This window comes from Apium graveolens, chromosome 6, assembly GCF_009905375.1.
Source record: "Apium graveolens cultivar Ventura chromosome 6, ASM990537v1, whole genome shotgun sequence".
Taxonomy (NCBI): Eukaryota; Viridiplantae; Streptophyta; class Magnoliopsida; order Apiales; family Apiaceae; genus Apium; species Apium graveolens.
The window spans coordinates 169701491-169845669 of NC_133652.1; the positions used below are offsets into that span (position 1 = coordinate 169701491).

At 36.6% G+C, this 144179-nt stretch overlaps 3 protein-coding genes and 1 non-coding gene across 4 annotated transcripts; all 4 read left to right on the forward strand.

The window, feature by feature from the left end:
- Nucleotides 1-52832: 52832 nt before the first annotated feature.
- On the forward strand, nucleotides 52833-52939 carry LOC141669571 (small nucleolar RNA R71). Its single transcript, XR_012553844.1, has one exon. It is a non-coding gene; the product is annotated as a small nucleolar RNA R71 (small nucleolar RNA).
- A 19163-nt stretch (nucleotides 52940-72102) lies between these two features.
- On the forward strand, nucleotides 72103-72654 carry LOC141665586 (protein LIGHT-DEPENDENT SHORT HYPOCOTYLS 5-like). The gene has a single exon (XM_074471574.1). It carries the CDS (start codon nucleotides 72103-72105, stop codon nucleotides 72652-72654), a length of 552 nt encoding a protein of 183 aa, XP_074327675.1.
- Nucleotides 72655-77405: 4751 nt separating this feature from the next.
- On the forward strand, nucleotides 77406-97285 carry LOC141665587 (uncharacterized). The gene is made up of 3 exons (XM_074471575.1): nucleotides 77406-77913; nucleotides 79509-79623; nucleotides 96340-97285. The coding sequence occupies exons 1-3, from the start codon at nucleotides 77406-77408 to the stop codon at nucleotides 97283-97285; spliced, it is 1569 nt and encodes a 522-aa protein (XP_074327676.1).
- A 1562-nt stretch (nucleotides 97286-98847) lies between these two features.
- Nucleotides 98848-101239, forward strand: LOC141665588 (uncharacterized). The gene is made up of 5 exons (XM_074471576.1): nucleotides 98848-99117; nucleotides 99447-99675; nucleotides 99750-99973; nucleotides 100317-100547; nucleotides 100727-101239. Exons 1-5 carry the CDS (start codon nucleotides 98848-98850, stop codon nucleotides 101237-101239), a joined length of 1467 nt encoding a protein of 488 aa, XP_074327677.1.
- The last annotated feature ends 42940 nt before the right edge of the window (nucleotides 101240-144179 follow it).

The following is a 144179-nucleotide window of genomic DNA, read 5'->3' on the forward strand; positions in this document are numbered from 1 at the left end:
ATTCAGTTTTAGCACTTCATCTCTAACATACAAAGCCTCATCTCTTTCTTTTTGAGTTTGATGGAACATAACTAACTCTTTTTCTAAATAGTCATTTTTGTTTCTAAGAGCAAGACTTTCAGATGTTAATCTTTCATTTGTTAAAGTCTGATCTCTAAAACTAATGAACATGGTTTTCAGATATAATCTTAGCTCAGAAATATCATCAGTATGAAAAGCAAGAGTTGATTGAGGTACCTTTAATTTAGCAGCATCAGAACTGCTATCAGCATTTGCCATCAAGGCATAGTTCACCTCATCTTCAGAACCTGAAGTGTATGTCCAGTTTTTCTTCTTTGTGATAAGTGCATGTCCTTTATCACTTTTTTCTTTCTTGTAGTCAGGAGATATGTGGCCTTTTTCACCATAATTGTAGCATTTGACATTTGAGTTGTCTCCTCTGTCAGACTTTCCTCCTTTGCCTTCAGACTTTATGAACCCTTTCTTTTCAGAACTTCCACCTTTCCTGGAAATTTTCTTGCCCTTCCTGAATTTCTTGTAGGAAATCTTTGTGATATCCTTCACCATAAGAGCACACAGTTGTATCATCTCTGCATCAACATCCACTTCAGATAAATTTTCAGATTCTAAATCGTCATTATCAGAATATGATGAGAGCCTTTCCTTTGCCCCTCTTTGAGACAACCACTTTAGGATATTCCTCCTCAGCTTTAAGAGCAACTGTCTTTGACTTTATTCCATGCCTTTTTCTCATTTGATCCATCTCAAGTTCATGAGTCTTGAGCATACCATAAATTTCATCAAGAGTAGTTTCAGCAAGGTCATAGTTGTCTCTTATGGTAGTAGACTTCAAATCCCAATTTTCAGGAAGTGCTAAAAGGGATGTTAGATTTGAATCTTCAAGATCATATTCCTTGTCCATCAGTGACAGATCATTCAAGAGTTTGGCAAACCTTTCATATAAATCAGTTAATAACTCATCAACTTTTGAGTCAAAATGCTCATACTCTTGAGTGAGTGTAGTCTTCCTGTTCTTTTTAATTGCATTAGTTCCCTGGAATCTTGTCTCCAAAGCATCCCATATCTCATTTGCAGTCTTGCATCCAATTACCCTGTTTGACATTACATTGTCAATTACACTATAAAGCAGATGCCTTACCCTTGCATCCTTGGCAATAGATGAGATGTCTTCAGTTGTGTACTCACTTTTCTCCTTTGGTATCATCTTTGCTGGTTGATCAGCAACTGCAACAGAAAGCTTGGTAGGCTTATATGATCCATCATTAATTCTATCAAGGTATTATGGATCTGTGGATTCCATAAACATAGCCATCTTTACCTTCCATATAGTATACTCAGATGCTCTCAGTATGGGAACCCTAATACTCTCATATCGACTCTGAGTTTGATTGTTTTGAGTATCTTGAGTTTTGGTGGGCTTACGTGGAGTTTGTGTTTCTTCAAACATGATTGTAAACTGGATCTCACTATTTGTAAATCAACAGAGAGGCTCTGATACCACTTGTTAGGTCACACAACACTATAGAAGGGGGTTAAATATAGTGTTTATACAATTAAATCGATTTATCAACACAATTATGTAACAGTAATCAAGTATATTCAATATAATAAACTATGTTACAATAAAATAGTTGTTCTCTCTCAGTGATGAATAATATCACTAAGAGCTACTAGGTTACAATGTATAATCTTTCTCGCGAATGATAACACTTATAGTGTAAACCCTAAGCTGTGTTTATATAATACAGAGTTACAAGATATCATCTAATTGATATGGAATATAATTTTGTCTCCTAAAATATATTAATCAGATATTATCTTTTACAAGTATTCTAGATGTCCAACTCTTCATGCATATCTTCTATTGTTTTAGTCATGATCCTCTCCTGTAAATCAGCTGCATTCCTTATCTGAAGTACCCGCACTTAAGTCCTGATATAAATCCCGACGGTCTTAAGTTCTCATGATTTTCAAGAATACCATGGAAAGAAAAATTCATATCTCATGATCTACTCATTCAAAAATCACCAAATTTTAACCAAAGCTTCATCATATCATGTAAAAGGTACTTTAAAAATTTAATGGCCATTGGATTAGTATAGCATAGTCAAATCCTTGTTCAAAATTGGTGGTGAATAGTAACTCCGAAAATCTCGTTTTATTTTCTTGATTTTCATGGCATGATTTAGGATCCTTAAGCACAATAAATCCCTCCAAAGGTTCAACCATAAATAAGAGAACCTCCCAAGCTACCAAGAAAGGTATTAACCTTCATCCAAACTTTGTTTAAGTTTTAAGTTTCAAGAAAAGTAAAGATCTTGGATATAAGTATGGTTTTGATGATTGATTTGATATTATGTTGATGTTTAGTTAGTTAGTGATGATTGTTTCCTAAATAACATGATATTCTTGAGAGGAATTAGTTGAGATAATTATTTGATGATTGTTGATGGTGGTATAATGATTTAAGACGTAAACGATACTCGGATCGTAATCGTAACCTCGTTAAAACGAACAAAACTCAACTTAAGTTTCTGCAGAAGTTCCCGAATGTATAAACTGTAGTTTCTTGAAAAGTAAGACTTGATTATTTTATACAATGTTATGAGGATCGTTTAGGTGCTTGAATTGCTTGATTTCAATTTACGGATCAAACTTTATGACCGTTTTAGTAAAAGTGATTTACGCGACAAAAACTTCTACAAATTATGAACTTTGTAAATAGCAATGATCGACTTAAAAATATTTTTAAAAATCATGAAATTTTTACAGAGAGTAATAAATACAGTTTATTAACAGCCATAAAAATTTCAAGTGAAAATGTTGATTTTTCAATTTTATAAAAATGTTAGAGCCGAGGTCGCACGGAGTACGAACATCAAAAACAACCCCCTGTTAGAAACTGCTATTTCGGGATTTTCACCATTGTTACCAGAAAACCATTTTCAAATGATGTGTTCTAATTTTTTTCTAGATCGGGAACGTATAAACGGTGCGTCAATTGAGTTAACAATTTGAGAGATATCAATATTTTAGTGAAAGCGGTTCGAATAGTAAAACTCCGTAGTTGAGCGAACTTTTAAAATGCTTTTCACCTAATTAAATTCATTTTATTAAAATAAAACTTTTATGATAAATATTAAAAGCACTCAAGAAGCTCCTTGAGGTGGTTTCATATTAAAATATTAATTTTACGATTTAATAAAAATGATAGAGTGCAAGTCGCGTAATAGGAACATTCGGTAAAGTCAACTCTAAAAGACTACTTTGACCGTCCGTTTCGACCAAGGATTGATACTTATTTCGAGTCGGTCGAATATTGAAAATTATGAAGTATTGAACCTATTAGAATGTAAGTTGGTGATGAGATTAGGAATGCTGATTAAGATTATGATATTTGTTGATTAAAAAATTCGGAACGAGAGGAAGTCGGGAAACGTATCTTGGACTTCAGGCAAGTTTTCAAACCCTACCTTTTTGAAGCTGTTGTGTTGTGTTTGTTTTCAAATAATGTCGACATATACATGATGCTATATTTATAATATTTTACGAATTATGTTACATAATATCATACGATATGATAATGATTTTGGTATATGAATATTACCGAATTTCAATCGATAACACTAGAGAGTAGCGTTGTATATATGAGGAGTATATTTTAGACCGAGGATCGGTCAGTATAATTTAATGAAAAACCGGAAGTATTCCGGAGGTGTTTTATTTAAGAATATTAACGCTAATAGTAGAGTGTGATGTATAATTTGTAAGACTGAGAGTCGGACAGTTTTTATAAAGTATAAACTCAGGAATCATCCGGGAGATGTTTTGGATGATTAAAAGTCTGTACTTGTTATATTCCAAGGGACTTGACGTTCACTTGCGAAATATTAAAATACCTCGAATTTAGTTGAAATGATTTCCAAAAATCGTATTACCTCAACTATATTTTATTATTCGAATAATGAATATTATTTCAGTTATTCATTTAATATAAGAGGAGTATTCTTCAACGATTATTATTTCAAACTCAGTTAAGTATATTATTAAGGATTACTTTAATTAATTCAACATAAATTAGTTGAGGAATATTATTTCAAATATTCTTTTAAAATATATAATTATTCGAGGTTTAATTATTTAATAATTATTATCTAATTATTAAATATTTATTTAGTAATTTAAAATGATTTAAAAATCATAAGACCTAATTTTAAAATACTTTCTGAATTTCAGAAAGTCATTCGAATACTTTCAAATCGTCGAAAAATATTATATAAACTTATTTTAAATATTCTGAATACGGTTTCAAAAGAAACTCCTCCTTATTTAATTATTTGTTGACAACGGTCAACTCACATCCTTAGTACTTCCCCCGAAAATTCTCGGAAGTACATATATATATACACTGATAAGATAAGTTGTTTCTATCAACAAGCAAAATGCTTAGGGAACTTCGATGTGGTTCAAGTTCTCAAGATATGATAGGATTCTTTTAAGGACTTGGAGGGGTAGACTCTAGTACTATGTGTACTAGTGAGACTACCAAAGGTACCGCAGGAGAAGGTACTCTGTGTACTCGGGAACTTGTGAAGTATGTGTATACCCAAAATGGGACACGTAGCCCGAATGCAGCAAGGGTGATAACCGGGATACTAAGGTGTCATCCTTCTACTAGTAGAAAAGGTTACCATTTCCGTAGTACGACTAATCATTGTATGTGGTGGCTCTAGTGAATGTCCTAAATTCTACAATTGGAATTGTGATTCCATACCGTAACCCAAGCCTAGGTGTTGGGTTTACCATTAAGGTATTCGTAAGATAATAAGTCCACGAAAGAATTGTTTTCGAAAGAAGGTGTGTATCACCGAGGAAAACTATTTTTGAATAAACATATTTATCATATATGGAATTATACTTGAATTTCTCATACAGTCTTTTCATACTGTACATTATTATGGCTGAGCATTATTGCTCACTCTTGCTTTCTTTTAAATGTCACAACACAACAGATAACCAGTATGCTGGTGTATGACTTAGTTGCTTGCAGTCATGGAGAGAATTCTTGGCAGCTTTATCTCAGGTGGGCCAGAGTATCATATAGGTATAAGATATCAGTCATAATAATTGTAACTTCATGTAGAGGTTATGAATAATTGTTTGAGATCCTGTAAAGTACATTTGAGTTTTAATAACAGATGATACTTGTTGTACATCATTTCCAAGGCTATAACTTGTGAGTGTGTGAGATTGGGGGTCTCCGATATGGAATTATTGGATTATTGAGTTAATGCAGGTTACACATGATTGAATGATTGCGTGACGACCCAGATTCCTGACCCCGGATTTAGGGGCGTTGTAATAACCCCAAAATTTTGGACTTTTTGTAACCCTTATGAATAGTGATTTTGCTGATTATGCTGAATAATAAAATTTTTCATGCCACACTTTATAGGGGTTCTTTTATTGATATTCTGAGATCTTATTAGTACTCTATATGGTATATAAGTGTATGTAAAGATCGTCAGAATCCAAATTCGAACACTTTGATTTTTCCGGAAAACCCGCCAGATACAGAAAGAATTGAGTATAAGGTAACATGATTAAAAGGATTTTAATTCAAGGATTATAAGAGAGGATCATAAAAGGAATATAAAATATTGAGAAAGGTTGAGGGGAACCCAAGTAATAAGATCTCGGGTATGATCCCTCAAACGATAAATGAGAACGAAAGTTAAGCGAACCGTATAACAGATCAGCGGTCATTAGCCAAGTTATTAGGGGTTAATCAAAGAGGTTAATGGACGATGATGTCATCACACCAACAAGAGCAAGACGAGTGTAACAAGATGATATAAGCAGATGACATGAGCATGACAAAGTGGGAAGGATTGGTTGGTTGATTGTGAGCCACACAATTTTTACCATAGTAATAATTTAATTAACAAACAAAAGGTAGCAACCAAGTCAAGGCAAAACAAATCACAAAACATAAATTGACTCTTCATTTCTAAGCAAGAAGCTCTCGGCTTCTTTCTTTTTTCAAAGAAAAGAAAATCCAAATTCAAGTTCCAAGCATTGTTAAATGGTGAGGTAATTATCCAAGGTTTCTTGTACATAGATATAGCTATCCTATGAATCTAAGCTTCCATTTCCTTCATAATCTCTTCTAATAGTTCATGGAAGAAGAGGGTGAATAGTGTTTTCAAGATCTTGAAAATTTTGATCTTATGTTTTTGTTTAGATATAGCTTTTGTAAGGATTTTCAAGGGTTGTTTCAAGCTCCTTAGTGCTCCTACTCACCAAGGAAGGTATAATCTTATAACCTAGCCTTACTTTTGAATGTTTAAAGCTTTTTATATTTAGTATAGTTCATGAGAAGTATGATTCTTGTATATTTAGAGTTTGGATGGATTTGTAATGAGTTTGAGTTGTAAATCTTGGATTATTGGTTAATGAACTTAAGTATAGCTTTAGTTCATGTTTAGGGGTAGTATAAATTGAAAAATCTTGAGATGTTGGGACTTTTGTAATGAAGTATGGATGGAGTTTGGTTGTGATGTTGATTGTGGGTTGATTTGTGGATTGATTGGAGTGGCATAAATTTGATAATCGCGTAAACATAGCCGTCGTAATGCCCGATTTACCTTAGACTGTTTTTGTTCTTAACTTCAGGACCCGTGAACTCACTGTTAGGTTTTGACCATTGCAATGATTAGATAGTTCATGTTACGAGCTTCGTTTTGATATGTGGTTCGCTTGAATCCGATGTACGGTTTAGGAGAAACGACCATTTTAAGTAACGGTGTTTCGCGAACGAACCATTACCCCTCGCCTTACTTTGAAACCTTAGTTAAGGCTCTTAAATGACTACTTTGAGTATGAAACAATTATGTAAAGTGGAATAGGAAGTTGGTAGGGTACTCGCGAAAGAATTGCCTTAAAATTCTTAATGGTTAATTTATTAAAAATAGTGGAGCCGAGGGTACTCGAACGACTTATGTGATTCGTTAAGCGTAGAAGTGACCATAAGCGAACATTAAGGTTCAATTGGTTAAAGTCTAGTTTCTTAAGCGATCGGGGTTTAATTCTGACTTATGTTGTTGCTCATAGTTTATCGGACCCACTCTAAGCTTAAGTCTATCCGGGAACACTCAGGCAAGTTTTCTACCCGTTATACTGTTGTTGTGATGTATATATGTATATGCATTATCTTGTGATAAGTGCATGATTGTTATTAGCAAACCTTGCGATATATTGAGCATGCTGATATGGTATATATGCATGCATGTTTCGTAATCTTGATATATATCTGTTGATTCAATTGCTTATAAGTTGCATAATACCTATGATAGAGAAAAGCAGTAGTTGCGTATACTCTTAGTATAGGGGACCCAAAGGTGAACATATTTTATAAACCGGGAGTCGATGTTCCGGAGTGTATATATATATATATATATATATATATATATATATATAGTATTCAAAACTATTAATCGAATAAGGTTTATTCGATAACTTTATTTTATTTAATGAATATTGTTTTTAATATTCATTCGAGGACTTATGACTCCGCTTATTTTATTAATGAATATTATTTTGAATATTCATTCGAGGACTTATGACTCCGCTTATTTTATTTAATGAATATTATTTTGAATATTCATTCGAGGACTTATGATTCCGCTTATTTTATTAAATAATATTCTATATTTTATTAAAGAGTAATGTTTCGATATTTCAAACTTATTTTCGATTATTCAAATAAAGATCGTACTTTCGTATAAGTATATCTTTGGTTATTTATTATTCATTTCAAGTATGAGTTTTTAAAACTTTTACTTCAATTATTTTTATAAAGATTATCTTTATGGGAATATTATTTAAATAATAATATTCAGATAATTTCTAATATATCGGGACTGATTTATTTTATTAAATCAGCATTACTCCAAACATTCTTAAAAATGTTTTCGAGTCTTCAAAATGATTTTAAAAGTTAGAGCGGATCCCAAAACTCGTTTTCAAATTTAAGATCTTCCTTTTTGAAGGGGACTTGAATACTCGCTCAAAAATCTAAGGGATCCGGCTCTGTGGTGTATTTTATATTCGTAATGAGGTGGTTGTTTTGATAAATGAATTGATTACTTACTCAATGTTCGGGAAGTAAGTCCATCTAATTGAGTCGGCATAAGCGACAGGCTGGGGTACGGTCTATCAAAGTGTAAGTGGCTGGGTGGCAGTCCATCAACGCGTAAGAGGCCGGGTGGCGGTCCAGCACAAGGTCCTAATGCGGCCAGGGTGATGACCGGTGGGGGATTCATCCATCTACTTGTAGAAAAGGTTACGTATTGGTATCTTTGCTTGATCAGCAATATATCGGGTTTATGCCAAAATTCTTTTCTTTCCAAATTTATTGTATATTACAACTCTGTTCATACTTTACATGATAGAGGTTTTTAGGAAATGTATGAGATATATATATATATATGGATATATATATCGGGACTTAATGAAGTATCTCGTAACTTCTTTTCATTCAATAATATTTCAAAGAATGAATCTATTCAAGTCTTATCTTGTAGTCTCATCTGTGTGATGAACTTTTGAAACTAATTATAACTTGAACGATGGTAGTTCAAGTAGTATTCGGAAAAGATATAAGTATATTGGAGTTTCTTGTAACTTCATCTTTTAACTTATATCTAGTAGATGATTATCTTATGTATGACAAAGATTTTCAGAAAAATGTTGAGACAAGGTTGATATATGAGATCACCTTGCAATGATATTTTTATACAGTTATAAACTGGAACTCTGTGTATATTATGCATGGAAGAGGACTTCCAAGATTTTGAAAAGTATATATACATATATACTGAATATTTTGCGACTTGGTCGCGTTAAGATATCAAACTTGGTTCATTTTTACTTGACCAAGACTTTCATGAGTACAATAAGAATGCTCATATATTGTTAATTATTATACATATTATTTCGGTGGGCTTATTGCTCACCCTTTCTTTCTTCTTTCATCACACAACAACAGATAAACAAGATGAATAGGACCAAGCTCCCAATTCGTGAGCGGATAGGAAACGTTCGGCAGTTTCCTGTAGGCGTTGATGCCGTTGTAGCTGAGGTAGGAACTACCAATAGGCTAGGCTTTCAACTTTTGATGTACCAGACTTATGTATACTTATGAATTGTAATAATGGCAAAGAATATATAAATTTATTCAAAAACCCTTTTAAGGTGTAATGGTTTATAATTGTGGAATAAAATGACTTGTGTTACTTTTGGGTATTCATCTCTGAGACTATAACTTGTGGGGTGTGTGTGTATATTGTGGGGTCACAGTATGCAGTAGTTGGTTGTTTATTAAGATTAAATGTTATTAAGGGAATTGGAACTCGTGACAACCCGGATCCCCGACCCCGGATTCGGGGGTGTTACAGTAATGGTATCAGAGCTAAGCGTTATAAACCTCAGAGATGATGTGACGTTAAGATAATAAGTTCACTAAGATAATAAGAACTCTTGCCAAGTTCATAGTCGGACTACCTAACGTAGTACTGACAGTTAAAACCCTTATGGGAACCCTTATAAATATCGTGATGGAAGCGTAGTTCGTTATCGTATATGGTAGCGGGACTCCGAACCCTGAGGTTGAGGATCAACAGCGCGATGATGTTTTATTACTTATTGGAGACCAGATTGTGTATCCGATAGAGCGTTCTAATGAGGGACCAGATGATATTCATATTAAGGATGTAGCGGTTAAGGATGTTATCCCAGAAGGGATTGTTCCTGAAGAGGATCCCGTGGGAGATCCTGATAAGAATGAAGAAAGGACCGTTGAGGAATTGATGACCGTAGTCAAGGCGACTGCTAAAGGTAGGATTGGCCGGTTACTACCGGAGGTTCGTTCTAGTTTTCAAAGATCGCATCCCGTCGAATGCGGCTTACTCGTAAGACTGAGAAGTTTGAATGGACAGAAAAATGCGAGAACAGCTTCCAAGAACTGAAGCAAAGATTGGTGACGACCCCTATGTTGGCGTTGTCAGATGGAAAAAGGAGATTTTGTGATTTGAAGTGACGCGTCACACAAAGGATTAGGGTGCTTCTTATACAGCACAACAAGGTAATCGCGTACGCGTCAAGATAATTAAGGGAATATGAAAATCCGATATCCTACCCATGATCTTGGGCTCGTGGCAATAGTTTTGCCCTAAAGATTGGAGGCACTGCTTGTATGGAGAGAAGTGTGAGATTTACACAAGCCATAAGTGCTCTAGTACATTTTAACACAGAAAGAGCTCAACATGCACCAGAGGAGGTGGTTAAGGATTACGATTATGAGATTCTTTATCATCCAGGGAAAGCCAAAATGGTGGCTAATGCCCTTAGTAGAAAGGAGAGACTCAAGATGATAATGTCCTCGGAAGAGTAGATAAAAGATTTCGAGAAAATGGAAATAGAAGTGAAGGTAACCGGAGCCGGTACCGAAAAGCTGTTTGAGATTGTAATATAGCCCGAATTATTGAAAAAGATCATATTGTGCCAAGAAAAATTGATGAATGAAGGCAGAGAGCCAATGACTGGAGAAGAGATTAATACCGAGAAAGATGATAAGGGAATAATGAGGTGTTCCTACAGAATTTGGGTTCCAAATGTTCAATAGCTTAAAGATGAGATCTTAGATGAAAGCTAGTTTGATGAATAAGATTTAGAGCAAACCCTAAACGTGATAGTCAGGGAGGTCGCCATCAAGATAGAAGGAACCCATTACATAATGAAGTGGAAAATGAGGATTTAAAACATGTAGGATGACCCCGATTATGGGGAGGAGGAGGGAACGTTCAGACTAAGGAAACAGAAGTAGAGTAAGGAAAGGAGACCCGAGACGGTACTTCTATATGACAATTCATGGACCTTTCTAGACATAACTTAGACTATTATCCCCAACCACCACCCTGAGGAAACAATGCGGTGAGAAATTCTTTCAGGACCTTTAAGTCACTAAGCTCTCAGAGTTCCAAGGAACAAGCTGACCCAGTCGAGGCAAGAGCCTGATTAAAGGAAATATAGGAATCATTTGAGATTCTAAATGATTGATGAAGCGTAAAAGACTATTTTTGTCACTTACCCTCCTAAGAGAGAGGCCACTCGCTGGTGAAAGGCCAAGAAAGGCACAGAGCCAGAGGTTATAATAAACTGATTAAAGTTCATTCAATTATTTTCGGGAAAGTACTTCCCAAGGTTATGGGGGTAGTGTAAAAGCTTTAGAGCCAGAACAAAGGCGGACGAGTATGATGAATTATGAATCTAAGTTGTAAAAGTTTTCAAGATTCGTCCTGAGGACACGAATCCAAAATGACAGGATGTTTGAAATTAATGTTTATGTCGTGTTGGTTCATGTAATGGTGGTAATAGAAACAAAAATAAAAGACTGAAAGGGGAAGGAGTATAAAGGGATATAAAGGAAATAGAGTGAGAAGTGATAAGGGAGTTAGGCATGGGAAATCCTAAGAAACCCTATCAATAAAGATAAGAGAAGTGGGTAATCATCAGGGTGATGGTGATTGACCATGAGGTAACGTCGAAGTTTGAAGGCATAAGTGATACATATATGTTATCCCCTTTAAGTTGGGAGGATTCCAGGAAACCTTGAGATAGTTTGAAGGATAAATAATAAGACGCGGATAGACTGAGAAGACAAAAAAAAGGGGTAAGAAATTATGAAATTGGATGAAGGAAGTGACCTTCAAGAATGTGAAGTGTTTGTAACACCTATGAAACACCAGGTATAAGAGATATCCCAATATTGAGAAAACTGTTGAGATAAATAATAGTTGTGAATCAGGATTTATTAATAAGAAATTCACGTTGAACACGCTCAATATCTTCCAGAACATCCCTGTTATCATTACTAAATCAGGATAGAAAAGCGGATAACCGTTGTTATCTTTTGAAGGCCTTATGGGTTGACCTCAGTTTGAATAAGGATGTTATTGTGAAATTGGTATAGACTATCTGGGTGGGAATGATTGAATAAGATAATCTATCAAGGATATATGACTTGATTTATCCATGGAAGGATGCAAGTACCTTTTTAAAGGTGGAATTAAGGATAGAACCTTGATAACTTGAGATGAACCATGGGGGGAATGCATAAAGGTTGGCATTTCACCCTTAATGGGGACATTATGAGTTTGGGTGGTACGGAATGAAGGACTAAGGCAACAACAATCTTTAAAGATCAGTGGAGAAAGTTTTCAGAACTATATAGGCAATGGTTCTAGTATTAGTAAATGGTATCTTGATATGCCATGTACCTAGGGAATACAGGATGAAGGATTTAAGGATAATCTTAGAGGTTTTACAAGGAGAAAGGTAATATTCAAAGTTCTCAAGAATATAAATTTTGATAAAGCAAATATGACATAATAATAATAATGCCAAGTGGGGCACATGTTAAACCATGAGAAAGTATAGATTGAACCAATGAAGGTCAAGATTGGTAAAAACAAGAAAGACCTAAGATAAAAGATGTCCTAAGTATGACAGAGAGTCGGTCGTGACAATGTTAACCTCTAAAGACCGAGGCAATAACTTTTGGAAAAAAATGGTGATATTTTTTTCTTTCTCACCAAAGCGTAAAGAAGAGCGTTTTCGCACAAACAGTGATTGGAAATGAGGTAGAAAATTTAGTTGGAGATCGTTCAAAAGACATTGATTATAAGGAACTATTACTATCAGGAAAGGCCAATGAGGTGGCCGACACTCTAAGTGTAAGAGAGAAATTATAGGCGCTCATGTCAGAGGGATACAATGATGATGGTTAAAGCCGTGAAGGTTGTATTATGGTGTGAAAGATTGACATTCCTTCTGATGATTGTGCGATACTCAACCGTAATAGTAGTTTGGTAAAGATTTAATTCATGTAGCGCTGTGAGCGGGCTTCCTATCTTAAAAGGTCCTATCTTGAGATAAGCCAGGTTCATGTTATGAAAGGACTAAATGAACCTTTGAGCTTCATGTCTCCTAATAAAGACATATGGTTAATAATGGTATTAGCCTGCTATCGTTGCTTTCATTGAAACTCTTCTGCAATTTTATCTGCTTCATGTCATGTATGTACGTCAGGATCAGGAGTGTTCTTCATGAATCATGAATGGTGATTATGTTACCTCCTTAGAAGAATTTGATACGACAGGTATGGACTCTGTATGGTTAGCAATTAAGATTTTAAGGAAATAAATGACTACAGTAGGTCAGCAGTGGACCATAGTAATGCAACAATGATTCTCCGAGTAATGAGCCGATTACAGCCGTGAGAGTTGTATTGGAATGGATGTTGAGATTGAGTACCCCTAATGGGGTCGTGTTGATATATAAGTTATCATTGATAGACTACCTAGTGGAGTATTTACATATTATATATTTATTCCCTCTTATGAATAGAGAGTCGTATTACTATACAAGGAAGGTTGCGGTGCAAGCATAGAATTCTAGTGACGATGATGTCTAGAATGAGATCCCAGATTCGATTTTCGATGTCAAGGGAGTTTCAAAGGTGATTGTGTATAAGCTCGAGGAAGAGCATGGGTCCATAGAATGATGGACGGAATATCAAAAATATTTAAGCATGTGAGATGCGATACGATAATACTAGATATTGATATAGATACATATGTTTTGTTCTCCTATGACAAACCTCTATAGTTTAGAGGTAGATTCCAAGCCAGATATTTGTGGCGGTATTATTTCATATACAATTCTCTTCAATTCGTTCTTTTCTCTCCTTTTCATTTTGTATAACCTGAGAAGAACAACCCTTCCAAAAAGGGGAGGTATTGCCGAATGACTATCTATCTGTGTGATAGAAGCCTAGTAGGATACCACATGTTGTTTAATTGCTTGTCAAGTACTAAAGGATGGTCACCTTCTGTACTAACTATGCAATAGAAAAGTGTTCATGATCATAGTGATCTCTCAATAAATTTTTTTACTTCTACACGAAGGACCAAGCTTTCGAAGATGGAGGCAGCTAGAGATGAAGTGGTACCAAGTATGGTGGTATTCGGAATGGAAACGCATTCGTGATACTAAGGTTGACGCGGTTATTAAAAGGTTATAGAATACTAACGAGAAAAAGTATAACCGGTATAATATTAGGAATGGAAGATAGTAACGATTACGAACAAGAAAAGAATGAGTATTGAGAAGCAAAAGCTATGATGAGAGTCTGTGCAATAGACTTGAAAGAATTTGGAATGGTCACTTAGCACGGATTGAGTTTTCTTACGACAATAGATGGTATGTCAGTATCGAGATATCGCCTTATGAGATCCTTGAGGGAACACAATGTCGATCTCCCTTATGTTAAGATGATGTTGCAGAGCGCAAGATGCTCGGACAAGCAGTGGTCCAAAGGACCAAGGATATAATAGATCTAATCAAAGGACGGCTGGTAGTAGCCCAAGATGGACATAAGAAGTATGTTGATTTGACACGAAAGGATAAAGAATAGGAAGTAGGGGACCTAGTGCTGTTATAGGTATTCCCTTGGAAAGGATGGATGAGGTTCGGAAAGAAAGGAAAGCTAAGCCTACGAATTATTGGACCCTTGGATATATTAAGACATATTGGGAAGTTAGCATATGAGCTAGCCCTACCCCCGAACATGTAGCAAGTTCATAACGTGTTCCACGTATCAATGTTAAGGAAGTGTAATCCGGATGCCAGAAAAATAGGGGCATATGAGCGCATAGACATACAACCAGGAAAGGTTATAGATCGAAAAGGAACAAGTGCTTAGGAGAAGGGTTACCAAACTAGTCAAAGTTTGTTGGTAGAACCACAATGTGGGAAAATTTACTGGATAGTTAGAAAGTGCAATTCTAAGAGAGTATCCCTATTCATTTTCTATCTGATTACGGGACGGAATCCTTTTAAGGAGGGGAGACTGTAATAACCCCAAAATTTTGGACTTTTTGTAACCCTTATGAATAGTGATTTTACTGATTATGCTGAATAAGAAAACTTATCATGCCACACTTTGTAGGGGTTCTTTTATTGATATTCTGAGATCTTATTAGTACTCTATATGGTATATAAGTGTATGTAAAGATCGTCAGAATCCAAATTCAAACACTTTGATTTTTCCCAAAAACCCGCCAGATACAGAAAGAATTGAGTATAAGGTAACATGATTAAAAGGATTTTAATTCAAGGATTATAAGAGAGGATCATAAAAGGAATATAAAATATTAAGAAAGGTTTAGGGGAACCCAAGTAATAAGATCCCGGGTATGAATCCTCAAACGATAAATGAGAACGAAAGTTAAGCGAACCGTATAATAGATCAGCAGTCATTAGCGAAGTAATTAGGGGTTAATCAAAGAGGTTAATGGATGATGATGTCATCACACCAACAAGAGGAAGACAAGTGTAACAAGATGACATAAGCAGATGACATGAGCATGACAAAGTGGGAAGGATTGGTTGGTTGATTGTGAGCCACACAATTTTTACCATGGTAACAATTTAATTAACAAACAAAATGTAGCAATCAAGCCAAGGAAAAACAAATCAAAAAACACAAATTGACTTTTCATTTCCAAGCAAGAAGCTCCCGGCTTCTTTCTTTTCTCAAAGAAAAGAAAATCCAAATTCAAGTTCCAAGCATTGTTAAATGGTGAGGTAATTATCTAAGGTTCCTTGTACATAGATATAGCTATCCTATGAATCTAAGCTTCCATTTCCTTTAAAATATCTTCCAATAATTCAAGGAAGAAGAGGGTGAATAGTGTTTTCAAGATCTTGAAAATTTTGATCTTATGTTTTTGTTTAGATTTAGCTTTTGTAAGGATTTTCAAGGGTTGTTTCAAGCTCCTTAGTGCTCCTACTCACCAAGGAAGGTATAATCTTATAACCTAGCCTTACTTTTGAATGTTTAGAGCTTGTTATATTTAGTATAGTTCATGAGAAGTATGATTCTTGTATATTTAGAGTTTGGATGGATTTGTAATGAGTTTGAGTTGTAAATCTTGGATTATTGGTTAATGAACTTAAGTATAGCTTTAGTTCATGTTTAGGGGTAGTATAAATTGGAAAATCTTGAGATTTTGGGACTGTTGTAATGAAGTATGGATGGATTTTGGTTGTGATGTTGATTGTGGGTTGATTTGTGGATTGATTGGAGTTGTATAAATTTGGTAATCGCGTAAACATAGCCGTCGTAATGCCCGATTTACCTTAGACTGTTTTTGTTCTTAACTTCAGGACCCGTGAACTCACTGTTAGGTTTCTACCATTGCCATTATTAGATAGTTCATGTTACTAGCTTCGTTTTGATATGTGGTTCTCTTGAATCCGATGTACGGTTTAGGAGAAACGACCGTTTTAAGTAACGGTGTTTTCTCGAACGAACCATTACCCCTCGCCTTATTTTGAAACCTTGGTTAAGGCCCTTAAATGACTAATTGGAGTATGAAACAATTATTTAAAGTGTATTAGGCAGTTGGTAGGGTACTCTCAAAAGAATCACCTTAAAATTCTTAATGGTTAATTTATTAAAAATGGTGGAGCCGAGGGTACTCGAACGACTTATGTGATTCGTTAAGCGTCGAAGTGACCATAAGCGAACATTAAGGTTCAATTGGTTAAAGTCTAGTTTCTTAAGCGACCGGAATTTAATTCCGACTTATGTTGTTGTTCATAGGTTATCGGACCCACTCTAAGCTTAAGTCTATCCGGGAACACTCAGGCAAGTTTTCTACCCGTTATACTGTTGTTGTGATGTATATATGTATATGCATTATCTTGTGATAAGTGCATGATTGTTATTAGCAAATCTTGCTATATATTGGAGCATGCTGATATGGTATATATGCATGCATGTTTCGTAATCTTGATATCTAATTGTTGATTCAATTGCTTATAAGTTGCATAATACCTATGATAGAGATAAGCAGTAGTTGCGTATACCCTTAGTATAGGGGACCCAAAGGTGAACATTTTTTCTAAACCGGGAGTCGATATTCCCGAGTATATATATATATTTATTTATTTATTTATATATATATATAGATATAGTATTCAAAACTATTAATCGAATAAGGTTTATTCGATAACTTTATTTTATTTAATGAATATTGTTTTGAATATTCATTCGAGAACTTATGACTCCGCTTATTTTATTAATGAATATTATTTTGAATATTCATTCGAGGACTTATGACTCCGCTTATTTTATTTAATGAAAATTATTTTGAATATTCATTCGAGGACTTATGATTCCGCTTATTTTATTAAATAATATTCTTTATTTTATTAAAGAGTAATATTTCGATATTTCAAACTTATTTTCGATTATTCAAATAAAGATCGTACTTTCATATAAGTATATCTTTGGTTATTTATTATTCATTTCAAGTATGAGTTTTTAAAACTTTTACTTCAATTATTTTTATAAAGATTATCTTTATGGGAATATTATTTATTTAATAATATTCAGATAATTTCTAATATATCAGGACTGATTTATTTTATTAAATCAGCATTACTCCAAACATTCTTAAAAATGTTTTCAAGTCTTCAAAATGATTTTAAAAGTTAGAGCGGATCCCAAAACTCGTTTTCAAATTTAAGATCTTCCTTTTTGAAGGGGACTTGAATACTCGCTCAAAAATCTAAGGGATCCGGCTCTGTGGTGTATTTTATATTCGCAATGAGGTTGTTGTTTTGATAAATGAATTGATTACTTACCCAACATTGGGGAAGTAAGTCCATCTAATTGAGTCGGCATAAGCGACATGCCGGGGCACGGTCTATCAAAGTGTAAGTGGCTGGGTGGCAGTCCATCAACGCGTAAGAGGCCGGGTGGCGGTCCAGCACAAGGTCCTAATGCGGCCAGGGTGATGACCGATGGGGGATTCATCCATCTACTAATATAAAAGGTTACGTATTGGTATCTTTGCCTGATCAGCAAGATATCGGGTTTATGCCAAAATTCTTTTCTTTCCAAATTTATTGGATATTACAACTCTGTTCATACTTTACATGACAGAGGTTTTCAGGAAATGTATGAGATATATATATATATATATGGATATATATATCGGGACTTAATGAAGTATCTCGTAACTTCATTTCATTCAATAATATTTCAAAGATTGAATCTATTCAAGTCTTATCTTGTAGTCTCATCTGTATGATGAACTTTTGAAACTAATTATAACTTGAACGGTGGTAGTTCAAGTAGTATTCGGAAAAAATATAAGTATATTGGAGTATCTTGTAACTTCATCTTTTAACTTATATCTAGTAGATGATTATCTTATGTATGACAAAGATTTTCAGAAAAACGTTGAGACAAGGTTGATATATGAGATCACCTTGCAACGATATTTTTATACAATTATAAACTGGAACTCTGTGTATATTATGCATGGAAGAGGACTTCCAAGATTTTGAAAAGTATATATACATATATACTGAATATTTTGCGACTTGGTCGCGTTAAGATATCAAACTTGGTTCATTTTTACTTGACCAGGACTTTCATGAGTACTATGAGAATGCTCATATATTGTTAATTATTATATATATTATTTTGGTGGGCTTGTTGCTCACCCTTTCTTTCTTCTTTCATCACACAATAACAGATAGACAAGATGAACAGGACCAAGCTCTCAATTCGTGAGTGGATAGGAAACGTTCTGCAGTTTGCCGTTGTAGCTGAGGTAGGAACTACCAATAGGCTAGGCTTTCAACTTTTGATGTACCAGACTTATGTATACCTATGAATTGTAATAATGGCAAAGAATATGTAAATTTATTCAGAAACCCTTTTAAGGTGTAATGGTTTATAATTGTGGAATAAAATGACTTGTGTTACTTTTGGGTATTCATCTCTGAGACTATAACTTGTGGTGTGTGTGTATATTTTGGGGTCACAGTACGCAGTAGGTGGTTGTTTATTAAAATTAAGTGTTATTAAGGGAAATGGAACTCGTGACAACCCGGATCCCCGACCCCGGATTTGGGGGTGTTACAGGCGTTATAAAACTGGAAGTGATGAAGGAGATGATTTTGGTCCCTCCATCACAAATGTTCTAAATTGGATTTACTCCAACATCATTCATCTATTAGAGTTGAATAAGGAATTGTTAACTCAGTACCAAAATTCATTGACTGGTCAATTCTTCTCCTCCATAATAATGTAGATGTTGATGCAGTTTTAATAATCAAGCATCAAGCTTCATAAAGTCTAGCTCCTCCGGCATAAATACGACTTTGAAAGCATAATGAACACAATTGAAGACATGAAAACTATATACAACAGAGATTAGATGATATACTGCCACTTCACACAATGCCTATAGTTCTATCCAAGTTGAACAAAGAAGAGACAACTTCCAGAAAGTTGGATGAAATGAACAAGCAATTAATCATCATGGAACCGAAAATGTCCAATATGGACAAGGAAATGGGAATTCAGACAAAACAACTACAACAAATTCTCGGCTCCACCACTCCCACTTCATTTCTTGATGATACCAATTCTACCCAACTATTTTCAAACCCGACTCGTAATTATGTATACTATGATAACACACGCAACAAGTAGGGTTCACAATCTCGAAAATCGGTTCGGTGTTCGTTTTCGAAAAGTACATAAACTCTTAATTTTATGAAATCAGGATTATCGATTTGGCAAAATATTTTATCACATCATGCAATCAAGTTTCGTATAAAACACACACACACATATATATATATAGTCATTCAATATCCTGATAAACATCGAATATGTTCCCGTATTTACGTAGTTTAGTTTCCCGGAAATTGGGCAGTACTTCCTTTATTTATCGGATTAACCCGTCGAACAATTCGACGTCAATTCACTACAACAATTCATAATCACAACAACATCAACGACAATTCCAATCACAACTCGCAAATTTCAATCCTCGATACAATTTAGTTATTAATTATTATTATTCGCATGTTTATATTTTTATTCGTAGGACTCAGAAATAATTCATCACTGTCCACCGTGGGCTCGCCGAGGCTCATCGCCGACGGCGGCAAAAATTTGCGGGTATCCGATGAAATCCCGGGTTTCCAACGCAAAATTCCACCAATTATTTTAAAATTTCCGCTCGCAATTATTCATATCACAAAATTTATTCAAAATAATTTCCTGCAGAAATTTTCAGAAATTAATTAAAAATTAATATAATATTCCAAGTTTCAATTCGCAAAAACAGAACAGAGCAAAACACAGGAACCGCAGGCCGACACCCGCAGCAACTACACAACACAACAGCATAACAACCGCACACACACACTTGCACACACACACAACTTCTGGCCACCTAGCCGGAATTTAAATGGCGGCAACCGAAAATTAAGGGATAATAAACAGCTGCACAGATACATACATATATACAAGTGTATATATATACAAATCAACTGAAGAATTCGAAGCCAATAACCGGAATTAAACAACCGAAACAAGAATGGCGGCCGGAAAGAGTACCAGAAACGGAGCTCGACTGGGAGGGAAGAGCAAGAACAGGGGAATCGCAGGAAACCGAGAGAAAAAAAACAAAGAACAGCGAGGCAGAAACGAGAAGAGGGCAGGAGAGATTTGAGAGAGAGATGAAATAGAGAGAGAGAGGAGAGATCGAGTGATTTTGAGAAATGTTAATATTTCTCTCCAAAAACAAGCTGATTAACCTCCTGTTAGGCTGTGTACAAGCCATGTTTCCGATTAATTGGACACGTGTTGTCTTTTAAATTGGTTGCAAGCCCAATTCGATCCATTTTAATTTAATTGAATGGTACAATATGCCGCTAAATATTAATCAAAATAATATTAAAATAGTCTTAAAATTTCATAAATATTCCAAAACTAATAAAATAAATTTCCTGTAATTTTTAAAGTACTTTTTGAATCATGTTTTATACCCGCTTTTCATGATTAATGAACCGAGCTGCACTTAGAACAATTTCAAAAAATCGTGAAAATAGTCTTAAAATGTTATAAATATCCCGAAGTAAATAAAAACATAAATTTCATAATTTTAAAATAATTTCTGAAACATAATTTATACCAAATTTTAACATTCAAACGAATCGACGCGCGGGTAAAACTAATCCCGAAAATTTCCAGAAAAATTTTAAAACTATCGAAATATTCCAAACATAAATAAATATGAGTTTCATAATTTTTGAAGAATTCTAGAATTAATTATGGATTTTACAAATAAAAGCATTCAGAAAATCATTTAAAGATAAATAATTAATAAAATATTGATTCCTTAATTTTATAAAATCCTAAAAATAAGTATTGTAATTATAAAATCATAAAAACAATTTTAAGAACATTTCCAATAGTTATGCAAATAAATTTGCACTAAATCCGCTTTTGAAAGTGAAAATAATTCAATACGATCCCATAATTAATTGCGCGGATAAACCGGTACACCATAAATCACATATGGATAGTAATCAAACAACACATACCGGTCAACACCAACATACATATTTTATTTATTTAATAATTTCCATAATTACATAAATAAATGATTCAAAAGTACACGAGTCGTTATAGGGGTTTAATAAAGTATTAATACAATCAAATCGATTTAACACAAGTGTGTAACAAAGATCAGGTATATTAAATAAACTCTGTTACAATAAGAACGGTTGTTCTCTCTCAGTGATGAACAAATATCACTAAGAGCTTCTAGGTTACAATGTATAATCTTCTCGATAATGATAACACATATAGTGTAAACCCTAAGTCTGTGTTTATATAGTACACAGTTACAAGATAACTTCTAATTGATATGGAATATAATTCTGTCTCCTAAAATATATTAATCAGATATCTTCTACAAGTCTTCCAGTCCTCTAACTCTTTTCAGGCATATCTTCTTTTATTTAGTCTCGATCTTCTACTGTAAATCAGCTTCCTTCCTTATATGAAAGTCTTCCCGCACTTACGTTCTGATATGACCTTAAGTTCTGATATTAATTTCTGACTTCCAGTAAGTCCTGATTTCAGTAAGTCCTGATGTGTCATGTTTGTTAAGATCTGAAAACTAAACATGAATCATATTAGACATGACATTTTAAATATATCTAACAATCTCCCCCAACTTGTAAATTATGCAAAATATACAAGTTAATAGATTTGATGATGTCAAAAACATTTAAGTACAAATGCAAATAAGAGTTTAACTAGATAACTAACTACAACTTATAGTCCTTGACGCTTTTACCAATCTCACTGAGTCAATCTGAATCCATAATGATTCTTGACAAAGCTTGATATCAGCTTTTCTTCTTTAATCCTTAGGACTTGAGACATTGTAGTCTTGACTTGCTTCATCTCTTCATTCTGACTTCCAATCTGATAGATTGCAGTCCTTAAAGCAGAGATATGGTTTCTTTCTAAACCATCATTCAGTCTTATTACCCTAGGATGAGAAGAATCTTCATTGTAGCATAGACATTTCCCTTTCAGAATCACTTCAAGCTTAGCAGAATTCTTCTTCATTGAAATTTCACTTCCATCATCTTCAACAATATTAGGAATGACTTCTGTAACTCTTGAACCGGAAATTCTTGCTTTATCTCTGCTGGTCTTAATATGAAGTTTAACCATCTCCTGGTAATATCAGACTTTACCTCTAAAAGGTAATGATGGAATTGAATTTATTTCAGTGATTTGTTTAGCACATCTGATTCTGACATCTGATATGTCCTTCCATCTTCAAGAAATAGAATCAGATTTTCCTTGACATTGTGCTTGTCATGAGCATCCAGTACCACTTGAACAGAGATAACCTTATCAAGGTGTTTCTGTGTAACATCTTCAAGAGGTTGATCAGTTAAAAGAAATGGATCTCCAGTCAGCACTTCAACTCCTGTTTTGATCTTAGCTTCATCAGAACCTAGTCCAACTCTGTCTCTTGCTTCTCTGGATTTCAATCCAACAGTCATGAAATCAGATAACAATTGGATTTTCTTTGGATCTGATGGTTTGACATTTTTCCACAAAAGTTTCTTTTTGTCAGCTACTTTCATCTTGTCTAAATCAACTTGAGCACTGTCATAGGTTGATGTCTTGATGATTTTATAAGAACTTGCTATTTCTGTTGTAGCTTGCAGTTCTTCACTCTGAACAACTTGAGCCTTGTCAGAGTTGTCTTTGATTCTTCAGAAATCTTCTTTCTTTTCAGAGTTTGAACATCTTTATCTTCAGCAAGATTATCATCAGTAACTTGAACTATTTTGCACACTGGCTTTATCAGAATTTGAGGAATTTTCATCTCCAGTGGCTTGGTTGGTTCATCAACTTTTCCTTTCCCTTTGTCTTTGGGATCAATCTCAATCTGTGATATAGTCTTGGCTTTAGATGCCTCCGAAATTGACTTCTCTTTGATCACAATGCCTTTCTCCTTAGGCCTTGGAGGTTTCTTTGCAACAGAAGCTTTTGGCTTTAGATTTTTCTTTTCAGCTTTAAATCTAGCTTCTTCCTCCTTGAGATTTTCTAAATCCATTCCTGGATTATGCTTCAAAAACAATCTTCTAGCAATTTCCTCATCAAGTGTCTGAATCTTGGGATCTTTGTAGTAGACAGTTGTCTGCTTCCCCTTTAGCTTCAGAGTTTGCATGAACTTTTGAGAATCTTGACTTCCACCTTGTATCAGAACATCAGGCTTTGTCATCAGACTTTGTTCATCAGAAATTGATATCAGATTTTGAGTTTCGGTACTTGCTATCAGATTTTGAGTTTTAGCAGCTTCAGAACTTGTCTTCTTTTGAATAGAAAATTTGCTTGCATCAGTAATTAGTTTCCTTGAAGAAACCTTGCTGCTTTGCTCTTTACTTTGAACTTGATCTCTACCCTTGCTAGGGTTTCCCTGGTCATCAGCTTCATCATCTTTCTTATTCAGTATTTGATCATTAGAGAATTTTGGACTTAAGTATCTTCTCCCCCTTTTTGGCAGCATCTGATAGTAGGAGTGAGAGAAGAAGTCCAACTGAAGATTGGATCTCATCCAATTGAGCCTGTTGAGAAGCTTGATTAGCGAGGACCTCAGTGATTTGGGCATGTTGCTTCTCTTGAGCTTTCTCAATTGTTTTTACTTTTTCCAGTGTAGGTCAGGATATGTCGATTCAAATTCAACATTTGTTTGTCAAATCATCACAAATTATTAGTAACCACAATTTTAATCAAAACATTCATCAAGAAATATAGTTCAAGTAGATGAAGTAAAGATTAGCAGGCTTCAAAGAATATTAGAGAGAGAGAATAAGAGAGATTAAGAATAGAAAAGTAGGTAAAAGATTATAAAATCTTTTAACTCCCATATATATACTCTCTCCACTCAATAGTCTTTTTTAGAAGTAAAACAGACACTTGTACACCTGTCAGCCAGTAAATAGTTAAAACAGAGTTAGTGGGCACGAGAAATAAGCAATAATTAACGTGGAGATGCAGTTTTTCAAGACAAACACGTTTATCACTAACCCAAATGATTATGAATGTTTTTATCTCACCTAATTATATTTTGATTAAATATGACCGTTATAGTATTTACCACAAATAAGTCAAGTAAAAAAATAATACCACGTAACCACCAGAGTGTCCATCAGGATTTAATATCAGAACTTGACTATTATCAGATTTTAACAGTCATTAAAACATGGCTTCTGTACTCAAAAAGTGAATGTTTGTTACTGTGATTCTTCATACAAATACTGACTTGTTTCTTCAGAGTTTAATCATCGAAACTTCCATCAGAACTTGTCCTCAGAATTTATGCATATGACACTTAACTGTTTATCTGAAATAACTTGATCACCACAATAATTTTCATCATTCATATGGAATGATAGTGTGTGCATTAGAAAAATATCAGATAAAGATTAAAGTCTGATAAACTTCAGTACATCTTAGAAATAAGGCATAACTAAGAAAAGTGCTTAAAATCTGTCATTAATAATGAAGTCTACTATAGAATGAATTTATGTAAAAGTCCACCTCAACTGTTTGTGCTCATTTTATGCATCTTTTGAAATTCCTTTTTACAGTGGCTTCTCAGTGTAAGTGAGTCACAACTGCTTATCAGAATTTATGCTATTATCAGAGTATTTCTCCAGCAATCAGAGAATGTGAAAAATCACCAAGAAAAATTTATTTGCTTTTCTAATGCATATTACTTAATACCAGCAATGCACTTGGGTCTTTCCCTCCATATATTTACTCTAGATCTCAAAGGAGTACCTGACTTTATTTTTCTTTTCTTTTCTTTTCTTCAGATAAGTGAGGCTTATCAACATTTAATTCATCCTTAAGATTTACTGACATCAGAATTTGACAGATAAGAAGCAAGAATCTAGTTTGTGAATTAGTAATAAGATACACAAAGTAAATTTGACTAAGCTCAAAATCAGAATTTGCTTGTGTTAATGAATTTTCACATGAACAACTAATTCAAACATGGGATTTCTAGTATGTTAAAGACTACTATGTCAACATCTAGCACATTAATCCCCATTGGATTGAATAGTGACAGAACATTCAAATCACTATCGGAGTATATAGATCCATATCAGATAACAATCAGCATTTAATGTATTTCAATTTAAGTACAAATTACATGAAAATAAGACAATATGTAAACACTGATCATAAAGTCTGATGCATGAGAAAAAAAACTAAGCAGATTTAGAGAAAGAACCTGAAACCATTTCAAGTTCATTTACCAGTCTTGTAAAAGTAGCTTCATATAGTGGTTCTATGAAGATATCTGCTAGTTGTTGATCTGTTGGAATAAATGCAATTTAACAGTACCTTCCATCACATGTTCCCTTCTGAAATGGTACCTAATGTTGATGTGCTTTTTCAATGAGTGTTGAACTGGATTACCTGTCATAGCAATAGCACTTTGATTATCACAGTATATAGGTATTTTAGAAAATTATAACCCATAATCCGGTAACTGATTCTTCATCCAAAGAATCTGTGCACAACAGCTTCCTGCAGCAATATATTCTGCTTCTGCAGTTGATGTGGAAATTGATTTCTATTTCTTGCTAAACCAAGAAACCAATCTGCCTCCAAGAAATTGGCAGCTTCAACTAGTGCTTTTCCTGTCTATTTTGCATCCTACAAAATCTGCATCCGAGTAACCTATTAGCTTAAAATCTGATTCTCTAGGATACCACAATCCTAGATCAGCTGTACCCTTGAGGTACTTGAATATTCTTTTCACACCTATTAAATGAGGTTCTCTTGGATCAGCCTGAAATCTTGCACAAAGACAGGTAGCATACGTGATATCAGGTCTACTTGCAGTTAAATAAAGTAAATAGCCAATCATACCTCTGTAGTTAGTAATATCTACTGATGAACCAGTATCTTTATCTAACTTGGTTGCAGTGGCCATGGGAGTGGATGCAGTTGAATAGTCTTGCATTCCAAATTTCTTCAGTAAATTTCTGGTGTACTTGGATTGACAGATAAAAGTACCTTCTTCATTTTGCTTGACTTGAAGTCCCAGAAAATAGCTAAGTTCTCCCATCATACTCATTTGATATTTTGACTGCATGAGCTTTGCAAATCTTTCACAGAGCTTGGCATTTGTAGAACCAAATATGATATCATCAACATATATCTGTACCAAAAGTAAGTCATTTCCATGGTTGAGGTAGAACAATGTTTTATTAATTGTACCTCTGTGAAATCCACTTTCCAGAAGGAATTGAGCTAAACTCTCATACCATGCTCTAGGAGCTTGCTTAAGGCCATAAAGTGCTTTGTCTAATCTGTAGACATGATTTGGAATTTTGGATCTTCAAATCCTAGAGGTTGTTTAACATACACCTCTTCTTCCAATTCTCCATTGAAAAAAGCACTTTTCACATCTATTTGAAAGACTTTAAACTTTTTGTGAGCAGCATAAGACAAAAAGATTCTTATGGCTTCCAATCTAGCAACTGGTGCAAATGTTTCATCATAATCAATACCCTCCTGTTGAGAGTAGACTTTAGCAACCACCCTTGCTTTGTTCCTTGTTATTATGCCATCACTGCCAGTTTTGTTTCTGAACACCCACTTCATGCCAACAACTGATCTGTTCTTTGGTCTTGGCACTAGGGTCCAAACTTTATTTCTTTTAAATTCATTTAACTCTTCCTGCATTGCTTGCACCCAATCAGCATCTTGAAGAGCTTCTTCTACTTTCTTTGGTTCAGTTTGAGATAGAAAAGAATGATAGAGACATTCATTTGATGTTGCAGTTCTAGTTCTGACACCTACTTCAGGATCTCCAATTATTAAGTCAGGTGTATGTGATTTGGTCCACTTCCTTGCAGATGGAAGTTAATTTCTTGAACTGGATCCTCCCCAATGATACATGATATCTCCATCAGTATTTTCTGATACTCCCCATATAGTTATGCTCTCTGAGACTTCAGAATTTGAGTTAGATTCTTCAGGATTTGAAGAATCAGAGTTTCCAGAATTATCAGAATTTGGCCAGAACTTGACGAATCAGAACTTGAAGAGACAGTGACAGGTTATGATGCTTCTTGAGAGTCTTGAGTTGTGGTAGGATCTTCAGCTTGCTCCCCCTGGACAGGTGCATTTTCCTTTGGAGTTGTTACCATAGTTTCAATGACATCAGAACTTAACCCGTCAGAACTTACAGGATTAGAGCTTAAGTCATCAGAATTTACAGAATCAGAATTTAAATCTTCATTTTCAAATCTCAGCTGATCATGATCATTGAAATCTTCAAGTCCAGTAATCTTCTTATCATCAAAAGAGACATTGATAGATTCCATGACAACCCTTGTTCTTAAATTGTAGACTCTGAAGGCTTTTGTGGAAAGTGGATATCCAACAAAAATTCCTTCATCAGCTTTTAAATCAAATTTTGACAGCTGTTCAGGATGAGTCTTAAGAACAAAACACTTACATCCAAATACATGAAAGTATTTTAGATTTGGCTTCTTTTTCTTCACCATCTCATATGGTTTTTTTCCATGCTTCTTTATGAGTGTAGCATTCTGTGTAAAACAAGCAATATGCACAGCTTCAGCCCAAAAGTAGATTGGTAGGTTTGCTTCATCAAGCATAGTTCATGCAGCTTCAATGAGAGTCCTGTTCTTTCTTTCTACAACTCCATTTTGCTGTGGAGTTCCAGGTGCAGAAAATTCATGTTTGATTCCATGCTCTTTGCAGAACTCTTCCATGATTGAATTCTTGAACTCAGTACCATTATCACTTCTTATAATTTTAACAGAATCTTTGACCAACTTATCCAGCTATCTGACATGATCAGTTAGAGTAGATGCAGTTTCATTCTTCTTGTGCAAGAAATACACCCAAGTATATCTTATGAACTCATCCACTATAACCATAGCATATTTCTTCTTTGCAATAGCATGACATTGACTGGACCAAATAGATCAACATGCAGTAGGTGATAAGGCTCAAGAATTGAAGATTCAATTTTGCTCTTGATAGAAGATTTTATTTGTTTTGCCTTTTGACATGAATTAAAAAGGCCATTAGAAGCAAATACTGATTTTGGTAGTCCCCTCACAAGATCTTTCTTTACTAGTTCAATTATGTTGTTGAAGTTTAAATGAGAGAGTCTTTTGTGCCAATTCCAGCTTTCTTCAATTGATGCTCTACTCAACAGACAGATTGCAGAACCATTAGAACTTGTTGAAAGTCTGGCTTCATAAATGTTACCATGCCTGTAACCTTTCAGAACCACTTTTCATGTAGAATTGCTTACAACTTCACGGTGTTCTTCAAAGAAATCCACATGATAACCTATGTCACAGATTTGACTCACACTTACCAGATTGTGTTTAAGTCCTGAGACAAGAGCTACTGATTCAATGATGACATTCCCAAGATTGATATTGCCATATCCCAGTATTTTTCCCATGTTACCATCTTCATAAGAAACTCCTGGACCAGCTTTCTCCACAAAGTCTGATAGAAGGGCTTTATTTCTAGTCATATGTCCTGAACATCCACTATCCGAAACTAGGATATTTTTCTTGTTGCCCTGCAATCACAAAGACCACTAATGGTTAGTTTTAAGGACCCAGACTTGCTTGGATCCTTTGGCCTTTTTAAGTTTGTTAGCATTTGCAGCGGATTTAATTTCAGAGTTTACGCTAACATTCTGTTTATCAGATTTTATATCAGACTTTGCATCAGACTTTACACTAGAAGGAATTAAAGTAACTTTCTTCAAAGAAGGTTTTATTTGATAATAATCATAGTACAGACTATGATATTCCTTACAAGTATAAATGGAATTCCATAAACTACCACAATGAAAACAAGGATTTTCTGGCTTAAACCTAACAGACTGACTTTTAACTCCTGATCTAGGAGGTAAAGAGTTTATATCTTCATTTTTCCTACAAAAAGAAGCAAGATGGTTAGAGTTTCCACAGTTATAACATTTCTTTCTAGGAGCATTAGGAACAGAATATAATTATTGCTTTTATTCACACCTTCCTTTCCTTTTCTATTTTTCCTAGCTTCCTTTACCTTGTTGACATTCCTAATCTCTTTCAGCTTATGCTTCAGCTGCTTCTTTTTCATTAAGCCTATGTTTACTTCAGCTGGTTTATCCTGTTTCAATTTGTCAGAAGTTGACTTTTCCTTAACTTCTGTCATAGACTCTTTCATCTTTTCAGAATTAGACTTTACAGTTTTTTCTACAAACTTAACAGGATTTACCTTTTGCTTAGTAGTCTTTTTAACAACAATTGGCTCAATTTGTTCAGTTCCTTTTTCACTTTTATCATCTCTATAACCCAAGCCCTCTTTCCAGTTTCCACTACTTAATAAATTCTGAATGGTTCTGCCAGAGTTACTCCAAGTTCTGATAATCTCTCTTTCCTTTTCTAAGTCAGCTTTTAGAGATTTATTCAATTTTAACACTTCATCTCTAACATATAAAGCATCGTCTTTTTCTTTCTTAGTTTGATGAAGAAAAACTAACTCATTTTTTAAATAATCATTTCTCTTTTTATAAGCAAAATTATTAGATGTTAATCTTTCACATGTTAAAGTCTGATCTCTATAACTAATGAACATGATTTTAAGATATAATCTCAACTCAGTAATATCATCAGTATGAAAGGCATAAGTTGTTTCAGGGGCCTTCAATTTAGCAGTTTCAGGACTGCTGTCAGCATTTGCCATCAGGGCATAGTTCACCTCATGTTCAGAATCTGAAGTGTCTGTCTAGCTTTTCTTTATGACAAGTGCCTTGCCTTTGTCACTTTTTCCTTTCTTACAGTCAGGAGATATGTGGCATCTTTCACCACAGTTATAGTATTTGACATTTGAGTTGTCTGCTCTGTCAGACTTTCCTTCTTTGCCTTCAGACTTTCTGAAACCTTTCTTAAAAGCAACTGTCCTTGACTTTCTTCCATGCCTCTTGCTCCTTTGATCCATCTCAAGTTCATAAGTCTTAAGCATACCATAAATTTCATCAAGAGTAGTTTCAGTAAGGTCATAGTTGTCTCTTATGGTAGTAGACTTCAAATCCTAATTTTCAGGAAGAGCTAAAAGGAATTTAAGATTTGAATCTTCAAGATCATATTCCTTGTCCACTAGTGACAGATCATTCAAGAGTTTGTCAAACCTGTCATATAAGTCAGTTAAAGACTCATCAGCTTTTGAGTCAAAGTGCTCATACTCTTGAGTAAGTATAGTCCTCATGTTCTTCTTGATTGAATCAGTTCCCTGGCATCTTGTCTCCAAAGCATCCCATATCTCCTTTGCAGTTTTGTAATTAATTACCTTGTTTGACATGACATTATCAATGGCACTATGCAATAAATGCCTTACTCTTGCATCCATGGAAATAGATGAGATGTCTTCAGCTGTGTACTCACCTTTCACCTTTGGTATGGTCTTTGCTGGTTGATCAGCAACTACAACAGAGATCTTGGTAGGCTTATATGGTCCTTCATTAATTTTGTCAAGGTATTCTGGATCTGTAGCTTCCAGAAATATAGTCATCTTCACTTTCCATATGGAATACTCAGAAGGTCTCACTATGGAAACCCTAATAGTCTCATATCGACTGTGGGTTTGAGTCTTTTGAGTTTCTTCAGATTTGGTGGGCTTGGTTGGAGTTTGTGCTTCTTCAGACATGATTGTTTGGATCTTTATTGTATGTGTGTTAACAGATAAGCTCTGATACCACTTGTTAGGTCACATAACACTGTAGAAGGGGGTTGAATACAGTGTTAATACAATTAAATCGATTTAACACAAGTATGTAACAAAGATCAAGTATATTGAATAAACCCTGTTACAATAAGAAATGTTGTTCTCTCTCAGTGATGAACAAATATCACTAAGAGCTGCTAGGTTACAATGTATAATCTTCTCGATAATGATAACACATATAGTGTAAACCCTAAGTCTGTGTTTATATAGTACACAATTACAAGATAACTTTTAATTGATATGGAATATAATTCTGTCTCCTAAAATATATCAATCAGATATCTTCTACAAGTCTTCCAGTCCTCCAACTCTTTCCATGCATATCTTCTTTTATTTAGTCTCGATCTTCTACTGTAAATCAGCTTCCTTCCTTATATGAAAGTTTTCTTGCACTTAAGTTCTGATATGACCTTAAGTTGTGATATTAAGTTCTGACTTCCAGTAAGTCCTGATTTCAGTAAGTCCTGGTATGTCTTGTTTGTTAAGATCTGAAAACTAAACATGAATCATATTAGACATGACATCTCAAATATATCTAACATACTTGATACCATGTAATTCTAATTAAATAAAGTGAGCCTTCAACGGCGAAGGAGAACATACTTTTAATGGCTAAGGAGAACAGACTTTTAGTGGTTAATGAATCTGCCCATCAATGGCTAAGAAGATTACACTGTCAATGGCTAAAATAATAAGTAGCAATTGATAGTGACTTGACAGAGCACATATACCAAATCTGACAGAGTACATAGGCTGATGAAAGATCTCAGTATGAAAAATAGAAGCCAAGACAACATGAGCATGTGATCTTGGATAGAGAAGAAGAAGAAGAAGAAATATTCCATTTTCATGCATGAAAAATTGGAGGGATATTCAAAGCAATATATCAAGATAAAATCTAGCCTCATTTGTCAAGCCTCACGGGAAAGAGAATGAAGAAGCAATCTTGTTGGATCTCGAAGACCGTGTTATGTATTGTCTAGCAAGCATTATAACTTGGTGATATATAAATCAAGTAGCATAAGTGTATTCTCTAAGAAATAAGAAACTAGGGTTTACACAGATTATTTCTTTAATATATAACTCGGGTGGCAAGTCAAAAACAAACCACCTGAAATTTTATTTCTTGTGTTCTTATTTCAATTTAGCAGTTGTTCACAAAAAAAAAGTTGAAAATCATAATTTGTATTCAACACTCCCTCTACAAATTACTCATATATTGATTTTTGATAAATGATATTTTTATTAATTCAAAGTATCATCTTATCTAACTATTAAATTTTTTCTACAGTACTAATATTTACCTGAACCTTATTTTCAAGTAAAAATAACAATCCTCACATATCTTACCATTCTCTAAGTTTCAAGTACCAAAATCCTTATCTACATAATACACCAACATTGACATAAAAATAGTGAGACATTTTAATCATGATTTGAAATGATTAATTTTCCCATAAATGTAATATTTTTTAAAAATATTTGTTGATGGATGGAATCGAACCCAGGTCATTCAATTACTTTATACTATATTATACTACCAAGCCACTCAACAACATGTGTTATTAATCATACACATATTAGGTGTGCTTGTGTGTCTTAAAATAGTAAATATTTAATGTTATATATATATACTAACTAAAAAAATTTAATCATTTTTTTTTGCATTTGTACTTTGTATAATATAGTTATATAATCTAAATTACTAATTTATGGTATATAGTAAACTTATATAATTTAAAATCATTCAACTTAGTGATACGGTATTAATAGTAAATATTTCCATATATAGATAATTGTAATATGTTAACTAGATATTTATTATTATTTAATAAATTCAAACGTGATAATTATAAATGTATATAAAAAAATTAAATGGATACATATATACAATAAAAATAATTATTAAAATTATATTGTAATAAAGTAAATGTAAATAAAATGTTAAATTCTAGCCATTTGGTCAAACTGACCGTAAAAGGTGAGAGAGGTCATCAATTATGAGGTAGAAGTGCTATAAACTATATTGACAAGTATAACTATTTTTAGTTTTTATTTGGACTAATATATTTAAACTTATTTTGAGCTTAGCATCGGAATATCAATGAATTTTTAAAAAATACTTGAAATTTGATTGTTTTTCACATATGGTGTCAGAGTCTTATCGAGCTAAACTGCATTTTTTACTCTCGAATTTAGTACGTTTTTTTATTCATTTGATGATGACATTATATCAATGAAATTGGGTGTTTCTAACATTTTACATTCACATGAACTCTTGCGTAAGAGACCTTTATGATTTCAAGCTAATAAATATTATAGATCAAAGTTGTTAGATTGTTTGTGCTTTCTTTTTTAACAGCAGACTTATAATAAATTAAAGGGCAAAGCCCAAATAGGTCCAAGCCATACATAAACCCAACTGTAAAATGGGTTAAACAAATAAACCAACACAACTAGAACGGTCCAAAATAAGTTCATGACCCAAAGAAAGCATAACTAAATAATTATACTAAAACAAAATTGTTTGGAGGCGCAAACAATGCCCTGAAACTCCACATCTTCATCTTCGGCCAGACTACCTCACTGCTCCATTGCCATTTCTTTAACCTGAACTTCCCCAAACCCTTCAGCACCAGCAGCAGCCGCCGGGAGACCAATGACCACTTCCAAATCAACAAAGTTCAACTCCTCTTCTTTGCCAACTGCAGCATCACCAGCCTCAGCACCATTGCCATGCAAGTACAAACCTTGAGCCTCATTGTTCTCCCCACCCTCCTGAATATCATTTTTCTGGGGATCAAAAACCTCATCAGCCATAACATTTGGTTCAACTTTCCCCTTCCTATCAGCTTTGAACCTAGGTTCAATAATACCTAAACCCATATCAAGATACCACAGTTCTTCTATTCTTCCAAAATCTTTCTCAACTATAACCATCTGCTCCCAGTGGTGAGCCATATATTCAGCTAGATAAGAAGCCAGAGCATTAGCTTCCTGATCTACCAGCCTCAACTCACACTTGTAGTTCTTGTCCGCTTATGCTGATCCAACTGCCACCGAACATGTGCGTGCTAAGGAGGACCACCTAGCACGGTAGGGTTGAACAACTCCCAATAAGCATCAACGTGATCCGTCTCCAAAATGATTTTCTTGTAACCCTTGAAGTATGCTTCCTTTAATCCTTCCAGCATAGCATGAAATTCATTCTCTCTTTGATCCTCAAAACCCTAGGATCATGCAGTCATGTGTAGTATTACTCCAACCCCATCCCTAAACACCGTTCCAATCCCAGAATGACAACCATTCAGCAATGTTTCATGTGAAAAGAAGCTAAGAACATTGCACTTAACTACCCCTTTACCAGGCATCAGCCATCTTGCATTAAAATTAACATTCTCCTCCTCCATCTTGAAAGACTTGCAAAAAACCCTAATTTACTAACCATCTCTCTGGCTAATAAAAATGAAGTTTGATAAAATATGAACCAAACCACATGCAATGGACTGATATATATGGCTAGTTAAGAACCCCCTAAAAGTGACATAAAACCCTTATAAACTCTGTACATGTCCCCAAGAAACCGTTTAGACTTCCCAAGCGAATCCGTTAGCTTTTCATTTCCCCAAGTAAACATAATGACTCTATAAAATCAGTAATCATGCCTAAACGACCTATAAACTCTATTAACCAAAATTCACTTAAAAGATTCCCTCCCAAAATATACCCCTTCTTTATTTTTACTACTGATTTAAATTTACTTGCATGACAAAAATAAATTAAGCCTTAACTACTTATCTCCAAGTTACTAAGAAGAGCACCTCTTCTGGCATTTCCATCAGCCACTGCATTCCTTTCTCTCACAATGTACTTCACTTGAACTGACAACACCTTACAACTCCATAACTTGTACTGCATAGCAGTATCATCCACTTGATTAACCAATTGCTTGTTGTCTGAAAGGACCAAAATATAACTATGCTTCCAACTATTATCCTTTAAAATCCTGAACAAAGTTTCCAAAGCAAAGCATTCCACTTCAAAAACATTGGAAGCTGAAGATGGACCAGCAAAATGCAACAAATTCCCACCTGATTTATTATGTACAAAACCTCTAATTCCTGCTAAAATTGCACATTTTGCACTTGTACTCAAACTCGCATCAATAAATGATATAATATAATGATCCCCTTGAGAGATCAGATTCCTCCAAAAATCTTAATCACTAGCAGTGACAACCCCCACTAGATTATTGGCCCATCATTGAATTCTATGCGAGCTTAGGATTTCATTAGCCAAGCCTCATTCCATAGCTCGACTTTGTAACAGGATATTAACTTGACCTATACTAAGAAAATTCTCATGAAAATAACACTGATTCCCGTGCAACCAAATAGTCCATATAGTAGACACCAACACAATAGTACATACTTGCTTAATGCTTGCCTCATGAAAAAGGTTCCTAAATCCCCACATGGACTCCAAGTCTTCTACGCATGGATGAGATACTAATCGCCACCAACTCAAAACAAAGATCTAGACTTTCCTAGAAAAAAGTGCATTTCCAAAACAAATGATCAATTGATTTATCCTCTAAGTCACACAACAGACATGTTTTATTGTCTCCAAAGTTACAGATTCTACCAACCAACCAAACTTTAGTAGGGACTATCTTGGAGTGAACTTTCAATAAAAATAATTTCACAGTTTCAGGAACCTTACATCTCCAAATGACTTCCCAAAATACATTAGAATGAGCAGTTTCTTCACTTAATAGATTGTAAGCTGCTTTGCAGCTAAACTTATCACCCAAAGGAATCCAAAAATAAAGCATCAGTCTTAAAATTAAGCTGTATTAAATCCACTACCTTACCCAACTCTTTCAGCTCATCCAATTCCCAGCTTCTTAAATTCCTAGACCAGAAAACTTCTGCATCCCTATCATAACAATCCCACAATACCTTGAAGATGCTAACTTCCTTGTGCTATAAATTGGATAAATTATAAAATCTATTAAATTTTTCACATAATGCATTATCCTAATACCATAAATCTTCCAAAAATAATGTTGATTCACCATCAGACACCTCCCACTTCAAACTATCCATGCCTAAGGGACATAAATGGGAAGAGTAGTAACTGCTAATAAGTCATCCTTCACAACCACTGAACATGACTTTAAATTAATCCACTTATCCAGTCTTAACCATAAATTACAGCCATACTTTTCTCTTAGCCAAATCTTCCAACTTGACTTCCTTTCAGCCTGTCATCTAACCACCATTTTCACAATAAAACTAAATTCCTCTACTGTAATGAGCTTAAACCTAAACCACCCAATTTATTGGGCTTACAAATCATATTCTAAGATTTAAGATGCATTTTCCTGACCTTAATACCCTCCTCCTCAGAAACATTACCCTAAAAGAAATCTCTTCTGATTCTTTCCAATTGTTTGCATGTTCCAATGGGAACATTATGAAGAGAGAACCAATATATTGGATGACTATCCAGGGTTGATTTCAATAGAGACAACCTTCCAGCCTGATTAAAACTATCTATCTTCCAATTGGCAAGTTTGTTTTTTAACTTATCAATCAGTGGTTTCTAAAATATAAATTTTCTAGGATTAACCCCAATTTGACTTCCCAAATAAGATAGAGGCCACTTGCCCACCTTACATCCAAGTATACCTGCAAATAGATCCAACTCCTTTTCTGGAAGATGACAAGAATACAAATTACTCTTTTGGAAATTAATGTTCAAACCAGAGAGTAACTGAAAGCATTGTAACACTCTATTAACACCTTTGACTGAATGCAGACTACCATTTAAAAACACAGTTGTATCATCAGCAAACTGCAAATGGGTAGTTTTCCTTCCTTCCTTTTTAGTCTGCAAACCCTCTATCAATCCCAAATCCTTTTTCTTATTAAGCATTTGCTTATCACATCCCCTGCCAAATTAAAAAGTATTGGAGATAAATGATCCCCTTGTCTAAGTCCATTTAATATACTAAACTCCTTAGAGGGGGAACCATTAACTAAAACAGAGATCCTAATTGACTTGAATAGATCTTGCATCCACTTGATCCAATTACTGCCCAATCCTAAACATTCCATAGTTTTAAAGAGAAAATTCCAATTGACAGTGTTAAAAGCCTTCTCAAAATCTAACTTTAATATAATACCCTTATTTTTAGATGACTTCAAAGTATGGTAAACCTCATTTACTAACATTATACTCTCTGCAGCTTGTCTTCCTTCACAAAGCCAAATTGATTAACATTTATCAATTTATCATAAACCCTACTGAGCCTTTGAGCCAACATTTTAGTTAATAGTTTAGTTACACTGTTAATTAAACTAATTAGCCTGAAATCATTTAGCAATGTTGGAACCCTGACCTCAGGAACAAGAGCAAGGAATGAGGAATTACAACCTGAGGGAAGTACACCTGATCTAGCAAAAGAAATGAACCCTTCAAAAACTTTTTGTTTCAAAAGCACCCAAAATTCCTTAATGTACCTCATATTAATCCCATCTGGTTCTGTAGCTTTATCATTACTAAAAGATTTCAAGGCAAACTCAACCTCCTCCATGAAAAAAACTTGTTCCAGCTGACCTACTTACTCATCATTCAACCTTCTGCTGAACAAGGAATCCAATTGAAAAACATCCAATTTCTTCTAATTATAAATCTCTCTAAAATACTTGCAGAAGATATTTCTGACTTCCTCAGAATCACTCACCAACCTAACCCCCGCATCAATTTTATCAATTTTATTTTTACATCTTCTTTTCTGAATTACTTTGTGGAAAAACTTAGTATTTTTATCTCCTTGTAAACTCCAGTGAATCCTTGCTTTTTGTCTCAACATGGAGTCCCTTTTTTAAGAAGACAAAGCCAACTTCAAATTACATTTCACCACTTCATCCTCCCATACATGATTTCTATCAAAGTATTCTATTTTGGATTTTAGATCCTCAACCTCTAATTCTAAGCTGTCTTTAGCCCCTTTACTCCACTGTTTCGGCCCTAACTTAAAATTTTTTAAAAGCACTTGAAAGTTGTCACATGAATCTAAAGCCTGAATCTGCCTCCAAAAGTTTACCATATATGCTCTAACTCCTACATCAGTCAACCACCAATTAAAAGCTTTAAAAGGAACAGGGCCTCTTTTAGAATGCTTAACAGATAGCACTATGGGCCTGTAATCAGATGACATTCTATTAAGAGCACTAGCCTCCCAATGACCAACTGAGAACCAGTTATCATTCAATAGAAACCTATCAAATTTACTACATTTCACACAGGGACCAAAGCAAGTAAACTTCTCATTAACCAATCCAACATCACATAAATTATTCCTTTTTGATGAAAGAATCAAAACCTTGAATATCCGTCATCCTGTAAGTACAATTAGCACTTTCACTAATATCGTTGATACTATTGAAATCCCCCACTATACAGATCAAATCATTATTTGTTATGACTAAAGCATCTGATAATTCCTCCCATAAATTCCTTTTTCCATGTAAGCTCAGAGGACCATAAACATTCAACACATGAAAGGTGTCATTGGGAAACTTTCTTTCTAAACTGTACCCACTGCCAGTTTTTAAATGAAGCCATCCTCATGCATTGAAAGCAAAGCTCATCCCATGCCATTAAAAGTCCACCTGATAAACCCTCTGAGTTCTGAATTAACCTTACGAGCTGATCATTAGCCCAAATTGCCTTTCCTATAAACTATTCCAGCAAGTACATTTTGTTTCTTGCAGGCATAAAATATTAGCATCCTCTGACTCAAGCAAGTCCTTAATCATCTTTCTTGTTAAACTATTGTTGGTGCCTCTACAATTCCATGAAACTACCTTAATATTGCTAGCTGGCATTTTAAAATTATCTTGACTACACACAACACAATCAATCATTTTGGCCTCTAAAGTCCCCCCTTCTGCAACTGATCTACTACCTTCTCCAAAATAACTTTCTTACTACATATCATTTTCAGCCCCATTTGTTCTGCACAATTAGTTATCTCCCTGGCTACATCCTCAATATTCTCGTCCTTCTTTTCTTGAATAGTATCCAATTTATTATTAATGCTAAAATAAGGCTCCAACCTTCTGCACTTTCCAATCCTATTACCACACCCCAACCAATGTTTATATTTCAAGTCAAAAGGATTTCTAGTCCTCCTGCAGCTTTTTTGAGGTCTACCCACCCCTTTAACATTAAGTTTAAAAAGATCTTTACAAAGAGACCCGTGAGAGTTATCCACTGAATCAACAGATTCAACACTAGCAGATTTCTCAGCCACCACCTCTTGACAAGAAGATATAGAGCTTTGATCTGACCCCCTCCTACATTTTAGATTCACTAACCCTTTATTTTCTACCACCTCTTTATTATTTTCAAGAAACAACTTCTCAACTACATCTCTATCTTGTTCTGCAAATCCTTTCATAACTCTGTTTTCTGTCCGATACCCTGTACTCTTCCTCATCTCCTTATATAATTTCACTGAGCAGTCCAATTGCTTATTCAAATTCTCAACATCTACTTCCACTTACCTAGAAACCTCCTCAGCTCTAGTATTGTCACTAGAATTTCCCAAGTTAGCTTTTGCACACAATACCTCCTTTTTATTTAATCCTTCAAGAACCTCAGATTCCTAAAGGTTAGAAACTTGTTGAATATTATCCTCTTGAACAAAAGAATTTACCCCATTACTAGATGCACACATAGGCTCAACCTTACTTTTAATTTCTTTAAGTCTGTTATTCAACAAACATAACTGGATAAATATTCCCATAAACTAGAATATTCATCATATCATTGATTTTCTCTCTTCTCGTGGTAGACACACAAATAATTGGATCAAAGAACTCACTATCTTCATCCTTTTGACAAGACCACATTCCCCAATCTCTCATCCACCTTGTATATCCTTTAAGATTCTCTTCCACCCAGGCATTGATAGGAATACCTGAGGTCTGTAACCAAACTGTCCCGGGCATAATCAAATCCTTATTAGTGAAAATTATCATGTAACTGAACCATTTTTGAAAGACCTTCTCCCAAAAATCTTTCCATTTGCTTTCACTCATATTATCCAGTAAGAATTTACGAGAACTCATACAAATTACATTTACCTTTTCTATTCCTTCCTGCTGCAACTTAGATTGCAAAGATCTAGCCGACTCCTCAGCCCTAGAAAAGGCTAACTTTGTTTCAAATAGACCTATTCAATATCTTTATCAACCAATGCCTCAATGTATTCAAATATTTCTCCTCTCAACTCATTTCCTGCAACTGGCTTGCCTTGATACACCTCTACCTTCTTTACCTCAGCAACCTTCTTATTTTGTTCTGAACCCATAATCCCCTGATTGTAACTCACATCCTAATTAAAACTAAACAACTTTTAGCTATTCACTATTCTTGTGTCTCTCACTTTTCCATTAAGGCTCATTCTAATCTTCGAACAAACCCATCCTTGTTCTTTAAAATTCAAAATAATTGTACCAGCCTCTAACTTCGAAGTAGTTTTGACAAAACCTATTCTCTTACCTCGTTTATCCCTTTTCCTAGGTAATATTATATCCAATACTACCCCATCCAACTTAAAACAGTTCCAAACTTCCCAAGATTTAATGTTCCCAGGAATATCATAAAGGAAAATGGTAAAAGAACTCACCTTATACTTATTTTTCCTTCGTTGAACCGCCTTCCATTCCTCACCCTTACCTTTCTTCTCCTGAATGTCATTCACACTAGCAACTGTAGGATCTAATAACTGAGCATACGTCCTATTTCTCAAATACTCATTCAAATGCTCATTCTTACCCAAAGATATTTTCTTCCTTTCCTTCCATTCCAACCCTCCTCTAGCCTTCAAACTTCTCCAGTGAATCTGATTTAAAGCTTCTGTAACTACTTGTTTGTCACCTCTAAAGAAACTTTCACTGACTTTCTTATCCAACAGATCTTTATGAGCCCATACAAAGTCCCTAAGAATTTGTTCTCCATCATCGAACTTCCCTTTCTTAGATCCACCCTCCTGTAATAACTTCCCCTCCGATTTAGCGCATGCCGCTCCAGCTTGCCCCGATTGAAACTTCTTCCCTCGTGAGAAGATGAGAGAACCGTTGAGAGAGCCGTTGAGAACGTCCAATTTTTTTAAAAATCTAAACCGTGAAAGGGAAACTATTATTTGATAAAGTAAGAGTTATTTGCGTTAGATTGTTTATGCTTAGTTGTCAAAGACTTGACCCGATTATTGAAAATTACTCAAGACTTGGTCAAAGTTATCGCATGATCGGGTAAAAGTATGGGCGTAGTACTCGACCAACTTTTTCACAATATTCCATTACATTAAAAAAAAATATGCATTATTATCAAATTTTAAAATATGTGTATGTGATATTTTTAATAATGATAAATTGTAAAATAGTGGAGTTTAAAATTATAATTTATTTCATTCAAAATTAGAAGAAGAAAATTAAATTTTTATAATTATAAAAAATGCGAGCGATTAATTAATTTGAATAGATATTGACATTTAACAATTTAAGATGATAATTTTAAAAAAAAAGAGTAAATTGTAATTATTGTATATAATCGACATTATATTTTATTCAAAATTTTGTGAATGAAATGTTGAACCTCGCACAATTGTTTAATTTGATAAAAAATTGTTTCATGTTATAAGAACTTACGAACGCTAATTGTCATGAAAAATCACCAAATCTATACTATATTATAAAAATCGGAATGGGGTATAATTTGATATGCCTTTTTTTGTTGGTTTAGTTATCCTCATTTATGGCCGTCGGATCATTTTAATCAAGTGATCATGACGGTTAGATTCAAATACTAAAAGAATATACATTACTCAAGCTCCCAAGTTCGAACCCCGCCAACAACAAATATTTATATGATTATTTCTATAATACTAAAACTCACAGGTTCGAACCCCGCCAATAACAAATATTTATATTATTATTTATATACTACCCAAGATTAAGGTTCGAATCCCGCCAAAAACAAATATCTATATTATTTTTTATAAATATACTACTCTGATTCGGCACGCATTTTAAGTCTTCCATAAAACATGGTTCCCAAAATAATTCTAAATACTTTTTTCTTTTAAATAAAAATATAATCTTTGAACTTTTATACATAAAAAGAAAATTTTTTAAAAATATTATAGAACTATATTTTATAGTAGCCTTAAAATGTGTGTCAATTATGAGGCAAAAGAATGTAAAGAATCTAGCTGGACAGAGGGAGTAATAAGATAATGATCCAAAAAAATTATTATAATTTTAAATAATCTAAAAATATTAATGAAGACTCGTGCATTGCACATGTTGTAAAGCTAATTATATTTAAATCAGAGATCTAGAAAGATTAGGTAACATTAATGTTTAAAATTATTTTAATATTTAGAATTATAATAAATGAATAAAATATGTAAATTCACTCAATTATATGACTTGATTTATTCCTTTCTTGAATAATTTTAAAAAAGGATTAAATTATTCACATAGATAATTGTATGAATTCTTTCATAGAAAAATAAAATTATTATAATCTTAAACTACTATTTATGATACTTAAAAGGAATTTAGAAATTTTTATTTAGAAAAATAATACATATTATTATTATTATTAAGTTAGTATATAAAAAAAGTTGAAATCATTCACGAACAACACTAAACAGCGATTTAAATAACACTATATTAGTCCTTAAAATAGAACACAACATATACATACATAATCCAGAAACGATAAATATACATATATTTTCGTCGTGTACTTAACAACATAGTATTGACATTTTAACACGAGAACGTCTAAGTTTGAATGAAATTTTATCGATTCATACGTGATAATTTTCAATCACTTTACACCTGTATATATCGAAACTACACAGATTACGATTAATGTAAACAATCTTTAAATTGATCACAAATAACCAAAATATTTGTCATCATCGGAATCATCAAAACCAAGAAAAAGGAAACTGTAGATATTACATTACATATTATCACTCAACAGGCTAGACACAATGATTGAGAATAAGCTGCTTTCAGTGATATAGTTGGTATACTTTAAATTATTAGGGACTATATAATTTATCTTTCAACAACATTACAGGAAAAAGGTCAATAGTTAATGACTCGGAACTAATGTTTAAAATTTTCAAAGCCGATGTCTTCGTCGGTGTAGTAAAAATTTCTTATTTTCACATGTGAAAGACAATTATAATACATCGCTTCTAAATAAATAACTGATGTATTAGACATACCAAGACTTCATTTAGAAACTAATATGAAAAATAAGAACGATGTCAAATGGCCATACAACAACGATTCTTTAAATTGAAAAGATGTGTTATGCACACACCAAGATATCAGTTATTATTTGATGTAAAAAACTCATATTACCAATACGGAAGGCGATGTATTATTATAAATATATATAGGTGTGTTTATGTTATGAGAGAAAGAAAAAAGATGATATAAAGGATTTGAGAGTGAAAGATAGATGGGGGAGAATTGAGAAAATATCGGGAGGAGAATAAAAGAAATTTGTAAGGGGAAATGTTGATTTTATCAAATTAGGGGGAACTGTCTCGTCTTTTTTTATTTTAAAAAAATAGTTTAGACATATGTTTTGTTTATAACTGATGTATAAACCTCTTTTAACATTATTTCCTAATTTACGGATGTGAAAAATATTTTTAACATCTGTTATTTTTTATATCGATATATATTAGATGATGTCCACTAACTATTTTCTTGTAGTGCAAAAACTGCACAAACTGAAGGTTAAAAAAATCTACGTAAATTATATGCAAATTATATACCATGTATTCCGAAATTATAGGTAGATAATGACCTGTGACTCGCAAGCGTTATTATGCTAGTATAGTTTTGTTAGATATATTTGTGATGTCATGTCTAATGATGATTTGTGTTTAGTTTTCAGATCTTAACTAACAGGACAGATCAGGACTTAACTGGAAATCAGTACTTATACTGAAGTCAGAACTGAAGATATCAGAACTTAAGTTATCGGAACATAAGATATCAGAAGATATTTGTCAGGAGATAATATCAGGACTTAAGAAGACTTTCAGATAAGGAAGGCGACTGATTGGAAGAAAAGAAGATCAAGACTAAAACAAGAAGAGATATGCATGAAGAAGAATTCCATGAAGAATAGAAGACTTGGAGGAAAAGATAACTAATTGATATATTTTAGGATGCAGACTTATATTCGATATCAATTCGAAGATTATCTTGTAACTGTGTGTCTATATAAACACAGCATAGGGTTTACACTATAAGTGTTATCTTAATCGAGAATATTATTCATTGTAACCCTAGCAGCTTGTTAGGGCGGAAAACACGCGCTAATAATACACGCAAGTATACGCGTTCGCAAGTAATATAGAATACTTTCTAGTTCGTTCCCACAGAGACTCGGACTAATTATGCTCAATTAACACTCACTCACCAATGTATGATTACTTCTCAATGTCAAGATAATAACACTTAGATTTGATTAACTAATTATTACTACAATTAACTACGAGAATTAAACACTTGAATTAACAATATTAAACACACATGAGATCACAACTTCATTACTACTTCCTTCAATAGTTATTGTTATTACCCTTGGCATGTAACGGTGATGATATTAATCGAACAACACGGAACTGATAAAAGCCAACTTTCATTGTACCAATACCATTCTACCAAGCATCCATAATTAAGATAGAAGTTGACTAGGCATAAATTATGTTGAGACCCTATATGTCTACAAAATTTGACAACATAATGATTTAAGCACAAGTTATTCCTTATGATTACACAGGGCAAGTAACACGATTAGAGTTACCCACTAATCATGCATACACATACATGAACCTATGCTATCACGGCAAGTTCTAAACCTCAAGATCCATAGTCGCTTCACAAGAGATTAACACCCTATCTTATATGTTCGCGACGCACATAAGACGAATAAGCACAACCAATACTAGATATCATACAATCATCACACCCTAAGGTATTAAACAACTAACTAAAGAATTCCATAGTAAATCCGTTACGACCCCATGATCACGATTAGCCCATGATTAAACTCATCGTCACCATGGGTTCATATGAAAACATGATAAAAACACACGAGAATAACTAAATAAACTACTTATATTAAGCTAGAGTACGTCACAAGAGTAAATAGGTTCGAAGTAAAGAAAACTAGCATCCACTGTTACAACGAAATAAAGAATCACAAGAAACTATGCTTCCTCTCTGTTGCGGTGTGCTAAAACGGTCTTCTTCCTTATCTCCTCGCTCCTCGATTGATACTACGATTCAACACCCGTGAAACGTCTCTGAAAACTACTTATATAGGAGTCCCACAAAACCCAGCTATCTCAGAAGTCGGAAGCTCAACAGAATTAGGAGTCTAAAAATAATTATTTTAATTTACGTCCCTGAGCGGCCGCTCAGAAATCCTGAGCGGGCGCTCAGAAATCCTGAGCGGGCGCTCAGACCCCTTCTGGAAAATACTCTGTTTTTTTTCCCGTTCTTTGCTGCATTCTGCTCCTATCTTCCCACTTACAATGCCAAACACATGCCGAGGCTTATTCTTGATGAAATCTCTCCACAAATGCAAGTAATACCCTGAAATACACAAACACTAGAAAAACGCATCAAATACCAAAATATTTGATTTCAAGACATCAATTCAAGCCATTATAAGATGTTCTGAGTGGTATACAATGCCACTTATCACACCCCCAAACTTAAATCGATGCTTGTCCTCAAGCGTCACAGACTCAAAAACAAAACAGAAATATGCATGAAAGCAATCTATATGAAATGCAGTGATCCCCCTCACTAAGACCAAACCAACCAACTTATGACATCTCAATAAATGCAATTAGGTGAATAAAGATCAATCGAATCATGCATACTAACATGCAACCAGAAATGTGGTGTGTGCGGATGCTTAACAGATATGCTTCGAAACTAAGTCAATTATCGTAACTCAACTATCCTCAAGGCAATCACATGATTATACGAAGGATAAATTTTAGGCACAAAATGGCTTATAACACTTCAAGATTACTGGAGCTTATTACGGAATTATGCTTATTATTTAACACAACAATAATGCTTATTTGACCGTGCAATGAGTGAGGTCCACAAAAGACTTATGCAATGGCATCCATTTAGCGAGCGTTAGGTTAGCGGATCCCAGACTATAAAAGCCTTAGGTCACTAGGCACAAAGTCCCCTAAGAACTTAATAACTCGAATACCAAAGAGCCCACTCGTGATCAATTATGCATTAACTCTCTATTTTTTTTTCTTTATTTTCTTTTTTCTTTTCTTTTTTTCCTTTTTTTTCTTTTTCTTTTTTTCAAAATTTCTGAGCAAGTGCGTTTTGCTCCAACTTGCTCAACCCTAGACTACTCGTATAAAAATATGAGCCGGCTACTAGCCATTTGACGCCTAGCCACACTTAGCAATGAATTCCAATTTTTTTTTACTCCAATTTTTTCTTTTCATGCCTTATATCACTAAGAACCTATTATAAATTCTAAGCATAATCAATAGATCAACCTTTAAAACCATCAAACCATGACAACAATCTAGTCCTTAAGCATTCTCTAAGACTTAGTGAATTACAAGTGTTTCTAGCATGCATGTCAGCCTACAAGACTCAACATCACTCTAACGCTAACACTACACTCGCATCAACATCACAAATTAATTGGTAAATCAACGCAAAAGGGATTATGGTATATGCATGAGCTACAAGACATGATAAATAAAGCTATAAAAATAAAAAAAACTATATGGATAAAATATGCAATTATATGAACTAAACTATCATGAATATGCAACTATATGACACACACACAAAATATTTCTTAACTACCACCCCCAAACTTAAAATCTTCACTATCCCCAGTGAAGGTAGTAGAAAGGAACACAGGGTATACCTACTCGGAGAAATCATCATCATCACCCTCAGAGAGTGGAGTATTAGGAGGCGGATACGCAGAGTCCTCACCAAAAACGGGCCACTGGATGTCAGCTCCAAGGCCTCTAAAAGCAGTCCCAAGTGCAAGGGTGAGCTCCTGAGCAAACCTGCTCTGCGTCTCGTACATAGCATCCATCCTTCTCGACAGCCTCCTATACTGGGCATCAGCCATCCCAACACCCTCCTGAGCTCTAGAAGAGCCTGCCTCATCATGCCCCGGTCTCGCCATGGTAGCACCAGCTGCTGGACGTCCTCCAGGAAGACGATAACCCAGCCCATGCTCCTCGGGCTCTCCACCAGTCCACTCTTGCATCGCATTCAGAGTCCCGGAATCAATAGGAGCGGTCGGTAGCTGCAACTGCTCGTGAGAAGGCCACTGAACTCCCACTGCTCGGCAAAGCTTTATAACAGTAGATGCATAAGGGATGTTCATGTGCTTCGCTCCCCTCAAAAACTTCAGAATTTCTTGGTAGATGAACTCACCAAGGTCCACATAGTACTCCTCATTCAAAATACCCCATAACAACTGTACTCGCTCAACTGTAATCTCATGTGCATGTGAAGTAGGCAGAATATTAGCACAAATAAAGGCATTCCATGCACGGGCATACCTATTCATCGCAATCGCCAGAAAATGACGATACTCGTTAGTCCTAGTCTTGAATGTCCAGCAGTAGCCCCCATAGTAAAACGGCACTAACCACTTTCCGGTTTGTCGTGTCCCCATAGTAATGCTTCAAACGCTGACCATTAACCTTGAATGCTTGGCCCGGATCATTCTCAAAAATCTCCACCGCTTCATGTGGAAACACAGTTTTTACAATAAAAGGTCCAGACCACCTTGATTTCAACTTTCCAGGAAAAAGTCGAAGACGAGAGTTGAATAAGAGAACTTGCTGCCCCGGCACGAATGACTTAGGATATAGCTTCCTGTCGTGCCACCTTTTCACTTTTTCCTTGTACATTTTGTTGTTCTCGTACGCTTGGAGTCGAAATTCATCAAGTTTATTTAACTGAAGCATTCACTTCTTTCCAGCTGCATCTAGATCAAAGTTCAACTTCTTCAACGCCCAATAGCCTTATGCTCAAGCTCCACAGGTAAATGACATCCCTTACCATAAACAAGTTGAAATGGGGACATCCCAAGTGGAGTCTTGTATGTTGTTATGTAAGCCCATACAGCTTCATCGAGCTTTAAGGACCAATCCTTCCTCGACGGACAAACAACTTTCTCTAGAATGCGCTTGATCTCTCTATTAGACACTTCCGCTTGACTATTCATCTACGGATAATAGGTAGTAGCAACACGATGATTCACATTGTAGCGCTGCATCATAGAAGTGAACTTACGGTTGCAGAAATGCGACCCCTCATCACTTATGATTACTCGTGGCGTTCCAAACCTTGTGAAAATATGCTTATGAAGAAAATTCAACACTACCTTTGCATCATTCGTCGGTAGAGCCTTGACTTCTACCCATTTTGAGACATAATCGACTGCCAGCAAGATGTACTGATTATTGCAGGACGAGACAAATGGCCCCATGAAATCGATTCCCCAAACATCAAAGACCTCGACTTCAAGCATCACATTTAACGGCATCTCATCCTTCCTCATAAGATTCCCCACTCTTTGGTAACGATCATACCTTAAAATAAACTGATGAGCATCCTTAAACAAAGTAGGCCAGAAAAAACCTACTTGCAGAATACGATCTGTCGTCTTCTCACCACCATAATGTCCACCATAAACTGTGGAGTGGCAGTCTCGTAATATCCCCTCCGTATCACAGAATTGGATACATCTCCTGATGATCTGGTCAGCTCCCTGTCTAAACAAATGCGGTTCATCCCATATATACCACTTCACCTCATGCAGAAACTTCTTCTTTTGAGCTGTATTCATATTAGGATGTATTATATTACTGACAAGATAGTTCACAATATCTGCGAACCATGGCTCTTCCTCCTGAACTACGAACAACTGCTCATCTAGAAAAGATTCGTTGATCAATGTCTTATCATGTGAAGTAGAATCGGGATTCTCCAATCTAGAGAGATGGTCAGCTACTTGATTCTCAGTACCTTTTCGATCCTTGATCTCTAACTCAAATTCCTGTAGCAAGAGCACCCAACGAATGAGTCTAGGCTTCGAATCCTTCTTGGAAACCAAATAGCGAATGGCCGCATGATCAGTGAACACTGTCACCTTTGTCCCAAGCAAATAAGATCGAAATTTTTCAAAACCAAAGACTATATCCAAGAGCTCCTTCTCAGTAGTGGTGTAGTTCCTTTGAGCTCCATTTAAAGTCTTACTAGCATAGTAGACCACATGAAAGAAATTATTCTTACGCTGCCCAAGAACTGCTCCCACCGCATAATCACTCGCATCACACATCATCTCAAAAGGCTCTGTCCAATCAGGTGCCGTAATAACTGGTGCAATTATCAAACTCTTCTTGAGAGTCTCGAATGTCATCAAGCATTCATCATCGAATTTGAAAGGCACATCCTTCTCGAGCAAGTTACACAACAGCTTTGATATCTTCGAGAAGTCCTTAATAAAACGCCGATAAAAACCCGCATGACCAAGAAAACTACGGATTCCTTTCACAGAAATAGGTGGCGAAAGATTCTCAATGATGCCCAGCTTGGCATTATCCACCTCAAGACCCTTGCTAGAGACCTTATGCCCAAGAATAATGCCTTCACGCACCATAAAGTGACATTTTTCCCAATTTAGCACCAAATTAGTTTCCACACACCTTTTGAGCACCGCACGAAGATTATTCAAACATTTATCATACGAATGTCCAAAGACGGAGAAGTCGTCCATGAACACCTCGATATTATATCCAATCATAACAGAGAATATAGCCATCATACATCTCTGAAAAGTGGCCGGTGCGCCACATAAGCCAAACGAAACTCTGTGAAAAGCAAACGTGCCAAATGGACAAGTGAAGGTAGTTTTTTCTTGATCCTCTGGTGCAATGCAAATCTGATTATACCCCGAATAGCCATCCAGGAGACAATAATACTCATGACCGGCCAACCTGTCAAGCATCTGATCAATAAATGGAAGAGGGAAGTGATCCTTCCTCGTGGCCTTGTTCAACTTTCTGTAGTCCATGCATACCCTTCATCCTATGACTGTTCGAGTGGGGATGAGCTCGTTCTTCTCATTTGCTAACACAGTAATACCTCCTTTCTTAGGTACACATTTGCCGGGGCTCACCCAAGAACTGTCAGAAATAGGATATATGATTCCTGCATCCAGCCACTTCAGAATTTCTTTCTTCACCACTTCTTTCATGATAGGATTAAGTCTGCGTTGTTGCTCAACAGTCGGCTTACTACCTTCTTCTAGTAGAATTTTATGCATGCAATACGAGGGGCTGATCCCTTTTATGTCTGCTTTAGTCCATCTGATAGCCGATTTGAATTAACTCAAGATCCTCAAGAGCTTGTCCTCCTCACTACCTGAAAGGTCAGATGCAATAATAACAGGTAAAGTAGATGCATCACCTACAAAAGCATACCTAAAGTGTTCAGGAAATGGTTTAAGCTCCAAGGTAGGTGCTTCCTCAATAGATGGTTTGAGCTTTCCTTCAGCATTCTTGAGGTCAGAAGTACCAAGAGATTTAAATGGCATGTCTAGCTTTCGCCTCCAAGGAGAAGCATTTAGATATTGTAGTTGCTCATTGCCATCCTCATCATCACTGTCAAACTCCCCCACTAAGGCTTTCTCTAAGGTATCAGACCTTAGCATATGATCAAGTTTTGAAGTAACCGCAGAATCAATCAAATCCACCTTTAAGCACTCCTCGTCTTCTGTAGGGAATTTCATCGCTTTGAATACATTAAATATCACATCCTGATCCTGCACCCTTATAGTAAGTTCTCCTTTCTGCACATCTATCAAGGTACGGCCTGTAGCCAAGAAAGGTCTCCCCAAAATTATGGGAATCTTTTTATCTTCCTCGAAATCCAGAATAACAAAGTCTGCAGAAAAGAAGAGCTTATCCACCTTTACTAGCACATCCTCCACTATGCCTCGTGGGTATGTAATAGAACGATCAGCCAATTGTAGAGACATGTAGGTGGGCTTTGGATCAGGAAAATTCAACTTTTTGAAGATAGACAACGGCATCAGATTGATGCTTGCTCCCAAATTGCCCAGGCACTTGTCAAAAGACAACTTACCAATGGTGCAAGGAATGGTGAAGCTACCTGGATCTTTAACCTTTCGAGGTAATTTTTATTGCAACACATCACTGCACTCTTCCGTTAGAGCAACTGTCTCAAGGTCATCCAGTTTCACCTTCCTTGAAAGAATACTCTTCATAAATTTCACATAACTAGGCATTTGCTCCAGAGCCTCAGCGAAATGTATGTTGATGTGAAGTTTCTTGAACATCTCCGGAAACTTACCGAACTGCTTATCCAGCTTTTGTTGTTGCAATCTCTTAGGGAAAGGTGGTGCAGGATAGAGCTCTGTCTCCCCTGTATTACCCTCATGCAGAGTGTGTTCAACAGTAGTCTTCCTTGGTTCCGCCGCTTTCTCCTTTTTCTTAGCTTCTTCATCACCAACTTCAGCTTCTCCAACTTTTGCTTTTTCAGCATCAGCAACTTTTCCAGACCTTAAGGTAATAGCCTTGACTTGCTCTTTAGCTTCCTTTCTGCCTGGCATTTCAGTATCACTGGGAAGTGTGCCAGGTTGATGATTGAGCACTGCATTGGCTATTTGACCGATTTGATTTTCCAAGGTCTTGATAGAAATAGCCTGACTTTTGCACAACAGCTTAAGTTCCTCAAAATCTGCACTAGAAGGTGGAGCAGCACCTCCTTGTTGAGGATATGATTGCATTTGAGCATAATGCTGTGGTTGCTGGAATCCAGGTGGATTAAACTATTTACTTACGCCTTGCTGATATGGTTGCTGAATAGCATTCTGATTATTACTCCAGCTGAAATTTGGATGATTTCTGTTATTAGGATGATAAGTAGGTGGCACAGGCTGCTGCGGTCACTGGTAATTGTTCACATAGTGAACAGATTCATTAACAAGAGAACACCGATCAGTAGCATGAGAACCTGCACAAAGCTCACAGACCATAGCTATCTGATTGACTCCATAGGTGGCTAAAGAATCGACCTTCATCGACAGCGCTTGGAGCTACGCTGCAATAGCTGTAGCTGCGTCAACTTCCAGAATACCTGCTACCTTCCCAGGCATCATCCTTTGAGTTGGGTTTTGATGCTCATTTGCTGCCATAGTCTCAATAAGATTATAAGTCTCAGTATAGCTTTTGGCCCACAAGGCGCCTCCAGTTGCTGCATCGAGCATGGGCCGAGATTGGGCCCCCAAACCATTATAGAAACCAGTGATCACCATCCAATCAGGCATACCATGATGTGGACACTTTCTCAACATCTCCTTGTAGCGCTCCCAAGCTTCGCACATGGATTCTGTAGGTTGCTGCGCAAACTGAGTAAGAGCACTCCTCATAACTGCAGTTTTCGCTATTGGATAGAACTTTACCAGAAACTTTTGTGCAAGATCTTGCCAAGTAGTGATGGACCCCGCTGGTTCAAAATGTAACCAGTCCTTAGCTTTATCCCTCAGAGAGAATGGCAAAAGCCTCAGCTTGATAACCTCATCAGTCACACCATTATATTTGAAAGTACTACAGATCTCGATAAAATTCCTAATGTGCATGTTGGGATCTTCAGTAGCAGCACCTCCAAAAGAAACAGAATTCTGCACCATCTGAATAGTGCCCGGCTTTATTTCAAAAGTGTTAGCCTGAATAGCCGGGTGAAGGATGCTTGACTGAATGTCATCAATTTTAGGCCGAGAAAAGTCCATAAGAGTTGGATCTGCCGGAACTATACGATCACCCATGATTACTGGTTCTTTCTGCTCGCTCTCATTATCCGAATCTTCAAAATCTATCTTCTCCGGAATATCAAGAACTTTGTCCATCTCCTCAGCCATATCTAAAGTCCTCTTGCGAGTACGAGAACGTGTTTGCATAAACGCTCGCTAAAGTACCTGAAACACAACCGGAAACAATAAGTAACAAGTCTTAATCAATGAGTCCTAATGACCACTAATGGTAAGTACATAAACTAAACAATTACGCCGAGTCCCCGGAAGCGGCGCCAAAAACTTGTTAGGGCGGAAAACACGCGATAATAATACACGCAAGTATATGAGTTCGCAAGTAATATAAAATACTTTCTAGTTCGTTCCCACAAAGACTCAGACTAATTATGCTCAATTAACACTCACTCACCAATGTATGATTACTTCTCAATGTCAAGACAATAACACTTAGATTTGATTAACTAATTATTACAACAATTAACTACGAGAATTAAACACTTAATTGATACTTGAATTAAAAATATTAAACACACATGAGATCACAACTTCATTACTACTTCCTTCAATAGTTATTGTTATTACCTTTAGCATATAACGGTGATGATATTAATTGAACAACACGAAACTGATAAAAGCCAACTTTCGTTGTACTAATACCATTCTACCAAGCATCCACATGTGAAAGACAATTATACTACATCGCTTCTAAATAAATAACTGATGTATTAGACATACCAAGACTTTATTTAGTAACTAATATGAAAAATAAGAACGATGTCAAATGGCCATACAACAACGATTCTTTAAATTGAAAAGATGTGTTATGCACACACACCAAGACATCAGTTATTATTTGATGTAAAAAACTCATATTACCAATACGGAAGGTGATGTATTATTATAAATATATATAGGTGTGTTTATGTTATGTGAGAAAGAAAAAAGATGATAAAAGGGATTTGAGAGTGAGAGATAGATGGGGGAGAATTGAGAAAATATCGGGAGGAGAATAAAAGAAATTTGTAAGGGGAAATGTTGTTTTTATCAAATTAGGGGGAACTGTCTCGTCTTTTTTTTGTTTTTAAAAAATTAGTTTAGACATATGTTTTGTTTACAACTGATGTATAACCTCTTTTAACATTATTTCCTAATTTACGGATGTGAAAAATATTTTTAACATCCGTTATTTTTTATAGCGATATATATTAGATGATGTCCACTAACTATTTTCTTGTAGTGCAAAAACTGCACAAATTGAAGGTTAAAAAAATCTACGTAAATTATGTGCAAATTAAATACCTTGTATTCTGAAATTATAGGTAGATAATGACCTGTGACTCGCAAGCGTTATTATGCTAGTATAGTTTTGTTAGATATATTTGTGATGTCATGTCTAATGATAATTTGTGTTTAGTTTTTAGATCTTAACTAACAGGACAAATCAGGACTTAACTAGAAATCAGTATTTATACTGAAGTCAGAACTTAAGATATCAGAATTTAAGTTATCGGAACATAAGATATCAGAAGATATTTATCAGGAGATAATATCAGGACTTAAGAAGACTTTCAGATAAGGAAGGCGGCTGATTGAAAGGAAAGAAGATCAAGACTAAAACAAGAAGAGATATGCATGAAGAAGAATTCTATGAAGAATAGAAGACTTGGAGGAAAAGATAACTAATTGATATATTTTAGGATGCAGACTTATATTCGATATCAATTAGAAGATTATCTTGTAACTGTGTGTCTATATAAACACAGCATAGGGTTTACACTATAAGTGTTATCTTAATCGAGAATATTATTCATTGTAACCCTAGCAGCTTGTTAGGGCGGAAAATACGCGCTAATAATACACGCAAGTGTACGCGTTCGCAAGTAATATATAATACTTTCTAGTTCTTTCCCACAGAGACTCAGACTAATTATGCTCAATTAACACTCACTCACCAATGTATGATTAATTCTCAATGTCAAGACAATAACACTTAGATTTGATTAACTAGTTATTACTACAATTAACTACGAGAATTAAACACTTAATTGACACTTGAATTAACAATATTAAACACACATGAGATCATAACTTCATTACTACTTCCTTCAATAGTTATTGTTATTACCCTCAGCATATAACGATGATGATATTAATCGAACAACACGAAACTGATAAAAGTCAACTTTCGGTGTACTAATACCATTCTACCAAGCATCCACAATTAAGATAGAAGTTGACTAGGCATCAATTATGTTGAGACCCTATATGTCTACAGAATTTGACAATATGACGATTTAAGCACAAGTTATTCCTTATGATTACACAGGGCAAGTAAAACGGTTAGAGTTACCCAGTAATCATGCATACACATACATGAACCTATGCTAGCATGGCAAGTTCTAAACCTCAAGATCCACTGTCGCTTCACAAGAGATTAACACCATATCTTATATGTTCGCGAGCACATAAGACGAATAAGCACAACCAATACAAGATATCATACAATCATCATACACTAAGGTATTAAACAACTAACTAAAGAATTCCATAGTAAATCCGTTATGACCCCATGATCACGATTAGCCCATGATTGAACTCATCGTCACCATGGGTTCATATGAAAACATGATAAAAACACACGAGAATAACTAAATAAACTACTTATATTAAACCAGAGTACGTCACAAGAGTAAATAGGTTCAAAGTAAAGAAAACTAGCATCCACTGTTACAACGAAATAAAGAATCACAAGAAACTATGCTTCCTCTCCGCTGCGGTGTGCTAAAACGGTCTTCTTCCTTATCTCCTCGCTCCTCGATTGATACTACGATTCAACACCCGTGAAACGTCTCTGAAAACTACTTATATAGGAGTCCCACAAAACCCAGCTATCTCAGAAGTCGGAAGCTCAACAGAATTAGGAGTCTAAAAATAATTATTTTAATTTACGTCCCTGAGCGGCCGCTCAGCAATCCTAAGCGGGCGCTCAGCTTCCTGAGCGGTCGCTCAGAAGAGCTGAGCGGGCGCTCAGACCCCTTCTGGAAAATACTCTGTTTTTGCTCCCGTTCTTTGCTGCATTCTGCTCCTATCTTCCCACTTGCAATGCCAAACACATGCCAAGACTTATTCTTGATGAAATCTCTCCACAAATGCAAGTAATACCCTGAAATGCACAAATACTAGAAAAACGCATCAAATATCAAAAATACTTGATTTCAAGACATCAATTCAAGCCATTATAAGACGTTCTAAGTGGTATAAAATGCCACTTATCACAGCTCTCGTGATATTTGTTCATCACTGAGAGAGAACGGTTCCATTATAATACTGTTTTATTAATAAGATTATTATGTGTTTCATAGTTGTGTTCTTAATTCGATTTGATTGTAGTATACACTGTACTCAACCCCCTTCTACAGTGTGTGTGTGACCTATCAAGTGGTATCAGCCTATCTGTTAACACATATACAGTAAAGATCTAAAACAATCATGTCAGAAGAAGAACAAACTCCAACCAAGCCCACCAAAACTGAAGAAACTCCAAAGACTCAAATCGATATAAGACTATTAGGGTTCCCATACTGAAACCTTCTGAATATCCCATATGGAAAGTGAGGATGACTATGTTCCTGGAAGCTACAGATCCAGAATACCTTGACAGAATTAATGAAGGACCACATAAGCCAACCAAGCTTTCTGTTGTAGTTGCAGATCAGCCAGCACAGACTGTACCAAAGGAGAAAAGTGAATATACAGCTGAAGATATCTCATCTATTTCCAAGGATGCAAAGCTCTTCCTGAAAGTTAGGATTTGAAGGCAACTACTATAAGAGACAACTATGCTCTTGATGAAACTACTCTTGATGAAATTTATGATATGCTCAAAACTCATGAACTTGAGATGGATCAAAGAAGCAAGAGACATGGGAGAAAGTCAAGGACAGTTGCTCTTAAGGCTGAGGAGGAATCCCCCAAAGTGGCTGCCTCAAAGAAAGGCATAGGAAAGGCTCTCATCACAAAGTCTGATACTGAGTCATCAAGTTCTGATAATGATGAGGATTCAGAAACTGAAAGTTTATCTGAGATGGATGCTGATGAAGAGATGATGAGATTGTGTGCTCTTATGGTGTAGGGCATCACAAAGATAGCCTATAGGAAATTCAGAAAGGGAAGGAAATTTTTCAGGAAAATTGGAAGTTCTGATAAGAAGGGATTCAAAAAATCTGAAGGCAGAGCAGGAAAGTCTGACAGAGGAGATTTTTCAAATGTTAAATGCTACAATTGTGGTGAGAAAGGCCACATATCTCCTGATTGCAAGAAAAGAAAAGGTGATAAAGGCAAGGAACTTGTCACAAAGAAGAAAAGTTGGACAGACACTTCAGATTCTGAAAATGAGGTGAACTATGCCTTGATGGCAAATGCTGATAGCAGTTCTGATGCTGCTGAGTTAAAGGTACCTCAAATAACTTATGCTTTTCATATTTATGATATTACTGAGTTGAGATCTTATCTTAAAACTATATTCATTAGTTATAGAGATCAGACTTTAACATGTGATAGGTTAACTTCTGAAAATCTGGCTTTTAAGAAAAGGAATGATTATTTAGAAAAAGAGTTAGTTATGTTCCATCAAACTCAGAAAGAAAGAGATTATGCTTTTTATGTTAGAGATGAAGTGTTAAAATTGAATCAATCTCTAAAAACTGAGCTAGAAAAGGAAAGAGAGATTATCAAGACTTGGACTAACTCTGGCAGAACAACTCAGAATTTGCTAAGTAGTGGAAACTGGAAAGAGGGCTTAGGTTATGGAGATGATAAAAGTGAAACAGGAACTGAACAAATTAATCCAATTATTGTTAAACAGACTAATAAGCCAAAGTTAAATCTTGTTAAGTTTGTAGCTAAAACTGTAAAGTCATCTGAAAAGATGAAAGATATTGAGACAGAAGTTAAGGAAGAGTCAACTTCTGATAAATTAAAACAGGATAAACCATCTGAAGTTAACATAGGCTTAATGACAAAGAAGCAGCTTAAGTATAAGCTGAAAGAGATTAAGAATATAAACAAGGTAAAGCCACCTAGGAAAAATAGGAATGGAAAGGAAGGTGTGAATAAAAGCAATAATTATATTCTTGTTCCTAATGCTCCTGGAAAGAAATGCTATAACTGTGGAAATTCTAACCATCTGGCTTCTTTTTGCAGGAAGAATAAGAATATAAACTCCTTAGCTTCTAAGTCAAGAGTTAAGAGTCAGTCTATTAGGTTTAAGCCACAAAATCCTTGTTTTCATTGTGGTATTTATGGCATTCCATTTATACTTGTAAGGAATATCATAGTCTGTACTATGATTATTATCAAATAAAACCTTCTTTAAAGAAAGTTAGCATTATTCCTTCTAGTGTAACTTCTGATGCAAAGTCTGATACTCTAAATTCTGATAAGAAAAATGTTAACATAAACTCTGATGTTAAATCCGCTGCAAATGTTAACAAACTTAATAAGGCCAAAGGATCCAAGCAAATATGGGTCCTTAAAACTAATCATTAGTGGTCTTTGTGATTGCAGGGCAACAGGAAAAACATCCTAGTTCTGGACAGTGGATGTTCAGGACATATGACTGGAAATAAAGCCCTACTATCAGACTTTGTGGAGAAAGCTGGTCCAGGAGTTTCTTATAAAGATGGCAATATGGGAAAAACTCTGGGATATGGCAATATCAATCTGGGGATTGTCATCATTGAAAAAGTAGCTTTAGTCTCAGGACTTAAACATAATCTGCTGAGTGTTAGTCAAATCTGTGACAGAGGTTATCATGTGGATTTCTTTGAAGAACACTGTGAAGTTGTAAGTAAATCTAAAGACAAAGTTGTTCTAAAGGGATACAGGCATGGTAACATTTATGAAGCCAAACTTTCAATGTGTTCCGATGGTTCTGCAATCTGTCTGTTAAGCAGAGCATCAATTGAAGAAAGCTGGGATTGGCACAAGAAACTCTCTCATTTAAATTTCAACAATATAAATGAACTAGTCAAGAAAGATCTTGTGAGAGGACAGCCAAAATTAGTATTTGCTCCTAATGGCCTTTGTGATTCATGTCAAAAGGCAAAACAAAGAAAATCTTCATTCAAGAGCAAGACTGAATCTTCAATTCTTGAGCCTTATCATCTACTGCATATTGATCTATTTGGTCCAGTGAATGTCATGTCTATTGCAAAAAAGAAATATGCTATGGTCATAGTAGATGAGTTTACCAGATACACATGGGTGTATTTCTTGCACACAAAAAGTGAAACTACATCTATCTTGATTGATCATGTCAAACAATTGGATAAGTTGGTCAAAGACTCGTGAAAATCATAAGAAGTGATAATGGCACTGAGTTCAAGAATTTGATCATGGCAGAGTTCTGCAAAGACCATGGAATAAAGCAGGAATTTTCTGCTCCTGGAACTCCACAGCAAAATGGAGTTGTTGAAAGAAAGAATAGAACTCTTATTGAAGCTGCACGAACTATGCTTGATGAAGCAAAGTTACCAACCTACTTTTGGGCTGAAGCTGTGCAGACTGCTTGTTTTACTCAGAATGCAACACTTATCAACAAGCATGGAAAGACACCATATGAGATGGTGAAGAAAAATAAGCCAAATCTAAAGTACTTCCATGTATTTGGATGCAAGTGTTTTGTTCTTAAGACTCATCCTGAACAGCTATCCAAATTTGATCTAAAAGCTGATGAAGGAATTTTTGTTGGATATCCACTTTCCACAAAAGCCTTCAGAGTCTACAATTTAAGAACAAGGGTTGTCATGGAATCTATCAATGTCTCTTTTGATGATAATAAAATTACCGAACTAGAAGATTTCAATGATCATGATCAGCTGAGATTTGAAAATAAAGTTTTAAATTCTGATTCTGTAAATTCTGATAGTCTAAATCCTGATACTGCAAACTCTGATGGGTTAAACTCTAATGTTATTAAAACTGTGGTGACTACGCCAAAGGAAAATGCACCTGTGCAGGGGGAGAATATTAAAGATCCAACCACATCTCAAGAAGCATCAGAACCTAGAATAGGCTCTTCAAGTTCTGATTCATCAAGTTCTGATGGGCCAAGTTCTAATAATTCTGGAAACTCAAATTCTGATTCATCAGGTTCTGATGGGCCAAGTTCTGATAATTCTAGAAACTCAAATTCTGAAGGATCCAACTCAGAGAGCATAATTTTAGGGGGAGCATCAGAAAATGTTGATGGAGATAGCATGGATCATGGGGGAGCATCCAGATCTAGAGATCACCTTCCATCTGCAAGGAAGTGGACTAAAGCACATACACCTGACTTGATTATTGGAGATCCTGAAGCAGGTATTAGAACTAGAACAACTACATCAAATGAATGTCTCTATCATTCTTTTCTTTCTCAGGCTGAACCAAAGAAAGTAGAAGAGGCTCTTCAAGATGCTGATTGGGTGCAAGCAATACAGGAAGAGTTAAATGAATTTGAAAGAAATAAAGTCTGGACCCTAGTTCCAAGACCAAAGAACAGATCAGTTGTTGGTACAAAATGGGTGTTCAGAAATAAAACTGACAATGATGGCATAATTATAAGGAATAAAGCAAGGCTGGTTGCAAAAGGATATTCTCAACAGGAGGGAATTGATTATGATGAAATATTTGCACCAGTTGCTAGACTGCAAGCCATAAGAATATTTCTGGCTTATGCTGCTCACAAAAAGTTTACAGTCTTTCAAATGGATGTCAAAAGTGCTTTTCTTAATGGAGAATTAGAAGAAGAAGTATATATTGAACAACCTCTAGGTTTTTTAGATTCAAAATTTCCTTATCATGTCTATAGACTTGATAAAGCACTTTATGGCCTTAAGCAAGCTCCTAGAGCATGATATGAGACATTAGCTCAGTTTCTTCTGGAAAGTGGATTTGACAGAGGGACTATTGATAAAACTTTATTCTATCTCAACCATGGAAAGGACTTACTTTTGGTGCAGATATATGTTGATGATATCATTTTTTGTTCTACAAATGACAGACTTTGTAAAAGGTTTGCCAAGCTAATGCAATCAAGATATCAAATGAGTATGATGGGAGAACTTAGCTATTTTATGGGCCTTTAAGTCAAGCAGAATGAAGAAGGAACTTTTATACGTCAATCTAAGTACACCAGAAATTTGTTGAAGAAATTTGGAATGCAAGATTGTTCAAGTGCATCCACTCCTATGGCCACTGCAACAAAATTGGATAAGGATACTGGTACATCAGTAGATATTACTGAGTACGGAGATATGATTGGCTCACTACTCTATCTAACTGCAAGTAGACCTGATATCATGTATGCTACCTGTGTTTGTGCCAGATTTCAAGCAGATCCAAGAGAATCTCACTTAACAGCTGTGAAAAGAATTTTCAAGTACCTTAAGCGTACAACTGATCTGGGATTGTGGTATCCTTGAGAATCGGACTTTAAGCTAATAGGTTACTCAGATGCATGTTTTGCAGGGTGCAAAATTGACAGGAAAAGCACAAGTGGAAGCTGCCAATTTCTTGGAGGCAGATTAGTTTCTTGGTTTAGCAAGAAACAAAAGTCAATTTATACATCAACTGTAAAGGCAGAGTACATTGCTGCAGGAAGCTGTTGTGCACGGATTCTTTGGATGAAGAATCAGTTACTGGATTATAGGTTCGAATTTTCTAAAATTCCTATTTACTGTGATAATCAAAGTGCTATTGCTATGACAGGTAATCCAGTTCAGCACTTTATGACAAAGCACATCAGCATTAGGTACCATTTTATAAGAGAATATGTGATGGAAGGTATAGTGGAATTGCATTTTGTTCCAACAGATCAACAACTAGCAGATATCTTCGCAAAACCACTGTGTGAAGCTACTTTTACAAGATTGGTAAATGAACTTGGAATGGTTTCAGGTTTCTTCTTTAAATCTGCTTAGTTTATGTTCTGATACATTAGACTTTATGATCACTACTATCTTATGTAATATGTGCTTAAATTGAAATTTACCTAAGTGTTGATTGTTGTATGATGTGAACTTCTAAACTCTGATAGTGATATGAATGTTTCTGTGACTATTCAATCCAATGAGGATAACTGTGCTAAGATGCTGACCTAGTAGTCTCTAATATACTAAAGATCCCATGTCTGAAGTAATTGTTTATGTGGAAATCTTTTAACACAAGCAAATTTTGATATTGAGCTTGGTTAGGTTTACTTTGTGTATCTTATTAATAAGTCAAAAACTAGAATAGTGCTTCTTATCTGTTAAGTTCTGATGTTGGTAAATCTTATGGATGTACTAAGTGCTGATAAGCCTCACTTATCAAAAGAAAAAGTAAAGAAATAAAATAAATATCAGGTACTCCTTTGAGATCTAGAGAAAAATGTATGTGGAAGGGAAGACCCAAGTTCATTGCTGGTATTAAGTAATATGCATTAGAAAAGCAAATAAAAATTTTCTTGGTGACTTTTCACATTCTCTGATTACTAGAGAAATACTCTGATAATAGCATAAATTCTGATAAGCAGTCGTGACTCACTTACACTGAGAAGCCACTGTAAAAAGGAATTTCAAAAGATGCATAAAATGAGCACAAAACAGTTGAGGTGGACTCATGCATGAACTCATTCTATAGTAGACTTCAGACTAATGACAGATTTTGAGCAAAGTTCTTAGTTATGCCTTATTTCTAAGATGTAGTGAATCAGAATTTATTCTTGTCTGATATTTAGCTTAATGTACACACTTACACTCCATATGAATGATGAAAATTACTGTGGTGATCAATGTTGTTTTAGATGAAGAGTTTAAGTGTCAGTTGCATAAATTCTGAGGACAAGTTCTGATGGAAGTTCTGATGATTAAGTTCTGAGGAAACCATATCAGTATTTGTGTGAAGAATTACAGAAATAAACATTCACTTTTTGAGTAAAGAAGCTATATTCTGATGACTTTTAAATTCTGATAATAATCAAGTTCTGATGCTGACGTGGCAGTATTTATTTCCTTGATTTATTTGTAGGTCAATACTTGAACGGTTATATTTTATCAGAATATTGGTTTATGTGAGATAAAGACAGTAATAATCATTTGTTTAGTGGGAACAGTTTTTTTTTTGAAAAACTGCATGTGCATAGTAATCATTACTTATTTCTTGTGCCCATTAACTACTGTCTTAACTGCTGCATGGCTGACAGGTGTATAGTCTGTTCCACTTCTCAATAATTGTTGTCACGTGGGGTGTCTAAGTAAAAGAGATAAAAGATTTTCAAATCTTTTATTTACATTTCTATTCTATTTACTCTCTCTCTTTTTCTTATCCTCTCATATTTTCTGAGGGTTTACTATACAGACATTTTATCAAACACTTTTCAGGCATTCTAACTTCTCACCTATTATCAATGGCACCCAAGGATATAATCTTTATTGGAGCAAAGTCCATCTCCAACAACTATGATGCCATTCTCACTAAGAGTGAAGCTCCTTCGGAACTTCATTTTATTCAGGATTTCTTATCTCATAGTGAAATTAGGTTCGTATTGACACAGCCATCCAGTATATATGGAACTCAAGTTCTGACATTCTGGCGTACTGGACATTATGATGATGGTGGTAAGCATGGGACTCCAAGCATCGTATTTACAGCAAATGAGGTTGAGTATGTTGTTACTTCGGGAGCAGTTCGAAAAGCTCTACACCTACCTGAATCCTGTCAATATAGTTATGCTATGGAGGAGCCCCTGCTACAGCAAATGATGGCTAATCTTGGGTATGAACATAGTTTGGCTAAGTTGGGTCAGCTCAAATGCCCATATATTCGAAAGGAATGGAGCTTCTTCTTCGATTGCATCACGAAGACGTTTGCCAATAAATGCTCCAATTTTGATGTCATTCCTATACTGACGCAACAAATTGGGTATGCACTCCTAAACCAGTCTTATTTTGATTATGCAAAGACTGTGTTATGTTTTATAGGAGATAGAATGAAAGAGGACAGGAATGTAGTTTACTTTGCTAGGTTCCGTCAGTTAATTTACAATTACTGTACATGAGATGAACCAAAACTAGTAGGTGAACTCATAGAACCTTTTAGGTTAGCAAAAAGGGCTTTTACTGATCTTTTCATTGCTGACAACAAGAAGGGAGTTTTGAGACCCCTTAGCATCCCTTAATCAGTAAAGCAAGCTCTTGTAAATGCTGATGTTGCTACATATTCATTGATATATCCTAATGTCCAACCCACAAACACACAACAGTCATCAGCACCTACTCCTGTCATTCCATAAACACATACATCAGCACAAGCCATTCAACCATCAACAACTACGGTGAAGCCTTCTTCTTCTAGAGCAAAGAGGACTAAGTCAGTTCCTCAGACACAGCAGAAAAGAAGGAAGATAATTTTAAGAGATGAGTCTGATGATGAGGAGGTACATGTTCAACCATCAGAACCTGTTTCAAAAGTATCTGAGAAGGTCTCTTCTCAGAAAGCTCATGAAACTGGGAGTTCTAGGCCCCTAAAAAGGCTTAGAAAGCTAAATTCTGATGACAAAGCTCCCAAAGTCTCTCCACCCTTGAAGAAAGTGAAGAAACAAAGAGCTAACAGGGACATAGTTGAGTCAGATTCAGAGGATATGGAAGCAGCAGCTAAGGAAGGGGATCAGGAATCTCTGATCCCAAAGGAGCCAATTGTGATTAAATCCCTTCCATCTACACAACCAGAATTTGCTGAAGCCACTGAATCTACACCTCCATTGTCACCAATTCAAGCTGAACATATCCCTACACCTCCTGTGTCTCCTATCATTAATCAAGTACATGATGAAAATCCAGGTATGAGTGCTGAAATAGATATTCACAACTTGAATGTGCCTGAGGTTCTGTACTTGGAAGCTCTAACCATTCCTCAACATACTCCACCAACAACACCAATTTTCGATATTGATTTCAATGCAGATATTCCAACAACACCTCTTCTGAATCTAGATGATGAAGATCAGATATTAGGTGAGCATCAGAATTTGGATGTTGATCAGAATTTACTGCCAGATCAGCACTTAGAGGATGATTTTGAAACCTCTATAGCCTCACATACTATCATTTTATCAGAGGATGCTGATTCTGCAGACTCTGTAAGTTCTGATGCTGCAAATATTGACACTACTGGTGAAGCTGCTACAAATGAAAATGCTGATACAGCTGGTCCTTCAGGACATGCACCTCTACAAGTAGTTAATAAAGCTGATTTGGTTAAAAAGTTTGTGAGAGGGGATGCACCAGTACCTTAGAGTGAAACTCCAAGAGGAAAAGAATGGATAGTGGAACAAAGTTGATTTTGTTCCTACTGCAAATATTTTTGCTGAGCACCTGGCTAAAGCTGATGAGATGCTGGTAAATGATGACTTCAAAGCACAGCTCAGAGTTACTGCATTGAGTACAAGGAACCTTCAAGGTCAACACTCAGTAACTCAAGTCAAGGTGAACAAAATTCAAGAAACTCTGATTCAGCAAGACATGAATGTTAAACTGGATAAGAACATATTTTTCAAGCCTGCCTTTAGCAGATTTGAGGCTATTGAGAAAGCTCAGGAGAAACAGCAAGCTCAGATTGCTGAAGTACTAAAGAATCAAGCTTCTCAACAAGTTCAACTAAATGAAATTCAATCTTCAGTGGAATTACTTCTCTCTCTCCTACTACCTGTTGATGCCAAAAAGGGGGAGAAAGTGATTAAGTCCAAATGCTCTACTGATTTAGCACTAAAGAAAAAGGATGATGGAAATGATGACCAGGAAAACTCTGAAAAGGGTAGAGGTCATGGTCAAGGCAAAGGTTTTTCATCCAGGAAAGCAGGAACTTCTACACAGAGATCAAGTTATGATGCTGATAGAAGAAAAAGTTCTGATAAGAAAGTTCTGACTAAGCCTGATGTTCTGATACAGGGTGAAAGTCAAGAATCACAGAAGTTTATGTAGACACTAAAGCTTAAGGGGAAGGAAATAACAATCTACTATCAAGACCCCAAGTTACAGAAGCTGGATGAAGAAATTTCAAAAAGACTATTTCTCAAAGACAATCCAGGTGTGGACTTTGAAAGTCTAAAGGAAGAAGAAGCCAGACTTAAAGCAGAAAATGTCAAATCCAAGTCTAAAGCTTCTATTACTGCAAAGAAACCTCCAAAGCCTAAGGGCATTATGATTAAAGAGAAGACAAACTCCGAGGCAACCAAATCTGAATTCAAAGCCAAATCACAAGTAGAGGTAGATCCAAGGTTCAAGGGCAAAGCTAAAGTTGATGAACCTGTAAAGATATATATGCCAATCATGGATCTGGAAGCAAAATATGATAAAGATACCAGTCTGATTTTGAAAAAAAAAAGAATATTCAAACAACCTTTGACAGAGCTCATGTTGTTCAAGATCAGGACTTGGTAAATTCTGATATGACAATGAAGCAAGCAACCTCTGACAGAGCTCAAGTTGTCTTGATATCAGAAGATAAAGAAAAAGAAACCTCTGACATTACTCATGTTAAACCTTCAGAAATTCTACTACCTGGATTTACTAAAGCTCAACAATCTACTCAACCTTTGAAGACTACATCAATTGGTTTTGAAGCAAGAGTTATTAGAGGGAAGGAAGCTAGAGATAAAATAGGACTGGGTAATGTTGATGAGAGAAGAGTAAACAATTCTACCTTGGATCCTACATCTCTTTCTGAACCAGGGGTAGGGACAACTCCAGAAAGGCTAAATCAATTGGAGTCTGTACAAATGGTCTACCACTCTGTGTTAAAAGAAGATATCATGTTATACTTCATGACAGATGGGACGGTATTCCAAATAAGAAATGATGTTATTTGTTTGAAGTACTTTGAAGAATTGCAATATGTGCTATTTCTACTTCAAGTGAAAAACAGATCAACAGATGGTGCTGCCAGTTACTTAAAATCTAATATTCAAAGATAGAAGAAACTTTACTCTGTAAAGTCTGACAGACCATATTATCCAAAGTACAGAGCTCACAATGGTGAACTAGTTGAGATGAAGTCTAATACTTCTAAAATCACTACATTTTTGGGTATTAAGGGACTGGAATTTAATCTGGAGTCTGACAAAGCTTATATGATCAAACTGGATCAGGAAATAAGGAAAGTAAAGATTAATGATCTCAAGGCTGCTATCTTTCAAACAACAGAAGATACAGTTGAACTTAAAGATGCAAGAAGGAGGATGCAAAATGAACTTGAATATGCTGAGAGGAGTTTGTTAAAAAACTATCTCAGAACAACTCCTGACATTAGAGAGGTCACACACTGAAGCCAAGTCAAGAACTACAACTGTAAAATTCTGAAGGATATACAGGCTAAAGCTGATATCAGACTTTAAGGATGGTAAAAGCTACAAGGACTGTGAGTTGTAGTTATCTAGTCAAATTCTCATATGCATTTGTACTTAATGTTTTTGACATCATCAAATATCTATTGAACTTGTATATTATGCTAATTTACAAGTTGGGGGAGATTGTTAGATATATTTGTGATGTCATGTCTAATGATGATTTGTGTTTAGTTTTCAGATCTTAACTAACAGGACAAATCAGGACTTAACTGGAAATCAGTACTTATACTGAAGTCAGAAATTAAGATATCAGAACTTAAGTTATCAGAACTTAAGATATTAGAAGATATTTATCAGGAGATAATATCAGGACTTAAGAAAACTTTCAGATAAGGAAGGCGGCTGATTGAAATGAAAGAAGATCAAGACTAAAACACGAAGAGATATGCATGAAGAAGAATTCTATGAGAAATAGAAGATTTGGAGGAAAAGATAACTAATTGATATATTTTAGGATGCAGACTTATATTCGATATCAATTAGAAGATTATTTTGCGGAGGGTTTACACTATAAGTGTTATCTTAATCGAGAATATTATTCATTGTAACCCTATCAGCTCTCGTGATATTTGTTCATCACTGAGAGAGAACGATTCCATTGTAATACTGTTTTATTAATTAGATTTTTCTGTGTTTCATACTTGTGTTCTTAATTCAATTTGATTGTAGTATACATTGTATTCAACCCCCTTCTACAGTGTGTGTGACCTATCAAGTTTAAACTAATAAGACTACTTTAATATTATTTTAACCATCATTAGCAAGTAAAACTTAGGAACTTAATATTTATTTGAAGATAACCTACATTTTAAAAAATAAAAATTAGGATTTTTAACTTTAAACTTATAGAATAAGATAATTGCACAAAAATTAGATATTATTTATAGATGTTTCATATTGTAAAATAAAATGGTAATAAGATTTCATATAATTGATTATTGAATTATTTAAAAAAAAATAAAAAAAAATCATGTTATCATGTTAATATTTTTCTAAGATGACCTAATTTTTAAATATTAAAAATTTTATTTTCTAAATTTTATTTATAATTAAGTTATAGTAATATCCGAAATTTTTTTAGAATTCGATTAATAAAAGAATAATAGAATAAAAAAAGATCAAAATTAGATAAGGACTAGGATTTAAAATTGGGTTAGAATATTGGGCCTAAAATTTGGATCAGATTCTAATATGGATAACTTGTAGGTTAAGATATAGGGTTTTGTCTCGTTATAAATACACCCTATTCGTCTTCCCCGCCTTAATTAATAAAATTCGTAGGGCTCTTCTCAGCAAAAATCAGTAGTCTTGTAAAATTCGTAGAAAATTCATCGTAAGTCAGAATTCAGTGATTCTGGACTTTTCGGAAAGGTCTTTTCGTTATCTTCAGCTTTCGTGTTTCGTGTTTTCCAAGAAAATATCATTTAGAGGGTCAAAAAGAGTAAATTCAGATTTGGTCAGGCTTTGAGGTAAGTACTTTTTGACTTGATTTTATATTCGGAAAAGTTTTGATACTCTGATTTTCGAATTTCGTATAAGATAAAAGAATTATGTTTCGAACTGTATAAGAAATAAGATACGAGAATCTTTTGAAACCCAGTCTCTACATTTTCGAACCCGTTCGTAATTTACGCTATAGTTCCGGAACTAGCCTTAGATACCCTTAGTAGGCGCACGAGTGTGCAACTTTAGATACCTATTAAGGGCGCGTAATTATTGAACTTTAGATGCCGACCACTGGCAAAGTGTGGTATATGAGAATAAGAATAAGAATTAGATGCCGGCTACTGGCAAAGTATAAGAATTATCGTTTCGTTATGTTTTACTCTGTTCTGATCTGTTATAAAAATCTGATCTCTTCTGTTTTAAATTCTGAATTTTAAAATATAAAACTTTGGGTTGGATTTATTTTAGAAATTGTTTTTACAAAATTATTATCGTTTTGAGAAAATTTGTTTTATTAAAAACACCCATTGTTTTCCGGTTAAATAGTTAGTCAATTTGTACTTGCTGGGCTTTGTAGCTCACCCCTTTTATATTTCAGGTTTCGTATAAGATTTGAGTTGGAAATCATTGGAGTTCGAGGACTTAGGAGTGGAGTATATTAAATTTTGGGTTTCTGTTAGCTGCGCTTTTGTAGTAGACACCTTTGTAATAGATTTTCGTATTAGTAAATTGTATTTTATTTTAGTTTTTATTTCTATAAATGGTATCAGAGCTCTGCCCGGCCGGAAGTGCAGAGGCACTGCCCGGGTTCCGTATGTGTATTTGTGAGATCGACGAGGACGTCGATCCTATAAGAAGGGGTGTTTGTAACATCCCACATCGATAAGAATAAGAGTATTTGTGTCATTTATAGATACAAGTCAACAACTAATGTGTACCAAATTGCTAGCTTTTTCGGACTGACCTGTGATGGGTTGTTGGGTCCTCTACACATTCGGTTGTGGGCTTAGGTGTTATAAATATGTAATATCCCGTAATTTTTTTAGAATTCGATTAATAAAAGAATAATAGAATAAAAAAGATTAAAATTAGATAAGGACTAGGATTTAAAATTGGGTTAGAATATTGGGCCTAAAATTTGGATCAGATTCTAATATGGATAACTTGTAGGTTAAGATATAGGGTTTTGTCTCGTTATAAATACACCCTATTCGTCTTCCCCGCCTTAATTAATAAAATTCGTAGGGCTCTTCTCAGCAAAAATCAGTAGTCTTGTAAAATTCGTAGAAAATTCATCGTAAGTCAGAATTCAGTGATTCTGGACTTTTCGGAAAGGTCTTTTCGTTATCTTCAGCTTTCGTGTTTCGTGTTTTCCAAGAAAATATCATTTAGAGGGTCAAAAAGATTAAATTCAGATCTGGTCAGGCTTTGAGGTAGTACTTTTTGACTTCCTTTTATATTCGGAAAATATTTGATACTCTGATTTTCGAATTTCATATATGATAAAAGAATTATGTTTCGAACTGTATAAGAAATAAGATACGAGAATCTTTTGAAACCCAGTCTCTACGTTTTCGAACCCGTTCGTAATTTACGTTATAGTTCCGGAACTAACCTTAGATACCCTTAGCAGGCGCACGAGTGTGCAACTTTAGATATCTATTAAGGGCGCATAATTATTGAACTTTAAATGTCGACCACTGGCAAAGTGTGGTATATGAGAATAAGAATAAGAATTAGATGTCGGCTACTGGCAAAGTGTGGCCGTAGATCAAGACTGTGGTATTTATAAGAATTATCGTTTCGTTATGTTTTACTCTGTTCTGATCTGTTATAAAAATCTGATCTCTTCTGTTTTAAATTCTGAATTTTAAAATATAAAACTTTGGGTTGGATTTATTTTAGAAATTGTTTTTACAAAATTATTATCGTTTTGAGAAAATTTGTTTTATTAAAAACACCCATTGTTTTCCGGTTAAATAGTTAGTCAATTTGTACTTGCTAGGCTTTGTAGCTCACCCCTTTTATATTTCAGGTTTCGTATAAGATTTGAGTTGGAAATCATTGGAGTTCGAGGACTTAGGAGTGGAGTATATTAAATTTTGGGCTTTCGTTAGCTGCTCTTTTGTAGTAGACACCTTTGTAATAGATTTTTGTATTAGTAAATTGTATTTTATTTTAGTTTTTATTTAGAATTAATGGTTCGGAAGTGCGGGCTGTTACAGTTATAGTTATACAAAAGTTAGATATTAATTATAGATGTATTTTTATAATAAAATGAAATGATAATAAAATAATAGATTCCATAAAATAAATAATTAAAATAATTTTTTGAAAATATTTAAATTATATTTCATGAATTCATAAAATTAATTATTGACTAATAAATAATATAAAATTTATGATATCATATTTGTCTATAATGAGCCGACGACTCTTTAAGAGTAAATATCCTTAATGCGAGAGGGGTCTTTTAGACTTCTATAATTATTATATTATATTATATTTATATAAAAATATTTAGAATTTATATGAATATAATATTTATTATGAATTTCAAAATGTCAAACATCGAAAGGGAAACCAGTAACATATCAAAGATAAGAAAAATATCTAGGCAAATATTTATTTTATGCTTAGATATCTTTATATCTATAGAAAAATTGTATCTCACGAATTGAAACTTTTTATTTTGACAAACAACACCTCTAGATAAAAGTTAAAAAAAGAGCAGCGAAATATTCAATCCAAAATTTTAATGGGGAAAATTTATTTCGTTTAATTAGCAAATACTAATAAATTTATAATATTATAAATTGGTTTTTGATTTTCCCTGTCTCAGTCCGTCGATTCATGTTCTCTTTTTCTATTTGTCCTGCATTCCATCACGTACGGTATCTAACTAATCGAACAAATGGAGTCAGGATCCGAAACCAAATCAACAAAGCCGGTTCTATCAAACATAACCGAGTCAGCAGAACCACAACTCAGCACTCAGCCGAGTCGCTACGAGTCACAAAAGCGTCGAGACTTTAACAACTTGTTGAATCACCTTAAAACCCACAAAACCCCTCCACTTTCATTACAAGACTGTAACGGCGGTCACGTGATCGAGTATCTCAAGTACCTGGACCAGTTTGGAAAAACAAAGGTGCACGTGACCGGGTGCATTCATTTTGGGAACCCGGACCCGCTAGCTCAGTGTGGGTGCCCACTGAAACAAGCCTGGGGTAGTCTGGACGCGCTCATTGGACGTCTTAGAGCCGCATTTGAAGAGAACGGGGGCGCGCCGGAGTCAAACCCGTTTGGGGCAAAAGCTGTATCGGTTTACTTGAGAGAGATTAAAAAGTGTCAAGCTAAGGCTAGAGGTGTGGCTGACAAGAAGAAGAAAAAAGTGGCCCAGTCGTCGAATGTAACGGAGGCAGCAATGTCGTTGATCAGCTTTTCTAAGGGTGGGATGGTTTAGACTTCACTTCCGATTCGTAATATATTAAAATATTAGTCGGAACATATTTAAAGCTTCAGACAATAGTGAAAATAGACCTGGATCTGGATGCATCAGTGTGCAATTGGTTACTATTTTGCAGAATCTTAGTAATATTTGCCAATGCAAAATTACTGGTTACTATATTATATTGTTAATTATTTCGAGTTTTCTGTTTTGTGTATATAGACTCCTAGTTAGATTTCTTTTGATCACTCTGTTATCCATACTTCATAGTCCATAAACTAACATCAAAACCAGGTGCAGCCTTCGGCATTTTTATAGCCTCCTATATTTTTATTTGGTCCGTTGTCATTGGTTACCGTAACTGCACTTATATTCGTTCTATATAGTGAATCACGTATTATAATCGGATTGATTTCGGTTAAACCGAAATACCACCCCTTCTGAAATTATTCCAAATAATTGTTAAGGTTGCTTACGGAGGTGTAACAGGATGCAGAGGATAATACATGACTTGGTTCTACAATGGTGATAAACTGACCAATAACAAGGTTCCTAAATTCAGCAAACAAAGCATTTGCCTGCCTTTTGTTGTCAACCAAAAGAAATTTATGTTCATCAGCTTACCTTCAATGACAAACTAACTTATGTTAATTATCGTTTGTTTATAAATTAGACGCTGCTGAGTCATATATTTCTAACAAAGTTAACAGGGAGCAATGAGGTTTGCTGCTATCTTAGATAAGAGTCATATATTTGCTTATAATATATTCGTATAGTTTTTTTTTTTTTTAATAATTGAATCGGTTTCGGTTTTTTCGGTTCGATTTTAATATATAACCTAAACTGAACAATCTATTTTAATTTTGATTTTAATATTTCAATTTGGATTTATGTTCAAATTTAAACGGCCTGTTTTATCAGTTTTTAACGGATTCGATTTCATTTTATTTCAGTTTTATGCCCGGACACCCTAATAATGATAGTACAATAATGTGTTCGTTTGCCTCGATTTCTCCTTATAAAAATAGTTGCCCATTGCTACTTTGGTGCTTGAGCTTTATAATTAATTAATGCTGGTAAAAAGTAACCGATTTATAAAAAATAAAAATGATACAGCACTCTGTTACGATTAATTGACAATTTTGGTTGCATGTTAGTGTAAAATAAAAAGAGAAAGAAACTTGAACAGGTATATGTAAGGTCTCGTCAGTGTATGCGGCTGTTTCAATTTATCCGTCTTATTTGATTTTTTATAATTAAATTGACATAATTTTGACCGAAAATTTTATATAATATATAATCAAAAATAATATAAAAATTATATCATTAAAAAATATATATAATCTATTTTAATATATATTCTTCAATTTTTTAAAATAATGAAAAATTGGTATTTAATTTACGATCAAAATTAAATTAATTTAATTATAAAAAGTCAAATATGACATAAAATATTAGAATAAATAGAGTAGACGATAAAGTACAAACATGAAGGTGAAGATGTATGAATGGTCTGGAACTTAAGTCGCCTTTATTTTTGGGTAATGCTGCTGTGTACCCCGTAACATCCCCCATATATTTGCAAATTGATGTCACGTGTTAAGTGCCAGAATTTAATTCGTGTATATATGTTTAGGGATATTGGTTCATTTATTATTATTAAAAAATTTATTATTTATAATATAATTAAATTAGAACTCGTGTGATGTACGATGTTTTATAATTTTATAAAATTTAATTATTTTAGTTTAATTAAAAATTATATTAATATAACCCTGATAAATAATATATACTTCCTCCGTCCCTCCCAAATATTTATATTTGGATTGGACACAGATTTTAAGAAAAATGATAAATTAGTGGAGAAAAGTTGAAATAGTGGGTACAGAGGAGATAATTAGTGGATATAGTTATTTTAAAAATTATTAAAATTTTACTATTTTTGGAAAAAAATTAAATCTAAATAATTGGAAGGGACATCTCAAAAAGGAAATTAAAAACAAATGGTAGGGATAAAGGGAGTATTATTTTATTTGAGTCAGCAATTTATAATCAATAATATAAACTTTTTTTAACTTGATCAATTGTATTTATTATTTAATTTTATCTCGAGACCTATTATACTATTTTATTATTCTGACCAAATTTCACTAATTATATTTTTTTTCTTTGAATTTAATTTTAGCCCAGATAAGTATGATTTTGTTAGTGTAGAGTATGTTCTTTATCGTGAGCCCATTATACCAACTAATCATATTTTAATTTTAATTTTTATTTTATTTTATCCAAATTCGATACTGAAACTTTTTCATCGGGACGAATAATTTATACAGTATTATTTTGTTGCCTGAAACTTTTGATAGAACAGCAAGTCATTTATAGTACGTCAATGTGTTTTACTCAAAAAGATAATTGATTTATATATTATTTAGAATTGAAATACAAGTAAAGTAACAAGTTAAAACAAAATATAAAGATAAGGTACAGCAACTAAGCACCAAACTCCTATCGTTACCAAACCAAATGATATTTTTTAATGTTTCGGCTAAGGAAGTGTTTTAGTAAGAGAAAATATAAAAAATAATATGTTTTATATAGAAAAAGGTAATTGTTTTATATATCAATTAAGGATAATCAAGTTAAATAATGAAATTTTTAAATAATAATCATTAAGTAATTTAAAGAAGGACCGTATAAATCAAATTTTATATATTTTGCCTATTATACTATAGTATATTCCAGAAGATAGTTTACTGAGCCGCCTTGACCTTCTAAAATAATTTTCGTTATTATTTTTTCTTTTTTATATTTCTTATCTAAACTTAATTATTTGAAATTATGAATAATAAAAAAACATATTAAATTTAAAAAAAATTGAAAAACGTTTTCTTTTTAAATATTTTTATTTCAATGAACTGCTCTCTCATTATTCACAAGTTATCATAAAAATTATATTATGTATTAGTCAATAGTAAATTTAATATTTTTTCTTTTTAATAATATAAAAAATTTCAAAAATTACAAAAAATAGATTAAAACAATTTGAGAGCCGCCATCTCATCGCCCTTGTAAGCATAGAATAATATAATGATATAATGATTTTAAAAAATATTGAGAAAACTTATTTGTAAATTCTTGCTGTTATGCCCGCTTTCGGTCATGGGCCCTAAACAAGTCCTCATGGGTGCATTGAATAGCTGGATTCTCATATGTGGGCTAGAATCATGGATTAATATGACTTGGGCCAGCATATGCGAGCTGGGCTCATGACATGCGAGCTTGGCTCACACTTGCTATTAGGTGACTTCACGCGAGATAGGCTCAGGTGATAGTACTCGAGCTGGGCTCGGTTGCCCACACGCGGTCTGGGCCCACGAGCCCACATCTTATGAAATCAAAGGTAACGTTGTATTTATTGATTAAAAAGGAAGGCAGTGCGGGCCGAGGCCGCCAGGCCGACCCGCATTAGAGGACTTTGTGTTCGACATGGAAAGTGGCTCATAGATGATTGAGTTGCTCGTAGACTTCGGAGCTGACACGGGTTGTTCCTACAATCACGGGAAGGATTGCGGAGATGTCGCGAGATTGTAGGAAGCGTGTGGAGCCAATTGAGATTTACGTGACTAATTGGCTGAGGCCTGACTCTATCATGGGCTTGGGCTGCACGGGCTGAAGAGTCCTAACCCTAGCCTATGTGACTTGTTCCCCAAGAACTACGTGAGGCTTGATCCCTATAAATAGGATACGTAGGCACTTGTATGAGACATGAGTCGACACTTGACAGAGAATAAAAACCCTATTCTTTCTTAGGGAGTCAACATACAAGCTCAGCCACCACCATACATAACCTTCCTCTGCCCTCAAACACCATCCTTGATCCTTGTTCCGCCCATTAACCTCCACAACACTTCCATACGAAATTCTCCCTATAACAATTGGTGCTAGAAGGAGGGCCCTTTTACTTTCATCTTAGGGAGAAAAGATGACCAAAGAAAACAAACAAACGGTGACACCCGGAAGCGGGGGCAAGAAGAAGGACCATAACGAGGTCGAGCACGCGCCCCTAGAGAATCAGGCGCCACCTCCACCAATTGCAACCGTGGATGGGCAGGCAGGCGGTCATGACGTATCTCGAAGGGCTGGCCGATCAGATGAATCAGATCAACGCCCAGATGTCAAGGGTAGAGAGAAGCTCGGTCCAGAACGCCAAGCGTAAGACGCGCCGCCTCAAGGTCTCTCAGCGTAGCTGGAAGGTCAAAGGTCCTCAGAAGAAGCTGATTCACCATTTTGATGACGCGGAAACTGATACCAAGCAGAAGAAAGAGACATCGCGCGAAGAGGAAGATATCCCCCGAGGTCATGATGAGCGGGGCAGCCAGATCTCTACGAGATCGGGGCAGAAGCCAGCTTCATCTGAGGCAAGGTTGACTAGCGTGCTGGTCCGAGTGGGTAAAAAACTAAGTGAGCATGACCTCAGGCTTAAATTAGAGAATTGCAAGAAGGAGAGAGAAGGGAAAGAGCCCGTAGATCAGAGAGGCTCGAAGAGGGAGCGGGCAGTGACCCCTCCGGAAAGACGTCAACCCACCTCGCCCAATAGGGAGGAGCGACGCAGGCGCAGAGACAATCGTGAAGAGGAGTCGTAAACGCGAGCCGGAGGAGGGGGACGCCGCGAGCGACCTCAGGGCTCACACCATTCGAGTAACGCGGGAGGTGACAGAGAAGGAGAAGTTGTTAAAGTAAGAGACCTAAGAAGGATCTTGGATGAGATGGAGCGAGAGAAGAGGGGGACCCCGGCCTTAGCTGCCTCCTCTCCGTTTACGGCTGCTATCCGATCATCCCCCCTACCCCGGGTATTTAGGCACAACCCCGACCTTCTATTCAACGGCGAGGCCGACCCGGCGGAATACCTTATACAATTTAACACAGAGATGGAAGTCTATCAGGTGCCGGAGATGACCCGCTGCAAACTCTTCGCGGCATCACTCAGAGGTAGTGCCCAACAATGGTTCTCCAAGTTGGGACCGACTAGCATAAGGACGTGGAGGCAATTGGAGGACTTGTTCGTCAGACAATTTCAGTCCACCATCCACTACTCACCTCCTGTGGCCACGTTAGCCAACATCAAGCAAAGGGAGGGGGAGCCTCTGGCAGAATACTTTTTTCGGTTCAACGCCGAGGTCCCCAAGGTGAGGGGAGCCTGTGAGGAGACTATCAAGAACTTTTTGATTGGAGGGCTGAAAGAAGGGTCGAAATTCTGGAAGAGCCTCCAAGAAAGTGAGCCGAGTGTTAATGTATACTGAAAATATTTATTTGAAGTATGTACATTTATTTCTGGCCAGTTTATTTGAGAATCATTTGAATGTTTACATGTTGTCTAATATTATATATTGTGAACAATCTAGTATCAAATGGGATACAGAATATTAGATTGTTAAATACGGTTATATAATATAATAAGGTTCACAGCACATGTGGTGTTGGACAATCCACTGGTATGGCTGTAGTATTATTTAGATTAGTTTATATTGACTAATAAATAATACTAGTATACTTTGTGTATATTGAACATGATCAAATTTAGAATTGTTCCCTTAATACTGATTAAGAAGGAGAACTAAGATTCTATATTATTATTAATGCTTAGGTTCTTAATCCGGAAATAGTAATTGACACGTGTATATTATTTACATGCTTTGATTTATATATGAAATAATTCTTTTGAATTATATCATTATATTTTGGGTGATGGAATTATATACATGGTGGATATTATTTATTGAAGGAATCCATGTCCTGATAATATTCGGGTTAATGATGTCCCCTTGAAAGCTCAAAAAGATTTAATTATGTGAAACCCTGCAGGTGGAATTTATTCTGGCATAATTAAATAAAGGTTGAGTGGATGATCAAGGATAAAAGATATTAATTAAATAAATTATCAGTAATTTATTTAATTAATGGACATTTGATATTTTAAACATGGGGAATTTAATAAGCAAATAATATTGGAACCGAATTAATTAAAATACGGTATTAGGAAAGGTAGTGCAAATATTAATTCTTTAGTGGATTGAATTAATATTTAATTACATTGGGCTAGGCTCAAGATGTAATTAGAAGGCCCAACCTAATTATCCATGGTCCCTATTGTAGCCTATATATATTCTTATTCTCTTCTTGCTTGGCAATTGTGTGAAAACATATTGTAGCCACCAAGGAGCAAGAAGAGAGGATAACTTGAGAAGACGGAGGCCACACTTCGCTCAAGGGAATTTGGGAATACAATAGAAGAGCGTGGAATCAACCATTAACAAGGTAATCCTCTTTTCGTAATCTTTATCGTAAAACGTAGTAACACCCTAAGTCCGTGGTTCCCAACAATTGGTATCAAGAGCCTGGTAATAGGTTCTACATTTTATGATATAATGTCCATATCGTAATTATATAGGCGTGTATATAGTGTTTTGCTTGTATTAATTTTGATGCAGGTTGTTAATCCACTATTATGGCCATGTATATTTTAATTATGTGTTTGGATCTCACGTGGTTTAATCGTGGTTAATTTTTGTTTTGGTTTCCACGTGGTTTAATCGTGGTTGTAATTTACACGAGGGTTGATCGTGTTAGAATAGATTTTACAAAATTAGTTTTGTATTAGATCTATTTTTTTTGTAATTGTTCCGGGTATTTTGTAATAGTTATGTGCGATCGGAAATCAATTCCGGTAGTTTTTTGTTCCGCTGTGCGATTACAAGGGGCTGCTGTTGATATTTGGATCGAACAAAATCAAAACAAAACTCACAGAAAAGCAACAGGCGCGCGCGCTGCGGCCGCTGCGGCAGCTGGGACTGCTGGGGCTGCTGCGACAGCTGGGACTGCCGGGGCTGCCGGGGCTACTGGGGCTGCCGGGGCTGCCGGGGCTGCTGCGGCAGCCGGGACTGCTGGGGCTGCTGGGGCTGCTAGGGGCGTTGGGGCGCGCTTGGGGCAGATTTTTTTTAGAGCTGGATTTTTTTTTCAAGGGCCATAATAGTGGAAAATTTATTTTAATTTTTTCCATTAAATTTTAATTATTGCTTTAATTTATTGATTATGTGTGTCGTTAATTATGTGTGTAATTCTTTTAAAATTGCATGTTTAACTTAATTAGAACGACATGGACATATATTTTATTTATTGCTTTAATTAAATGTTATATGTTGCTAAAATTATGTGTGTATTTTGAATGCATGATTAGACATAATTATAACAACATAGGGCCCCATTTAATTTTAAAATTCCTCAATTTTAATAAATAAAAAATTCTAAGTGGGAGAGGGAATTAATATGAAATTAAATCCCATGGTCTCCATTATTGGTTGTAGGTAATTTAACATAAAGACGAATATAAATTATATATACGTCACCCATCGTGGCATGTAATTTATGGTGTCTAGAATGTTATAGAAATTACTAGAACAAACTTCTTAAATTAATAAATTTTGAAAGGAATAAATACGGATTTTCTTTATTTCTGATTTGGGGCGATTTTGTCAAAAACGGGTTCATCGAACTTGTAAGGCTGTGGGTTTTAAGCGAGACCGATGTGACTCCTCCACTACCTGGAAATCAAACCATTGATGAATATTGAATTGAAGTATTCTATTCAATGCAAAATTACGAATATTGGAAGGTATACACGCCACCTATCGTGGCGTACCAAGTTCCATAGATTTCAAAGAATTTAAGATTTGATGATGGTATACACTTAGCTATGAAAAATAATATAGTCCACCCCAACGTGGCATATTGTTTAGTAATAGGACCGAAGTAACATTTAAACAAAATTAGGTGGTATACATGTCACACATCGTGGCGTACCAGAAGCTTATGGTGTTTATATGTTAGTGCATTAAATTTTAATAATTGTTAGAGGAATCAATAGATCTTAATAATTAATGCACCCTTATTTATTTGATGTTTTTATGCATGATTCTCAGGATAAAATGGGTTTTAATCCACTATTCACCATACTTAAGGATAACAAACTTACCGGACCTAACTATAATGAATGGAAACGAAATTTGGACATTGTGTTGACTGCTGAGGAGTACAAGTTTTGCACTTATGAACCCAAGCCTGAACAGCCTGCTGTTGATGCTCTGAAGATGAGAAAGAGTATTATAAACGGTGGATTAAGGCTGATGAAATGTCGCGATGTTACATTCTGGCAGCAATGTCGGGTGTTTTGCTGCATCAGTATCAGTCTATGGCCACTGCTTCGGATATGCTCTTTAATCTCAAGGAACTTTTTGGAGATCAGAATAGGGCTGCTAGGCAAGTAGCCATGAAGGCTTTAATGAACACTCAGATGGCTGAAGGCACACCTCTAAGGGATCATGTTCTCAAGATGATGTCTCATCTGAATGAGATAGAGATCCTTAGTGCTGAACTTGACGGGGAAACCCAGATTGACATTATCCTTATGAGCTTGTCGAAGAGTTTTGAGCAGTTCCGCTTGAATTACAACATGAACAAGAGGCAGTATAGTCTCACGAAACTGCTGACAAAACTTCAGGCAGCTGAAGGATTATTTCGGCAGAGTGTTCAAGTGAATGTGGCTGAGAAAGGTTCTTCCTCTAAGCCGAAAGGTATTAAGAAGAAGAAAAAGGCTCAGACACAGAAAGCTGTGAAGGCAGTGGGAGTTCAGGGTGGTGTGAAAAAGCCTAAGGGAAAGTGCTTCAGATGCAAACAGTCAGGTCACTGGAAACAGGATTGTCCTCTTCCTAAAAAGACAAACAATACTAGTATCTCTCTTTCTCTAGTTACAGAAACATTTATAGCGGCTATATCTACGAGCACTTGGTGTGTAGATACAGGAGCCACTGATCATGTTTGTAATTCTATGCAGGGGTTCCAACTATCCAGAATGCTTAGAGATGGTGAGATATACGTGTTCATGGGAGATGCTACGAAAGTAGCAGTAGTTGCAGTAGGAGTTATTCATTTATCTTTTGGTTTTGATAGGATTTTGGTTTTGAACAATTGTCTTTATGTACCTTCTTTTAGAAGGAATTTAATTTCGGTTTCTAAACTTGCTTTGGATGGTTATAATGTTTGTTTTGATCGTAATATTTCTATTATGATGAATAAACGAATTATATGTTCTGGTACATTGCAAGACAATTTATATATAATTAATCCTAGTCAACCTGCACTGCAACTGCAATTTAGGGAATTGAACAACACATCTTCTAAATCTACTAAAAGAAAGGAACCTTCTAGTTTGAACCAAACATATCTTTGGCACTTGAGATTAGGTCATATTAACTTGAGGAGGATTCAAAGACTGGTAGTAGACGGGCCTTTAAGCTCATTGGCAGTGGAGCCATTTCCAGTTTGTGAATCCTGCTTGGAAGGTAAAATGACTAATAGGCCTTTCAAGGCAAAAGGGAATAGAGCCAAACAACTGTTAGAATTGGTTCACTCTGATTTATGTGGACCCATGAATATCCAAGCAAGAGGTGGTTATGAATATTTCGTCACTTTCATTGATAATTATTCTAGATATGGGTACGTTTATTTGTTGCACCGTAAGTCTGAGTGCTTTGATAAGTTCAAAGAGTACAAAGCTAAAACGGAGAAGCGACTTAATAAAAGTATCAAGTCACTACGATCAGATCGTGGTGGCGAATACTTGCTTGAAGAATTTAGGGAATATTTATCAGAAAATGGGATAAAATCCCAGTTAACTGCACCAGGCACACCCCAGCAGAACGGTGTAGCAGAGAGAAGGAACCGGACTCTTTTAGAGAGTGTTAGATCGATGATGAGTTATTCGGATTTACCCAAGTCCTTTTGGGGACATGCCTTAGAGACAACAACTTATCTTCTGAACTTAGTACCTTCTAAGTCGGTTCCTAAAACCCCCTTAGAATTGTGGACCGGAGATAAACCGAGTCTAAGACATATTCGAATATGGGGTTGTCTAGCACATGTGCTGAACAAGAACGCGACTAAGTTAGAATCTCGTACAGAAGTAAAGTTGTTTGTAGGCTACCCCATGGGAATGAAAGGATATTTATTTTATAGTCCGAAGAATCAGGATGTCATTGTTAGCACCAATGCAAGATTCTTGGAGGAGGACTATATAATGAATCACAAATCCATGAGTAATGTCGTTTTAGAGGAACTAGTGGGAGGGACAAATAATACCCATGAAGCTGTAGTACAAGTAGAACAACCACAACATAATGTACAACCTGTCACTAATACCGCACCAGTGCCTCGTCATAGTGGGAGGGTTGTTCAACAGCCTGATAGATTCATGTTTTTGGGAGAGTCTTCAGACTTGGTCCCTGGTGAACATGATGATGATCCTCGTACATACGAAGAGGCAGTACAAGACAAAGATGCAGATCTTTGGCAAAAGGCGATGGAATCTGAGATAGAATCAATGTATTCTAATCAGGTCTGGGAGCTCGTGGAACCACCCAAAGGTATAAAACCTATTGGATGTAAGTGGATCTACAAGAAAAAGAGGGGATTAGATAAAAAGGTGAAAGCCTGGAAAGCAAGACTTGTTGCGAAAGGGTATACTCAGAAAGAAGGTATCGATTATGAGGAAACCTTTTCACCGGTAGTTGATAAGTGGCATTTTATACCACTTAGAACGTCTTAAAATGGCTTAAATTGGTGTCTTGAAATCAAGTATTTTGTGTATTTGATGCGTTTTTCTAGTGTTTATGCATTTCAGGGTATTAGTTGCATTTCGGGGGAGGAATCATCAAGAATAAGCCTTGGCATGTGTTCACCATTGCGAGAGGAAAGGAACGGGCAGATTACGGCGAAGAAACGGAGCAAACTTAGATTTTTTCCAGTAGAGGCCTGCGCGCCCGCGCAGCTATGCTGAGCGGCCGCGCAGGGTCGGGAATTTTGCTGAATTATTTTAGACTTCTACTTCTGTTTGGCTTCCAACTTCTATGTAATCTGAGTTTTATGGGACTATTATATAAGTAGATTTGAGACGTTTTCACAGGGGGGATTGAAAAAAAAGAAGATTGTGTTTTACGCAAGAAGTGAAGGAGATAAGGAAGAAGACCGATTTAGCACACCGCAACGAAGAGGAAGCATATTTTCTTGTGATTCTTGTTTCGTTGTAACGTTGGATGCTAGTTTTCTTGCTTTGACTTATTTACTCTTGTGACGTACTCTGTTTTAATATAATTAGTTTAGTTATTATTTTCTTGTGTTTGTTTATCATGATTTCATATGAACCCATGATGGCGATAAGTTCTATTATGGGCTAATCGTGATCATGGGGTTGCAACGGATTTATTATGGAATTCTTTAGTTAATTGTTTAATACTTTAGTGTGTGATGATTGTTTGATATCTAGTATTGGTTGTGCGTATTCGTCTTATGTGCGTCGCGAACATATAAGATAGGGTGTTAATCTCTTGTGAAGCGACGGTGGATCTTGAGATTTAGAACTTGCCATGCTAGCATAGGTTCATGTACGTTGTGCATGATTATTGGGTAACTCTAACAGTTTTATTTGCCCTATGTAATAAAAAAGAATAACTTGTGCTTAAATCGTTGTGTTGTCAATTTCTGTAGACATATGGGAACTCAACATAATTGATGACTATTCAACTTCTATCTTAATTGTGGATGCTTGGTGGAATGGTATTAGTACAATGAAAGTTAGCTTTTATCAGTTTCGTGTTATTCGATTAATATCATCACTGTCACATGCTAAAGGTAATAACAATGGCTATAGAAGGAAGTAATAATGAAGTTGTGATCTCATGAGTGTTTTATTATTGATAAATTGAAGTGTTAGTTAAGTGGTTAATTAAGTAGTTAATTATAGTTAATATTTAATCAACAATTTTAAGTGTTATTATCTTAACATTGAGAAGTAATCATACATTGGTGAGTGAGTTTAATTAGACAATAATTTAGTCTGAGTCTCTGAGGGAATGAACTAGAAAGTATTCTATATTACTTGCGAACGCGTATACTTGCGTGAATATTAGCGCATGTTTTCGCCCTAACAAGTTTTTGACGCCGCTGCCGGGGACTCGGCGTATTTGTTTAGTTTATGTACTTACCATCATTGGTCATTAGGACTCAGTGATTAGGACGTAGTAGTTACTTATTTTTTTCTGGTTGTGTTTCAGGTACTTTAGTAAGCGTTTATGCAAACTCGTTCTCGTGCTCGCAAGAGGACTTTAGATACAGCTGAGGAGACATACGAAGTTCTTGATATTCCGGAGAAGTTAGATTTTGAGGATTCGGATTCAGGAACTGAGCAGAAAGAACCAGTAAACATGGGAGATCGTATTGTTCAAGCTGATCCAGCTCTTATGGATTTTTCTCGGCCTAAAATTGATGACATTCAGTCAAGCATCCTTCATCCGGCTATTCAAGCTAACACCTTTGAAATCAAGTCGGGCACTATTCAGATGGTGCAGAATTCTGTTTCTTTTGGAGGAGCGGCAACTGAAGACCCCAACATGCACATAAGGAATTTTGTCGAGATCTGCAGCACTTTTAAGTATAATGGCGTGACTGATGAGGCTATCAAGTTGAGGCTTTTCCCATTCTCACTAAGGGACAAGGCTAAAGACTGGTTACATTCTGAACCAGCTGGGTCCATCACTACGTGGCAAGATCTTGCGCAAAAGTTTCTGGTGAAGTTTTATCCGATGGCAAAGACTGCTGCTATGAGGAGTGCTCTTACTCAGTTTGCGCAGCAACCTACGGAGTCTATGTGCGAGGCTTGGGAACGCTACAAGGAAATGTTGAGAAAATATCCACATCATGGAATGCCGGATTGGATGGTGATCACTGGTTTCTATAATGGTTTGGGGGCCCAATCTCGGCCCATGCTCGATGCAGCAGCTGGAGGCGCCTTATGGGCCAAAAGCTATACTGAGGCGTATAATCTTATCGAGACGATGACTACAAATGAGCATCAAAACCCAACTCAGAGGATGACGTCAGGCAAGGTAGCAGGTATTCTGGAAGTTGATGCAGCCACCGCTATTGCAGCCCAGCTCCAAGCGCTATCAATGAAGGTTGATTCTTTGGCTACGTATGGAGTTAATCAAATAGCTATGGTTTGTGAGCTTTGTGCAGGTTCTCATGCTACGGATCAGTGTTCTCTTGTAAACGAATCTGTTCAGTATGTGAATAATTATCAGCGACAACAGCAGCCTGTGCCAGCGACCTATCATCCTAACAACAGAAATCATCCAAATTTCAGCTGGGGGAATAATCAGAATGCTATTCAGCCACCATATCAGCAAGGAGTGAGTAAACAGTTTAACCCACCTGGATTCCAGCAACCACAGCAGTATGCTACAAGGCAATCATATCCTCAACAGGGAAGTGCAGCTGCACCTACTAGTGCTGATTTTGAGGAACTTAAGCTGTTGTGCAAGAGTCAGGCGGTTTCTATCAAGACCTTAGAAAATCAAATCGGTCAATTAGCCAATGCAGTGCACAATCGTCAACCTGGCACTCTTCCCAGTGACACGGAAGTACCAGGCAGGAAGGAAGCTAAAGAGCAAGTCAAGGCTATTACCTTAAGGTCTGGAAAAGTAGCTGATGCTGAAAAGGTAAAAGAATTAGAAGCTGAAATTAGAGGTGAAGAATCTAAGCAAAAGGAGAAAGCGGCGGAACCAAGGAAGACTACTGTTGAACACACTCTGCCTGAGGCTAATACAGGGGAGAAACAACTCTATCCTCCACCACCTTTTCCTAAGAGATTGCAGCAACAAAAGCTGGATAGACAGTTCGGGAAGTTTCTGGAGGTGTTCAAGAAACTTCACATCAATTAACCTTTCGCTGAAGCTCTTGAACAAATGCCTAGTTATGCGAAGTTTATGAAGACTATTCTTTCAAGGAAGGTGAAACTGGATGACCTTGAAACCGTTGCTCTCACGGAAGAATGCAGCGCTGTTCTGCAACAAAAGTTACCACCAAAACTGAAAGATCCAGGAAGCTTCACCATTCCTTGCACAATTGGCAATCTGACGTTTGACAAGTGCCTTTGTGATTTGGGAGCAAGCATTAATCTGATGCCGTTGTCAATCTTTAAAAAACTGGATCTGCCTGATCCAAAACCCACATACATGTCACTACAATTGGCTGACCGTTCCATTACTTACCCAAGGGGCATAGTTGAGGATGTACTCGTCAAAGTGGATAAGCTCTTCTTTCCAGCAGATTTTGTTATTCTGGATTTTGAGGAAGATAAGAAGATTCCCATAATCTTGGGGAGGCCTTTCTTGGCTACTGGCCGTACCTTGATAGATGTGCAAAAAGGGGAACTTACTATGCGGGTCCAAGATCAGGATGTGACCTTCAACGTATTCAAGACAATGAAATTCCCTACAAAAGATGAGGAGTGCTTAAAAGTGGATGTGATTGATTCTACGGTTACTTCGGAACTCGATCACATGCTAATGTCTGATGCATTGGAAAAGGCCTTAGTGGGGGATTTTGACAGCGATGATGAAGATAGCAACGAGCAATTACAATATCTGAACGCTTCTCCCTGGAAGCGAAAGCTGGACATACCATTTGAATCTCTTGGTACTTCTGACCTCAAGAACGCCGAAGGGAAGCTCAAACCATCAATAGAGGAAGCACCTACCTTGGAGCTCAAGCCATTACCTGAACACTTGAGGTGTGCTTTTTTAGGTGATTCATCTACGTTACCTGTTATTATATCATCTGACCTTTCAGGTAGTGAGGAAGACAAGCTCTTAAGGATTTTGAGAGAATTCAAATCGGCTATAGGATGGACCATAGCAGACATCAAGGGGATAAGTCCTTCATATTGTATGCATAAAATTCTGCTAGAGGAAGGTAGTAAGCCAACTGTGGAACAGCAGCGAAGACTGAATCCCATCATGAAGGAGGTGGTGAAGAAAGAAATTCTGAAATGGCTAGATGCAGGCATCATTTATCCTATTTTTGACAGCTCATGGGTGAGCCCCGTACAATGTGTACCTAAGAAGGGAGGTATCACTGTGGTCGCAAATGAAAAGAATGAGCTCATCCCTACTCGAACAGTTACAGGATGGAGAGTATGCATGGATTATAGAAAATTGAACAAAGCCACAAGGAAGGATCACTTCCCCCTTCCATTTATTGATCAGATGCTTGACAGATTGGCGGGTCATGAGTATTTTTGTCTTCTGGATGGTTATTCCGGGTATAATCAGATTTGTATTGCACTAGAGGATCAGGAAAAGACTACCTTCACTTGTCCATTTGGCACGTTTGCTTTTCGCAGAGTTTCGTTTGGGTTATGTGGCGCCCCGGCCACCTTTCAGAGATGTATGATGGCTATATTCTCTGACATGATTGGAAATAACGTCGAAGTGTTCATGGATGACTTCTCCGTCTTTGGACACTCATATGATGAATGATTGAATAATCTGCGCGCCGTACTCAAAAGATGCGTGAAAACTAATTTGGTGCTTAATTGGGAGAAATGTCATTTTATGGTGCGTGAAGGCATTATCCTTGGGCATAAGGTCTCTAGCAAGGGTCTGGAGGTGGACAAGGCCAAGGTGGGAGTCATTGAAAATCTTCCCCCACCTAATTCTGTGAAAGGAATCCGTAGTTTTCTTGGTCATGCGGGTTTTTATCGGCGATTCATCAAGGACTTTTCAAAGATATCTAAGCCGTTGTGCAATTTGCTTGAGAAAGATGTGCCGTTCAAATTCGATGATGAATGTTTGGCAGCATTCGAGACTCTCAAGAAGAGTTTGATCACGGCACCAGTCATTACAACACCAGATTGGACAGAACCATTTGAGATGATGTGTGATGCGAGTGATTATGCGGTAGGTGCAGTTCTGGGACAGCGCAAGAAAAATCTCTTCCATGTGGTCTACTATGCGAGTAAGACTTTAAATGGTGCCCAATTGAACTACACCACTACTGAGAAGGAGCTTTTGGCTATAGTCTTTGGCTTTGAGAAATTTCGATCTTATCTGCTTGGTACGAAAGTAACAGTATTCACTGATCATGCAGCTATTCGCTATCTGGTTTCTAAGAAGGATTCGAAGCCGAGACTCATTCGTTGGGTGCTTTTACTTCAGGAATTTGAGTTAGAGATCAAAGATAGAAAAGGTACTGAGAATCAAGTAGCTGACCATCTCTCTAGGTTGGAGAATCCTGATTCTACTTCACAAGATAGGACGTTAATCAATGAATCTTTTCCAGATGAGCAGTTGTTTGCAATTCAGGAGGAAGAACCATGGTTTGCAGATATTGTAAACTATCTCGTCAGCAATATAATGCCTCCTAATTTGACATCCGCTCAAAAGAAGAAGTTTCTGCATGAGGTGAAGTGGTATATATGGGATGAACCATATTTGTTTAGACAGGGAGCTGACCAAATCATCAGGAGATGTATCCCGTTCTGTGAGACGGAGGGGATATTACGAGACTGTCATTCCACGGTTTATAGGGGACACTATGGAGGTGAAAAGACGGCAGCTCGTATTCTGCAAGCAGGTTTTTTCTGGCCTACTTTGTTCAAGGATGCTCATCAGTTTGTTTTAAGGTGTGATCGTTGCCAAAGAGTGGGAAATTTGTCAAGGAAGGATGAAATGCCATTAAATGTGATGCTTGAAGTCGAGGTCTTTGATGTATGGGGAATCAATTTCATGGGGCCTTTTATCTCGTCTTGCAATAATCAGTACATCTTGCTGGCAGTCGATTATGTCTCAAAATGGGTCGAAGTTAAAGCTTTACCGACAAATGATGCAAAGGCAGTACTAAATTTTCTTCATAAGCAAATTTTCACAAGGTTTGGAACACCTCGGGTAATCATAAGTGATGAAGGATCGCATTTTTGCAACCGTAAGTTCACTTCTATGATGCAGCGTTATAATGTGAATCATCGAGTAGCTACTGCCTATCATCCGCAAACAAATGGTCAAGCGGAAGTGTCTAACAGAGAGATAAAGCGTATTCTAGAGAAGGTTGTTTGTCCGTCAAGGAAGGATTGGTCTTTAAAGCTCGATGAAGCTGTTTGGGCTTACAGAACAGCATACAAAACTCCACTTGGGATGTCACCGTTCCAGTTGGTGTACGGTAAGGGATGTCATCTACCTGCGGAGCTTGAGCATAAGGCCTACTGGGCATTGAAGAAGTTGAACCTGGATTTAGATGCAGCTGGTAAGAAAAGAATGCTTCAGCTTAATGAACTGGATGAATTTCGACTTCAAGCGTACGAAAATAACAAAATGTATAAGGAAAAGGTGAAGAGGTGGCACGATAGGAAGCTACATCCAAAGTTATTTGTACCAGGGCAACAAGTTCTCTTATTCAACTCTCGGCTCCGACTTTTTCCTGGGAAGTTGAAATCAAGGTGGTCTGGACCTTTTATTGTCAAAACTGTGTTTCCACATGGAGCGGTGGAAATTTTTGAGAATGATCCGGACCAAGCATTCAAGGTTAACGGTCAGCGGTTGAAGCACTACTATGGGGACATGGCAAACCGAGAAGTGGTTAGTGCCATTTTGTTGACTACTTGAGCAGGGTACGAAACGTCAAGCTAATGACGAAAAAGAAGCGCTGCGTGGGAGGCAACCCATGAATTATTGTTACAGGAACCCTTAAAAGTTAATAACCTATCCAAAAACACAAAAAAATCAGAAAACAGGGGCTGAAAAAAAAAATTCCAGTGACCCCCTCCGCGCCCGCGCAGCTAAGCTGAGCGGCCGCGCAGCAAGCTGAGCGGCCGCGCAGCAAGCTGAGCGCCCGTGCAGCTATGCTGAGCGGCCGCGCAGGGGACGAGGACCAGAAATTTTTTTACAGTTCAGAAAAAAAAAAAAAACCAAACAAAAACAAACACAAAAACAGTTTTAGCCCATAAACCCACGATTTGTTCCCACTACCCCATCATTTTATCCCTTAATTCCCAAACCCTAATCTAATCCACACCCTATATATACATACACCTATCCTACATATCTCCCATAAAACTTCCTACACTTAAACCCTCTCACAAACATCAAATATCAGTTCTTACACGCTTTTATTCACGAATCAATGGCACCCAAGAGAGCACGCACTATTGACAGCAGCAGCACAGTTCCTACTGCTGATTCATCGAGGGGTACTGCTGCAAGGCCTCGGTTAACTGACAGAGCCGCGGAGGAGGAGTACACTAGGCTGTTGGGTAAGCCGATTCTGAAGGAGAGGGGGTTTTTACCATCGGGGAGGGATGGTGAGTTGTTGCCCATGATTGCAGAGAAGGGGTGGATAGCTTTTTGTGAGTCACCCGAAGCAGTACCGATGAGCGTTGTTCGCGAGTTCTACGTGAACGCGAAGGCTGAAAAGAATGGGTTTTCTGCGGTCCGTGGGCTGACGGTTGATTATCATCCTGCGGCGATTCGCCGTGTGATTGGACAGCGAGAGAGGAAGCCCGAGGAAGAGAACTGGAATAAAAAGACTGCTGAGGATTTTGACTTGGATTTGATTTGCGCGACTCTCTGTCGCCCAGGCACAGTTTGGACCTGCAGTACAGGCAATAATGAGTATCGTCACTTTCCGGCGATCGCCATGAACAGGTATGCCCGTGCATGGAATGCATTTATTTGTACTAATATTTTGCCTTCTTCACATGCACACGAGGTCACAGTTGAGAGAGCACAGTTGTTGTGGGGAATTCTGAATGAGGAGTACTATGTGGACCTTGGTGAGTTTATCTACCAAGGAATTCTGAAGTTTTTGAGGGGAGCGAAGCATATGAACATCCCTTATACATCCACGGTTACGAAGCTATGCCGAGCAGTGGGAGTGAACTGGTCGGCTCATGAGCAGTTGCAGTTAACAGCAGCTCCAATTGATTCTGGCACTCTGAATGGGATGCGGGAGTGGACCGGTGGTGAGCCTGAGGAGCATGGGCTGGGTTATCGTCTTCCAGGAGGGCGTCCAGCACGAGGTGCTACTATGGCCAGGCCAGGGCGTGATGAGGCTGGTTCTTCGAGAGCTCAGGAGGGTGCTGGGATGGTTGATGCCCAGTATAGGAGGCTTTCACGGCGGATGGATGCCATGTATGAGACACAGAGCAGGTTTGCTCAGGAACTCACCCTTGCGTTAGGGACTGCTTTTCAAGGCCTTGGAGCTGATATCCAGTGGCCAGTTTTTGGTGAGGACTCTGCATACCCGCCGCCTGATACTCAACCCACTGAGGGTGATGATGATGATGACTCCGAGTAGGTATACCCTGTGTTCCTTTCTACTACTTTCACTAAGGACAGTGAAGATTTTTAGTTTGGGGGTGGTAGTTAAGGAATATTGTGTGTGTGTCATTTAGTTGCATATTCATGATAGTTTAGTTCATATAGTTGCGTAATTTATGCCATATAGTTTTTTTTATAAATGTCATGTAGCTTAGGCATTTACCATGATCCCTTTTGCAATGATTTATCGACTGAATTGTGATATTGATGTGAGTGTAGTGATAGCATTAAAGTGATATTAAGTTGTGTAGGTTGATATGCATGCTAGAAACAATTGTAAGTCCACTAAGTCTTAGAGAATGCGAAAGGGCTAGATTGTGTTATGATTTGGTTGTTTTCAAGGTCAATCTACTTATTATGCTTAGAATTCGATTATAGGTTCTTAGTGATAAAGACATGAAAAAGAAAAATTTTGGAGAAAAAATATGGAAGTTGTTGCTAGTTATGGCTAGGCGTCAAATGGCTAGTAGCCGGCTCGCGTATGTTGCGAGTAGTCTAGGGTTGAGCAAGATGGAGCGAAACGCACTTGCTCAGAAATTAAAAAAAAAAAATTGGCATAATTGATCAAGAGTGGGCTCTTTGGTATTCAAGTTATTAAGTTCTTAGGGGACTTTGTGCCTAGCGACCTAAGGCTTTTAGAGTCTGGGATCCGCTAACCTAACGCTCGTTACATGGATATCATTGTATAAGTCTTTTGTGGACCTCACTCATTGCACGGTCAAATAAGCATTTGAGTTGTAAATAAAAAGCACGATTCCGTAGTAAGCTCCAGAGTTCTTGTAGTGTTGTATATCACTTTGTGCCTGGAATTTTTATTCTTTGTATAATCGTAGGATTGCCTTGAGGATAGTCTAGTCATAGTAATTGGTCTAGTTCCGAAGCATATCTGTTAAGCATTTGCACACACCACGTTTCTGGCTGTATGTCCGTTTGCATGAGTTTATTGATCTTTAGTTGTCTAACTGCATTCGTTGAGATGTGGCAATTTGGTTGATTAATTGTAATAAGGGGGATCGCTGCATTTTCATATAGATTGCATTCATGCATATTTTTATTTATTTTTGAGTCTGTGACGCTTGAGGGCAAGCATCGATTTAAGTTTGGGGATGTGATAAGTGGCATTTTATACCACTTAGAACGTCTTAAAATGGCTTAAATTGGTGTCTTGAAATCAAGTATTTTGTGTATTTGATGCGTTTTTCTAGTGTTTATGCATTTCAGGGTATTAGTTGCATTTCGGGGGAGGAATCATCAAGAATAAGCCTTGGCATGTGTTCACCATTGCGAGAGGAAAGGAACGGGCAGATTACGGCGAAGAAACGGAGCAAACTTGGATTTTTTCCAGTAGAGGCCTGTGCGCCCGCGCAGCTATGCTGAGCGGCCGCGCAGGGTCGGGAATTTTGCTGAATTATTTTAGACTTCTACTTCTGTTTGGCTTCCAACTTCTATGTAATCTGAGTTTTATGGGACTATTATATAAGTAGATTTGAGACATTTTCACAGGGGGGATTGAAAAAAAAGAAGATTGTGTTTTACGCAAGAAGCGAAGGAGATAAGGAAGAAGACCGATTTAGCACACCGTAACGAAGAGGAAGCATATTTTCTTGTGATTCTTGTTTCGTTGTAATGTTGGATGCTAGTTTTCTTGCTTTGACTTATTTACTCTTGTGACGTACTCTGTTTTAATATAATTAGTTTAGTTATTATTTTCTTGTGTTTGTTTATCATGATTTCATATGAACCCATGATGGCGATAAGTTCTATTATGGGCTAATCGTGATCATGGGGTTGCAACGGATTTATTATGGAATTCTTTAGTTAATTGTTTAATACTTTAGTGTGTGATGATTGTTTGATATCTAGTATTGGTTGTGCGTATTCGTCTTATGTGCGTCGCGAACATATAAGATAGGGTGTTAATCTCTTGTGAAGCGACGGTGGATCTTGAGATTTAGAACTTGCCATGCTAGCATAGGTTCATGTACGTTGTGCATGATTAGTGGGTAACTCTAACAGTTTTATTTGCCCTATATAATCAAAAAGAATAACTTGTGCTTAAATCGTTGTGTTGTCAATTTCTGTAGACATATGGGAACTCAACATAATTGATGACTATTCAACTTCTATCTTAATTGTGGATGCTTGCTGGAATGGTATTAGTACAATGAAAGTTGGCTTTTATCAGTTTCGTGTTATTCGATTAATATCATCACTGTCACATGCTAAAGGTAATAACAATGGCTATAGAAGGAAGTAATAATGAAGTTATGATCTCATGAGTGTTTTATTATTGATAAATTGAAGTGTTAGTTAAGTGGTTAATTAAGTAGTTAATTATAGTTAATATTTAATCAACAATTTTAAGTGTTATTATCTTAACATTGAGAAGTAATCATACATTGGTGAGTGAGTTTAATTAGATAATAATTTAGTCTGAGTCTCTGAGGGAATGAACTAGAAAGTATTCTATATTACTTACGAACGCGTATACTTGCATGAATATTAGCGCGTGTTTTCGCCCTAACAGTAGTCATGCTTAAGTCAATCCGTATTCTTTTATCTATAGCAGCTCATCTCGATTATGAGATTTGGCAAATGGATGTCAATACAGCTTTTCTTAATGGAAGTCTTGAAGAAACCATCTATATGCAGCAACCAAAAGGATTCATTAAGGAAGGCCAAGAGCATCTGTTATGTAAGCTTAAGAGGTCTATTTATGGACTTAAACAAGCTTCTAGAGACTGGAATATTCGTTTTGATCAGGCAGTCCAGTCATATGGATTTGATCAAAGTCCAAGCGAATCGTGCGTGTATAAGAGAAGTGAAGGTAATGCAGTGATTTTTCTAGTACTATATGTAGATGATATTTTACTCATTGGAAACAATGTTGAGATGTTGTCATCAGTAAAGGCATGGTTGTTCAAACAATTTGACATGAAGGACTTAGGTGAAGCGACATACATCCTTGGGATCAAAGTTATAAGGGATCGCAAGAAAAGGATGTTGGCTTTATCTCAAGAGCCCTACATTGATGAAGATTAGCTCGTTTTAACATGCAGAACTCCAAGAAAGGTTTTTTACCTTTTAAGCATGGAGTTGCTCTATCTAAGAAGCAGTGTCCTTCGACACCTAAGGATATAGAGAGCATGAAAGCAGTTCCTTATGCTTCAGCATGTGGAAGCTTAATGTATGCTATGTTATGTACGAGGCCTGACATCTGCTTTGCTGTAGGCATGGTTAGTAGATATCAGTCGAACCCAGGTCAGGAACATTGGAGTGCAGTAAAAACTATACTCAAGTACCTGAGAAGGACTAAGGAGTATATGTTAATTTACGAGGCCTCAGATCTATTTCCTTTGGGATATACTGATTCAGATTTCCAATCAGATAGGGATAAGAGGAAATCAACCTCTAGATATGTTTTTACTTTGGGAGGTGGAGCCGTTATATGGAGGAGTGTAAAGCAGAAATGCATTGCAGACTCCACCATGGAGGCCGAGTACGTGGCGGCCTCTGAGGCTGCCAAGGAGGCTGTATGGTTCAGGAACTTCCTTTTGGACTTAGATGTGGTACCTAATTTGCCTAGGAGCTTGACGGTGTATTGTGATAACACTGGTGCTGTGGCAAATTCAAAGGAACCGCGAGACCACAAAGCAGCTAAACATATTGAACGTAAGTATCATCTCATACGAGGAATCGTAAAGCGAGGGGGATATAGTTGTGGCTCACATATCATCAGAAGACAACCAAGCAGATCCTTTCACAAAGAGCTTGCCAACCAAGGTTTTTGACAAGCATGTGGAAGGGATAGGAGTCAGATGGATGGACACATAGATTTTTATGTAATAGTGGATTAAATAAATACTGATGTACACATAGAATATTTTGAGTATAAGTGGGAGATTATTAGTGTATACTGAAAATATTTATTTGAAGTATGTACATTTATTTCTGGCCAGTTTATTTGAGAATCATTTGAATGTTTACATGTTGTCTAATAGTATATATTGTGAACAATCTAGTATCAAATGGGATATAGAATATTAGATTGTTAAATACGGTTATATAATATAATAAGGTTCACAGCACAGGTGGTGTTGGACAATCCACTGGTATGGCTGTAGTATTATTTAGATTAGTTTATATTGACTAATAAATAATACTAGTATACTTTGTGTATATTGAACAGGATCAAATTTAGAATTGTTCCCTTAATACTGATTAAGAAGGAGAACTAAGATTCTATGTTATTATTAATGCTTAGGTTCTTAATCCGGAAATAGTAATTGACACGTGTATATTATTTACATGCTTTGATTTATATATGAAATAATTCTTTTGAATTATATCATTATATTTTGGGTGATGGAATTATATACATGGTGGATATTATTTATTGAAGGAATCCATGTCCTGATAATATTCGGGTTATTTATTCAAGGGAATTTGGGAATAAAATAGAAGAGTGTGGAATCAACGAGAATTATCGAGATAAAAGAGACCGGTCTTCGAGCCCTGACGAGAGGAGAAAGACATATCGGCATAGCTCAAGCCCCAAAAAGTCTTCCCGAGGTAAAGAGATAAACAAAGATTCGGGGAGACCTTATACAAGCAAATGGCAGACACACACCCCTCTGGTAGCCTCTATTGACCACATATATGTTACCTATGCTGGGAAAGGGGTATTCAGAAAGGCGACCCTTCTCACTAACTATAACAAGAGGGATACTTCAAAGTATTGCGCATATCATGAGGCCACGGGGCATGATATAGCCGTTTGCAGACAATTGAAGGATGAAATCGAGATGCTGATAAGGCAAAAGAAGCTGACAGAATGGGTCGTCAAGGAGGTTCGAAGGCACAGAGCTGATTATCATACCGTCCCTCCTCCACCCCCAGAAGATAAAGAGAGGGTACCTCGGGCCGGAAGTATTCATATTATTCTAGGCGGGTCCCATATTGGCGGAGATAGCCGAAAGGCGATGGATAGGTATGCCCGAGAAGCAAAGGACAAGCCCCTCACCAATGTCAACCATTTGAGCCAAAGGCCCCCGAAGCTCTTTGAAAGGGAGGCTGATGACATCGTGTTTAGGGAAAATGATGCCAAGTGGGTGCATTACCCTCATACATACGCCCTAGTTATTAAGATGAAGATTGGGACGGTAAATGTTCACCGAGCAATGGTGGATACCGATAGCTCGGCTGATGTTTTGACCTATGATGCCTACAAGAAGCTGGGATTATTGGATAGAGAATTAACCTCGACAGGTGGACACCTATACGGGTTCACGGGGAACTCAATCGGAGTGAAAGGGACAATTCGGCTCCCGGTGACCATAGGAGAAGAGCCCTACGTGGCCACCCAGATCGCTATGTTCACGGTTTAGACCAGCCTTGTGCCTACAATGTCATAGTGGGTAGACCCCTTATGAGGGCATTGAGGATGGTGACATCTATCCATCATATGAAGGTAAAATTCCCAACCCCAGCGGGGGTAGGCTTTTTGAAGAGTTGTCAATATGAATCAAGGGTCTATTACAACCAGGCACGCAGGGCGGCCGAGTCAGGAAATGCTTCAATGGAGATAGTTGAACCGGGTGAGTGCGACGTCCCCATGGAAGAGGCAGAGGGCAGGAAGAGAGTACGTCCCGAGGGACACGAGACTTGTAATTTGATTTCAATCGAGGAGTTCCTCGAGAACTATTTCGAGCACATGGGGATTCAGGTGGAACCACGCCCAGGGGCCTTGCTGATGGAAGCCTCTCAACCCATCATGTTGATACAAGAAGGGATTGTGGAAGAGGCAAGTGATGAAGAAGAGAGCCCAGAACAGATCACTGCAAGACTCAGGAAAGGGAAATGGGCACACGAAGAAACGACAACAACTATGGATCTTCCCAATGGAATCACTCGTATTGTCACTACGACCTCTGAATTCTTGATAAATCCGGCCCGAGTTTATCAGCCCGAGCTCGAGGATACGGGGGGTTTGACAATCAAGGCAGTAGAAGAATCTAGAGAGGCTCGAGCAGACTTTGACCTGAGAATGCCCCCAATGGTTGAGAGGGCTGGGGCCGCAGAGGATACAATCCCGATCTTGGTAGTCCCAAATGATCCCTCCAAGGTATTCAGAATAGGCTCTAACTTAAGTCCTGACTCGAGGGAGGATCTAGCCCAGTACCTGATGAGAAATTTGGATGTATTTGCATGGTCACACTCTGATATGATAGGGATTGGCCCGAATGTCATGTGCCATCGGCTCAACTTGGACCCAAAAAAGAAGGGGGTCAGACAGAAGAGGCGGCCGATTAGTGGAGAGAGGGCAGAGGCCCTTAGAGAGGAGGTGGATAGACTAATGGAGGCAGGACTTGTGAGGGAAGCCTTCTACCCCATGTGGCTGGCCAACCCCGTGCTTGTCAAGAAGCCCAATGGAAAGTGGAGGACATGTGTAGACTTCACCGACCTGAACAAAGCTTGCCCGAAGGACAATTTTCCTCTACCCCAAATCGACCAGCTGGTTGATTCCACGGCTGGACACGCATTGCTTAGCTTTATGGATGCTTATTCGGGATATAACCAAATCCCCATGTATGGGCCAGATTAGGAGCACACCTCTTTTATTACTGATCGGGGCCTCTACTGTTACATCGGGATGCCCTTCGGGCTCCTTAATGCTGGGGCAACGTATCAAAGGCTGGTAAACAAGATGTTCAAATACCAGTTGGGAAAAACCATGGAGGCCTATGTAGATCATATGCTTGTGAAGTCAAAGGAGGCAAAATATCATGTCCTCCACCTATCAGAAATGTTCCATATCCTGAGGGAGTACAGAATGAAGCTCAACCCTCAGAAATGTGTGTTTGGGGTCGAATCGGGGAAGTTTTTGGGATTTATTGTCAACCATAGAGGCATTGAGGCCAACCCCGCCAAGATACGAGCCCTACTCGAGATGAGATCCCCTCGACGGGTGAAGGATGTTGAAAGCTTAACGGGGCGAGTGGCTGCCTTGAACCGCTTCATCTCGAAGTCCTCCAATAAATGCCAAGAGTTCCTCAAAGCAATTAAAGAAGTGGGGAGGAATTTTAAGTGGACTGAAGAATGTGAGGAAGCCTTTCAGAACATAAAGAAGTATCTCAGCAGCCCTCCAATGTTGTCCAACCCAAATGAAGGAGAAACTCTGATCCTATACTTGGCTGTCTCCGACTTTGCAGCAAGTGCGGTATTAGTCCGACAGGAGGATGGTTCCAGCTCCCGGTATATTATGTAAGTAAAAGGCTAGCCGACGCCGAGACTCGGTACACAAGCCTCGAAAAGCTAGCATATGCTCTGATCCTGGCCTCCCGAAAGCTCAGGCCCTATATTTAGGCGCACAAGATAGAGGTGCGAACCTCCTACCCCCTCAAACAAGTGATGCATAAACCAGAGTCTTCTGGTCGAATGTTGAAGTGGACGGTTGAGCTCGGCCAATTCGAGGTGGATTATAAGCCAAGGGCCGCAATCAAAGGTCAAACCCTGGCCGATTTTGTGCTATAATTTCCTCCATATCAGGAAGTGGAGCTGGGAGCCCTTGTTGTCATACCTAGAACAGAAGAAGTTGGGCTAGAGAGCCAAAATAGTGCCCCATGGTGGAGCCTATTTATGGATGGAGCCTCTAATGGTGATGGAGTAGAAGCTGGAATTGAGCTAATCAGTCCAGAGGCGCACAAGATTAGACGTGCGACTCACCTGGCCTTTCATGCAACCAACAATGATGCTGAGTATGAGGCCCTGATCAACGGTCTCAAGCTAGCTTTGGAAATGAAGGTGGAGAATTTGAATGTGTTTAGTGACTCCATGATTGTGGTCTATTAGATAAACGGGAGAGGTATCAAGCTAAGGGGCTGAGAACGGAGCTTTACCTGAAGTGTGCGCAGAGGATAATCGTGAGGTTCAACGAGGTAAGGCTGGAACTAATCCCGCGTGGGCAGAATGAAGGCGCGGACGAGCTAGCTAAGCTCGGCTCACGCCGTGAGACCACTTTGCTAGGGATTGTTCCCCTTGAGATACAGAGGCAACCTAGTGTGCCCGAGCACGAGGTAGGCAGCCTCAGTAATGACCTCGGCCCCACGTGGATGACACCTATTCTAGCATACATAAAAGAAGGTTGACTTCTAAATGAAAAGAATGAGGCAAGGAGGATAAGATACAAAGCAGCCCGCTATGTGATATACGATGGGATCGTATACAGAAGAGGGTTCAGTGTGCCTCTCCTAAGTGCATAGATGGGGATGAATGCAATTATATCCTAAGGAAAGTACATGAGGGCATTTGTGGCAATCACTCGGGGGTAGCTCTCTAGCTCAAAAAATCCTCCGTCAAGGCTACTACTGGCCAACACTGAAAAAAGACGCCTTTTAATTCTCCCGAGCTTGTGACAAGTGTCAAGGATATGCCAATTATGACAACAGCCCCGTGGCCTCTCTCACTTCCCTCATGAGCCCTTGGCCCTTCTCTATGTGGGGAATTGATATGATTGGGGAACTCCCGAAGGCCAGGGGAGGTGTCAAGTACGCGGTGGTTGCGGTAGACTACTTCACTAAGTGGGCAGAGGCCGAATCCCTAGCCACTATCACGGAAAAAAAGCTTAGGGAGTTTGTACACAGGGCTATTGTATGTCGCTATGGCATCCCTTACAAGTTGATATCTGACAATGGGAAATAATTCGATAGCAAGGAAATGCGAGAATTTTGTAAGCATCTGGGGATTCAGAAGAGCTTTAGCGCAGTCTGCCACCCCAGAGTAACGGGCAGACGGAGGCTGTTAATAAAATCATTAAGCATACCTTGAAGGCAAAGCTTGAAGAGAAGAAAGGGATATGGCAAGAAGAGCTCGCCCAGGTCCTATGGTCTTACAAAACGACACCCCGAACTACAACTAGAGAGACCCTTTTCTCTCTGGTGTATGGGTGTGAAGCTATGGTGCCCGTTGAAGTGGGGGCAGGATCTTTTCGGAGGGGCAACTATGAATCAGAGGCAAATGAGGTCAATCATCGGCTCTACATGGACATGATCGAAGAAACTCGGGAAAATGCTCAGATCAGGGTAGCAGCATATCAGCAGAGGACAACTAGGCACTACAACAGTAAGGTTAGAGCCCGAACTTTCAAGGGAGGAGATTTGGTTCTGCGCCGGGTCATGCCAAACACCAAGGTGGTGAGTCACGGAGTCTTTGGAGCGAATTGGGAAGGCCCTTACAAGATAAAGTCGGTGCTTTGGGAGAGAACCTACCACCTCAATGATATGCAAGACAAGTTGATCCCAAGAGCCTGGAACGCGGAGCACCTCCGCAAATATTATCAGTAATATTATTCTTTTCAGACTTAGTACTATCTTACAATACTTCTAAGTCTTGGGGGTAATGCCATATAGGTGCCTTTCCGAGACCACAAATATGTACTCCTTTCCCCTTCCATTATCTATGAATGAACGATTGATATCTACTTTGTGCACTTGATATTTTTCTAGTTAGTAGATTAAATACCCAGCAGGGGAGCCCATCCTTGGGAACCCATGCGAGAATAGAACAATTATTTTATTAACATGATAAAATCACAAGTCAGGCCGGGCCCCTGCCCGCTTGACAACAAATATGGGAAATGAGCTGGGCCATGGCCCGCTTTGAAAGATATGAGCACAACACAGATGAAAGATAAAGATAAAAAAGAGGTATAGGCCAGGCCCGCAACGCGAGCCCATACCCTGGCCCGCAGGACCACAAGTGACCTAGGGAGCCCAGCCCTGCATCAAGCATGGCTCGGGTCGCGTTACGCGAAGAGAGGATACTTGAACAAGTGGCGAGCCTATGTGCCCAACTCGAACACGTGTAAAACTTGTAAGTTAGTAATGATGCGAGCCTGTTCCACTTAGCATTCTTTATTAATTTTGTTTGATTGAACAAATGATGCGAGCTGGTTAATTGGGCTCGCTGTGAAGGTGTAACACCTGCCATACGCGGCCAGGGCAACAATAGATTTTGGTCAGTAGGGGCATGATAAGATTACACAAAAGTAAGGAAGCTAGCTAGCACAATAAAGATAAACGCGGACACAAAAGACTTAGAAATTATAAACAAAAGGCAAATAAGTTATGCCCCAAGGCAGAATATTTTAAATACAAACGTGAGGCAAGAAGGGTGCCCGCCTACCCGGTCAAAAGTCTAGTTCTAAAATAAAATTACACTAAGGCTTATCAGCCTCTGCCTCCTTATGGATTTCTTCATCAGTGACCTGGGCCTGCTCGGCCGCGAGCCGAGCCTCCTCAGCAATTTGGGCATCCCTTTCCATCTCCAGCTTCAGCTTTTCAGCATGCCTAGCTGTGCTCGCACCCAGAGCCGCCCAATCGAAATCAGGAACCTTCTTCATAAAGACTTTCATAAAATTCCTGGCCCCCAGGTTCCTAGCATCGGGGAGGGCAGCCTCACGGCCCTCGGTCAGGGCATAAACCGATCCCTCCAGCTCGAGCACCCTCTCCTCGAGAGCATCCTTCTCCTTCTTCCACGCCTCAGCGGCCAGGTCGTGAGCCTCCTTCTGCTCCCTTAAAGCCTTTTCATGGGCAGCATTCAGGTTAAGTATCTTCGGATTATAGCTGTTTACCAGTCTAACTTTCTCCTGCCCATGCTCAGCGACCTTACTCTGAAGAGATTTGACTTTAGACTCGAGCTTTGTGTTGGTCTGGCTGAGGACTCGCATCTCTCGAGCCTTAGATAGCTGACGATAGTATACTTCGGCCGCAGCTCGGGATAGTGCATCCTGGTTGACCTCGAGAGCAGAGGACAACCAATCCTTTATATCCTGCTCGCTGATGTGACCTTGAGCGAGCTGGCCGAGTGTGGTCGCAACCATGTTGGCAGAAGAAGATGTGGGAAAAGGGGCATCAGATGGAGCAGCTTTTTTTGGCTCAGGCTCGCCAGTTTTCCCCTCTTTGGGACCTCGAAGCCTTTTTAGCCGAGGAGAAGGCCCTGAGCCTTTGAAATTCTCAGTGAGGGTCCTCATGCGAGCTGGAGGGGGACTTGAGAGTGAGCCCTTGCGGTCGCCGCAGCGGGCTGGACAGGGCCTGAAGCTGCGGCTTGCTCAGCCTCTTCCATGAAGGGGATAGGGGAGATGGCCATTTCTGAAAAGAAAACAATGAAGTGATAGATTAGTCACAGCGAGATGCAAGGGAAAGAAGTAATGCGAGCAGATAAAAAATACGGAAAATTAGAGTGCAATGTGAAGTAAGATGCATGCAGAAAATATAAACACGCGAGTACACGAGCTCGCGTATGCGAGCAGACAGGCCCGCACATGCGAGCCCAATATTCTTACCCTTTCTGGCTCTCTTCTTAGATTTCTTCTTTTGAGGAGTCTGCCTCACTCCTTCCTTCAAAAAACCACACGCGACCAGGTTCGAGGTCGTTATGAGTTTTCGAATAACCCTGTCCGCCTTAGGAAGATCTAGAAGGCTGTCCGCATTTATTTTTTCTTGTCCCACAAGGACAGTGCGAGGCGGGGTGGCTAGAGATAAAGAAAAAACATTTCTTGTTAAAGGAAAGAATTATGGTAGAAAAGACGAGAGCAGCCAGGGAAGACTTGCTCGACCCGTTGTGGATGAGATTCTTTTTGTTAAAGCACGGCCTGACAGAAAAATAGAATTACCCGAAGTCATTGGGGGAATGATTCGGGTTAAGAAAGTAGCCGAGCTGCCTCGCTGTGAGAGGAGGAAATCCATATTTATTGTACATGATGTACAATGCAAGGGCGGCCCAGTATCCATTCGGGTTGATCTGAAGGGGTGCGAGCTGGTAGTACTCACAAACATCTTTGATGAAGGGATGAAGGGGTGGGGAGATTTCTAGCCTTAGTAGGAAGGTGGAAAGGACCATGCGAGGCACCCTACCTCCATTCTCCGGATGGTTAAATCTGTAGCACCTCATGTGAGGCAGGGGCAAGACAACATGGCCCTCGAGCTGGAACTGCTCAATATGCTCGGCCAGATGTTTCTGAGTCAGTGAGGTGGGCAGGTCGTGACAAGCGAGCACTTTAACCTCCTCGTTGGCAGTCGAGCTCTCCTCCCCATCAGGAATGATCTGCCTCTTAAAAATAATTTCACCCTCAAGCTCGGGCTGGGCAGGAGGCACATAAGGCTCAGGAGAGGCCGCGGGGATGTAGTTATAGTTACAAATCTTGTACTGACTTGTAACATCTGCCATCTCCTTGCTCTGAGGAGAGTCATAGGACCAGTGCGAGCCGTCCTCTTCACCCTCGAGCCCCAAGATGGGGTATTCAACAGCTATATGCTCTTATCCTTTCTTCCTGGTGTCATAGTATGCACTCCCCAGGTCGCTGTCAGTAGATTCTGAGTCAAGGTGAATGGGGTCGAGGTTGTTACCTGCAGCTTGCCTCAGGCGGGCTGCCCTCTCTTCAGCCATCTCTCTTAAAATCTCCTCAGCTCGCTCTTTATCCAAGGGAGCAGGCTCGCGGTTTAGCAGCTCTTCTACCCCAAGGGAGGCTGGAATATGAGAGAGGTCCACAGGACTATCTCTCCAATCATATATATTTTTCTCCCTGGTATAGCCTTCAGGGTTAGGGTCGAGGTGAATATCCAGCGAGCCGGATCCAGCTGCTCGCATCGAGTTCTCAACTCTGGCAATGTTCAAAGCCCCTTGTGGGGTGATAGCTGAGCCGGGAGAGATGGGTTGGCTGAGACGGCCAGAAAGAGAAGTTAGCTCACGTTGAAAGTCCTTTGAGCCACGCTGCTCGGGTGGATATTGGTTTAATGGAGACGGAGTGGCTGAAGAACGAACTGGGCTAGCAGAAGTGTGAGCCGGGCTCGAGGAAGAATGAGACGATCCATAGGAGCGAGCTGAAGACGCACTCGACATCTGTAAAAGATGGTAAAAATTAGTGTGTGGCCCTAAAAAGAAAATAAAAACAAGTATGGGGTCGCACCTAAGTGTCCTCACATCTCACACGGGATCGCACCTAAGTATTAAAGCAAGCAGACGGGCTTGCATCGCATGTTGTGATTGTGTGTGAGCTCGCATCGAACAGGTGGTGTGTGTTCGCATGGCGCATATGAACAAGCATGAATGTAAATGGGCTCGAATCGAAGAATACCTGTTGGAAAGGTGTATGGAGATCCTGATGAATCTGTGCCGGGAGAATATCGCCGCCGGTAGACTGTTCTTGTGGAGATTATGATTTTCGCCGTGGTAGATCTTTGAGCAAAATTAGCAGCAATTCGAGAAGTGTTCTGGGAAATATGAGAAATAAATTGAAATCTCACATATTTATAGGGGATAGGAGAGAGAAAGGGGAAGCGACACGTGTCACCATCTCAGATGATGACACAGATCCCCATGCCAGCTGTCCAACGGCTGTCAAAATGAATGCTAAATGAAAGGCATGCGAGGCGAGGCACGCGAGGCGGTTCGGAGCGGCCTGGTGGGCTCGCACCTGCGAGGCCATGAAAGACTGGAAAAATTCCTAGACTCCAGATGTGACCAGGAATTTTGGGGGTAGTTGTTATGCCCGCTTTCGGTCATGGGCCCTAAACAGGTCCCCATGGGTGCATTGAATAGCTGGACTCTCATATGTGGGCTAGAATCATGGATTAATATGACTTGGGCCAGTATATGCGAGTTGGGCTCATGACATGCGAGTTGGGCTCATGACATGCGAGGTGGGCTCACACTTTCCATTAGGTGACTTCACGCGAGATGGGCTCAGGTGACAGTACTCGAGCTGGGCTCGGTTGCCCACACGCGGGCTGGGCCCACAAGCCCACATCTTATGAAATTAAAGATAACATTGTATTTATTGATTAAAAAGGAAGGCAGTGCGGGCCGAGGCCTCCAGGCCGGCCCGCAGACTTTGTGTTCGACATGGAAAGTGGCTTATAGATGATTGAGTTACTCGTAGATTTCGGGGCCGACACGGGTTGTTCCTACAATCACGGGAAGGATTGCGGAGATGCCGTGAGATTGTGGGAAGCGTGTGGAGCCGGTTGAGATTTACGTGACTAATTGGCTGAAGGCCTGACTCTATCATGGGCTTGGGCTGCACGGGCGGAAGAGTCCTAACTTTAGCCTATGTGACTTTTTCCCCAAGAACTACGTGAGGCTTGATCCCTATAAATAGGGTACGTAGGCACTTGTATGAGACATGAGTCGATACTTGACAGAGAATAACAAACCATATTCTTTCTTAAGGAGTCAACATACAAGCTCAGCCACCACCATATAAAACCTTCCTCCGCCCTCAAACACTGTCCTTGATCCTTGTTCCGCCCATTAACCTCCACAACACTGTTTTTACGAAATTCTCCCTATAACACTTGCCTTTGTAGTATTTTATATGCTAAAAATTAAAAGAAAAATTGAAGGAAAATGTAATATAGTAAGTTGATATCAGGAGAAAGAGAAGAAACGATATTTAAAAATAAATTAATGAGAGTATCAAGATGATAAGTTGATTAAAATGGAAAGGTGAAATTTTAGGAGAATATTACGATGGTAGATTGATTTCAAAAATGTTTATTAAAATTTTTGTAAAAACTTTAGGAGACCATTACAAATGGTGATCGTCTAGTTAGGAGTATAAGGTAATTGTAATTTTTGATATAGAAAAATAAAAAAATATAGTTAGTTGTTTTAAGGAGAAAGAGGAGAATTGGTATTAAAAGTAAATTTAGGAGAATATCAATATGGTAGGTTGATTTATATGAAAAGCAGAAGTTTTGGCAGAATATTATGATGGTAAATTGATTTCAAAAATCTTAATTAAAGATTTGTAAAAACTTTAGGAGAATATTATAAACGGTAATAGTATATTTAGAATAATATAAGATAATTGTAATTTTTGATATTTATTAATTCAAAAAATTGAGAAAAATAGAAAAATAAAATGAAACGATTTAAAAAAGTGTTATAGTTGGAGAAAATATAAAAAATAATATGTTTTATGTAGAAAAGATAATTATTTTATATATTAATTAAGTAAGGACAATCAAGTAAAATTATGAAATTATTAAATAATAGTAATTAAGTAATTTAAAGAAGGGTCGTATCAATCAAAATTTTAATATTTCGCATATTATACTATAGTATATTATAGAAGATAGTTTGCTGAGCCGCGCTTCGTCGCGCCCTTCTAAAATAATTTTCGTTATAATTTTTTCTTTTTTATATTTCTTATCTAAACTTGATTATTTGGAAATAATGATTAATAAATAAATATAATAAATTAAAATATTTGAAAAATCGTTTTCTTTTTAAATATTTTTATTTCAATGAGTTACTCTATTATTATTCACAAGTTATCATAAAAATTATATTATGTATTAGTCAATGATTAATATAGTATTTTTTCTATTTGATTATATAAAATTTTTAGAAAATTACAAAAAAATAGATCAAAACAATTTGAGAGCCTCCACCTCATCACCCTTGTAAGAATAGAATAATATAATGATATAATGATTTTAAAAAATATTGAGAAAACTTATTTGTAAATATTTGCCTTTGTAGTATTTTATATGCTAAAAAGTAAAAGAAAAATTTAAGGAAAATGTAATATAGTAAGTTGATATGAGGAGAAAGAGAAGAAACGATATTTAAAAAGAAATTAATGAGAGTGTCAAGATGATAAGTTGATTAAAATAAAAAGGAGAAATTTTAGGAGAATATTACGATGGTAAGTTGACTTCAAAAATCTTTATTAAAAATTTTATAAAAACTTTAGGAGAATATTAGAATGGTGATGGTCTATTTAGGAGTATAAGGTAATTGTAATTTTTGATATAGAAAAATAAAATATAGTTAGTTGTTTTAAGGAGAAAGGAGAGAATTGGTATTAAAAGTAAATTTAGGAGAATCTCAATATGGCAAGTTTTTTTTAAAAGTTTTTTTTGAAAGGCCACATTCATTAATAAGAGATATCTCGGGTTTAGTAGGAGATTAGGCATTAGAGCATCTCCAAGGGTAACATGTAAAAATTTTAGCTAAAACATGGTTATCTAAAATTTTATTGAATTCTGTAAGCATTTTTACTCCAGTGTTATTAGCTATAACCATTAGCTATATTTATCATATTATTCTTTTTATTAATTTTAAATATATAAATAAAAAAGTTTAATTATTTCTTTTTTTTGAAAAGGAGTTTAATTAATTATATTTTTTTATATTAGTGGAAATAAAATAATAAATTTAATAAAAAGATTTTTTTTATAACTTTATAACATTTTTATATTTATATCAATATTTTAAAGTAAACATTATAAAATAAAAATGAGTAATTATTATGAACATTACTTACATATAAAATAAAATATATGACTAGAACATATATTAATATATTAGAATTTTTATAAATTTAGTTAATAATAAATTATTTATCACACTTAATATTACATAACACTTTTTTTATAAATAAAAATACATCTATACATCTATATATATAATAATTATGAAGATATATATATCATTTTCATATTATAATATTATATATTTAAATCTTAAACATGTTATAAAAAATTATAAATAATAAAATTTAGAATAAAATTTAGGCTAGACTAGGGTTAATACAGGCATGAGATGACGTGGAGTATTATAAATGATTGGTGAACAATCAACAAATGTGGCGTACTTGTTTTTTGTTATCTAAAATTATACCAAACAGGTCTTCCCATTGGAGTGTTCCATTTTTTACATGTTAGATATAATAAGGTGACACCTAGATATTATACCTAACAGTTGAAGAGTGTTGGTGATGCTCTTACAGGACTGAAAATGAGTTGCAAATATTGTGACTGCTACTAGAAAATAATACTTAAACTAAGACAAGATGCACATAACTAATTAAATACTTTATCTCTGCATCAACAAAACCTCGTATTATATCAAAAACCATATTGTACCACTCCTTCCAGCATATACAATCCCAAGCTTAGAATACATATACTTAATTTCCGAGTGCTTCTCCCTAAACCTGCATTCCATGCATTTCTTCAACATCCTCAGCAACTCCTCATTGGCAACCACCTGACCTTCTCCATTATCAACCACATGTTCAATTAAATCACCTTCAAGAATCGGGTCAAACTGTATCCTTAGAGGACCCAAACCCATATCCCTACACCATAATTCTCTGATTCTATCAAAAGAATTTTTAATGACAACTATTAGAGTCCAGTTTTCAGCACCATACCTTGCAAGGTACCTAGCAAGAGTATTATTATCTTCATCAATAGGCCTCTTCAACATTGTAAGGTTTAGATCTGCTATACATTGGTTAAGTTGTTGGACTACATATAAGCATTCCGGGAGCACACCATGTACCATAGAATCAGTCCACTCCCAATAGGCCGCTAAGTTGTCTGTTTCAAGTTCTACCACATCACAATTCTCATAATAGGCTCGAACCAGACTTACCAACATTGCATAATGTTCATTAACCCTTTGCTCCTCAATGCGGAGAGAGCCTGCAAATAAAGTCACAGCCCTCCTGTTAGTGTAGGTGCCCTAGAGGCAATACATTATTCTTTTATCTTTATGTCAGTTGATCATTCAATAAATTTATTTATTATGACCTTAATTACTGCGATATTTTGTTAGCATAATAAATGTCCTTAGAATCATGATACAAATTGTATAGTTTAAGTACATGACTTGAACTTGAGATTATATAATATATCATATTCTTAAAGGTCCCTAGTCGAGTATTATTATATAGGACAATAATAATACATAGATAGACTAGTATGTTGTTTGACAAGATAACCACATCTCATTGGTTATAAGTATGGGGATACTGAAGTCAATACATAGGTACATGTGAGAGTACATGGTACTGGACAGACCCACAGTGAGATTCTTCATGTTTAATAAAGTCATAAGAAAGACTCACAGTGATAATGGTGTAACGATCCTTTGACTTGAAATCATTATATTTCTATACGAGGATTAATATACTTTGACTACATTAAAAGTTACTTTTGATCGGGTGATGATAAAAGTGGACATCGGGTATATCATGAGTCGTATGAGAAATATGAATGATAGATAAAGGATTTAACCCTCCTATAATTAGGAGAGATATTATTGGCCTCTTGATTGAGTGAGATTATAAAAGCATGGCCATGCTCAAATAATGATTTGTTTCAATAATCTACTCATGCATCAAGTAAACCCAGATTAAATGTTGAAGAGGATGACTAAATACATGGATCCTGTTTTTGGGTTTCGAATTTTTGTTTTATTTACGTTTATCCGCTGCGTTTTATGCCTTCGGAACCCAACAATGGCATCAGAGCTACGTGTATAAGGGGCTGATTTGGTTACGTGTTTACTGTATTTTTACAAGTATGCATGTGTGATGAGTCTGCCATGATAACAGTTATGTTATATGAGTCTGCCATGATAACAGTTATGTTATATGAATGATATGATGAATCTGTTAATGATCTATATGATGATACTAGTATGTTTAAGATCTGCCATAACTCATATGTATGCGATCTCTTAAAATATGTATACTGATACACGTTTTTGGTAACTGGGATATGGATCGTGTGTATACTGATACATGCTTCTGGAATAGTATTCTGATACATGTTTTTCTAGTATTCTGATACTTGATTTTGCAAAAATTTCCGCCATCGGGGGGCTCGCTGCCCCCCCGAACCCCCCCAGCGACCTCACCGCGGAGGTCGAACCGCGTGGTTAGGGTTTCGTTTTTAATTTGTGCTTATGACATATGCTTTACTTATTTATTATTCTTGATTGGATCATGATAAGTGATAAATAGTATGTCATCTTTATATGATCTATCATGTTCTTTAATGGTTACTGAGCATGGTGCATAGTTATGGCCTTAAGACCTTAGTTGTAATGGTTTATTCTTTTGGTTTGTAATAAATACGACTTGCATGTCGTTTTCTATTTGTAGTTGTTTTATCTCGAATGTAACTCGAGTTCTTTTGTAAGTTCATTAGTATAATTCTTAATGTAACATCCTAGAAGGACAAGGGAAAGAGGAGGCATCCTATGGAGGCCAAGGAGACAATGGAAGCAATAGAGAAGACATATGTAATAGTTATTTTTACACCATAGATTGACCTTGATCTTTTTATTAGCCTGAAAAGATCACATAGGATTGGGCCATAACTATTGCACGTTTACTTTACGTACTTTTCATATGATGTATAAATAGTATGTGTAGAGTAGAAAAATGCATGTTTTAATTAGATTAATGATGTATGTATGTATTAGATACATCACCCATGCCATGCCTTTAAACAAGATAAAATCTGTAACGACTCAAGATTTAAAATTAACAAACGATCATGAGATTCTCGTGTTTATGAAACACGGAATAAAATATGAATTTTCTTTATTTCTGACATGGGGCGATTTTGTCAACAACGGGTTCATAGAACTTGTAAGGCTGTGGGTTTTAAGCGAGACCGATGTGACTCCTCCACTACCTGGAAATCAAACCATTGACGAGTATTGATTTGAAGTATTTTATTCAAGGAAAAATTGGGAATCTCTTTATGATGGGATCATGATCGTTCTAAATTAAAATCCCTAAGTAAAAATATTAAGTTTTAATCAGATGCTTTCCAATGAATGAACACTCATTAAATCCTAGATCGATAAGGGGAAGGGCTGTCAGTGGCAGGGGACTCCTATCTATCATGGTGAAATGCGACGAATATAAACGGTTATATTCGGACGTTGTATCATTGGGTCTAACTTAACTGAGTCATCATAATAAGGTGAATATAAACGGTTATATTCAACTATTATGAACTTAGAAGCATAGAGTTTGGTTAAAAATCTATTAGATAGATAAGATCAATTGTTGTTCACCAAATTATCCAAGAATTATATATGATATAATTGACAACTGTTGTCTACCTAAATAATCATGTTTTAAGGATACCAGTGGTTGACTTAGAACATGACGAAATATGGATCTTGGCTCACTAGAAAGATTTATGGGATATACTTTCCGAATTAATAGTTAGGGCTATTAATTTGATAAAAAAAAATAGTGGGAGATATATTACGAATATATCATAATCATATGAACATAAAATTTTAACTCAGACAATCTAATGTTTATTTTGCGCTTTTATTATTGTAGATACTGAGTAATGGCAAACAACACAAACACACTATCCGTACGTTCAGTCCTTGAGAAGGACAAGCTGACAGGAGGAAACAACTTCCTAGACTGGCAGAGGAATTTGAGGATTGTCCTCAGGCAGGAGCGCAAGCTTCATGTCATTGATATTCCTCCTCCAGACCCCCTTCCTGAGGGTGCTACTGCTGATGAACGAGCAGCACGCACAAAGGATGAGAATGATGCAAATGATGTTGCATGTCTTATGTTGGCAACTATGAGTGCTGAGCTTCAAAGACAACATGTGCATATGGATGCATATACTATCAATGAGCACTTGCAAAGCATGTTTGCAAGCCAAACTCGTCAAGAAAGGTTCAACACGAGTAAGTCACTTTTTAATTGCAAACAAGGGGCGAGTGAACCAGTTGGCCCACATGTTCTGAAGATGATTGGTTACATTGAGTACCTTGAAACTTTGGGTTTCCCGATTGGTCCGGAAACTGGTATTGACCTAATCATGAATTCTTTGAACAACAAATTCACTCAGTTTGTTGTGAACTACAATATGAATGAATTTGACAAAACACCTACTGAATTGTTGCATATGTTGAGAACATATGAGACCAACATGAAGACAGCTGAACCTGCTCCCATACTGATGGTGGGAAATAAAGGTAAGGCCAAAGGGAAGGGAAAATGGAAGGGTAAGAAGAAGATTGGATCTGATTCTACAACCAAGCCAAAGTCAGGTCCCAAACAGGCTTTAAAGCCTAAAGGTGGTGTGGCCAAGGGTGAATGTCACTACTGTAAGAAAGATGGTCACTGGAAGAGAAACTGTCCAATTTACTTGGAGGATCTGAAGAAAAAGAAAGCAGTTCAGATTTCTGGATCAGGTATTTATGTTATAGAAGTCAATTTGTCTATTTCTACATCCTGGGTATTTGATACTGGATGTGCTTCTCACATTTGTATAAATGTGCAGGGCCTGCAGAGAAGTAGAACTCTGGCTAAGGGAGAAGTGGACCTAAGAGTAGGCAATGGAGCAAAAGTTGCTGCTTTAGCTGTAGGGACTTATTATTTATCTATGCCCTCTGGGCTTGTTTTAGAACTAGAAGACTGTTTTTACGTGCCTGCGATTCGCAGAAACATTATTTCTGTTTCTTGTTTGGACAAGAAAGGTTTTTCGTTTACAATAAAGAACAACAGTTGCTCTTTTGCTTTGAATGATTTAACCTATGGTGTTGCGCGTTTATTTAATGGTTTATATGTTCTTGATTTAGATAACCCTGTCTGTAATATAGAAAACAAACGACTTAAAATAAATGACTCAAATCAAACATACCTCTGGCATTGTCGTCTAGGCCACATAAATGAGAAACGCATATCCAAATTACATAAGGATGGATACTTGGATAAGTTTGATTTTGAATCATACCAAGAATGCGAATCTTGTTTGCTTGGTAAGATGACTAAAGCCCCTTTCACTGGTAAGGGTCAAAGGGCCACTAAACGTCTGGAGCTAATACATAGTGATGTATGTGGCCCAATGCGTGTAATGGCTAGAGGAGGCTACTACTACTTCATAACATTTACTGATGATTTCAGTAGATATGGATATGTATATCTTATGAAGAACAAATCCGATTCTTTTGAAAAATTTAAAGAATACAAGGTTGAAGTAGAGAAGCAAATTGGCGGAGATGCAAGTATTAAGATCTTACGATCCGATCGTGGGGGTGAATACTTAAGCACCGAATTTAGAGAGTATTTGAAAGAGTGTGGTATTGTATCGCAACTCACTCCGCCAGGAACACCTCAATGGAATGGAGTTTCAGAGAGGAGAAATCGCACCTTGTTGGACATGGTGCGATCGATGATGAGTCATGCAGATCTTCCAATTAGTTTCTGGGGTTACGCTCTAGAAACAGCGGCTTTCACACTTAACCGTGTTCCTACTAAGAAGGTTCAAAAGACTCCATATGAGATATGGAAAGAGAAACGGTCAGGCATGAACTTTATGAAAGTTTGGGGATGTAAGGCATTTGTGAAACGTCAAGAATCTGACAAGCTTGGACCTAAATCCGAAGAGTGCATTTTTGTAGGATACCCTAATGAAACAAAGGCGTATTATTTTTATAGTCCTTCTGAGCAGAAAGTGTTTATTGCTCGAGATGCTGTCTTCATGGAAAGAGATTTTGTTTCCAAAAGAAACAGTGGGAGAACTATAGATCTCGATGAAGATCGAGAACCGCAAAATAGCATTGAACCTGAAGTGGAACAAGAGCAGAATAATGATAATGCTCAACAAACACAGGTTGTTCGTAGATCTGGTAGATTTCGCCATGAGCCAGAGAGATATGGATTTCTCATGACTCAGTGTGGTGATTTGATGCTCATAGATGAAGATGAGCCTCTCACATACCAAGATGCTATGAACAGTCCAGACTCTAAGAGATGGCTTCAAGCCATGAAATCCGAGATAGATTCCATGTACGAAAACCAAGTATGGACTTTGGTTGATCCACCTGAAGGGGTAAAACCCATAGGGTGCAAATGGGTTTTTAAGAAGAAAAAGGGCATGGATGGAAATGTTCAGACCTATAAAGCTAGGCTGGTTGCAAAAGGTTTCAAACAAATTCATGGTATTGACTATGATGAAACTTTCTCACCAGTGGCTATGGTCAAGTCTATAAGGATTTTACTTGCCATTGCAGCATTCCATGATTATGAAATCTGGCAAATGGATGTCAAAACAGCCTTCCTTAATGGAAGCCTTGAAGAGGATGTGTACATGACACAACCTGAGGGTTTTGTCGATCCAAGGAATGCTGGCAAGGTATGTAAATTGCGTCGATCCATTTATGGATTGAAGCAATCCTCTAGGAGATGGAATATCCGTTTTGATGAAATAGTCATAGAGTATGGCTTTGTTCAAAACGAAGATGAACCGTGTGTTTACAAGAAGGTTAATGGGAGCTATGTGGCATTCATAGTACTATATGTTGATGATATACTACTAATGGGGAATGACATACCTTCTCTAAAGGCTGTTAAGACGTGGTTAGGGAGCAATTTCTCCATTAAAGACTTAGGAGAGGCATCCTACATTCTAGGAATGAGGATCTATAGAGAAAGATCTAGAAGGATGATCGGTCTAAGTCAGAGCACATACATTGATAAGGTTTTGCATCGTTTTGGAATGCAAAATGCAAAAAGGGGATATGTCCCTGTGTCTCAAGGGATAACGATCTCTAAGGACCAATGTCCGAAATCATTGGATGAGAAGGACCACATGAATAAAGTTCCATATGCTTCAGCAATTGGATCTATCATGTATGCAATGGTATGTACTCGCCCAGATGTCTCGTATGCTTTGAGCATGACGAGCAGATACCAGTCTAATCCGGGTGAAGGTCACTGGACGGCAGTTAAGAATATTCTTAAGTACCTGAAAAGAACTAAAGATTCATTCTTGGTGTATGGAGGAGAAGAGAAACTCGTTGTAAAAGGTTACACCGATGCAAGTTTCCAAACAGACAGAGATGATACTGTATCACAGTCTGGTTTTGTGTTTTGTCTAAACGGAGGTGCTGTAAGCTGGAAGAGTTCAAAGCAAGAAACAGTAGCTGATTCTACAATGGAGGCTGAGTACATTGCAGCTTGTGAAGCAGCTAAGGAGGCCGTTTGGATTCGAAAGTTCATTTCTGTTTTGGGAGTGGTTCCATCGATCGCAGATCCCATTGATCTATACTGCGATAATAATGGAGCCATTGCACAGGCTAAAGAACCTAGATCACACTCCCGGGCTAAACATATACTCAGGAGATTTCACCTTATTCGAGAAATTAATGAAAGGGGTGATATACACATATGTAAAGTGCACACAAATGATAACATTGCAGACCCACTGACCAAAGGCTTGTCGCAGCAGAAGCACGATGGTCACACTAGTTCCATGGGTATTAGATATATGGGTGATTGGCTCTAGTGCAAGTGGGAGATTGTTAGTGTAGGTGCCCTAGAGGCAATACATTATTCTTTTATCTTTATGTCAGTTGATCATTCAATAAATTTATTTATTATGACCTTAATTACTGCGATATTTTGTTAGCATAATAAATGTCCTTAGAATCATGATACAAATTGTATAGTTTAAGTACATGACTTGAACTTGAGATTATATAATATATCATATTCTTAAAGGTCCCTAGTCGAGTATTATTATATAGGACAATAATAATACATAGATAGACTAGTATGTTGTTTGACAAGATAACCACATCTCATTGGTTATAAGTATGGGGATACTGAAGTCAATACATAGGTACATGTGAGAGTACATGGTACTGGACAGACCCACAGTGAGATTCTTCATGTTTAATAAAGTCATAAGAAAGACTCACAGTGATAATGGTGTAACGATCCTTTGACTTGAAATCATTATATTTCTATACGAGGATTAATATACTTTGACTACATTAAAAGTTACTTTTGATCGGGTGATGATAAAAGTGGACATCGGGTATATCATGAGTCGTATGAGAAATATGAATGATAGATAAAGGATTTAACCCTCCTATAATTAGGAGAGATATTATTGGCCTCTTGATTGAGTGAGATTATAAAAGCATGGCCATGCTCAAATAATGATTTGTTTCAATAATCTACTCATGCATCAAGTAAACCCAGATTAAATGTTGAAGAGGATGACTAAATACATGGATCATGTTTTTGGGTTTCGAATTTTTGTTTTATTTACGTTTATCCGCTGCGTTTTATGCCTTCGGAACCCAACACCTCCTATGTCATTACGAATGACCCCACCTATGCCCGTACGATTACCATTTGGAAAAGGCTCATCTCAATCAATATGATGATAATTTGATTTAAAAGAAAAAACAAAATATTATGATGGTAAGCTGATTTCAAAAATTTTAAGGAGAATATTACAAACGGTGATAATATATTTAGGAGAATATAAGATAATTGGAATTTTTGATATTTATTAATTCAAAAAAAATTAGAAAATAAAATAAAACGATCTGAATGCGCCACATAAACGCCCCATCTTCTCTTTTATATAAATATATTGATTTTGTAAAATTTTGTAAGAACATCTCCAATAGATTAAACCCCTTAGTTAAAATTATATAAAACATTCTATAAACAAATATTAAAGAGGTTATATAAAATTTCTCTACTCCATTGGAGCATTCTCCTTATCTAGATTTTTAGCCAACCCTTTATATTGGCTATATTTGTCAAATCAGTCTAGAGTTGTAACAAAATTATGCATAATCTTTTAACATATAAAAAATAATAAATTTTATTTATAATAACATAAAATAAAAATATCATATATTTTTAAAAATATAGCCAAATATTATGCCAACTCCATTGGAGTACATCTCCTTTCGAGACCTATTATACTATTTTATTATTCTGACCAAATTCCACTAATTATATTTATTTTTTCTTTAAATTTAATTTTAGTCCGGATAAATATGATTTTGTTTTAACCAATATGAAGAGTGTAAAGTATTTTCTTTATTGCGAGCCCATTATACCAATGAATCATATTTTAATTTTAATTTTATTTATCCAAATTCCATACTATAGTTTTTCATCTGGGCGAATAATTTATTTTATTTTCTGGCCTGAAACTTTTATATAAAACAACAAGTCATTTATAGTACAACAATGTGTTTTACTCAAAAAGATAATTGATTTATATATTATTTAGAATTAAAATAAAAGTAGAGTAACAGGTTAAAACAAAATATAAAGATAAGGTAAAGCAACTAAGTACCAAACTCCTATTGGTATCAAACCAAATGATTTTTTTTAATGTTTCGGCTAACGAAGTGTTTTAGTCGATTTTTTTTTTAAAAATAATATATTTTATGTAGAAAAGGTAATTGTTTTATTTATTAATTAAGGATAATCAAGTAAAATTACAAAATTATTAAATAATAATAATTAAGTAATTTAAAGAAGGACCGTATCAATCAAATTTTATATATTTTGCCCATTATACTATAGTATATTCTAGAAGATAGTTTACTAAGCCGCGTTTCGCCGCGGCCTTTTAAAATAATTTTTGTTATTATTTTTTCTTTTTTATATTTTTATCTAAACTTGATTATTTGGAAATTATGAATAATAAATAAAAAAATTGAAAAATCATTTTTTTTAGATATTTTTATTTCAATGAACTGCTCTCTCATTATTCACAAGTTATCATAAAAATTATATTATGTATTGGTCAATAATTAAAGTAATATTTTTTTTATTTAATAATATAAAATTTTTAGAAAATTACAAAAAACAAATTAAAATAATTTGAGAGTTGCACCTCATCGCCCTTGTAAGCATAGAATAATATATTAATATAATGATTTTAAAAATTATTGAGAAGACTTATATATAAATACTTGCCTTTGTAGTATTTTATATGCTAAAAATTAAAAGAAAAATTTAAGGAAAATGTAATATAGTGAGTTGCTATTAGGAGAAAGAGAAGAAATGATATTTAAAAAGAAATTAATGAGAGTACCAAGATGATAAGTTGATTAAAATAAAAATGAGAAATTTTAGGAGAATATTACAATGGTAAGTTGATTTCAAAAATTTTTATTCAAAATTTTATAAAAACTTGAGGAGAATATTACGAACGGTGATTGTTTATTTAGGAGTACAAGGTAATTGTACTTTTTGATATAGAAAAATAAAATATAGTTAGTTGTTTTAAGGAGAAAGAGGAGAATTGGTATTAAAAGTAAAATTAGGAGAATATCAATATGGTAAGTTGATTTAAATGAAAAACAAAAGTTTTAGCAGAATATTATGATGATAAGTTGATTTCAAAAATTTTAATTAAAGATTTGTAAAAATTTTAGAAGAATATTACGAGCGGTGGTAGTATATTTAGGAGAATATAAGATAATTATAATTTTTTATATTTATTAATTAAAAAAATTAGAAAAATAGAATAAATCGATCTGCGATGCGCCACGTAAACGCTTTCGTCTTCTCTTTTATATAAGTATTTTGATGATTTTGTAAAATTTTGTAAGAAAATCTCCGATGGATTAAACCCCTAGTTAAAATTATATAAAACATTCTATAAACAAATATTATAGAGATTATATAAAATTTCTCAACTCCATTGGAGCATTCTCCTTATCAAAATTTTTAGCCAACCCTTTATATTGACTATATTTATCAAATCAGTCTAGATTTGTAACAAAATTACGTATCATCTTTTATTATATATTAAAATAAAATTTATATTTATAATATTTAGCAAAAAAAAAAAATTTATTTATAATAACATAAAATAATAATATCATATTTTTTTAAAAATAGAGGCAAATATTATATCAACTTTATTGGAGTACATCACCTTACTCGTTCAACAAATTTATATAATCGTTATTTTACATAATTTGAGTCAACTATTTTAGTAAATATTATTGGAGATGCCCTATTATTATGATTGATGTTAATGTTGTCGATGTTATTGTTGTTGTACATCTAATTATGGTCCTCTGTGCGTTTGCTTGGCTAAAGGCAAATTTTAACCATTTTCTACTTACCAATCATGAGAATAACGATCGGCGGGAATAATTACCGAGAATAACGGATTGGATAAACATATATTTTTGGGGTAACTTCTAATATGTTATCGGAATATTACTTGAAATTTATATTTTATTAATCCTGAATACGCAGCTGAGTTTTGGGTATTTGACAATACGCATAATTTAGTTGGGCTTGGGCATATACACATTCACTTTCTTTTCTTCTATTCAAAAGTTGGTACATCACTTGCGGCCATGATCCTGTATTCACATACTATTTTATTTTAATATTTTAATTATTGAATTTGTTATAAAATTTTCTAACAAATTCAATAAATAAAATATTAAAACTAAAATAATAAGATAATAATTGGTACAAAAGAAAATGTTATTTTAAAATAAGTATATTCGAATATATGTATTCATCAAATTATATAGTAATGTGGAAATAAATAAAATTATAAAATAATTATGAACATTGAAATAAATTTTGAAATACATAGATTCATAAACATTGCTTGTAAATAGAAATTAAAGATAGAGTTTAATTAAAGCAGTTTTAATTAACTATACTTTAAAATGACATATTAAAATAACTAGATCACTATTACTAATTGTTGACGGAGGAATCTGGTAACAACAAAGTTCGAGGTTTTTCGTCGGGATTAAGATCTATGACGGTGGTTCTTCGCCGGAAAATCAAGCGGCGTGTGGTGGTTTATGGTTGTTTTAGGTTGAGATTGATCAGAGTAAGTGGTGGCTCCCTTATCAGCTATCAACTTCTTACCCCTCTCAATGTGCCTACGTACCCTTTATATAGGGATCAAGCCTGACGTAGTTCTTTGGGAACAAGAAATCTAATGGGGTTAGACTTCTTATTCCTAGGCCCGATAGAAACCCACACAAAATCCATCTTTCACTAGTTTTAGGAATGTCCAACTATGAGGCCCAACCGCAAAGGCCCAAGGCTCGTCCGCAATCGTAGGACTTCACGGATAATGCATCTCCCTGCGCAAGGATAACACTCCGCTACAGCTATCTCCCTTGATTTACGGACGCATGTATAGGCACGGTTCACCCCAAATGTCGGACGCGTCACTGTCCACCGAATGAGGATAACCCACCAGATAACAGGACAGGTGATCCCAAGCTCTTGGGTGCAGAGTGCAGGATGACTCCAAAGTTCTCCAACGAGGACACCTGTTGAATACAAGAACAGAGTTCCCAATACACACACCAAAGTTAACCCCGCATCCCCAACGAGGACACCCGTTTTAATACATGAGGAGGCCTTCAATCATCAGGCATACCCCTGAAGGCCTTCAAGCTTTTCACGGACATCTCCCTCCTTGACCCTCTCAAGAAGGGAATTCTTCAAAGAGTACCTGCAAGAAATATGTTAGTGGAAATATCCCTCCATTGCTCCTTTTCATGCATGCTTTGTCCTGAGCTCAATCCTGAAAATACATTCTCAAAAGACAGGACGCGTCCTGCATCTCTGGACGCGTCTTATCTTCCATGAAATTCGTATCTTTCTTATGACATCCAATTATCATGTCATTCCACACAATCAGGACGCGTCCAACTGGGCGCGTCTTCTTTCCTCTTTTCCAAAGGACCATTACTGGTAGGCACTTCCACCATTATGGACGCGTCCTGGAATCTTGGGCGTGCTCCCTCTTTTGCAACGCAAAACCGAGTTTGACTTTAATTAATTCGCATTTGACCCGTATTGATCCAATACCAAATTTTGGGTATAACACTAATACTAAAACTGAAACCATTGATACCGACAAACAGACACGTGCCCCGCTCTTAATATTTTCCTCCCCTATCATTAAATACCTATTGTTATACATCATACTGGATGACCAGTTTTAACTTTACTAATTAAAAAAGGTATTCATTTAGTTTACTTCAGTAATAGGAGATGTAAGTTTATAAGTTTTGATTTTAATTGCTGTGTAACTTGCATTTGGCGTACTATAAAAAGGCTATGCATAAACGTAATTAATAGATAAGTCACATGATTAATATATGTAATCATTTATTTTCTCTGTGCACTTCTATCTAAATCCTAGTTATAGTATATATTATTTCATAATACGTTATCATCTTACAAGAACAACTTGAAGCACAACAAAGTATATTGTTACAAGTACTCAAAAATAGGTATTAGAGGAGAGAAGGCAAGTTTTACTCAAAATCATGTTTAGATTATTGTCTCTATTATTCTTACTGTATTTTTTAGAATAGCTTACAAATATACACTCCAACTTATTTTATAATTATGTAGTAATAATATGTACTTTAGTCGATAAAGTATTTATTCATATTAACTATTATATTTCTATAATTTATATCACAAAATTAGATACATTAATCATCCAACAAATACTTTTAATATAAATAACATATTATTAGAAATGACATGTATTTTTTATGATATACAAAATATATAGCATAATTATTCACCAAATAATTGTAGATGTCAACAGTTAACTATCTTTTTGGATAGCCGTTGACATAATAACTTATCAATTGATAAATTTTGTAACACTTTCAAGTATATCTCAATACTAGTTAATTTTGGGAATATTTATTTTGATATCATGTTGACTCAATGGATAAATAAAATAGGATGGTTAATTATAAATGTGAAATGCCATGTAATTCTATCTTAGTGAAGTGAGTCATCAACGTTTAAGGAGAAAAATACCATCAACGGCTAAAGGGCATCAACGGAAATAGTCTATCAACGGCTAAGGAAAGCAACTCATCAACGGATAGAGTTATACGCTATCAATGGCTAGAATAGAAAATAACAATTGATAGTGACTTAACAGAGCACAGATATTCAATCTGACAAAGCACATGGGTTGATGGAGATCTTAGTTTGAAATTGGAAGCCAAAGACAAAAGTTGTATACTATCTTGGAATTTAAAGAAGAAAAAACATTCAACTTTCATGTATGGAAAATTGGAGGGGCCTTCAAGGTTCAAGATTTAAGATTAAGAAAAACAATTCATATAAGGGTCACAAGATGGAGTGCAGAAGCAATTTAGCTAGACATATAGACATGCAATATTTTGTTGTCTAGTATAATTTTAACTTGGTAATATATAAATCAAGTAGAGACAGTGTTTCAACTAAGAAAATAAGTTTATACAGTTTTCAAAGAGCTAAGTTGAGAGCAGTATTTCTAAGAGAAACTTTGTAAAATCAGCTATAAAATTATCTTGTAATTTACACATATTTTTTTCAGTATATAACTTAGGTGGTAAGTTCAACAAAAAATTACCTGTAATTTTTGTATCCTGTGTTTTTAAATTTCTATTTTACATATTATTAAGTTCCAATTCTAAAGAATTTTTATTTGTATTCAACCCCCATTCTACAAATTACATTGTTATGCCCAAAATTCATTATAAAGAATATTCGGGTCAAGACCAGGTTAATTGGATGAAATTAGAAAATTTATGCCTAAAATTAAGGAAAAGATAAGGCAAGTCCTTTTTGCTGTAAGTATAGTGGGCGCACCCTCAAAATAGTGAAAGTAGAAACAACCCCAAGACCCGAAGGCGCGCCCATATAATGCTTTAGCAGGAAAAAGAGTCCTCAGATTGATGAGGGGAAAAGAAAGCTTGAAGACTTGAGGAAGCGCCCTCTAAGTACATAAGGAGCGCCTTCATAGTATATAAAAAGGAATTTGTCGATTGATGCATTAAAGGGTCAAGGCACGCCCTTATAACCTGATATGAGATGACACGCCCTACTGTTATGTGAAGGGATTTTGAATGATCTTTTGAGCTGGCCCATAACCTATAAAAGTGTTAGGGCACGCCCTTATTAAAGGAAGTGTCTTGGAAGTGAACTTCAACATGTTACTTGGACGGGTTCTTTGGATGCATCAAGGAGGAAGGAGGTTACTATTACTAACGTATTTGTTGCAGGTACTCTACTGAAGAACTCCTTCCTGTAATGCAACCACAGGAAGGCGGTGTCTGTGGTCAGAGACCTCCAGTGGTATGCCTGGACGGAAGGCCTCCTGTAGTCAATGAGTGTCCTCATTGGGGATGTGGGGTAAATTCTGCTGTATGCTTTGAGAGCTCTGTCTATGTAGTCAACGGGTGTCCTCGTTGGGAGAGTTTGGAGTATCTTGCACTTTGCATCCAAAAGCTTGGGATCACTTGTCCTATAATCTGGTAGGGGCTCCTTATCCGGGGAATAAGGATGTGTCCAATATTTGGGGTGTACTACGGCTATACCTGCGTCCACGGATTAGAGAAACAGCTAATAGCGGAAGTTTATCCTTTGCCAGGGAGATGCCTTATGTTAGGTCACACACACTGTAGAAGGGGGTTGAATACAGTGTATACTACAATCAAATCGAATTAAGAACACAAGTATGAAACACATAATAATCTTATTAATAAAACAGTATTACAATGGAACCGTTCTCTCTCAGTGATGAACAATTATCACAAGAGCTACTAGGGTTACAATGAATAATATTCTCGATTAAGATAACACCTATAGTGTAAACCCTATGTTGTGTTTATATAGACACACAGTTACAAGATAATCTTCTAATGATATCGAATATAAATCTGCATCCTAAAATATATCAATTAGTTATCTTATCCTCCAAGTCTTCTATTCTTCATAGAATTCTTCTCCATGCATATTTCTTCTTGTTTTAGTCTTGATCTTCTTTCCTTTCAATCAGCCGCCTTCCTTATCTGAAAGTCTTCTTAAATCCTGATATTATCTCCCGATGAATATCTTCTGATATCTTAAGTTCTGATAACTTAAGTTCTGACTTCAGTATAAGTACTGATTTTCAGTTAAGTCCTGATTTGTCCTGTTAGTGAAGATTTGAAAACTAAACACAAATCATTATTAGACATGTCATCACAAATATATCTAACAATCTCCCCTAACTTATAAATTAGCATAATATACAAGTTTAATATATATTTGATGATGTCAAAAACATTAAGTACAAATGCATCTGAGAATTTGACTAGATAAGTACAACTCACAGTCCTTGTAGCTTTTACCATCCTTAAAGTTTAATATCAGCTTTAGCCTGAATATCCTTCAAAATTTAACAGTTGTAGTTCTTGACTTGGCTTCAGTGTGTGATCTCTCGAATGTCAGGAGTTGTTCTGAGATAGTTCTTTAACAAACTCCTCTCAGCATATTCAAGTTCATTCTACATCCTACTTTTTGCATCTTTAGCTATATCTTCTCCTGTGTAAAAGATAGCAGCCCTGAGATCATTAATCTTTGCTTTCCTTATTTCCTGATCCAGTCTGATCATATAAGCTTTGTTAGACTCCAGATTAAATTCAATACCCTTAATACCCAGAAATGTAGTGATTTTGGCGGTATTAGGCTTCATCTCAACTAATTCACCATTGTAAGCTCTGTATTTCGGATAGTATGGTCTGTCAGAATTTACAGAATAAAGTTTCTTCTACCTTTGAATATCAGATTTTAAGTAACTGGCAGCACCATCTGTTGACCTGTTCTTCACTTGAAGTAGAAATAGCACATGTTGCAATTCTTCAAAGTACTTCAAACGAATAGCATCCTTTATTATCTGGAATACCCTCCCATCTGTCATGAAGTATAGCATGATATCTTCTTTTAACACAGAGTGGTAGACCATTTGTATAGACTCCAATTGATTTAGTCTTTCTGGAGTTGTCCCTACTCCTGATTCAGAAAGAGTTGTAGGATCTAAGGTAGAGTTCTTTACTCTTCTCTCATCAGCATTACCCAGTCATGTTTTATCTCTAGCTTCCTTCCCTTGAAGCAATCTACCCTTAAAAACATTTGTTAAAGTCTTCATTGGTTGAGCAGATTGTTGAGCTTTAGTAAATCCAGGTAGTAGAATTTTTGAAGGTTTAACATGAGCAATGTCAGAGGTTTCCTTTTCTTCTGATGTCAAGACAACTTGAGCTCTGTCGGAGGTTGCTTGAATATTGCTTTTCTTCTCTAAAATCAGAGTTGCATCTTCATCAGATTTTGCTTCCAGATCCATAGTTGGCATATATATATTTACAGGTTCATCAACTTTTGCCTTACCCTTGAATCTAGGATCAACTTCCACCTGTGATTTGGACTTGGCCTTAGATGCCTCAGTATCTTTCCTCTCTTTTATCACAATGCCCTTAGGCTTAGGTGGTTTCTTTGCAATGACTTGAGCTTTAGACTTTGACTTAGATTTTTCATTTTTAGCTTTCAGTCTAATATCTTCTTCCTTCAGACTTTCAATATCCATGCCTGGATTGTCCTTTAGGAACAACCTTTTGGAGATCTCTTCATCAAGTTTCAGAATTTGTTCATCAAAACTTATCCTTTTACCAGTATCAGAACTTGTTCTTCTCCCAGCATCAGAACTTGTTCTTTGACTTGTAGTTCTGGCTTTGCTTGATAAAGAATCCATGTCTTGACTTAGACCTCTACTCCTTTCAGAGTTTCCCTGGTCTTCATTATCATCATCCTTACCCTTTAGTGGTTGAACATATTTGCATTTGGACTTAATCACTTTCTCCCCCTTTTTGACATCATCTGGTAGAAGCAGGGAGACAAACAATTCCACAGAGTTTTGGATTTCATTGAGTTGATCTTGTTGAGCAGCTTGATTCTTTAAAAAATGAGATAGTTGAGCTTGCTGCTTATCCTGAGTCTTTTCTATATACCCAATGCGGTCAAAGGCTGGCTGAAAAAACCTTTTCTTTTCCAATTTGACATTCATGTCTTGCTGAATCAGAGTTTCTTGAATTTTGTTCACCTTGGCTTGAGTTATTGAGTGTTGACCTTGAAGGTTCCTGGTACTCAATGCAGTAACTCTGAGCTGTGCTTTGAAGTCATCATTTATCAGCATCTCATCAGCTTTAGCCAGGTGCTCAGCAAGAATATTGGCAGTAGGAACACAATCAACTTTGTTCCACTCCTTGATCCATTCTCTTCCTCTGGAGGTTTCACTCCAAGGTACTGGTGCATCCTCTCTCACAATTTTTTTAATCAAATCAGCTTTATTAAGACTGTTTGTAGAGGTGCATGTCCTGAAGGACCAGCTGCATCAGCATTTTCATTTGTAGCAGCTTCACCAGTATTTTCAGTATTTATTTTAACAGAACTTGCAGAATCTTCAGTATCAGCATCTTGTGATAGAATAATTATATGTGAGGCAATAGAAGATTCATCTGCATTGACATCAACATCTAGCAGTGGAGTTGTTGGTGGAGTGTGTTGAGAAATGGTTGGAGCTTCCAAGTACAGAACCTCAGGTACATTCAAGTTGTGAATATCTATTTCAGCACTTATACCTGGATTTTCAGCATGTACTTGATCAATGATAGGAGACACAGGAGGTGTAGGCATGTGTTCTGAAGTACTCTCTGGCTCTTGAATAGAAGATTTGTGAGCTTCAGTAAGGTCTGGTTCAGTAGTGGGAATAGATTCAATCACAATAGGGTTTTTTGAGATCAGAGATTTCTGACCTCCTTCCTCAGCTGCTGCTTCCATTCCTTCATCAGAACTTGATGATTCTACAGCCCTCCTTGCTCTTTGCTTTTTAAGTTTCTTAGCTGATGGAGAAACTCTGGGAGCTTCATCATCAGAGTTTAGCTTTCTAAGCCTTTTTAGGGGCCTAGAACTCCCAGTTTCTTGAGCTTTCTTAGAAGAGACCTTCTTAACTACTTTAATAACAGGTTCTGATGATTGAACCTATACCTCCTCATCATCAGACTCATCTCTTAAAATTATCTTCCTTCTTTTCTGCTGTGACTGAAGGACTGACTTAGTCCTCTTTGCTCTAGAAGAAGAAGGCTTCAGTTGATTATGTGCTGATGGTTGGTTGGCATGGTCTGATATGAGTATTTGTTGAGTGACAGTAGTAGGTGCTGATGGCTGTTGTGTGTTGGTGGGTTGGACATCAAGATATAACAATGAATATGTAGCAACATCAACATTTACAAGGGCTTGCTTTACTGATAAAGGAATGCTAAGGGGTCTCAAAACTCCCTTCTTGTTGTCAGCAGTAAAAAGATCAGTAAAAGCCCTCTTAGCTAATCTAAATGGTTCTATCTGTTCACTTGCTAATTGTGGTTCATCTGATATACAGTAATTATAAATTAACTGACAGAACCTAGAAAAGTAAACTACATTCTTATCCTCTTTGATTCTATCTCCTATAAAACATAACACAGTCTTTGCATAATCAAAATGAGACTGGTTTATGAGTGCATACCCAATTTGTTGTGACAGAATAGGAATGGCATCAAAATTTGAGCACTTGTTGACAAACATCTTCGTGATGCAATCGAAGAAGAAGCTCCATTCCTTTCGAATATATGGGTGTTTGAGTTGACCCAACTTAGCTAAACTCTGTTCATACCCAAGATTAGCCATCATTTACTGTAGCAATGGCTCCTCAACAACAGAACTGAATTGACAGTTTTCAGGGAGGTGTAGAGCTTTTCGTACTGTTGCCGGAGTAACAACATACTCAACCTCCTTTGCTGTAAACACGATGCTTGGAGTCCCATTCTTACCACCATCATCATAAAGTCCTGTACGCCAAAACGTCAAAACTTGAGATCTAGATAAATAGGATGGCTGCGTCAAAGCGAACCCAATCTCACTATGAGATAAGAAATCCTGAATAAAATGAAGTTCCGAAGGAGCTTCACTCTTAGTGAGAATGACAGCATAGTTGTTGGGGATAAACTTTGCTCCATTAAAGATTATATCCTTAGGTTCCATTGAAAATGAGTGAGAATGTAGAGTGCCTGAAAGGTGTTTGATAAAATGTCTGTATAGATGTGAGAAAATAAGAAGAAGAAAGAGATTATAGAATACAGAAGTAAATAAAAGATTTAAAATCTTTTCTCTCTTTTACTTATACACGCCACTTGACAGCAGTTATTGAGAAGTGGAACAGACTGTACACCTATCAGCCATGCAGTAATTAAGACAAAAGTTAATGGGCACGGGAAATAAGTAATGATTACTATGCACATGCAGTTTTTCAAAAAAAACTGTTCCCACTAAATAAATGATTATTACGGTCTTTATCTCACTTAAACCAATATTCTGATAAAATATAATCGTTGAAGTATTGACCAAAAATAAATCAAGTAAATAAATACTGCCACGTAAGCATTAGAACTTGATTATTATCAGAATTTAAAAGTCATCAGAATATGGATTCTTGACTCAAAAAGTGAATGTTTATTTCTGTAATTCTTCACACAAATACTGATATGGTTTCAACAGAACTTAATCATCAGAACTTCCATCAGAACTTATCCTCAGAATTTATGCAACTAACACTTAAACTGTTCATCTAAAACAACAGTGATCACCACAGTAATTTTCATCATTCATATGGAGTGTAAGTGTGTGCTTTAAGCTAAATATCAGACAAAGAGTAAAGTCTGATTCACTTTAGTACATCTTAGAAATAAGGCATAACTAAGAACTTTGCTCAAAATCTGTCATTAGTCTGAAGTCTACTATAGAATGAGTTCATGCATGAGTCCACCTCAACTGTTTTGTGCTCATTTTATGCATCTTTTGAAATTCCTTTTTACAGTGGCTTCTCAGTGTAAGTGAGTCACGACTGCTTATCAGGATTTATGCTATTATTAGAGTATTTCTCCAGTAATCAGAGAATGTGAAAAGTCACCAAGAAAATTTTATTTTGCTTTTCTAATGCATATTACTTAATACCAGCAATGCACTTGGGTCTTCCCTTCCACATATATTTTTCTCTAGATCTCAAAGGAGTACCTGATATTTATTTCTTTTCTTTACTTTTTCTTTTGATAAGTGAGGCTTATCAGCACTTAGTACATCCATAAGATTTACCAATATCAGAACTTAACAGATAAGAAACACTATTCTAGTTTTTGACTTAGTAATAAGATACACAAAGTAAACCTAACCAAGCTCAATCTCAGAATTTGCTTTTGTTAAAAGATTTCCACATAAACAATTACTTCAAACATGGGATCTTTAGTACATTAGAGACTACTAGGTCAGCATCTAGTACAGTTATCCTCATTGGATTGAATAGTCACAGAAACATTCTTATCACTATCAGAGTTTAGAAATTCACATCAGACAACAATCAGCACTTAAGTAAATTTCAATTTAAGCACAGATTACATAAAGATAGTAATATCTGTAAATACTGATTTTAAAGTCTGATATATCAGAACATAAACTAAGCAGATTTAGAGAAAGAACCTGAAACCATTCCAAGTTCATTTACCAATCTTGTAAAGGTAGCTTCATATAGTGGTTTTGTGAAGATATCTGCTAGTTGTTGATCTGTTGTAACAAAATGCAATTCCACTGTACCTTCCATCACATGTTCCCTTATGAAATGATACCTAATGCTGATGTGTTTTGTCATTGAGTGCTGAACTGGATTACCTGTCATAGCAATATCACTTTGATTATCACAGTAAATAGGGATTTTTGAAAATTCTAACCCATAATCCAGTAACTGATTCTTCATCCAAAGAATTTGGGCACAACAGCTTCCTGCAGCAATGTACTCTGCTTCTGCAGTTGATGTGGAAATTGACTTTTGTTTCTTGCTAAACCAAGAAACTAATCTGCCTCCAAGAAATTGGTAGCTTCCACTTGTGCTTTTCCTGTCAATTTTGCACCCTGCAAAATCTGCATCTGAGTAACCTATTAGCTTAAAGTCTGATTCCCTAGGATACCACAATCCCAGATCAGCTGTACCCTTAAGGTACTTGAAAATTCTTTTCACAGCTATTAAGTGAGGTTCTCTTGGATCTGCTTGAAATCTTGCACAAAGATAGGTAGCATACATGATATCAGGTCTACTTGCAGTTAGATAGAGCAGTGAGCCAATCATACCTCTGTAATCAGTAATATTTACTGATGTACCAGTATCCTTATCCAATTTTGTTGTAGTGGCCATAGGAGTGGATGCACTTGAACAGTCTTGCATTCCAAATTTCTTCAACAAATTTCTGGTGTACTTAGATTGACAAATAAAAGTTCCTTCTTCATTCTGCTTGACTTGAACGCCCAAAAAATAGCTACGTTCTCCCATCATACTCATTTGATATCTTGACTGCATTAGCTTGGAAAACCTTTTACAAAGTCTATCATTTGTAGAACCAAAAATGATATCATCAACATATATCTGCACCAAAAGTAAGTCCTTTCCATGGTTGAGATAGAATAAAGTGTTGTCAATAGTCCCTCTGTTAAATCCACTTTCCAGAAGAAACTGAGCTAATATCTCATACCATGCTCTTGGGGCTTGCTTAAGGACATAAAGTGCTTTATCAAGTCTGTAGACATGATTAGGAAATTTTGAATCTACAAAACCTGGAGGTTGTTCAACATATACTTCTTCTTCCAATTCTCCATTAAGAAAAGCACTTTTTACATCCATTTGAAAGACTGTAAACTTTTTGTGAGCAGCATAAGTCAGAAATATCCTTATGGCTTCCAGTCTAGGAACTGGTGCAAATGTTTCATCATAATCAATTCCTTCATGTTGAGAATATCCTATTTCAACCAGTCTTGCTTTATTCCTTGTAATTATGCCATCACTATCAGTTTTATTTCTGAACACCCATTTTGTACCAACAACTGATCTGTTCTTTGGTCTTGGCACTAGGGTCCATACTTTATTTCTTTCAAATTCATTTAACTCTTCCTGCATTGCTTGCACCCAATCAACATCTTGAAGAACTTCTTCCACTTTCTTTGGTTCAGCCTGAGAAAGAAAAGAATGAAAGAGACATTCATTTGATGTTGTTGTTCTAGTTCTAATACCTGCTTTTGGATCTCCAATTATCAAGTCAGGTGTATGAGCTTTAGTCCACTTCCTTGCAGATGGAAGGTGATCTCTAGAACTGGATGCTCCCCCATGATCCATGCTATCCCCATCAACATTTTTTGATGCTCCCCCTGAAATTATGTTCTCTGAGTTGGATCCTTCAGAATTTGAGTTTCCAGAATTATCAGAACTTGGCCCATCAGAACTTGATGAATCAGAATTTGAGTTTCCCAAATTATCAGAACTTGGCCCATCAGAACTTGATAAATCAGAACTTGAAGAGCCTGTTCTAGGTTTTGATGCTTCTTGAGATGTGGTTGGATCTTCAATATTCTCCCCTGCACAGGTGCATTTTTCTTTGGCGTAGTCACCACAATTTCAATAACATCAGAGTTTAACCCATCAGAGTTTGTAATATCAGGATTTAGACTATCAGAATTTTCAGAATCAGAATTTAAAACTTCATTTTCAAATCTCAGCTGATCATGATCATTGAAATCTTCAAGTCTAGTAATCTTCTAATCATCAAAAGAGACATTGATAGATTCCATGACAACCCTTGTTCTTAAATTGTAGACTCTAAAGGCTTTTGTGGAAAGTGGATATCCAACAAAAATTCATTCATCAGCTTTTAGATCAAATTTGGATAGCTGTTCAGGATGATTCTTAAGAACAAAACACTTGCATCCAAATTGTAAGAACCCTGATTTTTTGGTAATATTTTAAAACTTCAGTGAATAGTAACTGGAACTAATTATGTAGTAGGTATGGAGTTCATCACAAATATGAATAGTGGAATTTTGGAAATCCGAGATCATATTCTTGTTTATCGAGAAAAATAAGTGAATGTAAAAGCCGTCGGAATTCGAAGATTCACGATTATACTACGTGTTTTCGTATTCGTAAGGAATGGCATAGAACCGGGAATACTACATGAAATAAATATTATATCAAGGTGTTTCTATGATCAAGAGAAAGGAATAGAGTTGGTTAAAGGATTATAAGCGATAAAAGAATTTACTATGAAACGAAATGTTATGCGAGTAAACTATCGGAATGGAACGACAATCGCGTGTACGATAAATAATCAAATGAGAAATTAATTCCATGCAATTTTGCCATGTAAAACCAAGCTAACTAGTAGTTAGGAGATGTAACTAGGGATTTAGAAGTTAACTAGAATAGTTAGTGGAATAGTAAGTGAATAGTAAGTGAGTAGTAAGTGGGAGACAAGGAAGTACAAGGCCGTACCTCCTCATTTCTACTCATCTAAATTGTCAACCAAGCCTTTTTTTTGCTGATTTTTTGCCCATAAATACATACTATCAAGCACATCTTATACACTCCCACACTTTAACAAAAAATCAAGTCAAAGCCCCCCATCCCTCTCTTGCTCTCGGCTGCTTCATGCAGAAAAGGGAGACAACTCTCTTCTTCACTTCACTTCTCCATACTTCCCTCTATTAAAAATTATATAAAAATTCACAAAGCTTCCTTACATCCTAGTAAAGGTATTTCTATGATTTTATGGCCAAATTCTTAATGGTTTATGAGAAGCAAATTCTTGAAGTTCAAGAACTTTATGGACTATTTTGACTAACATGGTTTCTTGGTTTTGTTTCTTAAGGATCTAGCCCTTCTAAGTATTTTTCAAGCAAACCAAGCCCTAATAATCTTATTAATAACCCTCCTAGTGCTCAAGAAGGTATAACTTCCAACTCTTTAAAGTTTTTAGGGTGGGTTTAAGAGTTATTTATGATGTAGTGTCAAGATCCAAAAGTTTGTGTATGTGTGAGGTTGTTTTGCCTATATTCTTGCTTAGTACTTGAGGTTTTGAGTTGTGATGCTTGTTTGTTATGCTAGATAAAGTATATAAGGTGTATGTGGGTGGATATTGAGAAGTAAAAAGTGTTATGTTGGTCATAAGTAGTGATTGTCAAGAACAAGTAGTAGAAATGGAATGTGGAGCCTATTGCACTTGGTCTGCTTTCTGCAGTGTATTCAGCCATGTTAATATTTGAAACTTGTGAGTCACTGGAACCCCCATCTCCAACCGATGGAAGAGGGGCTGTCACACTCTCTGCCCTCCACTCGTTCGCTGTTTCTGTACATGTGTGGATCGTCGCGAGAGAATTTACGGTTTAGGAGTTATGACCGTTTTAGTGTAGAGCGTTCATACGAAAAGCCAACTGCACATAGGCCACTTGCATGATGATTTTGAAAGGCTAAAAATGATTTCGGAATCTTGGAAATATCATGATAATTAAATATTAATTTTTCGATTTTATAAAAATGTTTTAGTGAAGTGAATCGATAATCGCGTACTAACTAAGATCGTTGGTTATTGATTTTAGATCGCCAACAAAAGCCCCGAGACCATACCACTCCTTGCACACGAGGCAAGTTTACGAAACCCTATCACAAATTATCCATGCTATATATACTGTTGTGATATTGATGCCATGATTTACAGTTTAAAAATATATGCTTGTCGGTGATATCAATACATTCAAATTATGCGATTGTTCACGATAACTAACTTCGTTTTATACGAGTATGAGAAATTGAAAGATAATTTTTTTATAATACAAGATAGTGGGGGTTGGAGATATTTTAAATCGATTTAATTCCGGAACGAGCCGGACGCGGAAGATTTCTATTTCAATAAACAAGTGATTTCGCGTAACATACATATTAAGAGAATGATTGAGATTTGATTTATAGCTATAAGAGATGATCGAATATTCACTCAAGGAATATCCTATTTGATTATTTATTTATATGTAATACCTAAAGAGTTACTAAAATATCCGGAAAATTCTTAAAGAGAAATTGAAAAGTTTTTAAATCAATTCACTCTATCTAAAACGTATGTAACCATTCGAAGGATAATTATAAGATGTCAAATCCTGTCTTAAGTATTAATTAAGATTTTTATCAATTCATTGAACCTTATTGAGAAATATTTTGTACTTAAGGTTTTATCAATTCAATGAACCCTTCTTATAAATATTATGAGAACGTAAATATTCAATATTCCGTACTTCTAAAAAATCATTTAAAAATAGACATAGTTCCTAAGGATACTTTCTAAATTATTCAAAATTCTCGGAAGAGATCAATCATCCGAACTTATCAAAACCTTAGGGAACTTAGTCTAGAAGCATAAGGGTTTTGCTTCCTCGCTCAACGAAAAACAAGTGAACAATATATGTAAAACTCTACTACAATTAAGGGTTTGAAAATGATTTTAAATTCAAAACTCCGACAACTCCCAAGGATCAATTGAATTAAAAGTGATGAATAAATCATCTTATTTAAAGGTCAACTCAAAACGATCTATTCCTTCGATAAAGGATTTTATGTAAATGATATAATTGTTTTGGGACTGGAATGTGGCCTGCCCGACACGGAGAGGTATCAGGTAGTGACCAAGCACGGAGTGGCGCATTATACAGTTATATGATCTCTGTTACCATTGACTTTAGGACTTGCACGGAAATGGGCAACCATCGTGTAATGTCTTGATAAGCCCAAAGGCGGCTAGGTTTGTATTCCTTCTACTAGTAGAGAAAATTTCGTATTCGGCTGATCACCGGTACGTGGTTTATTCGAGTATAGTCCCTTTCCTCCACTTTGGATAAATTGTTGCGAAACCTACAGCAGAAGGCCGATAAGGCTGAGTTTTAAATAAGGATGTTGATGTATATATATCACATCCATTTGAGAATCTTGGTTCAAGCATCATATTGAGATTTTGAGATAAAATAAGTACGAGTATAAACTGATTAAACTGATACATTTAAAGTTGAGTTTATCATATAATTGACAAGAATATAAACTTTTAGAAACCTTGGATATACAATGCTTAATGGTTGTTTTTCCCTAAATGATCATATTTAAATAATGGATATCTATATCTTGATGAGTGTTAATGCTCACTCTTGCTTTTATAAATATCATATCACAACAGGTTACCAGTATGACCCGAACCAGGACGACTGCCCGCAAGCGGGTAGGGGACGCACGTGAGTACCGTAGACTGTTCGTCCGCCAGCCACCTCAGGTAGACGAGTAGAGATAGTTTCCTTTTGAGGACTTGAACCAAGACTAGTTGTGACTCGAGCCAGTCTCATGTAGAGCTGTTCTCGGCGTTCACCCTTTTTGGATAATTTCCTTCGGTCTGTAATAACTTAACTACTTTAACGTTAATTTAGTAATGTTTCTGAGCATATAACCTCTCTGTGTGTGAGTTTGGTTAAAAGGTCGAGTAATGATGTGAAAAGAGGATTAATTATTTATTAGACAATATTAAGTGATCGTAACAACCCGAATTCCCGACCTTGAATTTGGGGGTGTTACAGAAATGGTATCAGAGCCCTAGGTTATAAGTCTCAGAAACGTTAGGTGAATCAACTGAATCAATGAACTAGAACTCACATAGAGTTCGTAGTCGGGCTACGAGGGTAGCACTGACATTAAGGACCCTTAGGGGTGATTTAAGTATCCAAGGATAGTTGTGTTAAATGACTTGTAGGTACCCGATGTGTTAGACCCTGAGGCTGTAGAGGCGTACGAGAGAGAGCATGATGAGGCCCTTTTAGCTGAGACCGAGGTAACTGACCCTGCCCCCACTGTGGGCTTAGAGGTATTCGAGTACCCGGAGACTGACCCTGAAGAGGACCCAGAGGAGGACCCCACTGAGCCAGACACCGAGATAGCCCCTCCCGAGGATATTCCATACGGCAGCACGGAGGTTCCATCTCCAGAGATGATGAGGGTGGATGTGCATCAGAGGTTGATAGAGCGTTTATCAGATCGGCTTTCAGCAGCCCAGGCTTGAGTCGCTGAGCTCGAGAACGAGACGGGAGTAGCAGATTGATAGCTCTGCAGGCCAGAGTCACTGCACTGACTGAGGAGTTAGAGGCGGAGTTAGGGGCAGCCACCCCAGTGAGGACACCCACCCCGCCCCCTGTACCAGTTAGTCCCGCACGGACTGAGACTGACGATGACATGGACCCTATTCTTGACGGTGTGACAGCGACTCCTGCAGATTCTCCACTTCCACCACCCATACCAGTCATATCCCTAGCAAATCACGACTGGGTGGTAGGTCGCTATGCTACTGATCTGACAGCGACCGAGGCCCGTATTTCCGAGCTGAGGAACCAGCTTTCCATCGAGCGGCACATGAGGATAGAGGCCCGAGGCAGGCGAGGATACCCCAGCGCCCGACGCGTGCGCAGGACCATTCACCGTATAGAGCAGAGGACCATCGGTAGAATTCACCGCTTATCCCTACAGCGTGACTTGGTGAGTAGGCACGAGGTTATCAGGGTTGTGGTCCACGCTATGAGGCGGATTCGTGATGTTGCTCATGGCTAGTGGACACTGTTAGTAGTTGGTTGTTGTTCCTCAGCGGTGGTACTTAGTTATTTTGTGATAGTTTTTTTGGTTGTTATCTTTGATAGTGCCACCCGCTAAGGATTATTGTATTAAGGCAGATTGTACTTATATTATTCAGTATGTTGTACCCAGACCTGGCATATGGCTAAATTATGTATAATTATCGTGTTGATTAGTTGCGATTTCTAGATTGTGGTTTAATTTTCTTTCATACCTGCATAATTATATACTGTCATAACAAGTCAGGAAGCATGAGGATTGGCAAATGAAAACAACCTAAATAAGTTTATGTAACAGGAAAATGCCGCCAAGGAGAATAGTAACAAGAACTCGCCCGGCTGCATCTGGCGGCCAGGGCAGTAATAATGAACAAGAGCATCGAGCACATACCCCACCATTAAGAATTAACGAAGAACAAAATGAGTATGATGATGAGGACTATGAAGAGTCAGAGGCTGAAGATACTCAGGGGATGGAAGTGCCAGTGAACCCTATTGAGCAGTTTGTAGAATTTCTGAGGCAAAACCTGCAACATCAACGACCACCCCAGCAACCCCAGCAACCCATAGCTAATGCGTTTAAATCTTTCAAGTCGGTCAAGCCCCCAGAGTTTCACGGTGTTGCTGACCCAGTTCAGGCCAGGGCTTGGCTGAAAGAGGTAGAAAAGACCTTTGAGCGAATTGGCACTGAGGAAGCCCACAAGACTAATTTTTCCACTTATCTCTTAAAGGACGAGGCTAACTATTGGTGGGAAGCCAAGAAAAATATGGAGCCCCAAGGGATTGTTACTTGGGAAAGATTCACTGAGTTATTTTTAAAGAAGTATGTCCCGAAGTTTATGGAGATTGAGATGCAGTGAAAGTTCCTAGAGCTGAAACAAGAGAATATGAGCATAGCGGAATATGAAGCTAAGTTCACAGAATTGTCGAGGTTTGTGCCATAGCTGGTGGGCACCAAAGAGCAAAAGGATGAGTGATTTCAATAGGGATTGAAGCAGTGGATTCAGAACAAGCTAGAAATTCTGGAGATAACTGACTATGCCACCCTAGTGTAGAAGGCCACAATAGCTGAAACAGGGAATGAAATGAGCCAGAAAATGAAGCAAACTAAGAAACGAAAGTTTGATGGTCGAAGCAGGAGTGTGGGAGGGGAGAGCTTCCCTAGTAAGTTTGTCAGGGGGACGACCTCCCAACCCAACCGCAGTACAGGATTCGGGGGATCAAGGAGCGTGAGTGTGGCCCGGAGCGGGAACCAAACGGGAATGTCTTATCATAGCCAACCACGACCTTCTCTGCCAGAATGCAAGAGCTGTGGTAAGAGGCATTATGGGCAATGTATGCAGAAACCGGTGACATGCTTTAAATGTGGTAAGGTAGGGCACTATGCCACAACTGGTAACCAGGAAGCGGCTAAGTGTTTTCAGTGCGAAAAGACAGGACACATGAAGAAGGACTGCCTTGTGGCAGCCCCAGCTAGCTCGAGGGGTAGTGTAGTTGTATCTAATAGAGTGCCGACTGCCAGGACCTTTAATATGACTGTGAAAGATGCCGTAAGGAACACCAATGTTATAGCAAGTACGCTCCTCCTAAACTCCAATCCCGCCAATATGCTGTTTGATTCTGGAGCTACTAAGTCTTTCGTATCTAAAGAATTTGCTGAAAAATTGGACTTAAAAGTGGAACCTTTGAAAGAATCTTTACAAGTAGAAATAGCTAATCAAGAGATTATCCCTGTAAATCAAGTTTATGCTAACTGCAACCTAGAATTAGGTGGAGTAAGATACCCAGTAGATTTAATTCCCTTTCGATTAAGGGAGTTTGATGTGATATTAGGAATGGATTGGCTATCTAGAAACCATGCCCAGATTGATTGCGAAGGGAAGAAAGTAAAATTGAAAACACCTAGTGGTAAGAGTATAATAATTAAGGGGCAACGGCAAACCAAGAAATTTCTAACTATGGTGCAGACCAAGAGACTTTTAAGGCAAGGATGTGAGGCCTACTTGGCTCACGTGGTGGATACCAAACGAGAAACCCCTGAGATCCACACCATACCTGTAGTTAATGAGTTTGAGGATGTATTTTCCAAGGATCTTCCCGGACTACCCTCGTATCGGGAGATATAATTTGCCATTAATTTAGCTCCCGACACGGCACCAGTATCAAAGGCCCCGTATCGTTTGGCCCCCATCGAAATGAAAGAGTTGGCTGATCAGCTGTAAGATCTATTGGATAAAGGAATGATTAGACCGAGCGTGTCCCCGTGGGGTGCACCCGTATTATTTGTGAAGAAGAAGGACGACAGTATGAGACTGTGCATCGATTATCGAGAGCTGAACAAGCTGACCATTAAGAATAAGTACCCATTGCCAAGAATAGATGACCTCTTTGACCAACTAAAGGATGCAACGTGTTTTTCCAAGATTGACCTTTAGACAGGTTATCATCAACTTAAGATCAAACCGGAATATATACCTAAGTCTGCATTTCGCACTAAGTATGGACATTATGAGTTCCTAGTTATGTCATTCGGTTTGACTAACGCGCCCGCGGCTTTCATGGATCTGATGAATAGAGTCTTTAAGAAGTATCTGGATGAATGCGTGATAGTCTTCATCGATGATATTCTAATTTACTCTAGATCGGAGGAGGAACATGCAGAACACCTCAAGATAGTATTGGAAATCTTACGGAAAGAAAAATTGTATGCCAAATTCTCAAAGTGTGAATTTTGGTTGAAAGAAGTTCAGTTTTTGGGTCATGTGATTAGTAAGGAAGGAATTCTCGTAGACCTTGCAAAGAGAGAAGCTGTTGCTAATTGGTAACAACCAACCACGCCCACCGAGGTAAGAAGCTTTATTGGACTGGCCGGGTATTATCGAAGGTTTGTAAAGGATTTCGCCAAGATAGCAGGCCTGTTGACTAGACTTACTTGGAAAATGGAAAAGTTTGTTTGGACAGAGAAATGTGAGGAGAGTTTCCAAGAATTGAAGAAAAGGTTGGTATCGGCCCCAGTGCTGGCCCTACCAGACGATAAAGGGAACTTTGTGATTTATAGTGATGCGTCCCATAAAGGTTTGGGATGTGTGCTGATGCAGCACGGTAAGGTGATTGCCTATGCATCCAGGCAATTAAAGGAATATGAAGTGCGGTACCCCATCCATGACTTAGAATTAGCCGCCATAGTGTTTGCCCTTAAGATGTGGAGACATTACCTATACGGAGAAAAGTGTGAGATTTATGCTGACCACAAGAGTCTTAAATATATCTTCACCCAGAAGGAGCTAAACATGAGGCAGAGAAGGTGGTTAGAATTGATTAAAGACTACGACTGCGAAAATCTTTATCACCCGGGGAAGGCCAATGTGGTGGTCGATGCCCTTAGTCGTAAGGAAAGATTGAAAAGGATCACCACGTCAGAGGATTTGATCAGAGAATGAAAAGTTAGAGATTGAGGTCAAGATCGCTGAGCCAGGGACCGAAGGCTTGTATGAGATGGTTATGCAACCGGAGCTACTGGAAAAGATTAGGTGATGCCAAGAAATAGTGTTGAGGGAGAACAAGGAACTGGTAAGCGGAGAGGAGGTGTAACACCCCCAGATCCGGGGTCGGGGATCCGGGTTGTCACGAGTTCCATTTCCCTTAGTAACACCCAACCTTAATAATTAATCAACTACTCTGTACTGTGACCCCACAATAAACACACACACCACACGTTATAGTCTCAGAGATGAACATCCAAAAATAATCACAAGTCATTTTATTCCACAATTATCTGCCAATACACCTTAGAAGGTTTTCTGAATAAATTTACATTTTCTTTGCCATTATTACAATTCGTAAATATACATAATCTGGTACATCAAAAGTTGAAGCCTAGTCTATTGGTATTTCCCTACCTCAGCTACAGTGACTTCAACACCTATAGGAAACTGCGGAATGCTTCCTATCCGCTCGCGAATTGGGAGCTTGGTCCTGTTCATCTTATCTATCTGATGTTGTGTGATGAAAGAAGAAAGCAAGGGTGAGCAGCAAGCCCACCAAAATAATATGTATATTGATTAACAATATATGAGCCTACTCATAATACTCATGAAAGTCTTGGTCAAAAGAAATGAACCAAGTTGATATCTTAATGCGATGAAGTCGCAAAATATTCAGTATATATACATATATACTTTTCAAAATATTGGAAGTCCTCTTCCATGCATAATATACACAAAGTCCCAGTGTATAACTGTATATAAAAAAAATATCGTTGCAAGGTGATCTCATATATCTAACCTTGTCTCAACGTTTTTCTGAAAATCTTTGTCATATATAAGACAATTATTAATTAGATATAAGTTTAAAAGATGAGGTTACCAAATACCCCAATATACTTATATCTTTCCCAATACTACTTGAACTACCACCGTTCAAGTTATAACCAGTTTCAAAAGTTCATCACATAGATGAGACTACAAGACAAGATTTGAATAGATTCAATCTTTGAAATATTATTGAATGAAATAAAGTTACGAGATACTTTATTTAGTCCCGATATTTATATATCCACATATATATAAAACATTTCCTGGAACCTCTGTTATGTAAAGTATGAACAGAGTTTGAAACATCCAATGAATTTTGGAAAGGAAAAGAATTTTTTTGGCATAAACCAGATATCTTGCTGATCAGGCAAAGATACCAATAAATAACCTTTTCTACTAGTAGATGGACGAATTCCCCACTAGTCATCACCCTGGTCTCAATAGGACCTTATGCTGGACTGCCACTCAGCCACTTATGCATTTGATGGACTCCTACTGAGCCACTTACACTATCATGGACGCCCACTGAGCCCATGTTGCTTATGCCGACTCAATAGATGGACTTACTTCCCGAACGTTGGGTAAGTAATCAATTCATTTACCAAAACTGCAACCTTGTTGCGAATATAAAATACACCACAGAGCCGGATCCCTCAGGTTTTGAGCGAGTATTTAAATCCCCTTAAAAAGGAAGATCTTAAATATAAAAATGAGTTTTGGGATCCGCTCTAACTTTTAAAAATCATTTTGAAGACTCGAAAACACTTTATAGAGTGTTTGGAGTAAAGCTGATTTAATGAAGTAAATCAGTCCCCAGAATATTTAGAAAATGACTGAATATTATTATTTAAATAATATTCCCATAAAGAATAATCCTTATAAAAATAATCGAAGTAGAAGTATTAAAACTTATACTTGAAATGGATAGCAAATAACCAAAGATATACTTATACGAAAGTACTATCTTTATTTGAATAATCGAAAATAAGTTTGATTATTTACACCTTATTCTTTAATAAAATAAAGAACAAATCTCAGCAAATAATCGGAGTCATAGATCCTCAAATGAATATTCAAAAATATTCATTAAATAATATAAACTGAGTCATAAGCCCTCGAATGAATATTCAAATAATATTCAATAAATAATATAAAAGAGTCATAAGCCCTCGAATGAATATTCAAATAATATTCAATAAATAATATAAAAGAGTCATAAGCCCTCGAAGGAATATTCAAAATAATATTCATTTAATATAAAAGAGTCATAAGCCTTCGAATAATATTCGAAATAATATTCAATAATAAAACAAAGTTAAAGTTATCGAATAAACCTTATTCGATTAATAGTTTTGAAAGCTATGACCATATATATATATATATAAGTTTATATATATATATATTTATATCCATATATACAAAATCTACTCGGGATCCTCGACTCCCGGTTTTAGAAAATATTTTCACCTTTGGGTCCCTATACTAAGGGTATATGCAAATTACCGCTATCCTCTAGCATAGGTATTATCAACTGAATCAACATATATATATGGAAAGAATACGAAACAGGCATGCATATATATATACCATAGCAGCATGCTTCAATATATTGCAACATTTGCTAATTAACCAACATGCATCTATCGCAAGATAATGCAAATACATATATACATCACAACAACAGTTATAACTGGTAGAAAACTTGCCTGAGCGACTGGGGGTTACGAATGGCTCGGGACGAGTCTGGTAACCTATAAACAACAAGTAAGTTGAAATTAAACCAAAGTCACTTGTAAATCTATACTTTAACTAACTTAGACTCTAACGCTTATTTTGCGCTTATTGATTCTCTTAAGTCACTCGGGTACCCTCGGCTCCACCATTTTTAATAATTTAACCTTTACGAGTTTTAAGGCGATTCCTTCGCGAGTGTCTTACCAACTGCCTAACACTCTTACCATAATTGTTTCATACATTAATTAACCCTTTTTGGTCTTTAACCTATGTTTCAAAGTAAGGCGAGGGGAAAAGTTTCGTTCGCGAAATGCCGTTACTTGAAACGGTCGTTTCTCCTAAACCGTGCATCGGAATCGAACGAACTACATATCAAAACGAAGCTCGTAACATGAGCTATCTAGACATGGCAATGTTCAACATCTAGCAGGGGGTTCTCAGGTCCTAATGTTATGCACAAAAACAGTCTAAAGAAAATCGGACGTTACGACGACTATGTTTACGCGATTTCCCAAATTAAACCATTCCAAATCAACCACAATTCAACCCACAATCACAACCCAATAAAAACTCCATCCAAACTAAATCATAACAGCCCCAACAACTCCACATTAACAATTTATACTTATTCCCCACATGAACTAAAAGCTTTACTTAGGTTCATTAACTAATAACCAAGATTTCCAACTCCAAAAATATCACAAAATCAACCCATCTCTAAACACACAATAATCATGCCTTTCACCAACTAAACTACTCATAACAAGCTTTAAACATGATTACAAACCCATTATACTAACCCATCATCTCAACATTAGGAAATCTAAACAACAAAACTTAAAACTAAGATCATGAAGAGTTATACCTTCCTTGAAGCTTTTAATCCATGAAAGATCCTTGGAATGCCCATGGAAGCCTTAATCTAACCTCCTACAAGCTTGTTCTTTCAAAGAAATCAAGAACACAAAAATTAATTTCAAGAAAGTACTATTCACCATCTTCTTCCTTGATTTCTAGAAAAAGATTGGCTTGGAATTGGAAGCTTAAACTTATAGGAAGTATGTAACTTAACTAGGAGAAGCTAGGATAATTACCTTGTAAAATAGCAAGTGGAGGAGCTTGGACTTTCATTTTTTAAGAAAAGAGGCCGAGAGTTTGAAGAAGAAAATGGGGGTTTTGTGTTTTTTGATGAAAATGAAATGTTTTGGCTTGGTTGGTTGCTTTTTGTCTTGTTTTAGTAAATTACCT

What these genes read in the sequence shown, in the direction of transcription:
- LOC141665586 (XM_074471574.1), top strand. Translation starts at nt 72,103, where the DNA reads ATGGAGTCAGGATCCGAAACCAAATCAACAAAGCCGGTTCTATCAAAC.
- LOC141665587 (XM_074471575.1), top strand. Translation starts at nt 77,406, where the DNA reads ATGGAGCGAGAGAAGAGGGGGACCCCGGCCTTAGCTGCCTCCTCTCCG. An exon ending in CTGGAAGAGCCTCCAAGAAA is followed by an intron (nt 77,914 to 79,508) that starts GTGAGCCGAGTG and finishes CTGCTGCGACAG; the next exon opens with CTGGGACTGCCGGGGCTGCC. An exon ending in GGCGTTGGGGCGCGCTTGGG is followed by an intron (nt 79,624 to 96,339) that starts GCAGATTTTTTT and finishes TATTTATTCAAG; the next exon opens with GGAATTTGGGAATAAAATAG.
- LOC141665588 (XM_074471576.1), top strand. Translation starts at nt 98,848, where the DNA reads ATGAGATCCCCTCGACGGGTGAAGGATGTTGAAAGCTTAACGGGGCGA. An exon ending in GTATGAGGCCCTGATCAACG is followed by an intron (nt 99,676 to 99,749) that starts GTCTCAAGCTAG and finishes GTGGTCTATTAG; the next exon opens with ATAAACGGGAGAGGTATCAA. An exon ending in CTAGTGTGCCCGAGCACGAG is followed by an intron (nt 99,974 to 100,316) that starts GTAGGCAGCCTC and finishes GCTTGTGACAAG; the next exon opens with TGTCAAGGATATGCCAATTA.